At 38.4% G+C, this 135,870-nt stretch overlaps 23 protein-coding genes and 1 pseudogene across 29 annotated transcripts; 11 read left to right on the top strand and 13 right to left on the bottom strand.

Moving 5' to 3' along the window:
• Nucleotides 1-135: 135 nt before the first annotated feature.
• LOC110757345 (Class II aaRS and biotin synthetases superfamily protein) lies at nt 136-7,168 on the bottom strand. 3 transcript variants are annotated; one of them, XR_015836639.1, is made up of 12 exons: nt 6,341-7,168; nt 6,168-6,256; nt 5,884-6,013; nt 5,531-5,623; nt 4,993-5,067; nt 4,264-4,381; nt 3,397-3,539; nt 2,591-2,719; nt 2,230-2,393; nt 1,943-2,130; nt 772-1,193; nt 136-656 (listed from the first exon to the last, which is right to left on the bottom strand). XR_015836639.1 is itself a non-coding variant. In XM_088255148.1 (11 exons), exons 1-10 carry the CDS (start codon nt 6,737-6,739, stop codon nt 1,992-1,994), a joined length of 1,479 nt encoding a protein of 492 aa, XP_088111274.1. In that variant the 5' UTR covers nt 6,740-7,168; the 3' UTR covers nt 136-1,193; nt 1,943-1,991. The 3 variants fall into 3 exon arrangements, 2 of the variants coding, with proteins under 2 accessions (XP_088111274.1, XP_088111273.1); XM_088255148.1 differs by having other exon boundaries at nt 136-1,193; XM_088255147.1 differs by lacking the exons at nt 136-656; nt 772-1,193 and having other exon boundaries at nt 1,819-2,130.
• A 2,812-nt stretch (nt 7,169-9,980) lies between these two features.
• On the top strand, nt 9,981-12,550 carry LOC110771290 (heavy metal-associated isoprenylated plant protein 6-like). Its single transcript, XM_088255149.1, has 5 exons — nt 9,981-10,136; nt 10,232-10,388; nt 10,850-11,094; nt 11,232-11,310; nt 11,661-12,550. The coding sequence occupies exons 1-5, from the start codon at nt 10,128-10,130 to the stop codon at nt 12,206-12,208; spliced, it is 1,038 nt and encodes a 345-aa protein (XP_088111275.1). The 5' UTR covers nt 9,981-10,127; the 3' UTR covers nt 12,209-12,550.
• A 10,659-nt stretch (nt 12,551-23,209) lies between these two features.
• LOC148293595 (uncharacterized) lies at nt 23,210-27,053 on the bottom strand (annotated as a pseudogene).
• A 14,397-nt stretch (nt 27,054-41,450) lies between these two features.
• Nucleotides 41,451-42,911, top strand: LOC110745216 (acylphosphatase family). Its single transcript, XM_021945297.2, has 2 exons — nt 41,451-41,907; nt 42,469-42,911. Exons 1-2 carry the CDS (start codon nt 41,542-41,544, stop codon nt 42,733-42,735), a joined length of 633 nt encoding a protein of 210 aa, XP_021800989.1. The 5' UTR covers nt 41,451-41,541; the 3' UTR covers nt 42,736-42,911.
• A 4,714-nt stretch (nt 42,912-47,625) lies between these two features.
• LOC110746998 (SAUR-like auxin-responsive protein family) lies at nt 47,626-48,318 on the top strand. Its single transcript, XM_021947215.2, has one exon. The coding sequence runs from the start codon at nt 47,742-47,744 to the stop codon at nt 48,162-48,164; it is 423 nt and encodes a 140-aa protein (XP_021802907.2). The 5' UTR covers nt 47,626-47,741; the 3' UTR covers nt 48,165-48,318.
• A 1,665-nt stretch (nt 48,319-49,983) lies between these two features.
• Nucleotides 49,984-51,667, bottom strand: LOC110745218 (thylakoid lumen 15.0 kDa protein). The gene is made up of 6 exons (XM_021945299.2): nt 51,382-51,667; nt 51,201-51,304; nt 50,908-50,998; nt 50,624-50,692; nt 50,389-50,498; nt 49,984-50,267 (listed from the first exon to the last, which is right to left on the bottom strand). Exons 1-6 carry the CDS (start codon nt 51,581-51,583, stop codon nt 50,175-50,177), a joined length of 669 nt encoding a protein of 222 aa, XP_021800991.1. The 5' UTR covers nt 51,584-51,667; the 3' UTR covers nt 49,984-50,174.
• An 825-nt stretch (nt 51,668-52,492) lies between these two features.
• LOC110745222 (actin T1-like protein) lies at nt 52,493-53,280 on the bottom strand. Its single transcript, XM_021945303.2, has 3 exons — nt 53,087-53,280; nt 52,893-52,971; nt 52,493-52,731 (listed from the first exon to the last, which is right to left on the bottom strand). The coding sequence occupies exons 1-3, from the start codon at nt 53,236-53,238 to the stop codon at nt 52,663-52,665; spliced, it is 300 nt and encodes a 99-aa protein (XP_021800995.1). The 5' UTR covers nt 53,239-53,280; the 3' UTR covers nt 52,493-52,662.
• Nucleotides 53,281-53,423: 143 nt separating this feature from the next.
• TAF8 (TBP-associated factor 8) lies at nt 53,424-55,469 on the top strand. The gene has a single exon (XM_021945301.2). It carries the CDS (start codon nt 53,990-53,992, stop codon nt 55,175-55,177), a length of 1,188 nt encoding a protein of 395 aa, XP_021800993.2. The 5' UTR covers nt 53,424-53,989; the 3' UTR covers nt 55,178-55,469.
• A 393-nt stretch (nt 55,470-55,862) lies between these two features.
• Nucleotides 55,863-58,364, bottom strand: LOC110745221 (membrane magnesium transporter-like protein). Its single transcript, XM_021945302.2, has 4 exons — nt 58,154-58,364; nt 57,975-58,027; nt 57,789-57,889; nt 55,863-56,242 (listed from the first exon to the last, which is right to left on the bottom strand). The coding sequence occupies exons 1-4, from the start codon at nt 58,230-58,232 to the stop codon at nt 56,149-56,151; spliced, it is 327 nt and encodes a 108-aa protein (XP_021800994.1). The 5' UTR covers nt 58,233-58,364; the 3' UTR covers nt 55,863-56,148.
• A 151-nt stretch (nt 58,365-58,515) lies between these two features.
• On the top strand, nt 58,516-63,891 carry LOC110745223 (uncharacterized). 2 transcript variants are annotated; one of them, XM_088254081.1, is made up of 12 exons: nt 58,519-58,733; nt 58,815-59,076; nt 59,259-59,602; nt 59,704-59,989; nt 60,206-60,273; nt 60,802-61,050; nt 61,231-61,306; nt 61,657-61,733; nt 61,813-61,862; nt 62,190-62,274; nt 62,793-62,891; nt 63,124-63,891. In XM_088254081.1, the coding sequence occupies exons 1-12, from the start codon at nt 58,599-58,601 to the stop codon at nt 63,352-63,354; spliced, it is 1,962 nt and encodes a 653-aa protein (XP_088110207.1). In that variant the 5' UTR covers nt 58,519-58,598; the 3' UTR covers nt 63,355-63,891. The 2 variants fall into 2 exon arrangements, with proteins under 2 accessions (XP_088110208.1, XP_088110207.1); XM_088254082.1 differs by lacking the exon at nt 63,124-63,891 and having other exon boundaries at nt 58,516-58,733; nt 61,803-61,862; nt 62,793-62,893.
• Nucleotides 63,892-65,257: 1,366 nt separating this feature from the next.
• On the top strand, nt 65,258-73,016 carry TKI1 (TSL-kinase interacting protein 1). The gene is made up of 14 exons (XM_088255328.1): nt 65,258-65,533; nt 66,431-66,644; nt 66,756-66,838; nt 66,916-66,963; nt 67,073-67,182; nt 67,432-67,516; nt 67,813-68,089; nt 69,471-69,605; nt 69,715-69,866; nt 69,974-70,212; nt 70,297-70,729; nt 71,441-71,857; nt 71,967-72,092; nt 72,405-73,016. Exons 2-14 carry the CDS (start codon nt 66,518-66,520, stop codon nt 72,630-72,632), a joined length of 2,460 nt encoding a protein of 819 aa, XP_088111454.1. The 5' UTR covers nt 65,258-65,533; nt 66,431-66,517; the 3' UTR covers nt 72,633-73,016.
• Nucleotides 73,017-78,144: 5,128 nt separating this feature from the next.
• On the bottom strand, nt 78,145-80,021 carry LOC110744717 (UDP-glycosyltransferase 86A1). Its single transcript, XM_021944706.2, has 2 exons — nt 79,380-80,021; nt 78,145-79,270 (listed from the first exon to the last, which is right to left on the bottom strand). Exons 1-2 carry the CDS (start codon nt 79,903-79,905, stop codon nt 78,357-78,359), a joined length of 1,440 nt encoding a protein of 479 aa, XP_021800398.2. The 5' UTR covers nt 79,906-80,021; the 3' UTR covers nt 78,145-78,356.
• A 7,589-nt stretch (nt 80,022-87,610) lies between these two features.
• LOC148293594 (uncharacterized) lies at nt 87,611-89,183 on the bottom strand. Its single transcript, XM_088254529.1, has 2 exons — nt 88,881-89,183; nt 87,611-88,597 (listed from the first exon to the last, which is right to left on the bottom strand). The coding sequence occupies exons 1-2, from the start codon at nt 89,181-89,183 to the stop codon at nt 87,611-87,613; spliced, it is 1,290 nt and encodes a 429-aa protein (XP_088110655.1).
• Nucleotides 89,184-89,961: 778 nt separating this feature from the next.
• LOC148293593 (uncharacterized) lies at nt 89,962-91,502 on the bottom strand. The gene is made up of 2 exons (XM_088254528.1): nt 90,999-91,502; nt 89,962-90,879 (listed from the first exon to the last, which is right to left on the bottom strand). Exons 1-2 carry the CDS (start codon nt 91,500-91,502, stop codon nt 89,962-89,964), a joined length of 1,422 nt encoding a protein of 473 aa, XP_088110654.1.
• A 127-nt stretch (nt 91,503-91,629) lies between these two features.
• On the bottom strand, nt 91,630-94,271 carry LOC110768078 (UDP-glycosyltransferase 86A1-like). Its single transcript, XM_088254334.1, has 2 exons — nt 93,602-94,271; nt 91,630-93,401 (listed from the first exon to the last, which is right to left on the bottom strand). The coding sequence occupies exons 1-2, from the start codon at nt 94,125-94,127 to the stop codon at nt 92,659-92,661; spliced, it is 1,269 nt and encodes a 422-aa protein (XP_088110460.1). The 5' UTR covers nt 94,128-94,271; the 3' UTR covers nt 91,630-92,658.
• A 237-nt stretch (nt 94,272-94,508) lies between these two features.
• LOC110768076 (UDP-glycosyltransferase 86A1) lies at nt 94,509-96,399 on the bottom strand. Its single transcript, XM_021971763.2, has 2 exons — nt 95,693-96,399; nt 94,509-95,457 (listed from the first exon to the last, which is right to left on the bottom strand). The coding sequence occupies exons 1-2, from the start codon at nt 96,222-96,224 to the stop codon at nt 94,547-94,549; spliced, it is 1,443 nt and encodes a 480-aa protein (XP_021827455.2). The 5' UTR covers nt 96,225-96,399; the 3' UTR covers nt 94,509-94,546.
• Nucleotides 96,400-98,275: 1,876 nt separating this feature from the next.
• On the top strand, nt 98,276-100,688 carry LOC110768074 (UDP-glycosyltransferase 86A1-like). Its single transcript, XM_021971761.2, has 2 exons — nt 98,276-99,003; nt 99,213-100,688. Exons 1-2 carry the CDS (start codon nt 98,307-98,309, stop codon nt 100,148-100,150), a joined length of 1,635 nt encoding a protein of 544 aa, XP_021827453.2. The 5' UTR covers nt 98,276-98,306; the 3' UTR covers nt 100,151-100,688.
• A 1,350-nt stretch (nt 100,689-102,038) lies between these two features.
• Nucleotides 102,039-104,205, top strand: LOC110768075 (UDP-glycosyltransferase 86A1-like). 2 transcript variants are annotated; one of them, XM_088254382.1, is made up of 3 exons: nt 102,039-102,853; nt 103,053-104,019; nt 104,071-104,205. In XM_088254382.1, exons 1-2 carry the CDS (start codon nt 102,328-102,330, stop codon nt 103,988-103,990), a joined length of 1,464 nt encoding a protein of 487 aa, XP_088110508.1. In that variant the 5' UTR covers nt 102,039-102,327; the 3' UTR covers nt 103,991-104,019; nt 104,071-104,205. The 2 variants fall into 2 exon arrangements, with proteins under 2 accessions (XP_088110508.1, XP_021827454.2); XM_021971762.2 differs by having other exon boundaries at nt 103,053-104,205.
• Nucleotides 104,206-105,494: 1,289 nt separating this feature from the next.
• LOC110768088 (cell division control protein 48 homolog D) lies at nt 105,495-110,399 on the top strand. The gene is made up of 9 exons (XM_021971775.2): nt 105,495-105,691; nt 105,819-105,984; nt 106,560-106,788; nt 107,389-108,155; nt 108,247-108,468; nt 108,571-108,642; nt 108,745-109,026; nt 109,407-109,766; nt 109,866-110,399. The coding sequence occupies exons 1-9, from the start codon at nt 105,663-105,665 to the stop codon at nt 110,157-110,159; spliced, it is 2,421 nt and encodes an 806-aa protein (XP_021827467.1). The 5' UTR covers nt 105,495-105,662; the 3' UTR covers nt 110,160-110,399.
• A 5,140-nt stretch (nt 110,400-115,539) lies between these two features.
• Nucleotides 115,540-116,026, bottom strand: ROT4 (DVL family protein). Its single transcript, XM_021971776.2, has one exon. It carries the CDS (start codon nt 115,970-115,972, stop codon nt 115,745-115,747), a length of 228 nt encoding a protein of 75 aa, XP_021827468.1. The 5' UTR covers nt 115,973-116,026; the 3' UTR covers nt 115,540-115,744.
• A 4,021-nt stretch (nt 116,027-120,047) lies between these two features.
• Nucleotides 120,048-122,004, top strand: LOC110768082 (Pentatricopeptide repeat (PPR-like) superfamily protein). The gene has a single exon (XM_021971769.2). The coding sequence runs from the start codon at nt 120,122-120,124 to the stop codon at nt 121,967-121,969; it is 1,848 nt and encodes a 615-aa protein (XP_021827461.2). The 5' UTR covers nt 120,048-120,121; the 3' UTR covers nt 121,970-122,004.
• Nucleotides 122,005-122,226: 222 nt separating this feature from the next.
• On the bottom strand, nt 122,227-126,801 carry SIGF (RNApolymerase sigma-subunit F). 2 transcript variants are annotated; one of them, XM_021971771.2, is made up of 10 exons: nt 126,684-126,801; nt 126,496-126,586; nt 125,692-125,843; nt 125,232-125,356; nt 124,915-125,121; nt 124,553-124,832; nt 124,230-124,460; nt 123,606-123,746; nt 123,038-123,238; nt 122,227-122,846 (listed from the first exon to the last, which is right to left on the bottom strand). In XM_021971771.2, exons 3-10 carry the CDS (start codon nt 125,836-125,838, stop codon nt 122,559-122,561), a joined length of 1,620 nt encoding a protein of 539 aa, XP_021827463.1. In that variant the 5' UTR covers nt 125,839-125,843; nt 126,496-126,586; nt 126,684-126,801; the 3' UTR covers nt 122,227-122,558. The 2 variants fall into 2 exon arrangements, with proteins under 2 accessions (XP_021827463.1, XP_021827462.1); XM_021971770.2 differs by having other exon boundaries at nt 126,496-126,792.
• A 1,083-nt stretch (nt 126,802-127,884) lies between these two features.
• On the top strand, nt 127,885-129,257 carry LOC110768085 (TCP family transcription factor). The gene has a single exon (XM_088255685.1). It carries the CDS (start codon nt 128,006-128,008, stop codon nt 128,876-128,878), a length of 873 nt encoding a protein of 290 aa, XP_088111811.1. The 5' UTR covers nt 127,885-128,005; the 3' UTR covers nt 128,879-129,257.
• Nucleotides 129,258-130,724: 1,467 nt separating this feature from the next.
• On the bottom strand, nt 130,725-135,464 carry LOC110768084 (Cysteine proteinases superfamily protein). 2 transcript variants are annotated; one of them, XM_088255683.1, is made up of 11 exons: nt 135,286-135,464; nt 133,375-133,809; nt 133,156-133,274; nt 132,694-132,767; nt 132,507-132,561; nt 132,270-132,344; nt 132,085-132,158; nt 131,949-131,997; nt 131,785-131,869; nt 131,394-131,450; nt 130,725-130,933 (listed from the first exon to the last, which is right to left on the bottom strand). In XM_088255683.1, exons 2-11 carry the CDS (start codon nt 133,703-133,705, stop codon nt 130,878-130,880), a joined length of 975 nt encoding a protein of 324 aa, XP_088111809.1. In that variant the 5' UTR covers nt 133,706-133,809; nt 135,286-135,464; the 3' UTR covers nt 130,725-130,877. The 2 variants fall into 2 exon arrangements, with proteins under 2 accessions (XP_088111809.1, XP_088111810.1); XM_088255684.1 differs by having other exon boundaries at nt 133,375-133,798.
• Nucleotides 135,465-135,870: the final 406 nt, after the last annotated feature.

The following is a 135,870-nucleotide window of genomic DNA, read 5'->3' as shown; positions in this document are numbered from 1 at the left end:
TTCAAATTCAAGTCTTAACAGTGACCAACTTTTCCTCTTCTACTTCCTCAAAGTCAAAAACCCAAATGTTAAATAGGCAATAGCACCATTTACTGGGATACATGTATTACTAGATTGTAAAGATGCAAACAAAGAAAAAGAAACAAGTTTTCTCACTGCAGTAGCATTCATAACTGAACAAGAACTGCAATTATTAAAACCAAAATCATTCCATGTTCCACCATGCGAATTTCTTACAGCGGCTTAATGACAATGAACACCAGTAAGGATTCAAACCAAATATTTCTAGACTTAACCTTTTATACTGTGGCAGTTTTTTATGAATTCAAGCCATAAATGATGCTGGGGGATGGAAAGGCCAAATCACAGTGGAAGATATGGATCCTGCACTTAGGGCAAGCCTAAAGAGTTGGAAATTTGTCTTTGTGGTGAACTCTGGGGAACTTGGCAATAAGCACATCGTCTGACCTAATTTTTTCTGCCTGAAATCATCTTTTCTAAATTTTAACTTATCAATTCCTCCCACACCATCCTCTTCCTTTATTGTTGGGTCAAAAATGAACTCCCAAGTACTTCAAAGCATATTGATATCAACAATACCGATGATCATGTGGCCCAGAAAATCTCTTTAGGAAAATGACTACAGAAATCATTCTCTGTGAAATGAGCAATTTCAAATTTCTCTTAAAGAGCAAATATAGACCAGTCCAAGTTAAAACAAAATGACTGAATTTAGAAACTGGTTATCTTAAAGAAAAGATCACATGGTACCTTCACAATTCTGCAGAGTGTCAATCTGTAAGAGACTTCATGTCATCTGCATCTTTCTTCTTCGTGAGGAAGACACACTGGGTCGCATTCTTCTTCTACTACATTGTTATACCAGCAAGTGTTTTTAGTTCCAGAAATCCAACTCACGAAGCCGATTTCCATTTGCATCCTAGCAACCACTGCCATTCTAAACACAATCTGCTCTCCAAGATAGCAGAAATTCTTTCACATAAACACAAAGTTCTCTTCATTTTCTTGTCTTTCAAAAATTTGAGTTTAGAGAAAATCCCTCTGTATGATGCCTTCATCTTCTTGTATTCTGGGTAGTATTCAAGAATGTCATGTCCATCCATCAAACCAAAGTGGCAATCATGTGACTCCTAGAGTCGAATTGTGCCAATGGATGTGTTGTGACTGAGAAGCTTGTAAATACATGATGCAAAAAAGTAATGTCAATGCATTAAAGAAACCAGCTTCGAATTGGTGAAACACATCTTAATTTTTCACATAGCTAACTATCCAATTTTTCTTTTAGGTGAAAAATAAAATGTGATCGCCTATAAAGCAAACAAAAAGCAGCGAATGTGCACTCTTTTCAACCAGGGACAGCACTCAAACCAAAAATTTACCGGAAATGAAAGGGCTAAGAAAACCTTACATAAATACAAACAAGACAAATTTATCTTTCATGTCCATTACAAAATAGTTCAGGCACAATATCAGTTGTCAAAATATCACATGTTCTCATTAACTATCAAAGAAGGTTTCGATCAGCAGCACACAACAGTCAGGTAAGATCTTGGACAGCATTGCTAAAAGGTTAACTACCACTATTAGTCTTGTCTAAGGTCATCTTGAAACAGGATCCATGTATTGGAGCTGATAATAGGAATGGTTATGCCGTATTGAGCTATCTACAACTTGCTATTTTGGAAAGATCATTTGTTTGTACTTCGCATAACATTGGGCTAATTTTCATAACGTCTTAGTATGGTTTCAAATGAACATGAAAAGGCTACAGAACAAGCAAATTAATAAATAGAACAGTAGACAAATGGTTGCACAAGCTTTACTGAGATCAATAAGACAAAAATTTGTAATTTCATTACTATTTTGACAAAAAAAAATTGTGTAAGCACATAAATGGGGGACAATAATGAGGTGAACCTACCTATAAAAATAAAACAAATTGAGTACAACCTCTAAATAATCAATTCTTATCACTCGAGTTCATCAAGTTTGATCTCATGTTGTTCACCGGAAGAAAGGATTTTCACACCCACCATACCCCTTTGCCACTCTGAATCTCCCACCAATATCAACCTATTAGCATTTATTCTTGCTGCACGCTTGAATACCCTGACATAGATCAAATTCAACCCATGGAAATATAACATATTAGAAACAGAGTGATTGAAATAGAAATTTGCAAGCACCTAATAAGATGGTGGCAAATACCATTTGAGCGGTTTGTTCTCCAAGACTAAATCAACACTTTGACCTTTTCCCCTGAGTATGGTGGCAACTGTGGCAGCGGCTCCTTGAAGTCCAGGATCCAGAGCACACACAATGTTTTCTACTTGCAGGCTGAGTTCTGGCAGAAGACCCTTCTCCTTTAGCAACTGTAATCCCAACACCAAAATGTCAAATAAACGATAAACCAAACGAAAATTCTAGGAGCCAAGAATGAAGTATATTTAAGTACTAGAAGTATTTATCCCAATCATAAGCACATATTGTGCTTCAACAAGAAAACTTAAATGTAATAGAAAGTGGCTTCATAAAGCAAGGAATAGGAAATAAATAAGTTGAAACTCACTTCCACTATGACAGCATCACCAAATCCAAAGCCACTAGCAGGAATGTCATCACCACCAAAAGTAGAAAGCAAGCGATCATATCGCCCACCACCACAAATGGCTCGCAACTTTCCTCCTCTATCAAAACCCTGAAAATAAAATTAATCATTTAGGGACTGTGTTCAACAGTGAAGAAACCCGCAGCAATTTTCTTTACACGCAAGGGAGATTTAATATTCATGAACAGATTAAGTAATCATGCACAGCCAAAAGCTGTTGCCCTTTTTTTCTATCTACAGCGCAAAGTTTGTTCTTACATGTAGGCACATTAGTGCAGAATTGAAAGCATTTTCTATGTCAGAAATTTTAGTGGCACAAGTTTTCACACGACACGGCATGTCACATGCCAGTTGTTTCATGCATAAGGGATGAAAACATCATAACCAACTTACAGAACACCTAAAATACTCTACTGCAATATCTAATAACAATGCTACTAACGTTTTGCTCACAGGCCATGCCTCAGCTCAGTACTTCCAAAATCTATAATTGTATAGACTTACAGGAAGATAATATCTATAAATTACATCCCCATGGCTAGAGTGATGCCTGAAATAGAAGTGTGGTAACAAATATGATCCCCAGCCCCAGGACATTATTTACACTCATAAAGGTATGTACCAGACTATACAGGAAAGTCATCGGTCCCCAAGAGCAACAGAACAACTAAAGAAAATGGAAAACAATGTTTTAACTTGATTCTATTAGTATGACTGATATCCGCGATTAAAAAGTATTGGGGGGAAAGCAACATGGAAAATCTAACCTCGAAGACAATACCAGTATAGTAGGCAAGGCCACGAACAATAGAAGCATCAAACTGAATCCATTCAGAATAACCAAATTTCTCAGCAAGAGAGAATAGCTGTTTCAGATCAGCAACTGCTTCACAGGCATCTCCAAGTATCTCTACATAAGAAAAACATGGAATGCATACTAAGTAAGAGTTACATCATCTCTCACTGCGAAAAAAAGATAATTTTTTTTGGGTTACACAATAAAGAGAACCTTTAAACCAGCACTAATGAACGATTACCAAAAGCACCTTCCTCCTCAACAAATTTTTGAAACAAATAAGAAAACTAATTTATTATTGTCACCGCAACTTATATAAACTAAAAATCTGAACCCACCTCCTCTACCTGTACCTTACCACTTTCAAGTTTGAACTTTAGTTTACTTTTCTCTGTTCTACAAATAACTACCAACTTTTGATCTCAACATCACCATTCCTCAACAAAATTGTCTATTTATTTTTTCACTCTTCTTCAATTCCTACAAAGGCAACCCCTTAATTAAGTTTTCCTTGTTTTGTCACCTATTGGTATTTCTCCACCTTTTTCTACATACTAAGGCCTAGCTAAGCCTTTACCATGTTCAAGCTATCTGTATTACCTCACATTATCTTATCACCCTTCACCTTTTGCTAAGATACAAAAGCCTAGCTAAGCTTTTATCATGTTCAAGCTATCTGTATTACCTCACATTATCTTATCACCCTTCACATTATGTTCCTCAACCATCAAGAGATCTAGTATCAAGACACATTTTAACTCATGCATGCTCATGTAACTTGTATAGCCAAAAAATATATTATCTAAACAGTTTCTGAATCAATATCGATAAGACCAACCTTCCAACTTTGTCAAAGACTTTATGGAAAGAACTTGCAATAACTGCTCAATAGCCTCTTCTGATACACCAGCAGATTTCAACTCATTTTTAATATCATCCACTGGAATCTTCTCTATCTGTTCATAATTAAATCCCAGAAAAAGGATTAGAAACCTATAAACAAAATCTACATTCTCATCACCATATATGGTTATGTATAAGAAAATGAGAAAAATATAATATTCATTGTGCTATCAGACACATAGCAAGGTTAGATTCTAAATCCAAAATGCATACAAAGTTCAAGGGCCATAACCATAGCAGATGCACGCAGACACACACATACAGTTCATTGCTAGTAACTTTTTTTAGTAGGACATTTTTTATAGTTCATGTTGATTCGTTGAAGTTCTCTTGCTACAACTAATGCATGTCAAAAGAACTTCAACGAATCAACATGAACTATAAAAAATGTCCTACTAAAAAAAGTTACTAGCAATGAACTGATTTGTTAGGTTTACATGTGGGAAACCTAGAATCAATTGAAGAAAGAATTTCTACTTTAAAAGAACCTAACAAACTAAATAACATGATTGTAATCTAATTATTTTTCAACAATAAATTATTAAACCAAACTACAACACTGGTCATCATGGCATTCACATCAGATTTTTTTTCAAGAACAATAAAGTACAAAACCACAACAGATTCAGATGCAATCCAAAACTTGCAACCTTGCACAATTTACCTTGTCTATGATGATGCAAACCTTGCCAAATAAAGCTTCGGGTATGGAGTAATGCCTCAATACTTCTTGCAAAACCTGTAATGTAAGAAAAGTAGAAGAATCATCTGCCCCGGTTTCCAAAAATCATTAATAAAACAAGAGTTCTAATGTGAGGATGAGTGTGGATCAAATGTCTCTTAAAACTTAAAAGATTAACAAGGTAGACTAGTAGTCATAAACTATAGCAAAAAAAAAATCATCAAAACTCATTTTAATGAAACAAACAGTGGCAAGGCTTTTTATTTTTATTTTTTGTGTGGCTTCTGGCAACTATTGTGAGTATATCATAATAACCCAGAATATTATATTGTTCAAAACAATTGGGATGTATAAGTTGTTTTCATTTTCTATTTTGAAAAGCAACTAGAGAAGCATGTGGCAATACAAAGCCTTTGGAAACAGACCTCCCACAGACAGACGAACAATATCAAAAAGACAAATGTTATGAAGAACTTTGAATCTGATTGTCTTAGTTCATGCAAGGAAAAACCATCCACACCTTTCGACTTGAAACCTTAAATCCAACATCTGATGCGGTAATTCCTAATCGCTTGAAGAAAGTGACAATTGAAGAAATAAGTTCTGCTTCAGCCTAGAACATGGAGAGAAAAAAAAAAATCCAAGCTTGTTAGGGAAATGCATATAACATAATACAATCAAATACAACAATGTGCCATGCATCATGTGGAGCAGATGGAGATTTCAATCAATGCAAGAGTGTTGGACAAAATCATTAAAATCAGAATCATATAAGCATGCAAAACTAGTTAGCATGGATTATCTTTTCCCGTACCAAAAATTTCAGTATCAAATATAGTATTGCATGGATTATCAAAAATTTCAGCTCTATACCGTAACTTCAGGTACACCAATAATGTCCATATTCCACTGGTAATGCTCCCTACGCCTCCCCCTCGTCATCCTCTCATACCGCCAACACTGCCCCACGGCAAACCATTTCAATGGAAGGGATAGAGATTTTCTGGACAGAAAAAAACACGGGAATCAAAATTTCTGGCATCTGTACCTGGATATAAAAAAAATCACGAGTAAACATACAGATATCCATTATATAGCCAAGTCTTTAATTAGCAACAAGAACATGAAAATGCTCAGCAGAATCAGAATTTCAGTACCCTTTCTGTATCACCAGTCTTGCCAAAGAAGGAGTGAGCTCAGGCCTCAATGCAACTCGACGATTACCTCGGTCTTCGAAGCAATATAGCTGCACAATACAATACATTGCAATGTAAGTACATGTACGTATTTACAATTGACGCAATGCGAGTAAAAGAAGAGCTATAAAAACCTGGTCTCGAATTTCCTCTCCTGCTTTTCTAATATACAGAGCCTCGGACTCGAGAACTGGAAAGTCGACCTCTTCGAAGCCAAACAACCGCGAGACCTCTCTGAAATGGTAGAAGAGCCAGTTGCGGAGCCGCATATCTTCGGGCGGGAAGTCCCTGGTGCCCTTGGGAGGGTTGACGTCGATCTTCTGGAGGTCTTCGGTGATCGGCGCCGGAGATAGAGCTCCGGCGCGACCGCCGGAGCCGACGGCATTGGGGGTGAGAGCAGAAGCGGCGGGTGAGAGAGAAGAGAGGGGTCTAGGGTTTGGAGAGAGAGGGAGCTTGGGGATGGGGAATCTGATAACGCGAGCTAAGGGCTTGTGTAAGATAAGGAGGGATGAAGAGACTGCGGAGGAAAGCATGGTGATGCTGATGAGGGCTCGACGGTCTTTTTGGTTACAGTGGGGTTTTTGTTTGGTTTTGCTGTACGCAGAGGAAGATGTTGAAGTTGAAAGGCGAAACGCGACGGGCTAGACGTTGGAGTACCGATTTGGCGGGGGCCCAAGGCCCAAACAGTTTGAAAGGTTGAGACTATTTGTTGGGCTCTTGTTGTGAACCCACGGGCCGTGTTTTGGCCCAATCGGAAAACCCGGCCGTAATCACTCCGCTTACCAAATATGAAAATTTCTTGATACTTCAAGCCAGAGGTGACAAACAAGTTATGTTCCGTCATGGTCATGTAGAGCCTTCTCTGACTGAAGGTGGCTTCGCAAATTTTTTCATGTAATACATGAAAAGAAAAATATTATGTAATGTTTGTAAGGGTAGTGCTCTTTAATTTACATTTCGCTCTAAATCAAACGTATATATAATGTATATTTCAAATTCACCGTCTAATAACATTATATAATGCTCATAAGTTTCGCAGAATTGCTGTTAAAAAATCATAGAGGCCTTGAAAAGTTTAAAAGGTGGCTTGCTTATAAAATTGAATCAGTGTCTTTTTCTTGATTAGTCATGTCAAAACCTTCATGATTGTCCGACAAAATGGTGGGTTATCCGTTCATCCTGTATGATGCGAAAGTGATCACCAATACAAGTTTACTCAAAAGAAGCAACACACCATCCATTTCTAACCAAATATATTTCATGGCTGATGAGACTAGTAGTGCCCACAAGAAGTATATATATTCCTTCTGATTCTTTATCTTCCACAGAAACACATCTATTAAAGTTTCCTTTTGCTGGTTTTGAATTGTTTTAAAATCCATGGATATTTTTAGAGTTAATGAACATGAACTATATTTATACTTATCTCTACTTATTATTTTGAGCCTACCCAGATGTATATAAAATTCGAAATATATCAAAGTTCATGTTTATCACGCATCTGTTTTTTTATGTGTTTTTTTGCTTTCGTTTTCTGGAACACACATGTGCATCCAAATTTATCCAACTGCATACATATGCACTGACCCATTTGTTGATAATATTTTAATTATTTTTTAACGTTTCCTCATGAATAATGGCCTCCTGAGTCCTGCCGCCATGCTTACAAATAAAATACATTTTCTTCAATTCTTTGCAAAATGAAATTAGCTTGACCCAACTAGAGGAACAAATCCTATTTTACATTTTTGTGTTATTTCATGTGTGGTTGACTCAAATTAAACCTAGTAGCACTAAACTCACGTTCACTAGAAAAAAATTGTGGTACTTATTTCATGTGGAAAATTTATAATTGTATCCTGAAAGTCTAAAACAAGATGACTACTACTTGCCGCATACAACACATTATTTTTATCGTTATATGCATGTTTATTTTATTCACGCTCTTGTGTCGTGATGTCTCTCTCTCTATATCATTCCAAATTTCCAATTAGGTCTGATGTCCCAAAGAGGCATCTCTTTCTTTGGTATCGGCGCACGTGTGGTGTTCCCATTGCTTTTCTTCACAGCTAGCAGAAGATGCCAACATATTTCCCATCGTCTTTAAACCCCTACACGGCAGACACACGCACAAGAGCCAAAGCTTTTAACATCTCCCCAACTCACAATGCCTAACCTGCCTTCGCCTTCCCCATCAGATATATTTGAACAATTTTAATGAACTTTTTGGATATTTTGCATTTGAAGCACATAAATTTGTAACATCATTGCTTTCGACATCTCCCCAACTCACAATGCCTAACCTTCCTCATCAAGTTTCCATTCCAAAATGTCCCCAAGATATTTGAAGATTTTTTTTGACCTTCTTGGATGTTAGGAATTTGAAGCCTATGATTTGTTACATCATTGCTGAGCTAACTTTGTTGGCATCCACACAGAGTCAAACACATCTCTCTCTTTGCCAATTTGTCACTATTCTTTTTAAGGGTATTGTTTTTGTGGGGTTTCGGTTAGCTCTTAGAAACCCATATACATAATTGGGGGCATTGCCGTTTTGATGTTGATGTTGATGTTGCAGCCGAAACAAAATGCGACCCTAATACGCAATTGGATCATCAATCGACCGATTAGGGTTTGGTCAATACATGCATAATTGCATATGATGCTGAAAAAGATTAGTTTCAACCCTAGTTTATATTTTATTGGTTAGAGAGGTGATGAGATTGAAGAGCTATACAGTTAAAGGTCCCCACTCAAATGGAATTCTAATGGCCATTGAGTTGTCAAATCTGCCTAAACTTTCAACTGTGAAAATAGTATGCGTGTGTGAGCCTTCCCCCAGATCACATTACATTCGTCATAAAATATTTTGAAGCTAATTCAATAATAGGAATATATAGTAAAGATAAGAAAAAACGTGAGGACGCTGAGACCTGCGCATCACGGGCAAGTCCATGCCTTGACAAAATTGAGCGATGATAATTCAACGCAGCCTTTTCTTATCTGTTTTTAAAATAAACAAATAAGTGGCTACCCAATAGGAGGTGCTCTATCCAACATACACCACTCAAATTGGTATTTGGGTTGGGGTAACTGGCAATGTCATCAACCAACCTATAACGCAGATTTGAGTTAGACCAATTGGCCAGAACAGTGTTATGGTTAGTTCGCATACGAGTTCAAATTCCCCTTCTCATTTAAAATGAAAGACGAACCTTAATAATAACTGTAAAAAAAGGATTTTGATCATATTGTCCCTCATTATGAATACAAAATTGGTTAGTGGAGGTTTTATTTTATTTTATAATATATACAAACAATATTGCACGATATGGAATTTGATCATAAAACGTCGGATGAAACTCTTAATCATTTGAGTTAGAAACCTTACGGCTGATGAAACTATCAATTCACCATATTTCTGGTAGAAAAACTATTAATTCACCCTTCTTCACCATATTTCTATTTTCATTTAATTAATTCACCAAGAAAAAGGAAGGAGGTTAGATTAAGACACGTCAGGATCTAGTCACAATTAGCTGACTTCTCTGGATGCCGTCGTTTCCGACACCCATTAGTCCAACGCGGCGGCAATCTACGAAGCCCGTAGTGCCACAGCCCATCTGTACTGACTACACCCCTCAATGTCCCCACCCCTACCCCCACCATTAAAACATATTAAATAAGTATACGGTATACGGTATACCCACCACAACACATATGTAACATACATAATCACCCATACATACATAACCATCCATAAATAATTTTGGAAATTCCACGTCAGCTTCAACAAACCCACCTCTCCCTATAAATCTCCCACCTCACCTCCTCATTCTTAATCCTTCATTTCAGCAATTTACCAACCCAAAAAAAGAAAAAGCTCTTCATATTCATTTCTTGTATACCCACACCAACACCATGGGTGAGGTGAGTAAATACCAAAATTTGTACATTCTTCTTCGTGGCTAAAAAATTTTCCGGCCAAGTTCTCTGTTTTAACGACGGTTTATTTGTTGTCGCAGAAAAAGGAAGGCGCAAAGAATGAGGGCGAGAAGAAGCCCGCAGCAGCCGACGCCGGAGCCAAGAAGGACGACGGCTTGCTCACCGTCATTTTGAAGACCGACATGCATTGCGAGGGGTGCGCCAAGAAAATCAAACGAGCTGTTAAGAATTTCCCAGGTACAGCTTCACCAATTTCATATCAAGTTTCAATCACATGAGAATTCTGGGCTTCTGGGTTTTTCCGATTTTCGCTTTTTTCAATTGGGTTTTGTTTTTCGGATTTTACAAAGTTCACCGGAATCAAATCCGCATTCCATGGTCCAGCTCAGAGATTTTTACCGTTGAAAATTGGGGACCCAAAAAGGGGTCCAAAATTATAGGATGGGAATTGGAAAGGGGTAGCTAAGTCTATGTATTTGACCATTAATATCTACTAATCTATTAAATTTGGATTAGATTTTGGGCTTTTGGGTGCGGAAGCAAGCAAACACTTAAGAATTTTGGCTTTAATTGCGTTCATGCATTTTCCGTCGTGTAGTTTAAGCTTGATTAGTTGGGCTAAAACAATCTTTACGTACAAAACACGGTCCCTATTAATTGTTGGCTAATTGGGTCGATTTTTTTGTGAATTAAATTAGGCGTTGAACAAGTGAAGACGGAGTGTGCAGCCAACAAACTGACTGTGACCGGGAAAGTGGACCCCGCCGGGCTGAAAGAGAAACTGGAACAGAAGATCAAGAAGAAGGTAGATCTCATTTCTCCTCAGCCCAAAAAAGATGGCGGTGGAGATAAAAAGCCAGCTGCTGCAGAGGAAAAGGCTGAGAAGAAGACAGAAGAGAAAAAGCCGGCTGAGGAGAAAAAGCCCAAAGAGGCACCCAAAGAGGTAAACCTCACCCTCATGTATAATTTCCGATGCATTTTAGCTGATTGGTACTTATTTACTATTTTAAACATTGTATTTCGAGCTTAATTTGGTTGTATTTTCGTTGCTAATTCTTTTCTTTTGTTGGGTGGTTTCAGAGCACTGTGGTCATGAAGATTAGATTGCATTGCGACGGGTGCATGCAGAAGATGAAGAGTAAAATCTCCAAGTTCAAAGGTGAGAGACGATCTCAATTCTCGAAACTTCTCAAGGCTTAATATATATAATTTGGAAATCAATGGCAATTTTGGATTAAATTTGGATTAACTTCTCAAGGCATAATATATATATATAATTTGGATTAAATTAATTAATCAAGGATGATGCAAGCACCCCACCGGCACCACGCTTCTTAAACCTTAATTAATATTTTAATAAATTGCATAAGAAGACAAATTAGTCAAAATTAATAGAAAAATAAAGCCGTACGGGTATATTCGCTCAGTAAAAATTAAGTTCACATGTGTATTTCCAAGTGGTAATTTTGTCATTTTTATATCTAAAGAAGTGCATTTTGTTGTTGGCAGGTGTTAATACGGTGAGTTTTGACGCACCCAAAGACATTGTAACGGTGAAGGGCTTCATGGACGCTAAAGAACTCGTCCCCTACCTCAGAGAGAAGTTCAGGAGGGCCGTCGAAGTGGTCCCACCCAAGAAAGATGATGGCGCCGCCGCTAAGCCAAAAGACGCCGCAGCCGGAGGCGAGAAGAAGGAGAAAGAAGCTGCAGGCGGCGAGAAGAAGGAGAAAGACGGCGGCGGTGAGAAGAAGGAGAAAGAAGCTGCCGCCGGTGGAGGCGAGAAGAAAGAAGTTGTCGCCGCCGCACCCGGCGGTGGAGCCCCCAAGGTGGAGGTGAACAAGATGGAGTATTCTGGGTACCCTTACCCTCCTCCCAGTTACTATTGGTACGACGAAGGACACGTATACAACCACAACAAGTTCGTCATGGAGGCCCAAGCGCACCAGGCGCATGTTAGCCAAGGCTCTTCGAGCCATGGCTACGCTGTGCCGATGGAACACTACCCTGCTCCCCAGATGTTCAGCGACGAGAATCCAAATGGTTGTTCGGTGATGTAGAGTGCTGAACCGATCGAACGGTGGTTGGCTGACGAAGATAAAATTAAAAATTAAGTTTACGTTAAATAGAGGGGCAAAATCGGAATTACAACAAATTGTAAATAATAAGGGGCAAAGGTTATAAGAGAAGTAAATATAATTACCAGTAGGTAGTTATGGAATTTTGGTTTTATTAAGTAGGGGATGTAATAGAGATAGACCGACCGGCCGGGCGGCCAGCTGGTGGAACCGGTTCAGATGTTGGTGGTTCAATATGATTAAAGTTTCTGCTAATTAATTTTTTATTTTGTATTTTTAAAACGTTTACGTTTATATTAATGATGATATTAAATCTTCCCTTTATATTGCAAAATATATTTTAGTTTGTGGCACAGACGAGGCCACTTGGTTCGATTGTTGATTTCTTCGGTTTAATTAATATGGGATTTATATCCGAATCTGAATTATATTTAATTGCACACCATCAGCACATTTACTACCTGAGTTTTTTTTATAGAGTTGTTTTTGGCATTTCAAGAAAAATAATCATTCACTCATTTTTTTTGTTCAACACATTCACTCTTTTTTTATGTAACGATAATCTATTTTAATATAATTTAAATTACGTGAATGAATTCGAATTCTGCTGCAAAGTGGGAGCATATTCCCTCTAACCAACTTGACTAGGGTCCGTGATGATATTTTTCTGGATGTTATTAAAAGTTTTCTTTTTAATCATTCACAATCCAATTTTCTATGTAGTTTATAATAGGAATTAGGACGGTAGCAAAAACAAAAAACAAAAGGACCGACCGACATTAAAAGTGATATGAGGATATAATATAAGCATATGACTCCGTTAATAAAATGTGGGGCTTTGGTGGTGGGGGACTCTTATTAATTACAAAAATATTTCATTTTCGCATTTTCGATTTTGAAATGCTTGCTTTTCTGAGAGAGAAAGGACTTGGCTGGTGTTTAAAAAGAAAAAAAAAGGGCTTGGCTGGTAAAATTAGTGAAATGCACAACTTGTTGTATGGGGTAGATTGATCCTCTTTTTTTTTTTTTTTTTGGACGAAGTGTAGATTGATCCTCTAATAATACTTTTTAGTCAATAAAATAACATCTATATATTCATTATTTTCTAATCATATTTCTGTAGGAAATGTCGTGACGATAAAGAAAGAGTTGTAGAAAATATGCGTCCAATTTAGAAAAACCATTAAACTTTACATCATTTCGAATGGGATTAACATTTCTTTTTGTTGGCATGCAGAAATGAATCAACCAAAAAGGTACGTACGTCAATTATTTATCCCTAAAGTTTTCCCTTTTTGTGTCACATATTCACAACATTAAGTGGGATTAGTTGGAAGCTAGGGCCAAAAACCATAGAGAAGATTATCAAACTCTGTGTGCTGTCTATATGTTTAGTCTAGATGTTTTTGAGTGGTTTGAAGTCCCTCTGATATGATTAAAGACGTTCTTATTGAGATGGTTGTACTTGGAGTCAGGTGTTAAGCCCCCTTCATCATTTTAGTAGTATTTAAGAAATTCTCTCATCATATCGCCGAAGTTCTCTAAAAAACTGTGTTTGTCTATTGAAAGAGAGAGAAAGGCATTCTAGCAGGTTCGAGATCTAAATTAAGGTCAAAATGTAGTTTAATTTTCCATAACCCTTCTTATTAAGTAATTAGCGACGTCATCGGATCGAATTATTATATTGGTTAATTAATTAACATCTTATTTGACCTTTTTATTTTACCCGACCTTTTAGACTTCCAACAGCTAAAAATATATAAGGGGTTCTTATTAGATTTAACGGCTGATTGCAAGTCAAAGGACCGTGGCATTGCCTTTTCAATGCAGTGAAGGCTAATTGACCCTATGTAACGAATATTTCAAGCATTAATTCATTATAGTCAAACGTCTCATTTTGGGGGTGCTAAAATTTGGTTCACGAGATAAGATCAACAGTGATGAACAGAAATATGATATTGGTGTAATGTCGGCTAAAAATATTTCATTCATTATTGTCAATGGGGTGTAGCCCAATGGAAAAAGCTCTTGATTTACAGACAAGAGGTCTCATATGCTAACGCCATGACATCTTAGTTATGTATATGTGAGAAATCCCCCCATTTTTAATTTAGACCATCGGTTTGTACTAAAAAAATCATAATGAAGACCCTAATACAATTTTAATATCTTAAACATTCTCAGTATGAACACTTCTTTTTTCGGCACCATGCGTGTTGTTTATTTATATTAGTAAATGTTGAAATTGAAGATAATAATTGTGCACCACGTACACTCACACGCGAAAATGAAAGAACTCATATGTTATAATCGAAGCAACAAAAAAGAATCAGAATCCGTGGGAATTTGGAACATCATATCCTTAAGTTATAGATTAGAATACAATAGTTGTATAAACTTTTAGCGCCAGCTTACTTCTACTTCCAAATTTGAATCACTAAAAACCAAAGCTTAATGAGTCGAAAGTGTGTGGCATACCCTAGCATGGTGCCTTGGGCTTTTAGCCTAAGGAAAATTGTATTCTATAAAATATGAACTCTAAACCCTAAATTCTAAACTTCGAGCTCATATGAACTGGACTTGAATGATAATTTGTTCATATAGACTCGTGCGACTCTCGCTATATATATATATATATATATATGGTGTTTCTATCTTTATGTCCTTTGCTAGCTCATCATGACAAGTATTGATTTAAACTTGGAATAATAATAAATGTAAAGGAATTTTAGAACCAACATTGCTTTTATGTTGTCTTCTTTTGTGATGGTGGGGGATAATGAGTCAAGGACTACGTCACCATAGGGCTTGACAAGACTATCATGCCACCAAAAGCCATCAAGCCACGATTGAGGCCTTTATTATTAGAGACATTTCTTAAAGCTTAGAAAAGTAATCCTCTCTCACACCTTTCATTCTAACACGAAGGGATTTGAAAAAGCACCCCAAATCATTTTCTGGTTGATTGTAACTCGTGGATGATTGAAATGAAATAATATGCATATAAAGTAAAGCTGACCAAATAAATTTATATAAAATTTAGAAAAATCTATAGGAGACGTGAAGTTAGGTGCATATACTTATTTTTTTAGTTGAATGAGGACGAGAGAGCAGCCAATCATTCTGAGGATAAGCATCAGCATGCATGCTTGTTGCCAGCGACCCCAATTGCGTCATTAAAACTTTAAGACAGGGACAATTAATTGGTGAAAATTAAACATGAACATCGCATACGAAAACCACCTTTGCATTTATATATTTCATCTACACCATCTATATTGCAGTATATCCTTACTTCAAATTTATATGCGTATGTATGTATGCATCTTTTTCTTTTTTTATCAAAAAGAAGTAAATTTCATTACTTGGAAGCATTTGTTACAATAAGGTCATCAAGAATACAATTTATTAGCCATGCAGGGCCTTCTTCTAACCAATAATAAAGACCTTGTTCGTGTAAAGCAAAACGGGCAATAGCATGAGCCACTTTGTTACACTCGCTAGGTTGAAATTGAACTTCCTTTAAAGAAAACCGCATGAGCAAGTCTCTTACATCGATCACCGACAATGTTGCCGCCCAATGTATGTATGTATGTATCTACCTATGTACCCCAAGTCTTAAAAACTCTTATTTTTTGGTTGATTGAAATATGCATTGACAGCTAGTTGTGAGATGTATGAAGTATGATGGTGGTGGTGGCTGCGACGTAACGATGCATGGCCGCGACAACAACATCGATGATAACGACAATGAGGATAAAGAGGTGGCGCGCGGCAGTGATAAACATCTTCGTCTAATTCTAGCACATATCATTGTTTTCATCGTTGATTGATGAGTTCTTAAGAGGAAGGCCCATAGAACTAATATATTCTAGACAGAAATTCAACATTTTCTTTTCCTTCCAACGAAACCTCAAATTTAAAATAAGTTGTCATGTAAGATATTATTTGTCTTAGTATTACACACTAAATTACAATCTATGCCACATACACATTTAGGTTTTGTAAACTAATGTTACATTGTTTTTCATAAAAACAGTTCCTAATTTCTAGCATTTTCCTCCTATCCGATAATGCTATTTTTTGACTTTAACATTTAATAATTATATCCTCAATTTTAATGATTATGTTTCTAACAAATCAAATCCTAATTAATTTCAGTTCTCGCTCGCCAATGTCCATGTAACTTTTAACCTAATAATGTACATCATAGAAAATATATTCACTATTTTTCAAAAAAGAAGAAGGAAACATATTCAATTTAAATATACGCTGTGGGAGGTATTTTGTATCAATTTGGCATGTACAAACGTGCCTACATTTTCAGTAAACTATAATTTTCCTATCTTTTTAAGTAAACTATTTTTAGGTACCTATATTTTCCAAGTTATTTATTTTTAGGTAAATTAATTTTCGTGTTATTTATTTTTTGGTAAATTATTTTTCCTTGCATGTACAATACTTTACCTATCTTTGTAGGTAAGCTATTTTTTAGGTACCTATATTTTCCAGGTAAATTATTTTTTAGGTACGTATATTTTTTGTCAATATAAATATATGGGATAGGTAAAACATCTTTTAGGTACCTATATTTTTCAGGTCCCTAATTTACCTATATTATACAAGTAAACTATTTACCTATCGTTCTTTATTTTTTGGTTAAGGACTATATGAATATGAAGTTACCTATATCTGACAAAATTTGCAACTCAACGTGTCTTTTTGGGCTAAGGATTTACCTATAATTCGTTCTTTTTTGGCTAAGATAATGGACCTACAAAATTTACAACTTCAATTTAACGTTTCCAAAAAAAATAAAAATAAAGGAGACTTATTTTACATTGAATAATTATTTCCTCACTTTATGTTCCCAACGGATTATATATGTGTAGACAAATTTGCAATAAATTTCACCAAATAAATTGAGGAAAACAACACTTAATACACACCACATAATACGGAAATTGTAATTGAGGGTACTTTTGGAATTTGAAAAATAAAATAAATCAGGTTTTAAGCTTAATTATGTAACTTGTTTAGTTGGGTCCTAGTCATTGAGTTTTACTTAGAAAAATAGGGTTTTAGTTGTAGAAAAATAAAGGGATGGGTTGGAAATAAGGAAATATGAGGGCTTGTTTGGTATTCAACTTGAATCCAACTTTTAAACTCAAAAACAGAATTTGAGTCCAAAACAAAGAAAACCTGTTTGGTAGCCCTATTTTTAAAAACTCAAACTCAATAACAACTAAAAAAACACACCAATTATTAAAAACAAAAAATATGTGTTTTTCCAGTTTTTTTTTTCTAATAACCCAAAAGTTCTCAAATTTTTAAGATTTGAAAATAGTTTTCAAGTTGCATACCAAACAAGTTTTTGAATCTTAAAAATAGATTTAAGAACTCCTTGTTTTAAAGAAAAATCAAAGTTTTTGAGTTCCTAATTTGAATAGGATACCAAACGCCCCTTGAGTTTGAAGAGGGATAGCTAAATTTACTATTGATTAATGAATTGCTATAATTATCATTACCATAATTGTTGTCATTTGTCCAAACACATTTTTTAACCAAAACTTTTTTTTTTGTTGGTTGTAGAAAATGATATGTTTCAAAAATGTAGTTTTCCTTGCAATGTTGTGCTTCAAATTAAACGAGAGAAGCCTTGGTTAGAAGGGTTTCGATCAGGAAGAATCCAACACATTTTTGCAACAAACAGATCATTCTGATTGATCAAGACAAATCATCAGGCTTATTTAAATAAATATATATAATTCCCTTGTGTTTTATGTTGCTTAGTCAAATCTCAGTTCGAACCTTCTATCCAATTTACCCTCACTTAAAAATCAATATACGTATCACTTGTAGGGGTAAAAAAAATCCTTGTAAGGATCGAACATGCTTCTATGATTTAAAAAGGACATTTTCACCCTTACATAAGACACGCACATAAGCATCACATAAAATTTAGATTGAAAAAAATTGATTTGATTTGGACTGAGATAAGATATTATTAATAATTTTTTCACCACATAAACTCACATTGACATATAGCACACTCCAAATGCATGATTCATGCAATTAGGCCAAAAATGATAGTATATATAGTTGGAGCTAGCTGCCTAATGGGAACTATACAAATTACAAGAAGATCAATTTTTTAAGTCTTTGTTTGTATATTAAACATTAAGAACATCAATTTAACTCATACATAGTCGTTTTGCAAAACACCTCACTCCCCTTGTCGATTTGATGAGCTTCGTTCGGCCACTCGATACTCCATTCTATTGGTTCTCACGTTGTTATCATAGAAATGCATCAAGTGCAACGCCATAAGCAACAAGAATATATGTGTATTTCTTGAATATTCAATTGCCATTTTTATTTTTTTTCGTTTTCAACTCTACCCTTACAACAATTCCCCTAATTATATTTTTATATCGCGACTTTTGGAATTTGTATGTGTTTTGTTTCGCCAAAAGGTTAAGACTTTAGAAGAAAAGAAAAGAAAAGTCAAATTAGTATATTCTATAATGATGATCTAGGTTGAAACATGATTCCTCCTTAGTAGCAGTCCTAATTCACAATATGACAGTATATGATGGCAACTTCTGACACTAACTAAAGATTATATATCTAGGAAGCTTCAGAGGGTGATTTACATTGTTTGCAAGAAATAAGAATCGCGGGCCCGACTCTGTATTTCTAATTCAGGGATCGACACCGTCTATTTTTAACTCAGCAAACTGCAGTTCAGGGTTTTTGCAAAAAAAATTTAGCTAAATTATAAACTATTAAAACATCTAATTGTGAACAAAGATAATTCTTGTATTAAACATAGAGATTTCATTATGGTAATCAAATGGTAAAATTGTATTATAAAATTATATATTGGGTCCAATTTCAACACCAGAAAACCACATGTATATATTTTCATGGCCGTTGACACTTCTCGAAGCCAATTTCTTTTCTTCAATTACAGCGGTGGCCTGCTGATTTATAAAAACTACTAAAACCATGAGTGTGGTGGTTGGATTAGTCAAAGTAACACCCTATATCATAACCCACGTTATAACTTTATACAGATAATTCATTAACAAATTATCTGACCAATGGCCGAGAATGTGAATTAAAAAAAAAATAATCCCACGTTCAAGAACGACAATCTAACAACATATATAACATATTAAAATATTTATCAAGAAAATATTTTCCTCATATATGCACGCACACTCACATGTATTTATTAGACTAATTAGAATTATGTATTCATTAACTATAAAATGCATGAGGGAACCATAAGAAAGCACACATAATAAATGTGCCATTAATAATAAATGGCATATTTATTATATAATTACGATGTATTAGGTCATTATTCGCAGTATAACACGATATGTTAAAATTGTCTGAAAACACAATATGTAAAATCTTTCGACAAAAAGAACATTACATTTACTAGTGGTAATGTTACCAAACACATTAACATATTTTGCATGTTTTGTCTAATAAGGCTCATAAAGTTTATAATATTCAGTTTACAAGTATTTAAAATTTTCACTAATAAAAAATATAATGCTTAAAACTTGAAACCATAGTTCACATGTCACATAGTTTAAGGTGTGCCAAATTTTTATCTTGGTTGAGGAGGGTAGCAAGCTCCCTCCACTAGTGACACCATGGCCACACCAAATAATTCAAATATTAAATTAGTTTGGTGATTTTACCTAATTTAGCAATAATAGAAGATAATGAAATTTAATTGAGAATGGGATTTGTCATTTGTCTGCAATATCATGACCATATCAGCACAAAGACAAATTGGGGAAAAAGAAAAGAAACATTGAGGGAGAGGGGAGGAAGGTGAGTCATGAATGAGGTCCTAAACTCTGACTCAGCCATGACTGTGACTCAAAACTATAGCTAGCCTGGGCATTTCTAGATGCTAACATTGCATGGCATGACATGGATGCATATATGCATGGTGGGTATGGCCATGGCATCCATCCATAACATGGCATGCATGAAATAAGACCGGTCACGAAGAGTTTGAAAAGGGTTTTGGGTTTTAGGAAGTGGTGGGCTTGGTTTTGACTCACATCGGAAATGCTGTTAGCCCCAGGACAAGAAGGGACCGCTGGGTCCCACTCCACGTCAGATGCCCCATGGCGCCGTGTTGGAGTTTGAGTTTGCACGCCAAGAGGCAAACAAAGGGGTTCGCTTTGCACCATTCAAATACGTCTCTTCCATGTTCTCAAAAAACCCTAGTCTTTGTTCTTAGCATGAGGGAAGATTTTGTTGACCATCTTCAGATTACCAATTCCTCCATTAAGTTCTGAGTTTAGGACTTTTGTAAAAATTGATAATATAATTAAAACAAATTTAAAATCACATTAGACTTGATATAAGTATAATATTACCATACGAAATACGAGTAGTCCGTCCGAACAGTAATTTTATAAAACCAAAATTAATAATATAATTAAAACAAATTTAAAATCACATCAGTTTTGGTATAAGTATAATATTACCATATGAAATACGAGTAGTCCGTCAAAACAGTAATCTTATCAAATCAAAATGTATGACTTTTCTTGTTTGTTTTACCCGCAAACTATATTTTCTATTAGCAGTCATCGAAAGTTTCAACTTTCAACCAAGTAGACAACCTCTAGACTATTAGACCAGACATTAATTTTTTCGTATGACTTTGTTGGCCTCATTAGACTTCCCTTATCATGCTTTAATGAAAGAGTGAAAGAAAAACGTTGTTTTGTTTTGTTTAGTTTGTCTCAGCAGCCATTAGTTTCGCCTGATAAATGGTTTCACAGTCATGTGTTGGAAGCTAAGAATTCTTCCCTGCTTGTAAATATAAATGTTTGAAATTGAAAGCGACAATTGACCTAGCTGCACCAGCCGGCATGACTTGTCTTATTATACACGTGAAATCTGTTTGAGAAAAAGAAAAATAAGTTACACATACACACACAAACGAGAAAGTTAGTTTGATTTTTGAGTACATATGACTGTAGAACCCTAACATGGGGAGACACAAACGTGCGTATACTTCAGCTGTTTTTGACATTTGAATCGTGGATAATGTTCTTTTATACTTATTTTATAGAGGGAAACAATAGTAAAGAGATAAGGTTTGAGGCTTTGTTCATGAATGTCATGATTATGGTGTGTACTGTTTGCGAATAATATGTCTTTTTTTACTTTTTTAAGTGTGAAGTAAGTTTTCATCTCCATCATGAAAAGATTGCGACGTTGTTTTTGCTTTCCCCTTTTCTTTTTTGCCAAGCATGAAAGACGTTTACCAACCATTTCTCTAGAGAAAAAAAAAAAAAAACAAAAGAGAAAGAAAGAAAGACTTTTACCAACCTGGTATATATGCACGTTTGCATGTATAATTAGAGAGAGCTTGTATTGTAGCATGTTTAATGCTTTCCGCCGTAAAAGTCATATGTAAGTGTGCTTAATGTATGTAGTCATTTGAGGTCTTATTTGTTAACTTGGTTCCAAATATCTAATACCGACGTCCTCAACTCTGGCTTCCAAAGCTTTGGTGGGACTGTGGGAGTACCAACTAACTATATTAGTTCAGTGTTACTTCTCTTTTCAATGTTAAAAGATGTCTCATCAAGTTTTATTTTTTACTCCGTTAAGGGGGGGAGGGGTGTGTGTGATAGGTTTTAGTTAGATAGTCCCCATTCTTTCTCAAAGTTAGGCAACATATCCATATTATGCCTTCAATGTACATGAATGGTATGCATTTTGCTAGTCTAGTTCTCCCTATCAAACAAGGCATAATAGTTAAACTTGGGATGGTGTTGAGGATAAAGCTAAAATTCACGAGCCTATTCTAATCTTTTACTGGGCTTGGCCCTTTAATGTTTGGTCCAAAAGATTGATGATGGGCCACAATCACACATATCACTTCCATTCCTAGTCGCAAGGTTGATCTGTCCATAATCATCATCAAAACAAAGACGGGTATGAAAGATTTGCCGAATACAATAAGACTTAGAGCTATGCTATGTGCACGGCTAACCTTAGCAAAATCCTAAAACGTACGAGCAAACGATGGTTTTGTAATTGTTTGTTTAGCAACTATAACAAAAGAATGCCAATTCTCTCTCTCTTTTGGGGAGCCACATTTTCTTTGTAGAGATAGTTGAGAAATTGGGCCGGAACTTAGCACAAATTCTGCATGGAAGTCAAAATAAAAGCCTGCTATGGGAAAACTTGTTGGGTTTAAAGCTTCAAAAGATTAAACTATATGGTCCTGATAGATAAAATCTGCTGCAATAGAAACCAAGCACTTGATTCTAGAAAGTAAGGCGAAGGAAGGAAGGAACCTCCTGAAGAAACCATTGATATCAGTCTCCACTTCTCCTGTTGCATCTTATGATTTCATTCTCTGTGATGGACGGTCGCAGCTTCCAACTTACAAACGTCCATTTAATTAGCACACTTTGCGAGCAAAACTTCAATATGCAAACAACCCATATAAGCAAAGATGAATTAAAATCGCTATATTTTACTATTACATATCAATTCCAACAAACAAGCATTAAAATTTGCAGTTATTCTTCTAATATATATAGAGATCATGCAACTGTTTAATAGGTTAAACATGTCGGATTTTATGCAAGATTAGAGAAGAGAATCGATAGAGACAAGATGAACTCATCAGAGGTCTAAAACTCAGACTTGATTCAATAACTTGAGGTTTGTGCATGCATGATGCATGATGAGGTATTAACTTTGGACCAGTTTCCACAGAGGAGCATCAACTGATGATTCATACAGTACAGATGGATAGAAAATTACCCCAAATCCTTAACTTATTTTTGGGAATGATATGATCCAAAAATAATTTATTCCAAAGAAAGATACTGAATCTCCTCGCACGGGGTTGATTCATTGGCCGTCAAAGTCGTATTGTTATTATTATTATTATTATTATTATTATTATTATTATTATTATCCGAGAATGCTCCAACTTGGACTCGGAACGTTGCAGTAGTAGCTCTGGACATCGGGTTCCGGAATTTTCACGTCTTTCGACGGAAGCTTATACCTGTATCGAACCGAAATCCCGAGCCCAAACAGATATGTGGTGTTACCATCCGAGATTTTGTTGGCCACGTCATCAGCCACGTAAGCATCGAGCGTGGAGAGTTTGAAACTAACAAGTGTTTGGTTGGCGGTGGTTAAAAGCAAGAGACGCAACGACGTTGCTGCGAGTAGCACGAATTGGTACTTTTGATCTTGATCTGTAATATGTTGGGAGAAGAGTGAGGCCTGGAGGCTGTCACAGTAGATGTCCCACTTCTTGTTGGGGTTCATGGCTAGGAGCGTTAGGTTCCAAATGACGGTAAACTCGGAGGGGGTATTGTTGTGTGGGTATTGCAGGGCCGCTGAGTGGACTAGGAACTCAAGGGCATTCCCTCTTGGAAGCGTTAAGAACAATGTAAGGATCAATGGGGCTAGAATGAAATAGGGAACCACGATGCACATGATGCAAAATAACGTTACCTCACAGTCGAAGAAGGGTTGTCGTATGGGCTGATCATTAGAAGCGGAAGACGGGATTAAGAAAACTAAATCTCCTTTTCTTTTCCTCACTCAAGTTATATAATTAATGAAGTAGCATTAAGTACCATTTTATCAATCACTCTCAACATGCAGAACGCAATTTCACAAAGCTTTATCAAATCAGCTTCATCACTGTCAACAGTTAACTGGTAAATCATCATTGGCAAGACGGTTTACTAAGAATGTCAGCGATCTAACTGAAAAACATATCTCTTTTGTGTGCATTTTACTGAGAAGAACTATTTTCTATGTAATAATGAAAAAAAAAATTCCAAGTTTTGATTTATGAAAAAAAAGGAGTGAAAAGTAGGAAAAAACTGAGGTTAAGAGAGAACCAATCATAGCCTTGTTGTGAAAATGGACAAACACTTTCACTCACTCCCCTAATGATCTTGCTGTTGATGGACTTTGTGACACACACAAGGATGGATGAATCACACACACACACACTTGAGAAACCAACCAAGCACAAAGTGACACAAGTATTTTAGAGGTTCAGCAATTGCCTACATCCTCTTGAGAAATTCACTAATGAAAGAATAAGTTACAACTTTGGTTTACAAAGAAACCCCCTTAGAACTCTATTCTCTCCCAAGCTCTCTTTTCTCTCTCACCCCTTGCTCAACACTTTGATACACTTGTGAACACTCTCTCACACTTGGTGTTTCCCTTATTTGGTGTCTAGACTACTCAAGACTCAACTCAGCTCTCTCTTGAACTGATTGCCTTCTCTCTCTTCCTCCCTTGGTGAGATAACCTCCCTTTGAACACAATAGCTCCCAGCTACTTGACAACTTTGAGATTAACCACACACTTTGTTGTCTTGCATCTTATTTTCTTTTGTAGGCAGACCTTTGGACTTAGTTGAGGGCTGCAATTACTCCTTCACGTTCTTGCTTTCAGCTCCCAAACTAAACACAAGGTTAGGCAAACCAGAAAACAAGCCATAAAGCATGCACCCTTTGTCCCCTTGTCTCCCACCTAGAAAACCCTTTGACACAAGATAACAAACAACATTTAAATGGTGTTCCAGATTCTAAGGCACGTTGCCAAACTTTCTAGAACTCATAAAACACTTTGGAGACTCGAGGAAATAGGTAGGAAAACGACACATGTGAAAGCACCTTGAAACAGCCCGGAAAAAACAGCACAGCACGCCTGGCGACAGGTCGCACGATCCCAGCGACCGGTCGCTAGCTGCAATATTTCCAGACTTCGAATCTGCTTCAAAACGACCGGTCGCAAATACCCAACGACCGGTCGCCTCTTCCTTCACTTGCATACTAAATGTGAGCCAATTTTACAACAAGCCTTCCTTCCCTCATAGTGCAATGATTGGTTGGTTGGTTTTGCAGCATCATCTGAGGAGGGGAATGAGCATTGACATGGTAAGACATTTGAGTTCCTCTTGGAGAGTCTCTTGCCTGTGAATCCAAATAAATTTGCTTTAGTCTCAATGAACCCCAAAAGACAAGGAGATATATATATATATATATTAGTTGTAATGGGTTCTGGGAAGGGAGGCATGTGGAGCAAAGTTGGATTGTGTTGGTGATAAGGAAGAATGAAGAGTTCCTTGGTGCAATAATGGTTAATAACACTTAAGACTGACCGTGAAGAATTAATGCTTTAGTTGGTTTAGTTTTTGTAAGAGAAAAAGAGAGAGGATAGCACTTCATCAATGCTTTGTGCATGCCTTGTCTTATAGCAATGTGATGTGCCTCTCCATCATCTGAAACAAAATGCCTTCCAAAACACTTGACTTCTTCATGCCTTTCTTTCTCAGCCAATCTTCTTCCTCTTCCTCTTCCTCTGTCACTGCCTTCCACCCATCTTTTAAGCCTTTGAATTAGCTTTCTCCTTTTGGAACAAGCCTGATCACTGCTCACAATTCCATAGCAAGGCTCATTATGCTCCAAAACCATGTTAGCTAATTCATGCTCTAACCCATAATCTCAACTTTCTCCGCTTCCTTTAAAATATGTTGCCAAATTATTCTTCTTCTCTTGATTCCTGTTGTTCTTCCTGTGTTTGATTCCTCATCAACTCGTGCCTTAAGCACGTGTTGCTCCATCACAAGTAAATCAGTTCCTTCAGTTCAGTTGCATCATCCTTCTGCAGTTGCTCTATTTCCTTTTCAAGGACCTCAAAGTTGATCCATTCCCCTCCAATTTGCAATATGTGATACCTCAAAGTGGTTAGACTGTCAATACATGGAAGGTAAAACAATAGATCAAATTTTCCTTTCTATATCTTCTAAATTTCTTACCCTTTTAGTGCATGTTTGTTGATCATATGAACATATGAATGAATACGTACATTAGTTTATGTGATCTCTAATGCTTTAAAGAAGAGTGGTGTCACCTTGGATATTGAGGAAGCTGATTTTTCTGCCAATTCAAGCTTTTCCAAGACCGCATTTTTCTCATCATGCACTTCGTCCAAAACCACTATCAGCTTCCTAATTTCATCTTCCAGTTTCTTGATAACCTTTGTCCTTGTTTCTAGTGCATCATATATTCTCAAAACTTCTGCTTCCCTAGCTTCAAGCTTCAAATCTCTTATTATTTGAGATTGTCTTCTTCCTTTCCTCAAAAGCCTTTTTACCTTTCATTGAAGAAATCCATTTTCTGATTTCCAGTACTCAAGTTGCTCCAAAACTCTCAAATATTCTACTGCCAACTTCTCAAGCATTTGGCTCTCAGCCTCTATGGATGAAATTTCTCTGTTCAAGAACTCAACATGACCTATTTCCAATAACATCATATTCCTCAGCTCCACAACAACATATTCTTTCTCTTTCAAGTCACAGTAGCGGATGGATTGCATCTCCAACTCCGATTCTTTATTTTGAAGATCATCAAGTCGAATTTCTAGATGCGAAATCTCTTCCTCCAATTCGGGTTTCTTATATCGAATCTCCAAACTTTCTGCTAAATTCATTACATTGGCATCCATTATAATTGGTTCATGATCTTCCATGGAAAGCACACATGTAGAATTGAAACTATGAAAGCTATCCCTATCTCTAAGCCTTGGAGAAATATTGGTCTCGGGGGCAGCTCACCTCATCATCATCAGCTTCTAATAAAGACTCTTTAGGATTAAAACTTCGTTTAGCCATAATCCTTGCGCAGATGAAACCAGCCACAGACAAAGCTATAGGAATCCGAGCTTTAAGCAGCATATGCTTTATGATGACTTGTACCTTCGATGTTGAGCTCTCCATCTTACAAATCAAACTCAAAACAGAATTACAAGGGGAGCTTGGTTTCTTGAATGTCAAGAATTTTTTCTGATGGTGGTCAAACTTGGTTTTATTATAAAGCTTTTTAGGATTCTTTGCCTTTGTGTTTTATTTTAGCTTGCCTTAAAGAGATGTATAAAGGTCTATGTTGCCTTTATATTACACTATCAGAGGCTGAGAGTCCTTTTGTGTCACTTTCAATCCACTTTCTACTTGGTGCTTTTTGGCCAGCCTTCTCAAGAATAACAGTCACATTGGTTCCTGATGGTGCTAGAGCTGCTGCTGGAGACTAAGCAGAAACTGTGGCTGAGTGGAGGAAGAAGATGATCAAAGTGAAAATGTAAAGAAAGATAAGGTTGCCATCCATTTTTTCTTTTTTGGTGGAGATTTTTATGTTTTTGGCTTGGTGGGTTTTGATCAGAAAGAGAAGAAGGTGGAGGAGATGGGCTAAGGTTGGAGAGGAGTGACGATATATATTTTGTGGGTGTGAGTAAAAGAGAGTGGGAAGTTAGGTGAAAGAGAGTCATTTTAAGGTAGCAAGACAATGTCATCTGAAGCCAATGTGCATCTTTTTCTTGGTAAGTAAGAGGAACAATGAAGAGGAGTGAGAGAGAGAGAGAGAGAGAGAGAGAAAGAGAGAAAGAGAGAGTTTTGCTTAGTCAACTTTCAAATGCCATGATTTTAATAACATTCCTGATTAGGAGGGATTTGAATGCATGTCGACGTGTCAAAGTCTCGTCCCCCAACACCACCACGTAGCACTTTAGACCTCACTCCAACTCAACTCCACGTGTCACCTGCCCAAAATACGTCAAAGACTCGAAAGCAAAGCAACCATAAGAGGAAATATTATTCAGGAAGGAAGTTGGAAGCTTTATCCCATCCTAGCTGTGATAAGAGAGAAAAGTATATTGTTTCTTTCTTGCTCTTGGAGATGGATACAAACCCAAGCAAACAAAGCTAATGCAGCTGCAAAAGATGTCAAGATAAGGTCCAGTTTACTTTGCTTTGCTAATCGCTCTGTCGTGTTTCTAATTATGTTTCTTTAGTGTTTGGTTTTTTTTTTCCTTTTAGTTTGTGGAGGCTCGCTCCCTGTGTTTCGGCCATAAACCATAATCTAACAGCATTAATAAGAATCTGAATTGGATCAATTGGCAAGTCATCATCGGTATGGAACACATGATGATTCCGCCATTTCCCTTTCTTCCAACGAAAGTGATTTCCCTTTCCATTCAACGAAAGTGATTTCGAACAACAACAACAAAAGCAACCACGATGGGTTCAAGGTATATGCATCAAAATACTTCAAAAATGTCACAAAAATTGTGCCTGTTTGACAGAAGTCAATTATAAGTAAACCAACAGAGTTTTGGAAGTTAATTATTAGTAAACCAACAAAGTTTCTCTTCAGGGACCTTGATCTCTCAAGCTGCCTCATGCACCTACTTGTTCTACAAGAGCCTGTGTTGCTGCAGCTGCCACCTCCTCTTCTCGTGCCCCTGCTGCTTCTGGCAGTTGATAATGTCAATTGCCCTCTTCACAACAAAAAAGGCGGAACCCATACCTTCAGGAGTCATAGTGGAAGTGGATAATGTCAATTGCCCTCTTCACAATAGGGGTACTCCAAGCCAACCAAAAGATGACAAAATATTTTCCACAAGTTGTTTTGAAGTGTAAATCTCCATAATGCACCAATGTAAAAGAGCAAAAGCAGAGGTAAAGGTCATCGGTAATAGTGTAGCATTCGATAAAGAAACTACCCATCACTCCCACAGTCATACCAAAGACAAAAAGACAATATTGATGATGTGCATTCAATCTTTCTGACATTGGCTTCGGTATTTCCGGCATTGGTAAAAATCCTATGATTCAAATGAGTGATAATCCTATCACTTAACCGAATCATAAGGAAATTGATACAAGGGTCCACATACATGCAACCAAACTCAATTACAAATATAGCAAACCACTTCTCCGCAATGGTATGGGCCATGAAGTCCCCATATCCCACTGTTGTAAGTGCAACAACAGCCATGTATATTCGATTAAGTAGAGAGTTACAGAAAAGCTTAAGGACAAAGTTAGGAGAATCCTTATTGTGAGAGAGATGGTGAAAATAGGAAAAATCAGTTATAGCTATGGTGAAGTACAGTGCACACTCAAGTATAGGCACAAGAATCAATAGAAATGGTATCGGTTGTAGGGTTAGTTGATGTTGAATATTCCCAGCCATTATTGAATACCGCTTCCGTGTCCGAGACTCGTTGGTTCAATTCTGAATACCGAATGACTGTTGACTTTCCGGTCAATGCGGTTTATGGCCCTGAAAAATAGGACGGGAACCTCCGATTTTCGGTTTCGTCGGTAAAAACACACAGGCCTACTTGAATGAAAGAATTTTTTGAAATTGAGGTTTCACTGTGAACATTATATCAAACTTGGGAAAATCCAGTTATAGCTATGGTGAAGTACAATGCACGCTCAAGTACATGCACAAGAATCAATCGAAATGGAATTGGTTGTAGGGCTAGTTGATGTTGAATATTCATACACATTATTGACTACCACTTCCATGTCCGAGACTCGTTGACTCGGTTCTGCATACCGAAATCGTCGTTGAATTTTCAGTCAATACGGTTTATCGCCCGAAAAAATGTGTGACCTTCGGTTTTCGGTTTTTCGGTAGAACCATACATGCATACTTGAATGTTATAATTTTTTAAAATTTGGGTTTCACCGTGAACATTATATCAAACTAGGGTTAAAATTTGTAATTTTAATACTTCAACTTAGAAACCTACTCCCCTTAGGTTTTGACTTTCACACCAAATTTTAACAAATAAATCTTTGGGTTTTGGGGGGAAAATAATGAAGAAAAGAACTATATGCTCCAAGGAGCATTCTACCTCCCTTGTCTCTATTCTGCGGCTTCATTGCTCACTGTGCTGCTCTATTATTGAATACCGCTTCTGTGTCCGAGACTCGTTGGCTTGGTTCTGAATACTGAACCGCTGTTGACTTTCCGATCATTGCGATTTATTGCTCGGAAAAATGTGTCGGGAACCTTCGGTTTTTTCAGTAGAACCACACATGCCTACTTGAATGTTAGAATTTTTTAAAATTTGAGTTTCACCGTGAATATTATATCAAACTTGGGTTAAAATTTATAATTTTAATACTTCAATCTAGAAACCTAGCCCTCTTAGGTTTTGTCTTTCACATCAGATTTTCACAAGCGAACCTTTGGGTTTTTGGGGAAAAGAACGAAGAAAAGAACTATTTGCTCCAATGAGCATTCTACTTCTCTCGTCTCTGTTATGTGGCTCCACTGCTCCACTAGGTATTTTTCTTTTAATAAATCAATCTGACTAGATAATAAAGTTAAAGAAAATCGATCTGACTTGGTTGCTTGAGAAAGTTAAAGAAGTTCTTTAATAAATGTTATAGTACAGAAAGAAGGTTTTTAAAACAAAATGTATAATTAATATAAATGATATGTGTATATATATTACTGTATATCAGTTTTCAAATTCATAAATGCATACATATATGTGTGTATATATAATATCTTTATATGTTTTAGTTAGTTAGTTTAAATTAGTGAAATTAAACAGAAGCATAACAACAACAAAAAAGGCGGAAACCCTTGCCTATAGGAGTCATAATGTCAGTGGATAATGTTAATCACCCTCTTTACAATAGGGGTACTCCAAGCCAACCAAAAGATGACAAAATATTTTCCACAAGTTGTTTTGAAGTGTAAATCTCCATAATGCACCAATTTAAAAGAGCAAAAGCAGAGGTAAAGGTCATCGGTAAAAGTGTAGCGTTCGATAAAGAAACTACCCATCACTCCCACAGTCATAGCAAAGACAAAAAGACAATATTGATGATGTGCATTCAATCTTTCTGACATTGGCTTCGGTATTTCCGGCATTGGCAAAAATCCTATGATTCAAATGAGTGATAATCCTATCACTTAACCGAATCATAAGGAAATTGATACAAGGGCCCACATACATGCAACCAAACTCAATTACAAATATAGCAATGTGCATCTTTTTCTTGGTAAGTAAGAGGAACAATGAAGAGGAGTGAGAGAGAGAGAGAGAGAGAGAGAGAGAGAGAGAGAGAGAGAGAGAGAGAAAGAAAGAGAGAAAGAGAGAGTTTTGCTTAGTCAACTTTCAAATGCCATGATTTTAATAACATTCCTGATTAGGAGGGATTTGAATGCATGTCGACGTGTCAAAGTCTCGTCCCCCAACACCACCACATAGCACTTTAGACCTCACTCCAACTCAACTCCACGTGTCACCTGTTGTGTAGATACAACTGCACCAAAATGGATTCAGCTGCATCCTCAACTTGTGATACTCGCAAGTGCACGAGCCGTTCGGTAGTATAGCGTATGTAAGTGCGAGGTCGATCCCACGAGGATTGGTGATTGAATGATCCAATTTAGTTTCCCTACACAAAATAGAAACAAAAACAAAGAACATAAAACAAGGAAGAAAGAAATAAGTAACTCAAGCAAATAAGTTCCCAAGTTCAATTTAGATTAATGGATTGATTCTAGCTAAAGTATGATTAAGCCATGGTGTGTGGTCATAACCTTGTGTTCCTAATTCCCTAATTTGATCATTTGTTGTCTAACCTAAAATTAAGCATTAGGAACCCATTAAGCATAGAAGAACAATTTAAACAACCAAGCATGTATCTAATCCCTGTTGTCGAATGTCCATACATACTCTTCCTATTCATAGTTCAATTCGAATTAAAGCATGGTGTATACTCTTAATTCAAACCAAGATAGCTAACATGCAAGCCTAAATGGTGATCAATCATTCAAACTAGCATATTAACTTATAAGCATAATGAATAAGAACAAAAACCATAATTGAAACTTGGAAACTAATTAAACTTGAATACTTAAGAAAGAATGTACATTACAAGAAAAATAAATTACAACTAAGAAAACATTAAAGAAAGCTAGAATTGAGAGCTAGGAAGCAAAACTAAGAGAATTTGAGGGAGAGAAGGGAAGGGAGCTCTAGAGAAGTGTTTGAGAGCTCCCCCCCTTGGGGTGTGTTTACAAGCTTAGAGAACTTCCCTATTTATAGGCCTAGGGGAAGTGAAAATCTGAATTCAATATGGCTAATGCATACAACACTTGTTTTATAAAATCTGAAATGGTTGATGCACTTGTATTAGAAAATCTAAATTGGGTGATGCACTTGTATTAGAAAATCTTGAATTGGTTGATGCACTTCACCAATAGATCCCACCAGCAGCCCTAGCTCATCTTCATGTCACCATGACCAAGCTTCCAACCAGAAATGATAGCTCATACCTAGCTCACCATGACCAAGCATCCAACCATCACATGCTGAGGTCAGCATGACCAGCAACTTCAAGGGCTTACAACTTGGGCTTCTCTTAATCAAATTAGGACTTTAAGCACTCGAAATTGAATTTCAGAATGTCTTCTTTCCAGCCATATGTTATTGGGGCCAATCCAAGGTCGGAGGAAGAAGTTAAGGCCAAAACAAATTGCTAACTCATTTTGCGCGCTGATAAAATCCATCCTGAGCATGGATCTGTGTTTGCTAGGTAACAGACTCCATATTTATCCAATGGGGCTGAATTTTGGATATGGTATAGTACACACCCATTGGAACAACTTTCATGAAGAATGCGGCCTCATCCGAGCTGTGTAGGTTGCTGAAACAAAGCTTGCAATGTGACCTACGGAACTGGACTGGCAGGGGGCTGTAGCCAAAATGAGTTTGTCATTAAGCTCTTCTTCCCTTCATCCAAATTAGGCCTTAACATGCTTGAATTGCATGAATTATGCTCTCTTGCTCTATTGGCCTACAAAACACACAAAGGGAGGCAAATCACTTAGAAATCTAGGAAACTAAGCAAAAGAAGTAAGTAAATAGGGCATGTATATGTATGAAATTATGAGCTTAACATCACCTGCCCAAAATACGTCAAAGACTCGAAAGCAAAGCAACCATAAGAGGAAATATTATTCAGTAAGGAAGTTGGAAGCTTTATCCCATCCTAGCTGTGATAAGAGAGAAAAGTATATTGTTTCTTTCTTGCTCTTGGAGATGGATACAACCCCAAGCAAACAAAGCTGATGCAGCTGCAAAAGATGTCAAGATGAGGTCCAGTTTACTTTGCTTTGCTAACCGCTCTGTCGTGTTTCTAATTATGTTTCTTTAGTGTTTGGTTTTTTTTTTTCTTTTAGTTTGTGGAGGCTCGCTCCCTGTGTTTCGGCCATAAACCATAATCTAACAGCATTAATAAGAATCTGAATTGGATCAATTGGCAAGTCATCATCGGTATGGAACACATGATGATTCCGCCATTTCCCTTTCTTCCAACGAAAGTGATTTCCCTTTCCATTCAACGAAAGTGATTTCGAACAACAACAACAAAAGCAACCACGATGGGTTCGAGGTATATGCATCAAAATACTTCAAAAATGTCACAAAAATTGTGCATGTTTGACAGAAGTCAATTATAAGTAAACCAACAGAGTTTTGGAAGTTAATTATTAGTAAACCAACAAAGTTTCTCTTCAGGGACCTTGATCTCTCAAGCTGCCTCATGCATCTGCTTGTTCTACAAGAGCCCGTGTTGCTGCAGCTGCCACCTCCTCTTCTCGTGCCCCTGCTGCTTCTGGCAGTGGATAATGTCAATTTCCCTCTTCACAACAAAAAAGGCAGAACCCATACCTTCAGGAGTCATAGTGGCAGTGGATAATGTCAATTGCCCTCTTCACAATAGGGGTACTCCAAGCCAACCAAAAGATGACAAAATATTTTCCACAAGTTATTTTGAAGTGTAAATCTCCATAATGCACCAATGTAAAAGAGCAAAAGCAGAGGTAAAGGTCATCGGTAAAAGTGTAGCGTTCGATAAAGAAACTACCCATCACTCCCACAGTCATAGCAAAGACAAAAAGACAATATTGATGATGTGCATTCAATCTTTCTGACATTGGCTTCGGTATTTCCGGCATTGGTAAAAATCCTATGATTCAAATGAGTGATAATCCTATCACTTAACCGAATCATAAGGAAATTGATACAAGGGTCCACATACATGCAACCAAACTCAATTACAAATATAGCAAACCACTTCTCCGCAATGGTATGGGCCATGAAGTCCCCATATCCCACTGTTGTAAGTGTAACAACAGCCATGTATATTCCATTAAGTAGAGAGTTACAGAAAAGCTTAAGGACAAAGTTAGGAGAATCCTTATTGTGAGAGAGATGGTGAAAATAGGAAAAACCAGTTATAGCTATGGTGAAGTACAGTGCACACTCAAGTATAGGCACAAGAATCAATAGAAATGGTATCGGTTGTAGGGTTAGTTGATGTTGAATATTCCCAGCCATTATTGAATACCGCTTCCGTGTCCGAGACTCGTTGGTTCAATTCTGAATACCGAATGACTGTTGACTTTCCGGTCAATGCGGTTTATGGCCTTGAAAAATAGGACGGGAACCTCCGAATTTTGTTTCTTCGGTAAAAACACACAGGCATACTTGAATGAAAGAATTTTTTGAAATTGAGGTTTCACTGTGAACATTATATCAAACTTGGGAAAATCCAGTTATAGCTATGGTGAAGTACAATGCACGCTCAAGTACATGCACAAGAATCAATTGAAATGGAATTGATTGTAGGGCTAGTTGATGTTGAATATTCATACACATTATTGACTACTACTTCCATGTCCGAGACTCGTTGACTCGGTTCTGCATACCGATATCGCCGTTGAATTTTCAGTCAATGCAGTTTATCGCCCGAAAAAATGTGTGACCTTCGGTTTTCGGTTTTTTCGGTAGAACCATACATGCCTACTTGAATGTTATAATTTTTTAAAATTTGGGTTTCACCGTGAACATTATATCAAACTAGGGTTAAAATTTGTAATTTTAATACTTCAACCTAGAAACCTACTCCCCTTAGGTTTTGACTTTCACACCATATTTTAACAAACAAATCTTTGGGTTTTGGGGGGAAAATAATGAAGAAAAGAACTATATGCTCCAAGGAGCATTCTACCTCCCTTGTCTCTATTCTGCGGCTTCATTGCTCACTGCTCTGCTCCATTATTGAATACCGCTTCTGTGTCCGAGACTCGTTGGCTTGGTTCTGAATACCGAACCGCCGTTGACTTTCTGATCATTGCGATTTATTGCTCGGAAAAATGTGTCGGGAACCTTCGGTTTTTTCAGTAGAACCACACATGCCTACTTGAATGTTAGAATTTTTTAAAATTTGAGTTTCACCGTGAATATTATATCAAACTTGGGTTAAAATTTATAATTTTAATACTTCAACCTAGAAACCTAGCCCTCTTAGGTTTTGTCTTTCACATCAGATTTTCACAAGCGAACCTTTGGGTTTTTGGGGAAAAGAACGAAGAAAAGAACTATTTGCTCCAATGAGCATTCTACTTCTCTCGTCTCTGTTATGTGGCTCCACTGCTCCACTAGGTATTTTTCTTTTAATAAATCAATCTGACTAGATAATAAAGTTAAAGAAAATCGATCTGACTTGGTTGCTTGAGAAAGTTAAAGAAGTTCTTTAATAAATGTTATAGTACAGAAAGAAGGTTTTTAAAACAAAATGTATAATTAATATAAATGATATGTGTATATATATTACTGTATATCAGTTTTCAAATTCATAAATGCATGCATATATGTGTGTATATATAATATCTTTATATGTTTTAGTTAGTTAGTTTAAATTAGTGAAATTAAACAGAAGCATAACAACAACAAAAAAGGCAGAAACCCTTGCCTATAGGAGTCATAATTGCAGTGGATAATGTTAATCGCCCTCTTCACAATAGGGGTACTCCAAGCCAACCAAAAGATGACAAAATATTTTCCACAAGTTGTTTTGAAGTGTAAATCTCCATAATGCACCAATTTAAAAGAGCAAAAGCAGAGGTAAAGGTCATCGGTAAAAGTGTAGCATTCGATAAAGAAACTACCCATCACTCCCACAGTCATATAATGGAATATACATGGCCGGTGTTACACTTACAACCATGGGATATGGGGACTTTGTGGCCCATACCATTGGGGAGAAGTGGTCTGCTATATTTGTAATCGGGTTTGGTTGCATGTATGTGGACCATTGTGTCAATTTCCTTATGATTTGGTTAAGTGATAGGATTATCACTCACTTGAATCATAGGATTTTTTTCCAATGCCGAAGCCAATGTCAGAAAGATTGAATGCTCATCATCAATATTATCCGTTGTCCTTGCTATGACTGTAGGAGTGATGGTTAGTTGCTTTATCGAAGGCTACACTTTTACCAATGGCCTTTACCTTTCTTTTTGCTTTTTCACATTGGTGCATTATGGCGATTTACACTTAAAAACAACCGGTGGAAAATATTTTGTCATATTTTGGTTGGCTTGGAGTACCCCTATTGTGAAAAGGGCGATTGACATTATCTACTACCATTATGAATCCAGAAGGCATGAGTTTCCACTTTTTTTGTTGTTGTTATGCTTGTATTATGCTTCTGTTTAATTTCACTAATTCAAACAAACTAACTAAAACATATAAAGATATTATATATACACACATATATGTATGCATTTGTGAATTTGAAAACTGATATACAGTAATATATATACACGTATTATTTATATTAATTATATACTTTGTTTTAAAAACCTTCTTTCTATACTATAACATTTATTAAATAACTTCTTTAACTTTCTCAAGTAAAAAAGTCAGATCGATTTTCTTTAACTTTATCATCTAGTCAGATTGATTTTACTAAAAGAAAAAGAAAAGGACATTTAACATTGTCATAATCATATTAAAAGAAAAGGAACAAGAAAAATACCTAGTGGAGCAGTGAAGCAGTGGCGTCGCAGAACATAGACGAGGGAGATAGAATGCTCCTTGGAGCAGATAGTTCTTTTCCCCCAAAACTCAAAGATTCGCTTGTGAAAATTTGGTGTAAAAGCCAAAACCTAAGAGGGCTAGGTTTCTAGGTTGAAGTATTAAAATTACAATTTTTAACCCAAGTTTGATATAATGTTCACGGTGAAACCCAAATTTCAAAAAAAATTTACATTCATGTAGGCTTGTGTGGTTCTATCAAAAAAATTGAAAATCGGAGGTTCCCGACCGATTTTTCCGGGCGATAAACCGCATTGACCAAAAAGTCAACGGCGATTCGGTATTCAGAATCGAGCCAACGAGTCTCGGACACGAAAGCGGTATTCAATAATGGAGTAAAGCAGTGAGCAGTGAAGCCGCAGAACAAAGATGAGGGACGTAAAATGCTCCTTGGAGCAGATAGTTCTTTTATTCATTCTTTTCCCCAAAACCTAAGAGGGTTAGGTTTCTAGGTTGAAGTATTAAAATTACAAATTTTAACCCAAGTTTGATATAATGTTCACGGTGAACTCCAAATTTCCAAAAATTCTTACATTCAAGTAGGCATGTGTGGTTCTACCGAAAAAAACGGAAAAACGGAGGTTCCCAACACATTTTTATTGGCGACAAACTACATTGACCGAAAAGTCAACGGTGGTTCGGTATTCATAACCGAGCCGACGAGTCTCAGACACGAAAGCGGTATTCAATAATTGAGCTGAGCAGTGGAGCTGCACAAAATAGACGAGGGAGGTAGAATGCTCCTTGGGGCAAATAGTTCTTTTCTTAGTTATTTTTCCCCAAAACCCAAAGGTTCACTTGTGAAAATGTGATGTGAAAGACAAAATCTAATAAGGCTAGGTTTCTTGGTTGAAGTATTAAAATTACAAATTTTAACCCAAGTTTGATATAATGCTCATGGTGAAAACCAAATTTTTAAAAACTCTAACATTCAAGTAGGCAAGTGTGGTTCTACCTCAAAAACCGAAGGTTCCCGACACATTTTTCTTGGCAATAAACCGCATTGATTAGAAAGTCAACGGTAGTTCGGTATGCAGAACCGAGCCAACGAGTCTCGGACACAGAAGCGATATTCCATAATGGCTATGAATATTCAACATCCACTGGCTTTACAACCAATACCATTGCAATTGATTCTTGTGCCTGTACTTGAGTGTGCACTGTACTTCACCCTAACTATAACTGGTTTTTCCTATTTTTACCATCTCTCACCCAATAAGGATTCCCCTAACTTTGCCCTTAAGCTTCTCTGTAACTCTCTACTTAATGGAATATACATGGTTGTTGTTACACTTACAACAGTGGAATATGGGGACTTCATGGCCCATACCATTGCGGAGAAGTGGTTTGCTATATTTGTAATAGAGTTTGGTTGCATGTATGTGGACCCTTGTGTCAATTTCCTTACGATTCGGTTAAGTGATAGGATTATCACTCATTTGAATCATAGGATTTTTGCCAATGCTGGAAATACCGAAGCCAATGTCAGAAAGATTGAATGCACATCATCAATATTGTCTTTTGTCCTTGCTTTAGCTTATTATTCTTTCAAACCTTCCATAAAAAAAAAAATAATAATAATAATAATTAATTAATTAATCTACATACCACTTCTTATTATTATCACTCAAAGTTCATATCATGTATTGGAATTTATTATTATACTTGAAACTTTTGTTTAAATTTTTAAATTTTTAAAATTTTATTTTTGAATTTTGTTATTATTGTTTTTCTATGTGAGATTTTTTTTAATTGCGCAATCCCACACAATATTCTTGAATTTGAGTATGAAAAATTACATTTCCTCACACACCACGACATTCACTCAATCCCTCACAACAACAATATTCTTTATGAATTCACATTAATTTTATTTTAATAGTGGGTTTTTATTTTCTTTAATTTTTCTTTTTTCCTTTTTAAATTTTATTTAGATTGAATCTTGTTAAAGTTTGGCCTTAGTGATTTTATTTGAGTAACAAGGTGTGTTTGAACTTTTCTTTCACTATTGGTAATGCAAGTGTGGATACCGACAAGCCATAAATTTAGTAATAGTATTTCTCTTTTCAATGTTAAAATTCATTTTAATTATACTCCATAATAATAATAATAATAATAATAATAATAATAATAATAATGGAAGTGGATAATGAATTGATGATATTGATATCATCAATACAAAGCACTATAGAATATATAAACATTTTCACTTCAAATTGTCATGCACTATAGAGAATCTCAACCTTCCACCGCCTCTACATGAGTCCGATATCCTCTTACTCAAAGTATTATAGGTTTAGATGACATACTTTGTTTGCTTTGTTTCTGGTTGGTCTCTTTGTATTTTATGGCCCTCGTGCCATTGGAATGAATTTGTTATTGTCGACAAAAAAAGAATCTCATTTCTTTTTATGTTTCTACTCCTCTATATATTGGGGGGTAAATTACTCAAATGGTCCCCAAATTTGTACGTGATTTACATTTTGGGGCATGAATTAAATTTTTCGTTCAAATGGTCCATCAACTCTATATTAATTACTCAAATGGTCCCACCATCTAATTTTCTGTTAGATTTAACCAAATTTTAGGGTAAATAATGACCAATTTGCCCTCATATTTAACGGAAATATTGACAGAATGTAACGGTGGGACCATTTGAGTAATTAATATAGAGTTGATGGACCATTTGAACGAAAAATTTAATTCATGCCCCAAAATGTAAATCGCGTACAAGTTTGAGGACCATTTGAGTAATTAACCCTATATTGGGATATGGAATCAGACCCTTACTGATCCATTTGCAAAATAAAAAATATAAACCTCTAACAAGATGAAGAATTTGATTTGGGGAAGAATATTGAAACAAAATAACAGAAAGAGAAACAGGTTACGAGGGTGAAGAACTTGATTTGGTGAAGAGAAGATTAGGTTTTGCTTTTAATGTGCGGCGTTACTTTTATGATGCATATTTGAGAACCAAATTTTCATATTTTTTTAGTTGGGGTCTATTGTAATGTGTGATATAGTATGATTACGATCTATATTAGCAGAGCCGGCCCTGGGTAATCTGAGGCCCAGGGCAAAAATCTAAAGTGTGCCCTAAATAATGTATACATTAAAATTATAAATTTTTTATCAACTAATTAATTTTATTAAAATTATAGCATTCATTGTTTTGCAACATGAGCCTTCCCATTTGTTATTGTTTGATGATAATAATTTGAGGAAAAATGTCATCGTGTTCATTCATAGGGAATTTGCAGTTAGTTTCTCCCACATGAAACTATTCTAAAAGTAAATCTGCCATTTTTGCATCATAAACTTTCAATTCATTTTCATTTTCTGCTTATTCTTCCAAATGAATATGAACAATTCATTTGGTAAATCTTTAGATAAATTTTCATGTTTAAACGAGGTAATCCATTACAAAACTCACACAAAATTGATTAAGACCCAAGAAAAATAATCTTTGTTGCTTATCTGGGTCTGCACCTGAAACCCATCTCAATTCTCAATGAATAAGTTCTCAATTGGCGACCTTGAATATGCAAGAATGCCTATATAAAGTGATTATTTGGAAAATAGCAGCAACATAGAGAATAAATAGACAAAGAGAAAGGACTTACAGCTCTGTTGGCTTTTTCTTCTGTCATGGAGAGGAAAGGATAGGGAAAGAGAGAGGCTATGGAGAGGAGAGAGGCTGCAGTGTGACTGAGTGAGGGATGATAGGTACATATATAAGAAAATTGAGACAACAAGAATCTAAACCCTAGTATGGTCTGGCTTTGTTTTGTTTTTGTTTTTTGGAATAGGATTAAAAAACAATATATTTGTTAGCATCTATGGGTTAGCACACGCTTTTGGGAAGGGAGGATTAAACAAAAATGCACGCTTGGTTATTTTTTATTTTTTTTCTTGAGGACTTTTTGTTTTTTTATTTGTTTTGTTCTATATGTATATAATATATGGCTTAACTTGATTTTTTTTTTGTGCCCCTTTCAATTATGGGCCCCGGGCCCAGGCCACAGTTGCCCTCCCCAAGGGCCGGCTCTGTATATTAGATCATTGGTTATTATTGGCAGTCTAGCATACTATGTTAAAACTGTCTAAAAAATTAACATGCAAAATCTTTCGAAAAAAAAGAACATTACATTTACTAGTTAGTAATGTTTCCAAACACATTAACATGTTTTGCATGTTGTCTAATAAGGTTCATAATGTTAATTCTCTCTCGTTTGTTTAGCATAGCAACTATAACAAAAGAATGCCAATTCTCTCTCTTTTGGGAAGTCAAAATGAAAGCCTAGTAATGGAAAACTTGTTGGGCTTGAAAGCTTCAAAAGATTAAACTATATGGGCCTCATAGATAAAATCTGCTGCAATAAAAACCAAGCACTCGATTGTAGAAAGTATGGTGAAGGAAGAAAGGACGGCTAGGAATTATTCAGAAACCTCCTGAAGAAACCCACTGCATAAATACAAAACAAAATCAAAAGTCAAAAGAGAATTGAATGGCATCAGCCTCAATCTCAGTGAGGGCACTGATATCAGCTCAACACAAAGCAAACGCAGCAACGAGATTCCTCACATCTCGGAGCAATACCCATCCACCATCATCACCATATAAATGGACCCAAAACGACACCGCAAGCAATGCTGCTAGTTCTGCTCTTAGACTCGTCCCCCATCTCCATAATCTTCGCCATCATCTTCTTCATCCTCCTCTTTCGATTTGCCGTCTTCTTCTTCTTCCTCGCCCTCCTTTTTCTCCTCTGCTCAGACCTCGTCCACCTCTTCTTCGACATTATCTGCCCCTGATGACCACTCCCCAGGCCGCCCCTGATTCCGTCCAGTCCTCCTCAGCCTCCTCCAAAACGGTGCGTACGTTTCTAGTCTCCACCTCTCCTCTTGCAATTTATGATCAGTTTAGAGTAATGGGTCTCTCTTAATTTATTCTTGTCAATGTAAAAATTTCGATCTTTAGCATTTTTGTTCAGTTTGCAGTGATGGGTCTCTCTTAATTTACGTTTATAAAGTGTATAAAGAATCGGTCGGAAACTTTTTTTTTCCTGACTTTAAAGAAAACCCAGGCACGCTGTCGCCTCCTTCTCTCTCTCTCTCTCACGAGTCGACCACCACCACCAGGCCGCGACGACCCCTTGCCTACCCGCGACCCCCTCGAAAACACCCACGACCCTTTCTCTCTCCGTAATTATCTTTTGCTGCTGTACATGCTTTTTTTTTCCTATATCAATGTAAAATTTTAATCTTTAGCATTTGTTGTTCAGTTTAAACCAATGGGTCTCTCTTAGTTTTATTGTTCTCAATGTTAAATTCTGATCTTTTGCATTTTTTTTTTATCAGTTTAAAAGTAATGGGTCTCTGTTAATTTCTTTTTCTCAATGTAATATTTTTGGTTTTGGGTTTTGGGTGTTCAGGTGAGGCTTGTGGTAAAGGGGAGGGTGCAGGGTGTGTTTTACAGGAACTGGACAATTGAGAACGCAACCCAATTGGGCTTGAAAGGTTGGGTTCGGAACAGAAGAGATGGGTCTGTGGAGACTCTGCTTTCCGGGAACCCTGATGCGGTTCAAGAGATGGAGCAGAGGTGTCGACGAGGTCCTCCATCTGCTGTGGTCACTGGGTTCGAGGTCTTTCCCAGCACTGAGGACCCTGGGGATGGATTTGAGCGCAAACAAACGGTCTGATTCATTATCCATTTCCTGTGTTAGCTAGAATGTAATATGTATAGTCTTATTCAACTCTATACTATAGATTGTCGTTCCAAGTTCTGAATAAGAGGACACATGTGCAAGGTGGTTCTTGTTTAAATAATATACCACCCAATGACTTCGTATTATACATGGGTTTCTACTTTCTGTTTTGTGTTGGCATTTGTTAAGTTGATGAGTATTTTGCCTTTGAAACTTTAAAAGAAGCTCGATGGATGCGGTGACAATCACTGCATTCTTAAGCTAAACCATTTAGACATTCATGTAAGGTTTACAGAGTACAGATCATGGCCACTTGAGAGTTGAGGCTTAAAATTGTTTGGTAAAGTAGAGAAAGTTGCTTGCTAAAGGTATATGATGAGTTACACCACTTTCATGCCTCTTTGGGTTGTTTTGCACCCTTTTAACACTGGCAGAAAGTTGGTCTTCATTCTTGTTCTACATCTCTCTCTAAGGTCGAGTAGGCTGATCCTAGAAAATAAAATTTCCGAACTTATTAGATTAGAAAGTTTTTTGAACTTATTGGCTGCCTTTAAAATTATATGGCTGGGAAGAAGAGTAAGATAGATATTCACTAGGTTGAGTAGACTGATCCTCCCTCAAGCTTTGAACTGCTCCCTGGTTTGCTTGGTTGACAATCCACTGGTTTATGCTCTTTGGAGAAGTCTTAGGCGTTAAGGGGTTATTTAGCTGTCCTAAGTCCTTAGTCAAGGAAGATACGGTTTTCACTGGTTTATCCTTTGCAGAGCTATTGGGCATGCAATTCTCAATAATAAAATATGTAACATGATGCATTATTAAGGATGCAGGTTAGGACTTCAAAACGGATTGGTAAATCACCACACATAATGTAAAAGAGCACAAGTTGATGCATGAATGGATAAAATGTGGATGGACTTAAAGGTGAGACAATCTAATACAGGAATGAGATGTAGCTCTGTGAGCAGCTCATATTGTGTTTTTTAAAGGATTCGCCCAAACCTGAGGGTGTGTATGCATGTTCCGAACTCCTTTAAGGGAAAGCAATTGCTACTTCCATGGATTAAGATTATCAGCGACCCCTGGAGAAGACTTTTGCTTCAATAAGGTAGAGCGTCCCAATGTCCTTCTTTATAGCCAATGTTCTGGACGTAACATACCAGATCTTTCTTCAAATCAGTTGGTATATTAAGCTTGTTTGTTGTGGTTTCTTTAATGACAGTTGTAAGCATGCTCTGATAAGATGTATGTTATTATCTTAACCCCACCTGGTGCTCTTACTAGTTGATTATGGACCGTCACGATAAGAGTTTTGTGGTATGCTGTGGTGATGAGCAAATTATGTTTTGAGTTCTAACCACCACCTACTGAAATAAAAAAGCAATGTTGATGCAAGGAGCTTAGCACTACACATGCACTTGTCAGAGTTGCACTTTTTTGAAGTTTGTCCATTCATTCTCTTCTTCCAAGGTCTCCCTTCATTATTTAGAGTGGATACGCAACCCGGAAGGTTTCTCTGTAAGCTAATGTCAGTTCTGCTTGAGTGGAGATGGCTAGAATGAGAGGCGGTCTTGTAATGCCGAGGCTTGTTAGGACTTGGGAGGATGGTTCCTCAGCTTACGTAGAAAATCAAGTTCGATTCTCGCAGCAATAGCTGGTGGTGGTGGTGATTTGGGGCCATCGTTCGTTTATAACTTTTAGAGAGACTTGAGTGATTGAGACTAGTTTATGGTATGACCTTGACACTATCAACATCGAACCCTTTTCTAGTTGTAATAATTCATGTGCCTCACAGGATTGAATACCAACTTTACGGAGTCAAGAATATGACCTACCAAAAAGAACGAAAGCTCAATCTTAACCTTTCATTGAATCCCATTTCAATAAGTGAGAGAACAATAAGAGATAACAGCGTTAGCCAGTGGGGGACCTGGCTGGATCTCCTTCGTCTGGCGCCCGGTCGAACCCATGCCATCCTTTTTGTCTTGGAAGTCTTGTTTCCCTTTCTTCTCGTCATATCGATATCGATACAGTCATCAAACCCCTCACTCGGTTAGTATGAGGAAATACCTCACCGTCGAGATGTTGTTGATGTACCTCTTGTACTGGTTCTTGTGACTAGTGATATTTTCTATCTGGCTAAAATTTATGAATGAAACCTCCATTTGATAGAAACAAAAAACAAACCCAAAAAGTAAGAATAACCCTCATTGAACATTTTATACAACTTGCACATGGCTGTGCCTGTGTTGCTTTAGTTCCAGTGGCATAATCGATCCTCGATCAGATATGCAATGGCTGGATAAAGAACACTAGGCCTTCTTTCTGAGAGGTACTTTTTGTCCTATGATTCGTATAATTTATAAAGTGCTTCTAGGACCCCAATTATAAGTTATAACAGCCAAAAGAAAGGTACATCAAAGATCCCACTACATTGGACCCCAAAAATGGTAAAAGGGGTGTACTGACATTGATAAGTCGATTAAATTACACATGCATCCGTCCCATCTTAACTTGGCTTTTAGGATTTGGAGACAATGTTGATGGCGAATGAGTCATGGTAAGTGGATTGGTGACAAGTATAACCTGGCAATGTTTTCTTGTCACATCATCCTGTTAATTTAAATCACACATAATAAAATGTGAATTAATTTGATCAATGATTTAGATTTATATTCTTCGATCTCTGATACCATATAAAATATGAATATGATTTGAATACCTTAGATTTTATACAAAAGGCCTCGATTTTATTAGGAGTAGAACCATTTATTATATGAGACAGGTGGTTAAGTTGGGGACAATATCAATATTGCTAGTGGTGGGCCAAGAGTCCGTTCCTCTAAAATCTTAACATATACATACACTATTCTTAAATTGATTGATTGATAAAAGAATATTTTCAAAATGAATTATGCTAACCGTTATACATATGACTGACGTTAACACAACTCTTATTTATGTGAATCTTTACACAAGAGTAAGTCCATGTACATATATTTGCTGCCATACCATGAGTGATTTGTAGTTGCCATCAGCGCAGAGGTTGAACAGGGAAATATGAAGGAGCAGCCAAATGATGAGATAAAGCAGCACATGGAATGACCCCTTCCCGTCCCTTTTGATTAGAAACTTAACCCTCTTCCCCTACCCATTAGGCAGAACCAGATACATTATAGGTCATCCAAAGTAATACCTTTATGATTTTTTAATGCATTCAATTGGAGCATGCAGAGCTGATTATGTATTTTCATACTGAATCCAAAGATAAGGAGTTTCTTCTTTTAACAATTCTACAATTATACAATTTAGAGAAGTACAACAAAAACCCAACTCCAACTATGCTTCATATCCAATGAGATGAGAAAAACGGATTCATAATGGCTCATATTCATTATTAAATCAAAATTAAGTTAATGAAGAATTAAAACATTTGACTTCTTAAATATGATAAAATTTGCGTGATGAGAGAGAGAGATAGATACATAAGGTGCAGTCTCCAATTAGAGCTAGATCTTGTTCTTAAAAAGTCATGGGTTCCACACCTCCAACCCCACATCCCTTACTTATTTTTTGAATTGTATGAGTTTGCTTATCTTTATCCATCACGTGGAAAATGAAACCGCAATTGAGTATGGTGTCATCTTGATATACATTGTCAGTCAATTCCCTATAATAATTGAACATTTTGAGTTTACTAGTTTCCCAAAAGATTCAGATGCTTCAATTTCATCAAATATTCCTGTTGAATCAGTAATTTGAGCCTAATATTACATGTTTAGCAAATATAGAGAGGCATTTTGTTGAGCAAGTTTCTGCTTCTTCTTCCTGAATTCATAATATTGATTTCCCAAATATGTGTACCACAGACGTTATGGCCTACTCATCCAATCACTGGCAATAGTCAAATAAATATAAAATAAAGTGGATGGCGGTTGATCACTTGAACATCGCTTTTACTGCTGCTTGTCTCTAAGACTAAAGACTAAGACTAACTAAGAAACACCAATTCTCTTCTCGCCGACACACCAAGAAACTTTTTACATCCAAACACCACAGTAACTACACAGAAACAAGTGGGTAAAAAAATAATGCAGCCTCCCGCAGCACTAATTTTACCGTAAATTAGGAAAGTAAGTCTTGTGTATTCGTAATGTTCCTATGTAAACTTGTCTTGCACTCCAAGACATTTGGATTTTCTTGTGTACCATGTAGTGTAGAGAAAGTTTTGTATACATGTTATGTAATTGTTTAATGAAAGATCGGCTTAGTGGCTCGGCATATGCTTTTCTCTCATTCTCCTTATTCTTTCATGTTTCCATCTCTCATTATTCTTCAATAATATCTAAGAATTATTGATCGGGAGACTCAGATATTATTATATCTAATAGTGCAAGACAATCATCTGCTTAACTATTTTGTATCAATCAATGTTAACTTATGTGATTTTCATGCCAACTTTGTGTTAGTACGATTTTTTAATCCTTAGGAGATTGACGTACTATTTTTCTCACGATATAGTACTTTAAATTTATGAATCACCGTTAGACTTATTCATTTTGAATATGAATCTCAATTTTGTCTCATAATGTAATATGATAAATAAAAAATCCGTGTGAATTTCGTGTTGATATTTTGTAAAGTTTTGAATGACTGTACAAAATTTTACCGTCAGATCCAAGTCCCAATTCCCATCACAAACTCACAAATCATTAAACAAACTCATCATCATCATGAGTGATGAGATGAGATGAGTACCGCGTGAGGACATTTGGATGCGATGTTGACTCATCAAAACGTTTGCATTAAATGACATGTCGTCCATGGCACCTACATTAGATGCAAAAGGCTCCACAATGAAACAGAAGTTTCCTTCTTTTCCCACTCTGGCTTCCTTCTCAAAAACCCACTATAAAACACACCCTCCACAGAAAATCACCATCACCCATCAAAATAAACAAAACAAGCAAGCTCTTGAGTCCAAGTCCTCAACACACAATAATATGTCTACACTGAAAATCCGATCAAAGAAACCAGACGACATTCGAGGTCTCGTGACGCTGAGGCTGCTCATTCGGAAGCTTGTGCAGAAGGGTCGTCTCTCCATTTTATCAGCCAGAGGCTTTCATTACCACAGTGATTTTGATGAAGCCACAGTGGTGCCAGAAGATGTTAAAGAAGGGCATTTTGCTGTTTTTGCAGTGAAGGGCAACGAGGCAGAGAGGTTTGTGGTGAAATTAGAGTCCTTGCAAAACCCTGAGTTTTTGAGGTTGCTAGAAGAAGCTGAGGAAGAATATGGATTTGAACAGAAGGGGGCTCTTGCTGTTCCTTGCAGGCCAGAGGAGTTGCATAAGATTTTAGAAAACAGGAGGGAGAAGAATAGTAGTAAAAATAATATTAATCTTACAGTTATACAAGGATACTAGCTAAGCTTGCTACCCGAATGAGCCCATTTTCATGTATGATTTATTAGCCATGTAAATTTCTCTGTCTAATTATTTCCTCTGTTATATGTGCTCTTTTTGCACTGGATGTAGACAGATTTCTGCATGGAAAGAATATAAGAAAAATTCATTCTTATATCTTATATCATTTCTTCCTTCTGAGGTAAGCATAGTGGGTTGGGGAATGGGATGACAACAATTAAGTATGATCCGAAAATTATCATATTAGAAGATTTTGTCCTGTTGAAGCAAGAGCTATGCCTATCCAAACTTCCTCTACTTTCAGTTTTTAATTTTTCTGTGCCTGTATGTTGAACCAATACTAAAAGTTTTTTCAATACTTTTTCAACAATGACAAAGTTTAATTTAAATTTAAATGCTTAGAGTTTGAGACGAACATGGGGGCTGAGTCCTGTGGCCGATGTCAGCGGTTCGAGTCCGTTTATCTTCACTTCGGGGCGAAGTGTTGCTATATTTTTCTCTTTGTTCTTTGTCGCATTAATGATCAAATCCTTAAGCGTTAGCACTTCTATTTTCTAGAAAATTATTTTCGCATTTATTTTAGACTCGTATGTCTTGTAGTATGACATTCTCTAATGCGGGATGTGAGAGAACGTTCAAACACTCATGATTTAGGGTTGGGACACTCATCATAATAAGCATCGGAACCCTCACTCTGGCCCGCATTAAAGAATTCTTGATTGTACTAATACAAAAGGAGAGGTGCTCCTAGAAAATACCACACATGTAAACCGACTGGAATATTTTGATTCGGGCAGAAAACCGATTCTTGCCGTGTTTGGCCAGGTAGTACCAACACGTTTGGTGCTTTTTTGGCTTTTCTGAGCAGAGATAGTTGGCAATGGACTAATGATCTGATCATGAGACTTATGACGGTGGCCACCAACCAACTCCTCCGTTAGCAGTTGTTTTCTTTGTTCATAATTATTTCTTTATTAGACAAGGTATATTCCAATTGTTTGGTTAATTTTATATTCACAATTAGGTCTTGGTGGACCCTATTTATTTGGACCTTGAAAGAACTTGCATGTTGGTGCATGCCATGAAAGTCCATTGTCCTTCCCTTGACTTTACATGCCACCTCCACCAACTCAAGAGGCTCAACTTTTGAGATCAACCCATTTGCAAAATGTAAAAATATTATACAGTGAGTAGAGACATGTGGAAAAAATGGAATTAAGCAAAGTCTTGGGGCACCAAAACAATGATGATTGATGACAACCCAACTTGAAAGACATTGACGGAAGTGTCTGAAAAATAGTTGGTCCTGATCGTATGTAATGATGGGTGCATTTTTGCTCACCACTTTAACTATAGGTGTACCCTCACCACCATCCTCAATGTAATGATTGTAACCGAAGTCTGGAAACACTAGATGGATTTATAATTTAAAAGATGAAATGGATTGAAAGTCATTTTTATTGTCAGCCGAAAGTGCAGGATTGCTTCCAAAACTTTGAAGCTATAGCAAACTAAGCTACAATTGAGCTTCAATTTGAGTCTCTTGTGAGAACTATATGGTGAAATATGGTCATATGAATTAGTACGTACACATTATAATTAAGCACATCAGCTTGCCTTTTATATCAAAATATTTTCCAAGTATCAAGCGATATTGTATATGTTTTCTTAAAACAAACCCATGATAAGAATAAACATGGTTATAACTGTGCCTAATTTGCTTGCCACCCACACAAAGTGGGGTTATTTGAACATAGAAACTCAGGTGCACCGTGCACGGCTAACTATTCTTAACCACTTGAGTTACAAACTCCTTGCAAAATTCAAAAGTATTGATAAGATTATGGAATGAACATTATTCTGATTTTCAACACAAGAACAGTCACTGAGAAGTTGCTCATTTAGAACAAGCAATTTAGCATTTTGTTAACCGATGTCATACAAATCTCAACAACATTTACAAAATGGACAGGGTGCAAATGAAGGAGCCATTGTTAAGTAGTCATTGTATTATTTTACCTCAGAGCAATTATCGGAGCCTACAGGTTCTTTCAAGCAGCTAGATATTGCCATTACTGCAGCTTCAATCGCTCCGTCTTCTCCCTGTTCCATTCAATCCAGCAGATACAAGTTACAACCATACTCTTTTTCTTCAGAAAATCTTGTGCAATGCAATCAACCTCATTACAAACATAGATATATCTAAGCAATGATGGAACTTCACCTTCTCTTTCCAGTAGAATATATTTCCATATTTCCCGGCCAAACGGCTCCAAAAGCTACGTGGAACATCGAGATCAATGGAAGCCCCCACGTTGAAGTTCAGTATATTGCCTGCTCAAAGAGAGCAAGAGACCCATCAATACAAATAATCTATGGTAGAGGTAGTACAAAGAAAAGAAGAAAAAACTCATACAATATAAGTTATAACACAAGATTGGTACGCATGAATACATTACCAAAGGTGGGATCAGCAACAAAGACAATAGTTCTATCATCCACTTGCCAGAAATCTTTAATTGCCAAACCTGCAAAACATGGAAATATTGCAAAACCAGGGTTAATTTTATCTTCTCACACATTCAGATTGGTCTCTTAACAATAATTCTAATTTACAATTTGGCAACATAAACATGTTAGACTGTGTGACAAGAGAGCATTTTCTTGCAAAACCTATATAGAAATTAAAAAAAATAAAAGCAAACACTCTGAATGCCAAAGTCTTACAGAACAGTAAGCACACCTGGTGTGTCAGGATAGTTCTGTGCAAGAACCCTCAACTTGAATCCAGTATCTTTCTCTATGTTATCAATCTCTTGGGCTAGTCTTTTCTCCTGAAAATTACCATACATTAATTATAAGCACCTCAGCTTAATTCTTAGATTTCAATTTTGATGTCAATGTTCAAAAGACACTATGATATTATTAATGTCCCATATAATAGATGCAATGCAAGTTTTCCATTTTCAATTTCAACCCAAGAATCCAGGAAAACCATATAAAACCAACAAATAAGCAATAAATAAGAAAACACACCTGACCATCAGAGAGGAAGCCAGCTACATCAATTACAGGACTGAACTCTTTGGGAAGCAATTCTGGCTTGTTCACCCCAACTTTTGCCTCCGCAGGTCCTACTCCTGCAGAAATTTAAAGTCTTTTTCACATTTTCAGCATGTTAATCTGTTATGAAATTGCAGAAAATGAGAGTACTTGCCTGAGAGAGATAATCCGAGCGTGAGAGCCCCTGAGAGCACCAAATTTAAAGACTTGGACCGAAACTCCGAGACCCAGTTGCTCAATTGGGTTGGCTTTTGGGTTGAAGAGAGATGAGAGGACGCAGTGATCAGTGGCGTGAATGGAAGACGTGAGGTTGTTTGGGAAGTGGGAGATGAACATGGAGGATGGAGAAATGCCATTGTTTAGTTCAGCTAGGACCGTGGCAGCTGCAAAGGCTTTTAGGATAATGGAAGACGTGGGTTATTTTCTATTTCTGTTATTTTTTGGGGGTTTTTTTAATTTTCACCAGGGATTCTTTAAAAATCTCCAAAATTCGGCTGTTTTTCTTTACTTTATTTTCTAAAATAATCACAATATTAAAAGAAGTCCCAAATTCCCATTGATAATTTTATAAAAATTTTAACCCACATGGAAAAAGATACATATACAAATATGTACCTCCTAATTTACCAAATTCGTGTGACTTGCACGTGATTGCACGTATTCGAAGTTTATGCTAAACTCATAAAGGAAGTAGGTCGTAAACATTTTCTTCACAACGCAGCAAATAGAACTATAGATTTTTAGATTCCATTTTCTTTAGGGGTACTACGGCTTAATTGTATTTTGGTGACAAATTCCGTGGGATAAGGATTGGTTTCATCAGACAATGAGGTCTCTCTTTGAACCAGACTGCTTGAAAACAGTTGTGACTTAAAATGAGAAAGCTCAAAGCCTCAAGCCTGCTATATTACAGCTTTTATCACAATCTGCTGAAAGCAATTCTAGTTCCCCTTACACTCAATAAACTTGTGTTTGGGAGTTGTTTCACTAACTATAGCTGCAGGCTAAACATCATTAGGAAAATAACCCGTTTCCAAACAGCAATTTGAGCAAACAGCTTCTCAAGACTTGCATTGTCATCGAGCAGAAAGAGATGCTGCATCATGTAGCAGCTCAGCTAGCATTATATCATCTATATCCATCCATTATCCACCCTTTATCAAATTGTTCATCATCTGCATCTCAAATTCTCAATTGCTTAAATTTCAAATTATCCTTGCAATCGAAAAAACCAACCATTTGCAGAAGAAGTAAAAATGATCATATGACACAACTCACTGGCATTCAAAAAGGCATGAAGCCTGATACTGATAAAGGAGAAGATTCTGCTTTAAGCCTTCAATGCAATACATAATAAACATTATAACCTTCAGGCTATGAGAGTTTTAGCTCAGTAAAACTTAAACAAGGCCAATTGAAACAAACAAGTTTACAACTAAGGGAAATAAACAGGCCAGTTGAAATAGTAGGAATCTCTGAGATCCTTGTCCATGTACTGGTTCCACTGCAACAAGAACAAAAAAAAAAAAAGACCAATGGTTTCATCAACAAAAGAACAATATCAAGATTCAAAACCCACAAAAACTCCCAAATGGGTTCTCATTAGAATCAGTGAAATTCTTGAAATTTCAGTTTGCCCAACATTTGAGACACAACCCAACATACCTTAAATTTGTAGGGCTCCCCTTTCTTCATGGCCTTCTTCCAATGATACTGCTCAAAGCACATTGCTTTGTCATGCCAGCTGCAACAATTTTCAAATTGTGAAGAAAATAAAAACAGAATTAAAAAACAGAAACATAAAATAGCAACAAATTCACAAACTGGGTAATTATCAAAACTCAAAAAAGATGACCTACTTGAACTGATTCGAGAGCTGCCACATGTAGGGGTTGACCCAAGTGAGCGCAGAGAAGGCAGCGGACCCGATCCATATATTCACAAAGCGTTCCGGGTCGGCATGTGGGACCCCCGGGTCTCCTCTGTACGCGTTCCCAAAATACTTCTCCATTTCAGTCTCTCTCTGATTTCTTATCCTCCATCTCCAATGAGCACAAAGAACATATTTATACTATCGGTTTTTTATTTGGGCTGGGCCGGGTACACTAAATGGCCCAAAAAATAGGCTCACTAAAGGCCCAGATACCTCTTAATTTAGTGGTAGAATTCTATAAAAGTAAACCCAAGACCCCCCAATTCTCTTCATCGATCTCACTCCTCTCTCTCTCTCTCTCTCTTCGTTCCCAAATCTCCCTTCCGTTTGAATTTTGATACAAACATTGCCAAAGGGGTCTTACCAGGGATTTATCAATTTCTATTTTTTTTTCAAATTCATAAATTCCCTCCATATCCTCAACCTTCTTCACTCTCTCAAACCCTAACCCTACTTGCCTCTCCTTCCTCCTCTAGGGTTTCGCGATATTTCGCTCAATCTGAATCCAAACTCTGCTCGTTTACTTCTGATTCGTGTTCCGGAGTCTTTGAATCGCTGCAAGGCTCCGAGAATTGCGTTTATTTCACTCCAATTTCTAACAACCTCTCGCTGCTTCTCTTTCTGGGTTTTTTCTAGGGTTTCTCAGTGTCAGCTGGGTAGAGTCCTCCTATTTTCTTTCGCTTTTATATGTTTTTGTTTGACTGCCGAGAAAACGAGGGAAAGGGAGGGAAGATGCGCGGGTTTTTGCAGGAACAGGCTCATGGGTCGAATGATTTGAGGGTTCGAGAAAAAGCTGAGTGATATGAGGGTTTGAATATGAGCCTTGAATATGAGCCATGGAGAAGCGGACAGTAGCAGCAGAGTGAATGAACCCAGTAGCGAAGCGCCGAGAAGAGAAGGAGGAGGAGGAGCCGATGAGTTTGGCCGAGCCATATCTACGGTTGCGGTGGCGCAGATATGCGAGAGCGTTGGGTTTCAGAGCTTCAAGGAGTCTGCTCTGGACGCTCTCGCCGACATTGCCATCAGATACCTCCGTGACTTAGGGAAGATGTCAAGCTTTTATGCTAACTTGGCTGGCAGAACCGAATGCAATGTGTTTGATATTATTAGAGGGTTGGAGGATTTGGAGTCACTGCAAGGGTTCTTGGGTGCTGCTGAGGTCAGTCATTGTCTTGCAGGGTCTGGGATAGTGAGAGGCATTGTTGAGTATGTGGGTTCGGCTGAGGAGATCCCATTTGCACAGCCATTGCCTCGGTTTCCGGTGATCAAGCAGCGGAGATTAATTCCGAGTTTCGAGCAAATGGGGGAGGCGCCACAGAGTAAAAATTTGCCCAATTGGTTGCCGGCTTTCCCTGATCCACACACTTACATTCAAACACCAATGTGGAATGAGAGGAAGACCGATCCCCGAGAAGATAAAATTGAGCAGGCTAGGCAGAGGAGGAAGGCTGAGAGGTCTTTGTTGAGTCTGCAGCAGAGGTTGTTGTGCAACGGTGAGGCATCTGGTTCAGGAGGAGTCTCTGTTGCAGTACCATTGGTTAGTGGTGGTGGTAATGATGGAAAGGGATTATTATTACAAGGGAGTGAGAGTAATCCAAGTAATCCAATTAATCCATTCCTTGAACCGCCTATCCAGCCGGGGGAGAAAGATGTATCAGCGTCCGAAGTTGTCTTGCCATCCAAGTTTTTGGATGAAGTGGGGCAAGGGAAGAATGGCGGTTCTTCGGTTTTGGATGCATTTACGCCTGCCATTGAAGCAGTGAAAAATGGGGTGTGGAGTGATGGAGATGATGAGAGGAAGCAGCTTCTTCCAGATACGAGGCCTGCGATTAATTTCAAGTTCAGAAGTGGGAAGAAGTTTCTGGGAGAATCTTCGGATGTGAGGCTGCAAAAGAAGGGTTCTGGGAGACCAGCTTATTGGTTTGGGCGAGATGAGGAGAGGGATGACAAGAAGAGAAGAGCCGAGTTTATTCTTAGACAATCTATGGAAAACCCACAGGAACTCACTCAGTTGTAGATTAATTTTATTGACTGGTTTTCTTCATGGAAGCTCTTAGCACCTAGGGATTTAGCAGTGGGCTATGGAGGCTCAAAGTAGAGGCTGTACTTGTTGTTCTAGTATACTCTAGTTTTAGTCCCACTCTTACAATTTTTTTCAGAGGTATGTGAATGTTTTCTTTCAATTCCATGTTTACCCTTTTTCTCTGTGAACCATTCTTCTAGGATGAAGATTTTATTTTGTTTTCCCCCACCAGCTGATATTTTGTATCAACACATTGAATTCTAATATTGAGATCTCCTTTTGAGCTTGTCCATTTTCTTAACTTTTATTCAAAGAAAAGCCAAAAGGACTACCAAAAAGTATGAATGGATTATAGAGTTTTGAGTCATGATCACATGCTTCTTCCGTGAATTGGAAGGGATTAAATCATATACGAAAACAGCACAAAACAATTCTGACAATTTTCTCAGCCAAAAAGAAAGGAAAAAGAAACAATTTTGCATCCCAGATAACTAGACGGTTTTCATTTCTATGACATTTATGGGAGAAGTGGTCGACTTGAAGACAAAATGATGAGCTGGGATAATCAGCGTTAACAGGACCGTCCACTTAGGAACGGGGAAGGCTAAGTTACCTGTAAATATATTACTAAATTTCATACGCACAAGCAGGCCTAGCTACTATCATGGGTCCACTGGAATTATAAATAGAAAGCTCTCAATCACCTCCAAGTTTAAATTACTTCAAATGACTAGGCCAGGGCAACAACAAAGTCAGCAGCTATCTGGTCAAGGAGCTACATATGTGAAGAGAAAATACAACATAATCCAAGAAAACTAAAACATGTATAGAAACAGAGAATTCATGATTTGCCAAATGCAGAAACAGCAGTGATCTGCCAAATGCTGCCTCTCTCACTAGAGGCCAGAAAAAAAACTGAAAGATGCTCTGCTTGAATACACCTACTTCACTTGATTGAAAAGACCTCAATGTTTCAACTTCATATCCATCTCCACGGGGAACACTCTGGCACGATGGTTGAAGATCATAAAGTCTAGGTTGGCTGGTAGAGAAACGATCCTGCATTCCAAAATAAACTGGATGTCAATAATCCAATCAAGTATCTCGCATATAACATTTTTAAAGTCAAAATAGCTATTATTCCACACTTCTGAATTTCAAGCATATAGACCGTACAGTAAATAGCAACAACTGAGATACCTCACTCATACAATTTTCTCTTACAAGGTTTATACCTAAAAGGAGCACAGATAACTGGCCATAGCTATGATGAAGAGTACACATTAGTCTTCTGACTCGTCTCTATGAATATGCAACAAAACTTGGCCCTCTTTTAGTCTTAATAACATTACAAATTTATTTTATGCAAGGATGACTTAGCTTGAGAACTGATGGAGACAAAATAAGGTCAATCCATATCTGAAAATAACCTTCTACTTCTACAGTATCTTGCTGTGCAGAGAGGGTTACAATATGTTTTCCAATTAATAAACAAACCCAGATAGCTTAAGAAGGTAAGTCCCATATCATGCTCATTTGTAGGTTGCACACTTCTATTTTTTTGTTAAAATTTTATTTTTGATAAGAAACAGAGTCCCATTACTAAAGAGGGCAGCTAAAGATTATGGAAAGACAAAAACTATTTTGCTCTCTCCTGCTTTGTGGTCTCTAAACTCAAGAATGCTAACCCCTATTGTTTCTATCTTCTTACTAATTTCCCTCCCTTAATCCCGTTACGCTTACTTCTACTCAGCTTTCTCTCAATAATTTGATATTTTGTCTCTTTGCAGATAACCCCCATTTGAATACTCGTAACATGTTTCAGTTCTATAACATAATGAAGCATGTCAGTGAACATTACACAATAGCATTCAACAACTTTAGACAGTAGAATGAGATACTAAGTACTGCATCTTTACCTACAGAATATTCCATTTACTTTGTTAAAAAAAAAAGGTTCCTATTCAATTTGTAAGGACCTTTATTCAGAAGGGCATGTGAACAACTAATAATCTTATCAACAACCCCCACTACAAGGAGATATACAATTCAACTCTTAACCTATGTCTAGAACCCAATAATAGAGAAAGGAAAGAATTAAACTCTTTATCTTTCCATTGTTTGGTTATTGATGAAAATAAAGAGGAAAGGAAAATAACTCCAGGTTTTCCTTCTCAAGCTCTCTCTTCAAATGGCGTATAATTTGAAGACAAAGTTGGCTCATAGGAAAATAAAAACAGAAGAAAATAAAAACTTCCGGATTTTTTTTTCTCTTCTCTATTTTCTCTAGCTGACAGAGAACCAACCATAGGGTTAGAATAGAAGTTGCAACTAGCAATGTGCAAATTAGGTATTGACATGGCTGTAACATCTATTCTATCATCAGTCTTTGCCAATTCAAACAATAAAAAAAGAGTTTGAATCAAAACCAGTTACAACTTCGCAAAATTGAGTTTGTAGAAGGCACTGCAAAGCTTAAGTACACAAGCATAACAAAAGTTACTATAAATTTGTTTCAACTTTCAATTGAAAGGGATTGAAAAGAAATCCAATCACACCATGAACAAAACAAATCAGACGTTGAAGAGACAAAATGCACACATACCTATTCTCTTCAGAATGGGGATGTATTGAAAGAAACGTGCCCGGGACAGTAAGAGCTGCCCACATACATAACACTAACCCTAGAAGCAATTCAACAACCACCTGCAATTTCAGTTACCCGTTTAATCACCGAAACACCTAAACAAAATAATACCCATTTTTAGAATTTGCCTGTGTTAAATCTTACATTCAATGGAGGTCCTGAAAACTCTTCCTCCATAATCTTCAACAATCCCCTGTCTGCAACCAAATCAAATCAACCAATCTAAAAAAGGATCCAATTTCAATCACCACAAACCCTAACGTTGTTGACTTTCAAATCCAAATAGATACCTAACTACGTATATACTAATTATCTGGGCTTACATTGAACGGTTGAATAAGCGGCATGGGAGAGAATTACAACTCCAAGGATACCAACCACGAATCCCAAATTCAGAGCCATTTTAGCTCCGATCTCCGTCAGGCTATGGCTCCTGTATCGGCTTCTACGACGTCGTTTGCGATGCAAGCACGAATTGTCGTTATTGGGTATTCGACAGTCCAGACTGAGCTTTTCCCTTCGCTTTGTTGAAGAAGCTGTAATTAAAACTCCAAAAGACTCCAAAGCGGCGTCGTTTAAGTAGTTTTTATTTTTTATTTTTTGGTGAAAGTTTCATAGTATTACAAGGACACTATTTCCTGACACGACATGTCGTTTACTTCTTTGTCATCTCCTCCGCTTTAAGCGGCCACAGCCAGACGCTTCATAGCAGAAGCAGAGTTGGGTGTTGGAGCTCTGAACTCTAATACTTAAACGCAATCACATAACATGGGTCACCTTGTGAATCTACTTCAACTTCAAACAACTCTGTTTTTCAGCAACTCTCCCACATGTTTAAGTATTGCTCTCAAGCCTCACACTTTTGAATATCTCAAAGCAAATGTCCTAACATCCAAGTGTAAGGTAAGGTACTAGCCCACTAGCTAAATTTCAGTTCTATCTTGTTTTGTGTTACTTTTTTTCAATTGGGTTTTGCTCTTTTAGGCCTTTGGAGGAGGAGAAATGGATGCCTTGCCACACTTGCAGACTCTTAGAAAGTTTCCAAGAGGGGAGCTTGTTGCAAAAGTTGTACTGGTCAGATTTGACTCTACCCTTTTGCTTCGGGAACAAGGGGAGGAACACCGATTTCAACCCAGTGCACTCTTCACCATTAAGTATTTGCACCAGTCTGGGGCTAAAGTAGTTCTTGTTAGTGATTGGAGTGTTAAAACTAATCCTAGACTGTTTGTCGCGCAGTCTGTTGCAGGTATATAATGCTTCACACTAATGTTAGTTTTTTCGCTAGCATTTTTGCTATTATGATGCTTCATGACAGTGAAAAAAAAAAAGGCAGATTTATTTAAGCATGAAACATGGGGCTATGATATGACAATTCGACATGTTGAATTGCTGATCATTGTTTATTGCTTGATGGTCTCCACATTTCAGAGTTCTTGTCATCTCTTCTTGAGTACAAAGTTGTTCCAGTACAATGCATTTCTCAAAACGTGGTATCAAAGAGGGAAGGCTTTGAGAAAGGAGATATTCTTCTTCTTGAGAATCTTTCTGAGTTTAGAGGGGAAGTTGCCAATTGTTCAAAATTTTCTCAAGCATTGTCATCAGGAGTGGATATTTTTGTTAATGATTACTTTTCCCGGTCTCATAAGATTCTTGCATCCACCTGCGGAGTCGCTCGCTTCTGCTATGCCAACTTAGCTGGTTTTCACTTTGAGGAGAGCCTATCTCAACTTAGAAGGACTACAGAAAGCAACACAAAACCACATGTAGCAATTGTATGCCTCCACTGCTAGTATATTAGTTCCATTATTTGTGTTTGGTTCCAGTCAAACCAAAAACTTATGGACTCTTAACTTTATTATCTTTGGCAGTGCAGATTGGAGGGGGTAATCTCTTTGATAAAGCAGCTGCTTTGCATTCCTTAGCTTCCCGATGTGATGGGTTAGTCTTTGTTGGAATGATGTCATTTCAAATAATGCATGCCTTAGGGCTACCTGTTCCCTTGAATTTGGTGGAACATGGGGTACTTAAAGAAGCTCTAGATTTAGTCCAGGTTGCACACATTAGAAATGTACAGATCCTATATCCAAGAGACTTTTGGTGCAAGAATGATCATCTTCCAAAGCAATTGGAAATATTTCATGCTCATCGTATTCTGGATGGTGAGCCTGCTTTTGGTTTACCAAAAATATGATGCCCTTTGACTCCTTTTCTTTTCGTGAATGATTAGAACATGTATGAATTGACTAGTCCTTTTGACTGCTTTTTTTGACAATAATATCATTATTTTTCAGTTTCCTATGTTGCAACTGTGTAAACTGAGTGTCATATAATAAATTTTGTGAAATTGGGTTCTCAAAGTCTTTTCCCTGTTTTAGGGTGGGTACCTGTTGATATTGGGCCTGCATCATTTGTCGAAATGAAGTCCATGCTTTCAAGGTGCAAGGTAAATAAAAATACTTTTGAAGTAAGGCAGAAGAAGAATTGTCTTTTGGTTTTCAAATACCATTTTGAATAAATTTGAGGTGCAGTATCAGTTCTTAAGTCTCTATCTTGGTATGTGGGCAATGCATCTTTTTACCGATAGATTTTAGCATAAGAGTGTTATGATACTTTATCTAAGGACTAAATTTAGCATGCTTAATGTAGCCCTCGAAAAGTTTGTTTCATTTTCAACTTTCAACTTTCCAATTTTAGGCTCCATATTCATTATTCTGTTCTTCCACTTATTTATGGTCCTTTATAATCATGCAGTGAAATTTTTAAGGTATATTGTAAAGTTTCAAAGTTAAATTTGGCGAGTATAGTGGTGTAGATGCACTTTGTCTGGTATAACCACTGGGATTAAATTCCACCTTGATGTCATATGTGTTTTCTTTCTTGATCGTAGTCTGTTCTCTTTTGTGTGTTCAAGTACGCATTATTGCTGGCCTTGTGTGGACTCATTGTCAGACCTCCCTGATTTGAATTGCAGAAAGTCACTTGGATTGGTCCAGTGAAATTCCGTACGAGTAACTGCACAAAAGGAGCTTCTAAACTGGCTCAAATGCTTAATCAACTAAGTCAAAGCAACTGCAACATAACTGTTGTTGGGAATAAGGCATGTGAAGCAATGGTGAAGGAATCAAATTCCACCTTTAATTTCACTATGATTAAGGATGCTTCAGTTGTGTGGGAGTTTCTCAAAGGAAGAAAACTTCCAGGGGTCATGGCCTTAGATAGGGTATGATTCATATCTTCTTTCATAATGTGGATTGATGCATCAATCTGACTTCATTCTCATCTAAAGGAGCTCAGAGATCTTAGTGATGTAATTCACTTCAAATTGTAAATATTTTCCAGCATTTCATAACACTATTTAAAAAAATATTTTCAAACTTCTTAAAGTAGTTATCTAGTGCAGGCATACCCTTTTGATATTGATTGGAGTGATGCCTATTCTGATCCAGCTCAACCTTTGGTAGTTGATATTGGAAGTGGTATTGTATTTCACCTTCTTCTCCCTTCCTATGGATTTCTTTTTCCACTTTGAGGTTTCAGTTTGTTACCTTATTGTTCTTCTACATGTATAAGCAAGATATTAAAAAGAGAGAGAGAGAGAGAGAGAGAGAGAGAGAGAGAGAGAGAGAGAGAGAGAGAGAAACATAAGGATTAGGTTCTAAAAGAAGCTAAATTTGATGCAACTGACAAATTTCTGATTGGAATAAACAAATAACAAGGCTTGTTGAGTTGAAACAGTTGTATAATTTCAACATGCCCTTTATGATTTGGTCATGAGATAGTCATAGCAGTTACTGGTTATTTACTGACTCCGAATAATACATGGCAGGTAATGGAATGTTTCTTTTGGGGATGGCCAAAACAAGGAAGGATTTGAATTTTCTTGGTTTGGAGATTAATAAAAAGGTTTCCAGGATGTGGAAATTTTGTATTCTTTTTGCCTATTCTTATCCTTTATTACTGACAGTTTTACAGCTTTTTTCAGCTTGTAAAACGTTGCCTGGACTATGTTCACTGGTGTGGGATAAGAAATGGGTAAGGGTTGTAGCCTTGGTGCTGCCAAAAAATTATGGCCTTGTGAATTTGCTTGTCTAACTGACTTTTGCATGAACTTTAATGACCTGTGTCTGCAATGTGCATGTCTGGGTTGCTTGTGTCACATAAAATTGTGTGTTTAATGTTTGTAGTTAAAACTTGAATGGATCCAGTCTGTATGTGTGTACGCTCGCACGTGTGTGTTTGAATTTGGGGTTGGAGGATAGGAAACTATGATGTTTTCCATTTATAGAATTTGGTGTGTTTAACATTATAGGTCCAGCTTCATCATCTTACATATATTTGTCTTGCTTTTGTCTACTTTAGGTACTTCATCACAACAAATGCTACTTCAACATTCCGATCCATTATTTCTAGTTACCCCGGAAAGCTAGTGCTTGTTTCGATACAGGTTGGGATTGCAACTCTATGTCTCTTTTCAACTTGAAACATCTGCTTCTTTTATCAAGTGACTATCCATGTCAATGTGCGTGTTAGAGTTAGCAATATATAATCTGTTAAACTTTAAGAACCTACAAAATGATAGCCCTTTATGCATTATGAAAGACATGCTAAACCGAACTTTTTTCATTTCTTCCTTTCTTTAAAGGAATGTTATGTGATTCATATGTTTCATTATCCGCTCTTAAATTATTTGATAACTTCTAAGTAATTGCCTTGTATAGAACAACCTGATGCCACATTTTCTCATTATAAGTTGAGAAAGATATGGTTCTCTGTTAAAAAAAAAAGGGTACTATGTTAAGTTCTCTATCACTTTACTTGAAAATGACATGGAAAGTAGGGCAGTATATTTGATGTAATGGAAAATTAAATGCATTTTCTTGTCCTTATAGTTTCATCAGTCTTGCATTCAATGCTTAGGTTTATTTTTATCAATAATTAATTGGGATGTTTTTCCCCATTTAGTGCCCAAATCCTGATTTCAACGAACCAGATCATAGATGGAGTATGCTGCAAAGGTCATTAGTCGAAGCAGTTGCTGATCTGCTTGCAGCTAATGGAAAGGTAAAACTATTTTGCAGCTCCACTTCCATACGGAGCTCCATTTTAACTCTCTAGTTAACTTTCTTTCCCCCCTTCTTCACCTTTATTTCCATCACTGCAAGTAATGACACCATATACTCCATGATTTATTCGTAAACTTAAGACTACACAACTAGAAAATCAATGTAGATCAGCTGCACCTGCATGACAGGGATTTGTCAGTTTATTTGCTAATTTCTGTTATATTTACTAGGTCTTTCTGCAATCTGACATAGAGGCTGTCTCTCTGAGAATGAAAGAACAGTTTCAGAGATATGGCAAGGGTAAACTTACTGCGGTGCATGAACAAAGTTTTGCCATAACTAATAGAGGGTGGCTTAAGGACAACCCATTTGGAGTTCGATCAGACTGGGAACAACATGTCTTAGCTCGTGGGGACCCTATGTACAGATTAATGCTTTGTAAATCAACCACTACTGAATAAAGTTGTTGCAGTTGCCAGTGGAAGTAAATAGGACATCTCACTTTGCAGTGGTCTAGGGTCCTTTCTTGGTTCTGTTTCTCCAAGCAAATTATCCTTCAGTGGTGATTGATGTGGGCTGCTGCTTTTGTGATCTTACCAAATTATAAATTGGTAGACTAGTTCCAGATGGATGGAAATCTTTACTTATGGTGGTATGCCAGCAACAAATAGTGCAACTGCTCTAAAACAAAGGATGGTGGTGGGATGAATGGATACAATGTGTAGCACATACAGTATCGAAAGAATGAGAGGAACAGAATATGTTTTGAGAACGTTACGAAAGGTTATGGTGTCTGTAAAACAAAGGAACCATAGAACAAGCTTCAACTGTAGCCATCTGAAGTTGCTTTGTGTATCATTTTGATCCTTATTACGACTGTTGTAATCATTGTCACTTGTTTGTAACAATTTTGGATGTAAATTCTGTTTTTACCATATAAATACGCGAGTTTCAGGAAAACATTGTTTCTCTTGACGTAACCATTCAATTACCTCTTGTGTTGTTGTTCTACTGCCTCATAAGGGACCGGCTTTAAACTTATAAGAAGATGAGGCCTCCTCGGCAAGGTTCTCTTAAACAAGGCTAAATGGCTAAATGGCTAAATGGCTAAATGGAGCCCTGTTTGACATAATTGTAGCCTGGCCTTTTCTCTAGTGTGAGATTATTCCCTTTGTCTCTTTGCCTTTCTCTTTCTTTGACATTTCCTGTTCTCTACTCTAAATCTAATGCGCACACATGGTTGAAAAGGTTCTTTAAAAGTAAATTATGCTTCCTTCTTTATGCGATGCTACCATGATTGATCACCTGCATTGCATGTGGACAAGTCCACTGTTGGACTTCTTTATTGTTTGGTCTTTAGGGTTGCGTTCATGATGGAGAGTTAATTAATCACTTCGTCAAAATATGCATTGGTTCATAAAGTTATATAAGTGTAGCGGTATTTTTCTTTTCAATGTTGAAAGTATGGGACATATATGCCAAGTTAGGTTTCTTTGTGTCTTTGTGATGAGGAATATAACAGTAATAGTAAATAATTTTTCTTTTCAATGTTGAAAGTATGGGACATATATGCCAAATTAGGTTCCTTTGTGTCTTTGTGATGAGGAATACAACAATAATAGTAAATAATTTTTCTTTTACATACCCTATGGAAAATGTAGGCTTTGCATTAGCATTGGAAAGTTTGGGAAATAAGACGTCAATTCGAATTCATCACACATGCTACTCATAGTAGTGAATGCATAGTTTGGGAAATGAGACTTCAAATCGAATTCATCACACATGTTCAAAGTGAATGGTTTGATTGTTAGAAGGGAAAGAAAAATATTAATGGCATATCATTCATGATTTTGATATATTGGGAGCAAAGAATCCAAATTAAACATTGACATGTATTTCATCCATGAGATTGATCTATACTTTCTTCATATAATTAATTCAGAGTTAGTTACCCATGTTAGGTGCAAGAGTAATATTTTGTACATTGATTGTATCAGTATTATTTGTGCCAGAAACATTATTTACATTGTATTTCAACTCATCATTTACGGCCGATATAACTTTCTCATAAAATCAAATAAAGTATAAAAATCAAATCTTAGGTTTGTTGGATGTTTGATAACAACCTCAATCATATCTTTATCATAACGATAGTGTCGATCATTGATATCATAACAGTCGTTGTTTATGTTTTATCGTATCTAATATCTATATGATCCATTAGATTGTTAAAATAAAAACACCAACTTTTTTTTTCCTTTTTTAATTAGAAGTAATAAAAGCATCAACAAAATTAGTCTACCTTCTACTATTCCTAAAAATTTAGGTCTTCATAGAATCACTTGAAAAGTTGTAAAAAATTAGGTCATGTTGAGTACCTCTATGTCCAAGTCCTTGCAAAATAAGAAAAAAAACCCGTTCTCTTTGTGATATGATTCCAATATGCCAATAATCCTTATTTTTCGTCCTTTCCAGTGAATTAACTAATAACGCTTTTTTTCTCAAAGTAAAATTCGTTCCTTTTTCGAACTGTAGACGTCTGTCGGAAGATTCTATCCGGTTTTTGTTCGCATTTCTTCAATCTCAGGAGCTCGTCCGTTCGATTTTAGGGTTTTCTGGGTTCTTCGAAATTTCTATCAGGTAATTTATGAGTACGAATTCTCCAGATTCATTGATTTACGTGGTTGACAGAGCATAAGTTGATTGATTATTTGTTTGTGTAGTTCGAAACCCTAGCCGTCGTTTGGCTGCTGGGAAAGTTGAAGAAATTACGTTTAGGGTTTTTTTTTTCAATATTTCTTTTGTACTTCTGTGGATTTTTTTGATAGGAAAAGGCTAATTTTAACTCTACATATCGAGGAAAAAAAAAGTTTTCTGAGGTAGAGTTCAGTTGAGGAGTTATGATTTGGATCTAAATTCTTGAAGAGTATATTCTCCATGTCTATTGTTGTTTTCTGGCATTTTTTTAGCTACTGATTACAGTTCTCTTGTATTTTTTATTTTGATTACTGGAGTTCAATTTCTTGCTTAACTTTAACTGAATTAGATTGTTTTTTTGTAAGCCAATGTAGGTTCTGTTTGCCAAACTGGATGCTAATATGATAATGGATTTGTTAGCATGAGCATGATTTGATATTACTATTTGCCCGGTTTGGGTTGCTATATACACTTCGGGTCTGCAAATACAAATTCCTTATTCATGTGAATAGTTTGATCACATTTGTGAGCTTCAGTGCCGTTTGATGGAGTGCTTTTTTGTGAACTTACTTTCCAATCATTCTAATGGAAAATTTTACCCAATCAAGGGAAATATGAAAATTTAGATCTGTTATGTAAATGAACTCCAAAATGCAATCGTTTAACATTATGAAGTATCTGGAGAAACTGAATTTGGGGTGCATGAATGCGCATCTTTTGGTGCATGTGAATGTGTGAACACACTGATTTGGTTGTTGCCTCCTACTAATTTAACTTTGTGTCAATTTACTGCATTGCTTTTTCCATGCTAAGCTTAAATCCTCTTGTTACAATTAACAGTCCGGTTTGCACCAAGTTAGAGGTCAAACAAAGTATTGCTTGAAACCCGGAAGCTGAGAGCATGAGCATATAGGTTATGCATTCAACATGCAGATAGGGTCAACAGTCATCGTGAACTCCGAGGCACATCCTCATCAGGGGGGTTTCTTTGTTCAGGATGGAGGTCCAGGTTTAGCTCCATCCACCTCAAATCACGTTGCACTGCAGCAGCCTGGTATACTTTATGCGATCAATTCATATCTCACTTACTTATTATGGGCTTCCTTCTGATTATGTTACCTTCCAAAGTACAAATTTCCACCTTCTAATTGTTGTGAATTTGCAGTGAAAAAACCAACCCGGCAATGGGCTGCTTGGACACACCAAGAGGAGGAAAGTTTCTTTGCCGCTTTACGACAAGTTGGCAAGGCATGCTCCTGTCCTTGGTTTTTTTGGTAATTAAATATTTTACACATAAAAATCCCTAACTGTGCTATACTTTGCAGAATTTTGAAAAGATAACTTGTCGTGTACAAAGTAAAAACAAGGATCAGGTATTTTCTAGAACAATTACTTTTGGCTCTTTCCATTCAGTGGTTGATTGATTCTCCTGTCAACATCTTGATTTTGATTTTCTTTCTCTTTTCCCTTCATGGTTTCCAGGTCAGACATTATTATTATCGTCTTGTGAGGCGTATGAACAAGCTGCTGGGTCCAGGATTATATTTGGATTCCAAAAATTCTAAAGATACTAATGCTGCTATGCTTCGATGGTAAGATTAGTTATCAATCAGTTTTTTCATTTTTCTTACCTTTGGAGATCCTCTAAAAAGATTGCAGCCTGGAGTTGGATCTTAGTTTTTAACAGTTACTGTTGGGAGCATTTGACCCAATATCTATTGTAGAGAATCTGTTGTTGATAATATGGCTTAAAGACATCATGATTTTTTTGTCTAAATTGTCTTTTTAAATAGAAATACAAATGCACAGAGAATTATATGTTTTGTGTGACTTTATTGCAGGTGGTCGTTGCTGGAAAAATATAGCTGCAAAGCATCAAAGCTTCACTTGAAGCCCCGAAGATTTAAGATCTTTATAGAAGCATTGGTTAGTAAAAACATTAATTTTAATCCAGGACTATGTTCCTATACATGTGTGTGTGTGTGTGTAATATATATATTTGTTGGATAAACCAATGATTTTTCGTTTATTTGATAGAGTAGAATTTTACTGACCAATAATAGCCATGATATACCATTGCCTCTCAACTCATCACATGCCATGTGTTATGCTTGGAGTGGTAAAGGTGCACCATGGTTAATGTAGTTGAGCAAAAGTGCACTATGTCTGATATTGATATATTACACTGGTCATGGACTTACTGTCATGTTTTTTGCATAAAGGAACACCAACTCCTGAAAGACCGGAAGAAGAGTGTTAGGAAACGGCCTTCTCAGGGGGAAAACTGCCCTCCTAATGCTCCAAGCACACTTTCCAATCAGAATAGACCATCAGGACATGATAATCGCACAGTTAAACTGGTTCTTGTTGACAGTCACAATATTCAGAAATTAGGACCTGGAAAAGCGTCATTAAAGCGCAATGTAAATATAGGTGTTAATCGTAGCAACAAAGGAGACTCAAGTACCATGAAACCTGCTAGACAACGACGAAAACCAGGTGATTCTTTTTGTTAGTCTACCCACTTTTGCATAGTCTATCCTTTACAGAAGCTAGGGTATGTGGTCCTTATATTCTAATTTCATCCCATTGACAATCTTCTCATGTAAAGTTTAGAATTTAATTGCTAGTTGCTGATTTGTCTCAGCTGTGTAAATTGGCATCTAAGTTCAGTGTGCTTTTCTTCTTTATATATGTTCTTTAAGTGAACTGGTGTAAGAATGAGCATAGATATCTGATGTCAGATTTGCATGATTCTAGCAACCACTTAATACAGCAGGGAATATTTGAATGCATTTGGACTTCAGAGTTTTACCCTGATTAAATTTTTATATAAATTGCTTGTCTTTGGATGGTTGAAATTACTCTAGGTTTATTAACTTTAAGTCTTTCAAACCTAACTTGCGCCTTTGTGAAGTCACATTGCTGTTCTTGCCTCCTTCAAACATAGCCTCTGATTTTATTCTTCGTGTTTTCTTTTCCTGTGACTAAATTGCGTTACTTGTCTTCCTAATAATTAAAATAAATTATTTGAAGGTTTCACTTAATTTGTTTTTTCCCGTGTTGGCTATGGTGAACTATCACTTCTCGTTCCAGGTACAATTGGTGGCATCAGCTGCATTTTGGTAGATTACTAATGAAAATAAGTAGCAGTACCTGATTTTCAAAAGAAACTAGTCAACATATTCACCAGGATGAAAATATCAGCGATGTATCTCCGATAACCCCGACACCAGACAAATAACCTGGAAATTTGTCTTTAGTTTTGAAAGTAATTATAGGTCCCAGCCACTGAATCAATGTCAAAAACCAAGCTCTAATACTTAGTAGCTTCTCCTTTCTTCTCTTCTCAGTCATTTCGGCAATCTTTGGCTCTTCCTCTCCTCTCTCTGGTTGCTCGGTTTCTTGTGTGTTTGATTTTATTTTTCACCTAATCTTCTGTCTCTCATTTCCTTTATCATTAAGTCTGATTCTTGTAATATAATGTTGGGTTGGGTTATGTTTTAATAATGTTGTCTTTGTTGTGTTAAGTCTAATTGTATTTATTTTCAGGATTTTCACACGTACATTTCATCATATGCATATCTTATACTTGGTACATTTTGAATTTTATTAGTTCAATACATTCATTGATAATGTGCTTAATATCTATGAAAGTTTCACTTCAAAATTCTGTGTTTTAAAGCAATTATCTGTCTTTTTTGTTGATTTTCCACGATACCTAAAACGACATTTATATATCCCCCGAAATATCCGTAAATTGAAGGCCCGATTATATCTGTATCGCCGATGTTTTCATCCCTGAATTCACGTATTCTCAATGCTAGTGCCGCTTTCAGGAAATTTGGTATTGGTCTGGTTGCTAATGTATTATTAGCAGGTGCTCTCTCGTCAGCAGCATATAAAAAGTGGGAAAAGGCTGCAATTGCTGGGGTTTCTTTGGTTGCTGATGCTGCTGAGCACCTAGAGCGGGCAATAACTGATAAAGAAGTTGAGCAAGACAGAAGTGCTGCAGGTGAATCATTTCCTTGCCAGTTCTTGGTTATTTTTTCTTGAGTGGATTAGACTCAAGCCAGTTGGGGAAAATTTATTAATGCCATGGTTCTTTCCATTTTAATTTTCAGGGCAAAGTAGCACTGTTCCTGTTGGAAAAGTTCTGCCACCTATGCCCGCTTTCGTACAAAATATTGATACAGAGAGCGGCACAAACAATTGTATGAAACTTAAGCTCCAGTTGTTCCCAATTGACGATGGTACTAGAAGAGCCTTGGAAAATGTGAGCATTGTCATAACTTATATTTTCAAATTTGTTTTGAAATAAAGTTTTATCACCTGAACACTTTTCAGAGTGTGATCAAAATTTGGGTTATTATGGTTTCACAGGATAAACATAATCCATACTTGGAACTCACTCTTAGTACTCGGAAAAAGATATCATCAGTTTTGGATCATCTAAATCGCAAATGGGGAAATTCGAATGTAGCATCAGGAGAGCTAACCCTGTTCCATTACAGTGTCCAGAGGGATAACCTGATGGGTTATCCTAGATGGACGCAAGACTCAATTGTCAGTGCGGCAGATGTATATGCAACGATTGGATGCCCTCCAGTTTTCCGTTTAAGGTTCCTACTTCTTTTCAACTCAAATATAATGTCACACACTATATTAGTAAATATCATAAAACGAGTCGCAATATTTCCCTGCAGGTATGGTTGGTTCTCCAATACTGAGCTTGGGTCTGTTGGATTGCAAACACCTGTAGCATCTTGCAGCAATCAAGGTGAGCATGATATTAATGAAGAGAAGAGGAAGGAGCAGATTGTGGATTCAGTGCCTTTATCTCCTCTATCAACTGATAATCAGTCTGCCGATATCCATAAGGATCACTCAACTTCAACGAACAATAGTTGTGTTCTCTCTGCACTGGCTTATCAACATTCTCAACCCCAACTACCCGAACGTGGTAAACCACGGTATAACCATTCTCTTGGTTTGACTTCAGCTGATGAGCCCAATGAGATAAATGGCTACATCTGCGCAAGTCCAAACAATAACTTTGTGGGGGACCCTACGGAAATAACGTCATGGCATAAAAAGGAGGCTGGTGATCAGAGTACCTCAAGACATCGGGGAGATGTGGTAAATGTCCTTTCTCTGCTCCATGCTTTTAATGTTATTAAACTGTCAGCCCACAGGTATGAATGTTTGCATATTTTTAACTAGGCCCCAACAGAGGAACTTGCAATTTGCTTTCTGTACTAACTGTTCCAATCACATATCATTGTCTTATCTACCCATCTTACTTGTACATTAGATGTTTCTCAATATGACTGTCTCCTGTTGTTTCTTGGATTAAGCAAGATATTTTTTTTTCTTTTTTGTTTTGGTTGTGTATTAAAATCAATGCTTACCCTTTTTGTCCTCCTCGACTTACATTTTCTTTCTGGAATCTTTTGAATGTGACAATTGCCTTGTTCCTTATTTTAAGAATTTTTTACAGCTTGGCTAAATTAGTCTAATGAACAGAGAATGTTTTACTTGCGTAACAATCTGCTTTATGCCACCCCCACCCCTGTGGAAAATAATAATAAAAGAAACTTTTTACCGTCATGGCAACTAATCAGATCTCGACTGTGTTCATAAGAAAGATGTGGATAACTTTACCTCTATTTTTCAAGAACAATTGCAAAATGGAAGGAATAATGTGTGGATGTCTTTCTTTATGTACTTGTATTAGTGGGAATCTTATTTTCTAACCCATGGAGGAAATTGTGCTGTAAATGCTTTACATATTTTCTGGTTTACTATTGTGCTATTTCTCTGAACATTAATTTGTGTGTATAATAATAGGATGACCTGAGATCAATTACTGGCACTGCACTATCAGCCGGGGTGTGGGCGGATAGCCTAACCAACATAAGCATGGGAGATCTACTTTCAGGAGTATCTCATGATTTAGATACTAACTGCATCGATCCACCTGTTGCTGAAGGCTCCCAATGCCTTCAGCAGATCCCATTTAGCTGTGATTCGTTTGATGCTGTGATTGCTGCTCATATTTCTAGACAGAACAAGATGGGATGCCAACCTACTATGGAATGTCATGTATCTTCCATCTGGGATGCTGAAGAAACATGTGATGCTTTCTCATTTCAAAAGAATTCTGTTTTCTGTCAAGAGGTTTCCAGTTTATCTGCTGTTGCTACTCCAGGGGCCTGCAAACAAACAGCTATTGCAAGCTCAGCGGGCTCTGATTGCATGGTTGAGGTATCATTTCACAATATATATTTTTTTTATTGAAGCACTCATGTGACTGAGAAATAGGAATAGTCGCTTACGTTGTCAAAATGCTTGTAATAATATAAGTTTCCTGCAGGAGATACCTGTAGAGAGGCCCATTGATGATCCCCCTCAAGGAGGTCCTATAGATGACTGTCAGTCTGATCCACATATCCTTGAGAGTTCAGTAAAAGATTTCAACGCGTTAACAGATATATACTGGGTATGTTTCTTTTTCAGCATTTTATGTTTTGAAAGTTGAATCTCCATGACCTTCATATGGCTTGCTGGGTCCTGCTGAAATCTGCTCCTGTTGTTTCATCTAGGAAGCAGGGTCATTTAAACTTTTATGTAACAAGTTCGTTTATAGGTTCCTTGACATCCTTTTTAATGGAGCTAATGGAATTATAAATATATTTTTGTATAACAAGGAATTATAAATCTTTTTATTGGGAATTGTGAGTTAACAATATATTTGTTTATTTTCAGCAATTTTTTGTGGATACTTCTGATTTTTATGTTCCTTTCTTTACAGCCTGAATCTTTAGGACCATTAGATTTGGAGATGCCATCTTCTAAATACCGTAGTGAAGATTTTGTTCTGAGTGATAGTCTTAGTGGGTTGAACCGCCTTATTGCCAGCAGTCTTGATGCATTTCAAAATTGCTCCTTTTTTGGGGCGAACAAGAGAGAACCAACAGCATCAGTTGAAGCTCGAGAAACGGCATCCTTTTCAGATTTTAAAATTGGCAATGGAATTTGAGATCTGCCAAATGTTGGGGCTTCAATTGTAGTACAGTGACTATAACATTTTCCTAATGGCGGGGCTTCAATGGGAGTTCAGTGACTATAACATTTTCTCAGTTTAGCTCTGACGTGAGGATTGCATGCCAAAGGTGCCCCTGCGAGCCCAAACGGAATTCGAGCTTTCGTGTGTACAATTCTCTGATCAAAGGTTTTAATTTGTACAAATGTAGACAAATTGTATTTCGGCATTTTATTTGTTACTTATTTTGTAAATTGTGTATTCCAGAGCTGATGTATGACCTCTGCAACCTGACCAGATAAATCGGGTTTCAGATACCCTGATGTTGTCGAGTTATTTGTACATTCTTTCTTCCTCAATGTTTATTCTGTTTATGCTGTCGATTTTGTTGACTGTCAATTTGTGTTTGTTGACCGAACCAAGAAAAATGGTCACATTGGATTCTATGATAATTTGGATTATTTGTTAATTGAGACTTGAGAGGTTGTTTTAAATGTCCTGACTAGGTGAAAAATGACATGACTAAAGTCACAGGGAGATGAAGTGCAACAACATAAGGGGTCGTTTGGCACGGCGGACTGTCATGGACTGCACTAAATCCTAGGACTATCTCGGATTAATTCGGATTGGCCTAAGCTGGATTAAGTCCTGACCTACGTTTGGTGCTGCGTCGGACTAAGAAGCTGGATTGTAAAAATAGTGAAGACCTATGTTTGGTGTTGTGTCGGACTAAAAAATAATTATTTTAATATTTAATTTTAATTAAAAATAAATAAAATTCTAATATTTAATTTTAATTAAAGATTGCTAAAACTATCTTATCTCTTCTTCTTCTTTTTTTCTCTTTTTTCTCCTTTTCTTCTTCCTCTCCTTCCCAGCCCGTTTCTTTCTCTTTTTTTTTAATTTATTTTACCTTTCTTCCTTTCTTCCTCTCTTCTTCTTCCTTCCGAGGCCATACCCCCCCCCCCCCCCCCTTTTTTTTTTTTTCCTTTCTTCCTCTCTTCTTCTTCCTTCCTTCTTAATCAAACTGTCTAGATTGAAAGCTGTAACCTTTATTGAGAGAGAAAGAGAGAGTAGTCAAGGATTTTAGGTGAGAAAAAGCGCAGAAAGAGAGAGAGACAGAGGCTGAAAATTCAATACCAGCTATTTATTCCATAAGTTCAACTTGATGGCTTCTATGTCATTTACTAGAAGAATCCTTTAATGGGTACCAATTAATTTTTATAATTTTTGTCAAACCACTTCAAGACTGGGAATTCATGACTTCCTTCTCTGAGTCTCATACAAGAAAGCCCACATCTCCGTTAATGGTGTCTCCCTTTGCAGTTTTCTTGATCATGGTGGATGATTTCTTGGAAGGTTCAATTGGGTTTGACAGTGGTTGTTGAATTTGGGTTCAATTGGGTTGTGGTTCCATTGGGTTTGAATTGGTGGTGGTTGATTCGAGTGACTGAGTTTGAATTGGTGGTGGTTGGTTCGAGTGACTGGGTTTGACGATGGTCTGTGGTGATTCTGGTGGTTTGGCTGGGTCTATAGTGGTTATAGTTCTAGGTGAAGAAGAAGAAGCTGGTTATTGTCGGACTCGCATTCTCTGTTTAGCGAAATCGCTATTTTGCGAACCGATTTTGAGGCTCACTAAATTGGAAGAGCTAGTGAGGCTTTTTGTTTACTGTTGGGCTCCACAATCCCATTTAAATTAGTCCCCTTTCAAACCAAACATGGGTTTCAGGTACAATATAGCACAGTCCTATCTAGTGAGCCCTACCAAACATGCCCTGGAATTGTGGAAGCATGAAAACCCTAATGTGCTAATGCATCAGAGAAAATGAAAGTATTATTGGAAAATATGTACGTGTATAATACGAGTATTAAATGAGAGAATGTTAAATTCTTTATACGGGTATTAACTTTGGAAAATTAAAAAATCAAAAGGATACAATAGAGACTCTGGTAATGGCCTAATAGTAATGGATAATGCTCTAAACTATCAATAAACGAAAATCAAGGAAAAAAGAAAAAGAAAAAAGGACCTAAGTATAGCCACGCCGCTGTACTACTTAAATATAATATTTAACGAGTATAGCCGCGCGGCTATACTATTAATTATATTAAAAAAAAGACCCGCCTAGCGATTGGGCGCCCAAATCTTCTCTTTTCCCTAGCGTAATTCCAAGGCCTCTTTCTATCTACAAATCTATCTTGTTCTACACCAAGGATTTTGATATTCTTAAGTCCCAAGTACACTGACATCATCTTCACCGTATAGTTTAATAATTTTTAATATAATTTATTTAAAATGTTAATATAATTTTTTTTTATTCAATAATATATGAAAATTATGCGTATATTACTTGAATTTTGCGTGTATTATTCAAAATTTCGTAAAAACATGTGTATTAAACATGAAAAATGCGTACGTACATGTACAATATGTGTATTGTATGTTTTCTTTTTAAAAAACTTGTCTTCTACAAAGTCTTTAAGACGTGTATGGAAAATGAAGGTATCATTGAAAAATATGTATGTATATAATACGAGTATTCACTACAAGAAAAAACCTTTTAAGCGACCAAATTTTTGGCGACCAACGCAACTTCAGTCGCCCAATAGTGTTATTAGCCAGGACATTTTGTAAATCCGTCGCCAAAAGTTTTGTGAGATTTAGGCATGGGTTAAGACTTCAACCAACCAACCAACCATAAGGTGTGGTGCGGTCGGCAAACTACCACCTACAGTTGGTGAGCTACCTGGTGTCTCAATGACAAGGGTTCGAAACCAGTTTGAAGCATTTTGTAGCCATGGTCAAGCCAAACCCTGAGCAGGGATTAATCCCACCCTTCGGGTGTGGGGACACCTCGTACTATTTACAAAATTAAAAAAAAGACTTCAACCAACCGATTGGCGACAAAATCTTTTCAAACGGTGACTAAAATATTTCGACGTTGTTCAATGAATTTGCTACCAAATGCAATTTTGGTTGCCCCATTTTCAATTTTGGTAGGGGGATTTTAGTCACTTTTTGTTTGGAAAGGATTTTGAGGAATTGAGAAGCACCATTGCGTAGAGCTCGTCGAAACGAATCCGTAGACAGGTGGCATACTCAATTTCAATTTAAAATGGAGGAGTTATGATCTACGGAAATGTAGTGGCACAATCATAATTTTTGCAAAGTCAAATTTTTAAAAAACTGTTCAGCTCCTTTCTCTCTCATTTTTCTCTCTCTTGTCTCTCGACTCTCGTATCTCTCTCTTCGCGCAAACCGGCCAGCCACTTTGGCCAGCGATTTTTGTCAACTCTGGTTACCGTTTTAGGCGAGGCCGATCCCAAAATCTTCATCTTGATGTCCTTTTTGGAGCTCGAAAACCCAAGAATTTTGGACTGGAACGACGTGAAGTTTCGACTGAAACTTTCATCGTTGCCGTCAACATTTCTGGTTGCCTCAGGCAGCGCCACCACATGGATCATGTTCGTCTCCTCTCCCTCTTGCTTTCCTATAGGTTTCACAACCTCGTGGTTGGCCATAGAGGCTGGCTTGAGCTTGAAAAGCTCTGAAAAATGCCACTTTTTGGCCGCGATTCACCTAGTTCCGACCACTTTTTGGCCGGGGTCTGAAAACGAAAAATGATCCCATAGGTGTTCTAGTTCTATGGTAGGAAGATTGGTTGGTGGTTTGAAGATTTTCCGTAGCCGGAAAATCTCTCAATCTACCCATCGATGTCGGCCTGCACGGCCCATAAAATTTTGGCCCATCGAGTAAAAGCTCGACTGGCATGTAAAAGCCCAATGCATAAACTAAAGTCTCCTACGTGAAAACCGAAGAAAGGATGTCCAGAGTGCCAAACTAAAGTCTCCTGCGTGAAAACCCATTAAACGAGAAAATGCTAAATTCTTTATACGGATAATAACTTTAAAAAAGTAAAAAAATCAAAAGGGGACAATAGAGACTTGGCTAATGGCCTAATAATAATGGATAACTCTCTAAACTACTTTTATTAAAAAACGAAAATGCATTCTGCAACTCACCGATCGGCTATACCATTTCTTTTTAAAAAAATCGTGGTATAGCCAAGCGGCTATACTATCTAAATACATTATATTTAAAAGGTACAGCCGATTGGCTATACTATTTAATTTTTAAAAAAAAATTTAAAAAAGGACCCTCCTAGTTGGATTAGTTTATACTTTATAGATATTAATTTGCTAGTTTCAACATATCCAAAGCAAATATTAATCGCCCACTATATAATATGTTAACATAATATTTTTAATATATATTATTTTATTTAATAATATGTGAGAATTATTTGTATAATACGTTAATTTTTTTGTGTCTTATTGAAAATTTTTATATAAAAAAATACGTGTATTAAACATGAGAAATACATACGTACATGTACAATACAATTGTACGTTTGGTTTTTAAAAAACGTGAATTTTACCGAGTCTTTAAGACGTGTACAAAACATGGATGTATTATTGAAAATACATACGAACATGTATAATAGAGTATTAAACGTGAAAGTGCTATATTATTTATACGGATAATAACTCTGGAAAAGTAAAAAATTAAAAAGAGACAATAGAGATTCAAGTAATAGCCTAATAGTAATGGATAATGCTCTGAACTACTCCTCTCGATAAACGAAAATTGGGGAAACAATTTAAAAGAGTCCCAATATATATATATATATATATATACATATATATATATAAAGCGTATAGCCGATTTATTAAAAAAAGTTTAAACAAAAAAAAACCAGTAAGGTCGGTCGGCTATACTATTTTTATAATAAAAAAATTAGAAAAACATCGGGTATAGCCGCCCGGCTGTCCTATTTATGGAAAAAAAAAATATCACAGTAGTCGCATAGCGCTTAGTTGCCGACGTGTCAAAAACAGTATAGCCGCTCGGCTATGCTATTTGTAAGTAACATGAATAAAACCAAGTATAGCCGCGCGGCTATGCTATCTATTTAAAAAATACCCGTTAAGCGATTAGGCGCTCGTGTCAAAACTAGTGCGCGGCTATACTGTTTCTAGTGGTATAGCCGCTCGGCTATACTATTTAATTATTAAAAAAAAATAAACAAAAAAGGACCCTCCTAGTTGTTAGCAAAGAAAGGATCAGCTAAACGAAAACAAATTTTTAAATTTAAAAAAAAAAACAAGGAAAGAAAAATGGCTGGTTGATTATATGTTCTGTTTGGTTCGCAAGAAAAGCTGGGAAATATGATAGAAATATTGTTCTATAGCTTAGATTATCCGAGTTTTCTTTGGAAACCAGGGTATTAAAATGCAATTTGGTTATTAGTCTTTGTCTCAAGCAAAAATAATTTCCATGGAGCTCTGCTGCTCACTCCGACTCAGATTTTTCATTTGAGTTGAGTATGCTATTGGACATGAAAAAATTGATTCAGGGAAGCAGTGCCGATGTGCCCTTTCACTTGGTCACTTTGTGCTTGCTAGAGTGGGAGAGCCAAAATTGAAAGAAAGAAACTTTCATAAAAAATTGGAAGAAAGAAACGTACATGTTTTATTTGGCAAAATTTTAGCAAGTTACAACTGAAAAGTTCGGCCACTAGAATTACAATGGAAACTTCCATGCCATGTGGCTGCATTAATAAGAACCAATCTTTAATGAGATGTGTGACCAAAAAAAAAATCTTTAATGAGATGATGAAGCAGAACTACTTAGTGGCAGTGACAATGTGAAAAATCAGTTCATGTTTGAATTTTGGCCTTTACATCACTAATGAATTGACATAAGTTCTTCTGTGATGACCCATTTACAGCCAACCCATCCTCCAATTTTTGCCTCATCTTCTTGATCTCCTTCTGCAATCCATCACCCAACCTTCCACTCATCAGACGGTTGATCTTCTCTGCTACCTCCATCCTTGTAATCGGTTTAATCCTATCACAAAGATTGAGTCCAATCCCCCAATCATCAACTACAAGTTTCCTATTGGTGGTTTGGTCAGTCAACATAGGAAAACACAACATTGGAACACCACACCACATACTTTCCAGTATGGAATTCCATCCACAATGAGTCAAGAACCCTCCTATTGCTGGATTTGAAAGCACCTCAATCTGAGAGCACCATGGCACAATCAGCCCTCTATCTTTAATCTCATCTTCAAATCCAACAGGTAGGATCGAGGTTTCAAGTTCACCATGACTTATAGTATCAGGGCGTAGCACCCAAATGAAACTCACTCTACTAAGCAAAAGCCCATGAGCTATTTCTTCTACCACATTCTTAGTAACTTGAGCGTAGCTTCCAAATGAAATATACAGAACTGAACCAGGAGGCTTGGCATTGAGCCATTCTGTACAGTCAAACTCGGAGATGAGGTTGGTTGCCACCACCACACTCTTGGTAGCTTTATTGGGGAAGACAGGGCCAATTGCATATGTGGGTTGCTTCTCTTGCAAGGCTAGAAGGGACTGGGATTCGAGTTCTTGCACTGTGTTACACAAAATAAAATTTGCATTTGTAACTTGTTGGAAGGCCTTGTATAGGATTCTGTGAGCTGCTGTTGATGTATTAGTAGCTTGGAGGTGTGATACCAAGTCCTTTGGTTCAATAGCCTGCACACCAGGTATGTAATCAATCGTGTCCTCGCGATTATCTAATAAATCAACCAGAAAAATCAGGTATACATAAAGAAAAATCTTCTCGTCTTTTGTATCAACAATCTGATAGCATAACATGTTGGATATGAGAAGGTTATTACTTACCATGAGAACCAAAATGACCATTTTTTCTGAGGAGGTCCATGTGATAGTAGATGCACAAGACGAAAGCTGTTTCAGTCCAGAAGGAAATGTGGACAAGGTTATACTTGTTGGCTATGGTTGCTGGCCAGGTGTGGAAGGTATCAGCAATCAAGCAACTGATTGAAGGGTCAGATTGGACTAAATTTCCAACAAGTTCATCAACATGTGCAGGGAAGACATGCAATAGACCCTCAAGATATTGATCAAGATTCTGAGACCGGTTGAAGGCTAGTGGAAAACCATCACTCACTGTTCTGTAGCGAATGTCTAGACCAGACTTTCGCGCTGCAGCAAAGATGTCTTCTTGACCTTCACTGCCATTGGATTCGGATTTGGTTATCTGGTGGTGAATAATTTGGGTGTTGACAAAAGTGATGGTGAAACCATTTGAGGCAAGCTTCATGGCCAGATGGGTAAATGGGATAACATGGCCTTGGCGAGGGAGAGGCACCATGATTGCATGAGGCTTTGAATGCTTGTCCTCCATGGCTCCCTCTGTGTCTGTTTCTCTCTCTGTTTGTGAGTTTGTGATCTGTGTCTGTTTGTGGCTCTGTGTGCTTATACAAATACACACACAAAGTTTTGTTTTCTTTCTTAGGATAAGGGGTGGTGGGGCAGAAGTCTAATTTTCCACAAACTGTTTTTAAACTACAAACAAAACAGTGTCTTTCTAAACCAAGAAAATGAATCACACTTTGGATTCTTGTGGATAAAAATCAAAAGATTCACTGACAATATTCTCAGTAGTGGAAAGACTTATTATAATTTGGTTTTGTGCTAATTTAGAGGTTGCGCTAATGACAAAGATGACAAAGAAATGAGGAAGCAGAACCACATAGTAGCAATGTGGAAGTCACACTCTTTTTTGAATTTCAGCCTTTACATCACCAATGAATTGAGATAAATTCTTTTGTGATGATCCATTTACAGCCAATGCATCCTCCAATGTTTGCTTAATCTTCTTGCTCTGCTTCTGCAATCCATCACCCAATTTTCCACTCATCAGTCGGTTGATCTTCTCTGCTACCTCCAACCCTGTGATGGGTTTCACCCTATCACTGAGATTTAATCTGTTGACGCCAAAAAGTGGTTCTCTGACTTAGAGGGTCAACTTAGTAATTTTATACCTTCGGTATCCTCAATGCCTCGGTAGGGAGCGTGATCTGCAATATGAGCAAACGCTCGGTAAGATCCAAGGCACCGGTGTGGTACCGGCCGAAGGCTCTCTGATAAGTCCATAAAATTACATATTTATGTACTATTTATACTTAGTTTTTGTAGGAGAATTTGGTTTAAAAAGGACTTATTACTTTATTTTCTCAATTCTCAGCTTTCCAGAGCAAGTAATTTGTTTTCAACGGAAATACGACTTTTTGGTGGAGTTTTAGCACAAGACCAATTGGAGATGAAAGCTAAGATCTTGAAGATGATTGTGGAATTTTTCTAGAATTTTCAGAGCAGCCAATGAGAGCAGTCTTTGAAGTTAAGTCAGCATAAGATGCAATCCCGTCAAAACTGTGCTGCTGTGGAAGAATGACCATTTGAAGACTTTCCTGATTTTTCCTCAAGGCGTGCGATATATGGATGGAAAGATAAGACAAAAATCTACAATTTACATATTTTTCCCGATTTTTCTTGGAGGAGGAACAACCCCAAACGTGCAAGCAAAGTAACTGACATGTTATCCCAGTCCAAGTAGGAAGAGGAGTCAAGTACTTACCCATTTTGGATTTATGTTTTAATTAGGTTTTTCTTTATTGTTGGGCTACTGTAAAAGCCCAGCTAGGGTAGGAATAGACGTGGGGTGTCCTATTTAAGCATGAGAAACAACTCCTTTTTGAGGATGAAAAAGACGAGGAGAAATTGGAGACGCCGGAAGAATACCGCAATTGGCTAAGTTTTATTGTTTCTTCCTTATGTTTTTGTTTATGTCGAATTCTAAGATTATGTGTAACTAATTTTCTTTGCTAGGGCATGATGTAGCCCTAGTATGATAATCTAGTTTTCTTATTTTACCTATCTATTGATTGCCATTTGATGTTGGATTCTTAATCACTGTGCTTAATAACTTGGTTGATTATCTTGATGCTTGATCACCATCTAGACTTTTAATTGAGTAATCGGATGCAAATTAGAGTAAATACCATACTTAATTTGAGGCTTGCTTCATGTGATTAGGATTTGTAATTCGTCTAGGGTAAATACCATACTCCTAGGGTTTACATGCTTGTTCGAGGTTTTCACTGATCTTAATGAGTTTCTATGTGTTGATATTTGACCTAAATACCATAGGCGAATTGCATGTAGGAATATACGAGTTAGCCTAAATACCATAGGTAATTCATGAAAAAGGAAAACTAAGTGGTGACATCAAATGGTTAGTAAATAGGTAGGTGAATAAGAGGCTAGATCGGATTACTAGTGGTGAATTCATTGTCCTAGTGCTTTTATCAATTTGAATTTCTCATCCTTGTGTTTCGTTACTTTCTACTTATTTTGTCTTTTAATTTCGTTGTTAATTAAATCATTCTTTCAAAAACCCCTTTTGTGTTTACGTGAGTATGCTACGTGTTTAATTTCTTGTTTATATAATTAGAGTAGTTAAAGTATTTTGTGAAGGAAATTAAGTTAGACTAATTGGAAGTTGAACTCAATCCTCGTGGGAATGACCTCGTATTTGCCATGCTATATTATGATTGACCTTGTGCACTTGCGAGTATAATTTGTGTTTAGACTAATCTTTAAAATCTCAATTTTTCAGGTTGTCTAAAATTCACAACACTCTCCGATGCTTAAGTAAGTTCGGGATTAGAAAGTTCAACTGACAGATCAATAGGCTCGTATGCCATAAGTTCTGATTACCTCTATTTTGGGGTGGTTGGCCTCTTTTATAGGCATTGGGAGGTGTGCACTTTGTTGACAATTTCGATGTGGGACTGTGGACATCGCTTGGGAGCTTGCCACGTGTCCCAGGAGAAGGTGTTGCCCTAATGGAGTGATCGGTAGGTAGGATGCCAAGGGTTTCCCTGACCAGGCTTGATTTCTTCCACGTGTCTCGTTCTTATTGGCTGTTCATTCTGGGTATAAACAGGAGTCCCCCAAGTTCTCAGTCGAGAATTCTCGGATGGGGACTTGACTACTTTTTCGGTAGGTCCATGATCGCCCTACCGTTCGGTAGTTTGGCTAGAGGAGGCACTCGTTCCTTGCCTCCAAGTCGAATTATTCGGCAATCTCCGCCTAGAAGCCCAAGAGTCACCACTTTGAGGGTTACCGTTCGGCAGTGCTTGGTGCATTTAAGAGATTCCGAGAAGGTATTGCCGATTGCCTATTGACTTTGGCAATTTTGGTCGTCTCCTTGCGTTCTACGCACAGGGAAGGGGATCAATGGGACAGAGCGACGCTTCGTCTTCTGAACCCCACGTGCTGTCAGAGCCTCCATTCGTTGTGTGACACGTGGCATGTCAAATCAAGTGGGGCGGCGCAATTAATGCGCCGTTTGGTTTCTCGAGGCGTACCGTTGCAAACTCAGCCCTGTAAATAGGAATGGTTTCTGAAGCATTGTTCACTTTGCGTTTGTGAGTGAGGTGGAAGTTCTGTCTAGGCGATTTTCGGCGAGTGCAAGCGGCAATCAAGGCGATTTCTGACGTGAACAATCGGCAACCAAGGCGATTTCCGGCGAGGTCAATCGGTAGTCAAAGCGATTCCCATCTTCATCCTCTAGTTCACATAAGGTACCGTTTGGTAACTTTGCAAATTTCTCTTTTCTTTCCTTGCGTACGTCCTTCCTTGGTTTGAACTAGACTAGAACTTTATGCAAGTGGGGTGTGGTTCAGTAGTCTAGTTGCCATAGGTAGAGACGTAGGCATCGGTAGGATAGTTCCTCGGCATAGCCCTTAGCTTCTTCCATTACTTTGTAGATGTCTGATAGTGAGTCTAGGTTCGAGAGCGAGCCCAACGCTTATGATGGGGAGTCTCCAGACAGACAACAGGATACCGAAAGTGAGGAGATGGGCCAGGATACCGAGAGTGATAACGACTCTGAGGTTGAAGTTGTTGGTGAGAGGGTTAGATCAGCACCTACCCATGGGATCGGCAAGGGGCTTATGACCAGTCAGCCCCTGCCGTTGAAGATTGTTTATAGCGACGGCAGGCAAGTTAGCTCGCATCCTCACCCTGAAGCCCAGGAGGAAGATGTCCAGGTTCCAGGTCAACAAACTGGATGCCGATTGGAGGCCTCCACGTCCGGTCGTGGGGGAGCTGATGCGGGGCCTTCTTCCTTGCCGAGGGTCACAATAGTCAACCTGGGGAATCCTAGGGCTCCAGTAGGAGTGCCGAAGGAGGTCCTTTTCGCAGTAGACTATCTGGATCCCAATAAGATGACCTACCGAGAGTTGGCCAAGATCCAGGCCGAGTATAGGATTCCCAATTCGGTATGGATGAGGATCCCGGGCCCTACCGAATCTCTGAGTGGTCCGAAGGACGGCGAGGTCGCCTTTTTTTACTGACGTCCTTCAGCAAGGCGTTAGGCTACCATTGCAACCTGCAGTTCAGCGGATCCTTGCCCAGATTGGGTACGCTCCTGGCCAATTCAACCCCAACTTCTGGGTGGCTCTGATGGGGGTAGTCACTGCGTTCGGTATGGCTGGTGAAGGGGAGCCGTCGTACGAACAGTTCTCCTATTTATACAGTGTCACGAAGTCCAAGAGTGCCGATCGCGGCGGTTGGGTTCAGGCCAATTGCCTCAGAGCGTTCGAGCGAGGGCACTTTGTGAGCGATGTGCCGACTTCTCAAAAGTCTTGGAGGAATCGGCGGGTGATATTGTCGGGAGACTGGGAGTCTCCCCCGGGAGTCCCCGTTCGATTCCACATTCCCAACACCTTCCAGATTACCGGTAGGTCTTGACCATACCGATCGGTAGGCAAGTGATTTTTGTTCGGGACCAAACAGTTTTGTTTTATCTTCTGCAGGTAAACTGAAGCAGCCGATCCCTTCTCAGACCGAGATTCGGCAGATTGACAGGGTGAGGCAGAGAATCCCTGCCGATTCTAGGGTTTATCCCCAGTTTCTGTTTACCGAGAACCTGATCAAAGCCCGACTCGTCGACCCTGCCGAGAGTAAGTGTACTTGTGCTTTTTGTTGTGTTCACAATGTGGTCTGTCCTTTTCTTACCGAACCCTCCTTCTCTTGTGCAGTGACCGAAGAGAGGAAGACCGCCGAAAACAAGAAGATGAACGATTCTTCAAAAAGGCAGCTGATGATGGGGCTGCAGGGGAAGAAGAAGGCTCGGCAGGCTGAGGCTGCCTCGGAACCCCCGGCGTCGGCGGCTGACCCGGAAGACCAGTCCCTTGCCGATCGGCAGAGGGAGAGAGCGCCCGAGGCACCGGTAAGTCGAGCGCCGGTGGCCCAGCCGACGGGCAAAGGCGGGAAGGGGGGCGATGCTACAACCTCCAAGGCCTCTTGGAAACGGCATACGACTGTGGATCTGGAGGGAGAGACGACGCCAAAGCGCAGTCGGCAATCAGATCTGCCGAAGGCAACCCTGGCTACCGAAGAGGAGGGTGGCCCTGTGGAGCATGTCACTCTGGCTTGCCCGTTGAAGACGGTCCAATTTGAGAACCATATGATCCTTGGTTCGCAAATGGAGCTGTCTGAGATTAACGAGCTCCTGAAGAGGCAGCTTCGGGATGAGGCGGGGCGTGCCTTCCGTCTGCAGGCTACCGTAAGTCCCTTACTCTCTTTTTCTAGTTTCCATCTCCTTTGTCGCCTACTAACCAGTTCCTTCTGCAGGCATCCATGGACATGTGGCTCTGTATGAGGCGGGCCATCAACGCTACCGAGCGCTCGAGGAAGCTATACGAGGACGGTAGGGCCAAGATTGCCGAGGTGGGCAAGGCGTTGCAGGACCATGCCAACCTTGTGCTGGACATGCAAGCTGTCGAACGGCAGGTCAAGGCTCAGGAAGCCAGAATTGCAGAACTCGTGTTGGCACTTGGGGCGGCTGAAACGGTAGCCATGGATGCCGAGGTGGCGAAAGAGGCGGTACGGGTTGCGCTGGAGGAATCTGAGCGGGCCAAGGCTGCTGAGGTCGAGGTTGCCGTTCGGGAGGCGATTAAGGCCTACCGTTCATCTGAGGAGTTCGCCAATCTCCTGGACAGCGAGGTGGGCTCGGAAATGGCGGGCCTTATTTACCGTTTCAAGCGGTACAACCCCGGCCGGAAGCTCGACCTCAATTTCATTGTCGATCCTCCTCCCCTTCCCGAAGGGATTACCGAAGAAATGATCGAGGATTACGAGGGGGAGGAGGCCTCTGGAGACGACACTCTTGCCGAGAAGGGTCACGTTGCCGCTGCCGAAGCCCCAGACTCCGCTGCCGTTTGAATTTGAGTTGTATTTTTAATTAATTTTGTTTTGTACTCGCCCTATGGCGGTCTTTCTGAACACCTTGATGCCGAGGGCATCCTTTTAATTTAAGTGTTTTTTTTTTTTTTTTGGTTTCAGACTTGCTCATTTTTGCTTATTTTACGTCTGTATTTTATCCATGCTTGTTACTGCCATAGGCTAATAACTGTATAGGACTATCACTCACGGCGATCAGTTAGTTCGCCTCTTGAGTAGTCAAGTGGCGCTGTCTCAGGTAGACGAGACTCAAGGTAGTTGCGGTACTGCCGTTGATTCGTACCTACTTCTCGCCCACACAAGTGTCACAGATCTCGGTAGGACCAAGGCCCCAATAGCCCTGCCTATAGAGATGCCGTGGGTAGGTCTAGGGTACCGTTCTGGAGCTAAGTAATCTGTGCGTGATGAGGATACCATAGGTAACCCTGGAGCACTGTACTGCCGTTGGCTCGTACCTAATGCATATTGTTGTTCAATTTTAGATGCAAATTGATGAAGCTAGATTGGAATCGGTAGTAGACGCGTAAGAGCATAGCTTTTAATTGCCGTAGGCAACGCTGCCGTGGCTCACGTTAGTGTGTCCTACCGAAACATTTTATTTGAAAAAATAACGCTCTAAACATGTGCAACTTGGGCTATTCTTATTTCATATATAAGTGCCGTAGGCAAAAAAACAAATTTTGCCCTACCGTTGGCTAAGGGGCTTTACTTAAAATAGCTCTTGAGATGTTCCACATTCCATGGGTGACCGAGGGTTTTCCCATCTGTGCCTCGGAGCCTGTAGGTACCGGATCTAAGGATGCCGATGACTTCATAGGGCCCTTCCCAGGAAGGTCCGAGGGTTCCTTCCGTTGGATTTTTGGTTGTGAGCGAGACCTTGCGCATGACCCAGTCTCCAATTTTGAAGGAGCGGGGCCTGACCCTTGAGTCGTAATACCGAGAGACGCGCTGTTTGTATGCTTCGTTCCGAAGGTTTGCTACTGTTCGGCGTTCTTCGATTAAGTCTAGGCTTATTGCAAGTGCAGCCTCGTTCGCCTTTGGTTTGAAACCTTCCGTTCGGTAAGACGACCCGCCGATCTCGACTAGGACCACGGCTTCCGAGCCGAATGCTAGGCTAAAGGGAGTTTCCCCTGTGGAGGTTCGGTAGGACGTCCGGATGGCCCACAGAGCTTGGGGAAGCTTCTCTGGCCAGACTCCCTTGGCACTGTTGAGTTGCCGTTTCAAGAGTTTCTTTATAATTTTATTCACGGCCTCTACCTGGCTGTTCGATTGAGGGTGAGCTGGGGAGGCGAAGAATAGGTTGATTTTGAGGCGAGTGCAGAACTGTCTGAAAAGTTCCGAATCAAACTGTCTGCCGTTATCGGTGATGATGGCGTGTGGGATGCCGAAGCGGCAACAGATGTTGGTCCAGACAAACTCCTCAATCCTCGCTGCCGTTATGGTGGCTAAGGCTTCAGCCTCCACCCACTTCGTAAAGTAGTCAACGGCAACAACCGCATACTTAACCTGTCCCTTGCCTTGCAGCATGGGCCCGATCAGGTCAAGTCCCCACTGGGTGAATGGCCATGGACTCACGATTGGTGTAAGGGGTTCGGCAGGACTGTGTGGAACATTGCCGAACCGCTGGCACTTGTCGCACCTCTTTACCATTGCAATCGCATCCCGATGCATGGACGGCCAGTAGTAGCCTTGCCGGAAGGCTTTGTGGGCTAGGGATCTGGAACCGGAATGATCACCGCAGACACCGCTGTGGATCTCCCGAAGGACATACTCGCCCTGCTCTTCGGTGATGCATTTCATGTAGGGGGCGTGTAGCCGCGTTTGTACAGAATGTCATTGATGACAATGTATCTTGCCGATCGGTAACGCAGCTTTCTCACTTGAACCTTGTCTTCCGGGAGGGTACCGTTCGTTAAGTATATGTATATCGGCGACATCCAGGTGTCCTCATACCGTACGGCACATATGTCAACGGTGGTGGTGCTTGGCCGGGCTAGGATCTCGACTGGGACCTTTCGGCCGATTTTGTCGTTAATTGCCGAAGCCAGTCTGGCTAATGCGTCGGCATGGCTGTTCTCTGACCTGGGAACCTGCCGAATTTCGTAGGCCTGGAACTGCTGAAGTAATGAGTGTGCTGATGACAAGTAGGTTGCCATAGATACATCTTTGGCCCCGAAATCGGCAGTGACTTGGTTCACGATGAGTTGTGAATCACTGTGGATACTGACCTGCTTAGCCCCCATGCTCTTTGCTAGCCGAAGGCCAGCTAAGAGGGCTTCGTACTCTGCCTCGTTATTGGATGTTCGAAAACCAAATCTGATGGCATATTCCATCTTGGTTCCATCGGGGGCGGTGAGAACCAAGCCAGCTCCGCACCCTTGTTGGTTTGCCGAGCCGTCTACGTGTAGGATCCAGATAGGAATTGATTGGTCAAACCGGCTACCGTTCGGCAGGCCTTCCAATGGAGGGGTTTTCCCAGGTTCCGTTGCCTCCGAAGGTGTTAGTTCAGCGATGAAGTCTGCCACGGCTTGTCCTTTTTCGGCAGGTCTGGGTTTGAACTGTACATCGAATTCTTCTAACTCGATCGCCCATTTCACCAGCCTACCGGATGTTTCTGGTTTTTGAAAAACCTGCCGAAGAGGCTGGTTGGTTAGGACGATGATGGTATGGGCTTGGAAGTAGGGCCGCAACCTTCGGGCGGAAACGACCAGAGCCAAAGCTAGCTGCTCGAGTGGAGGGTACCGAGGCTTTGCTGACGTAAAAAATCGGTAGCTCTGCCTTCTCTGGTATCCGTATCAGTACTTAGCTGACGGTAGTGTTGGATACCGATAGATACAGAGAGAGAATTTCCCCTGGGAGAGGTTTGGAAAGTAGTGGGGCCCTGCCCATATAGTCCTTCAAGTCTTGAAACGCCTTATCGCATTCGGCAGTCCATTCTATATGACGTTTGCCCCCTTTCAAGGCTTTGAAGAACGGTGCGCACTTGTCTGTGGCTTTGGAGATGAAGCGAGTGAGGGCTGCTACTCGTCCGGTAAGGCTCTGGACGTCCTTTTGTGTCTTCGGCACCTCCATGTCGATTATGGCCCTGATTTTATCGGGGTTTGCCTCGATACCCCTTTGGCTGATCATGAAACTGAGGAATCTTCCCGAAGATACGCCGAAAGCGCACTTTGTTGGGTTGAGTCTCATTCGGTAATTCTTCAAGATGCCGAACATGAGGGATAGGTTCGCCAGATGTTCCCCTACCGTTCGGCTCTTTACTAGCATGTCATCCACATAGACCTCCATCGTGCTGCCGATCTGCTCAATGAAGATTCGGTTAACCAGTCTCTGGTAGGTTGCCCCCACATTCTTCAAGCCGAACGGCATTACGTTATAGCAATATAAGCCTTTGTCTGTTATGAACGCCGTGTGTTCGCTGTTGGCAGGATGCATGAAAATCTGGTTGTATCCGGAGTATGCGTCCATGAAGCTGAGCAGTTCGTGACCGGCAGTGGCGTCAACCAGCTGATCGATGCGCGGTATAGTCTTGGCACATTCGTCATCCGCCTTTTGCCTTCCGGACCATAACTGAGTTTGCCAGCCAGTCCGGGTATACAGCCTCCCGGATGAAGCCTATGGTCATGAGTTTGTCTACTTCGTTCTTCATAGCTTCATACCGTTCGGCATCGTAGGATCGGCGCTTTTGCCTGACAGGCTTGAACGTTGGTGAGATGCTCAGCTTGTGACTGATGACATCAGGGGATATACCCGGCATGTCGTTGTAAGACCAGGCAAAGACTTCCGAGTTTTGCTGAAGGAACTGAATGAATTCGGCGCGAAGGGTGGCGTTTAGCATGGTGCCGATTCGTACGCACCGGTCTGGCTGACCCTCGTCTAGCGCCACGGTTTCGAGATCTTCGACAGGTTGTGCCGTCGGAGTAGGCGTTTCTTCCCTTGGATCATCCACTGGTTCATTACCGTTCGGAAAGTCCACGACCGTGAAGGTCTCCTTTTGCTTCTGAGGGGCTGCCGATTTCAACGCCGCGGTGTAGCAGTTCCGAGTGCTCAGCTGATCGCCCCTGATTGCCCCCGTACCGTAGCAAGTCGGGAACTTCATGAGCAGCATGTGGGGGGACAAGTGGGCCTTTATCGCCGTGAGTGCCGTTCAGCCGACAATAACGTTGTATGCCGTCGGACAGTCCACCACAAGGCACTGGTCGTAGACCATGGTCCTTCGTGGGGCTACGCCGAAGGCGATCGGCAGGCTGACACTGCCGATTGGCTGGACCAAGTCTTCGGAAAAGCTAAGAAGAGGCAAAAGTTGTCGGTTGACCTGGCTGTTATCTACTCCAAGTTCCTTAAACGCATCGGCGAAGATGACGTTTACCGAACTCCCAGTGTCGATCAGAATTCGTCCGACATCGAATTCGGCAATCTCTGCCCGGATGATTATAGGGTCGTCGTGTGGGTAGATGATCCCTTCTTCTTCCTTCTCGGAGAAGGTGATGGGTTCCCACCTGACCTTCGGCATTTTGGTGTGCCAGCTACTTTCAATGCCGAGGACTTGGGGGTACTGTGCAGCCCTGACATACTGCTTCACTGACCGGTTAGATGCCCCGGCGAGGGTTGGGCCTCCACTGATCGTGCTGATCATATTGATTTGCCGATTGGCGTTCGGCGCTGGCGCCTGCTGCGGCCTGGCTATGTACTGATCCAGTTTGCCTTCTCGAATTAACCGCTCGACAATTTTTCGCAAACTTATACAGTCCTCGGTATTGTAGCTGTTTTGCTGGTGGTATCGGCAGAATTTCCCTGTATCCCGGCCATCCTGCCGACTAGGCTTTCGGAATGCGAGCTTCGGGATTATCTCATTTTCGTTCATCAGCACCGCTTCGTAGGAAGTGTTGAGCAAGGTGAACACCTCCGTCCCCTGGTTATGCCCTGGTAACGGCGTTCGGTAACCGTCCCTGCCGTACCTGCTCTTGTTTTTCTTGGAATGCCCCTTTTGGGAGCTTCCGGCATCTTTGCGCTTGTGGCTCTCAGTGTATTCGGAAATTTGTGCCGCTGACGCAAACGGCGATGCCTGTGCCGTGGAGGACCGCTGTATGGATTCGTTCTGCCGAGCCGTGGGCTCGGCCCTCGAATTGAAGTATTCGGCTTTGGCGTGGATTGCCACTTACTTCATGAGTTCATCGTACGTACGCCAATTGCTGCTGTGTACCAGATATCGAAAGTGTGAGGACCGTAGGCTGCCCTATCATCGGTATCCGGACACCTCGAGTATTCATGGCTGAATCGTGCGGCATATTCACGCAATGGTTCGTCATCCCTCTGCCGGATGGTGTATAGGTCATCGGCAGGGTACAGTCTGTCCGTTTGGATCATGAAATGGTTCAGGAAGATCTGCTTCAGCTCGTCGAAGGAATCGACCGTCCCTGGTTCCAAACGGTAGAACCAATTCAGAGCCGCCTCTGTGAGCGAAGAGGGGAACAGCAGGCACAGTCCTTCATCGCTTAGCCCTCGGCATCCTACGGCCGACTGAAAAGAGTGAAGGTGCGTCAGGGGGTCCTCCACTCTTGTGTAAGCGATAATGCGTAGGGGTTGTACGTCCCTATCCTGTCGTGAGTGCCTTATGCGCTCGGTGAAGGGTCCTAGCCGAAGCCTTCCCCAGTCTGGCTCTTGTGAGCGAGTCCGATCGTCCTCCATCTTCTGTACCCTCTGAAGGAGAAGGCGAATGATAGGGTCCCTGTCTGGTATCTCCTCCGCGGTTTGATGCACCGACTGCTGCTGGGATCTGACAGGATTAACCTCAGAGAACTTTGTTGGCGTTGCCGAACGGTATGATGACGACCGATTCGTGGAAGGGGCGTATTCTTGGTCGGACTCTGCCGTTGACTCCAAGACTTGTATCCTCCGTATCGGCGACCTCCTTCCCAGACTTCTCAGCTGGGGGTCATCCAGGCGCGCCCTTATCCTGATCTGCGACCCATGTCGCTCTGTTTGTCGTTCGGCCTCCCGATCCAATAGCCTATGGCGACAATCGGAATAGACTTTCTTCGGCACATGAGGCTTATTTTTTGGTGCCGGGACTACCAAGGGTTTTGATGGTGCAGGCGCAGCCTCGGCCACCTTTTTACCCTTCCTCTGCCGACAGGGAGTCTATAGGCTCTCGGAGGATCGATCGGTCTGGATGTTTTGCGTTTGCTGCTGGTTCAGCAGCTGTTGTGTTTCGTCCACCTTGGACGAGAGGAAATTGTTCTGTTCTTGTAACCTAGCCATGTCCTGCCGAAGGGACACGACTTGGGCTAAAAGCTCCGCGTTTTCAGCGGGTTGGAGTACAGATGGATTAGTTGCCGGGGTGTATGGGGGCGCTGGGCTAGCTCCGCCTGGCATACCGTACGGCATCCCCTCCTGCGGTAGGAACATAGTTTTCGAGTTGGTCCCCATATGTTTGGGATAAAGGGTCGATTTGTTTATCGTTTCCCACAGACGGCGCCAAACTGTTGACGCCAAAAAGTGGTTCTCTGACTTAGAGGGTCAACTTAGTAAGATCCAAGGCACCGGTGTGGTACCGGCCGAAGGCTCTCCGATGCTTAAGTAAGTTCGAGATTAGAAAGTTCAACTGACAGATCAATAGGCTCGTATGCCATAAGTTCTGATTACCTCTATTTTGGGGTGGTTGGCCTCTTTTATAGGCATTGGGAGGTGTGCACTTTGTTGACAATTTCGATATGGGACTGTGGACGTCGCTTGGGAGCTTGCCACGTGTCCCAGGAGAAGGTGTTGCCCTAATGGAGTGATCGGTAAGTAGGATGCTGAGGGTTTCCCTGACTAGGCTCGATTTCTTCCACGTGTCTCGTTCTTATTGGCTGTTCATTCTGGGTATAAACATAATCCAATCCCCCAATCCCCCAATCATCCAATCATCAACGACTAGTTTCCTATTGGTCACTTGATCAGTCCACAGAGGGAAGCACAGCATGGGAACACCACACCACATACTTTCAAGTATGGAGTTCCATCCACATTGAGTCAAGAATCCTCCTGTTGCGGGATGTGAAAGCACCTCAATCTGAGAGCACCATGGCACCATCAACCCTCTATCTTTAATCTCATTCTGAAATCCAACAGGTAGGATATAGGTTTCATCATAACTTGTAGTATTAGGGCGAAGTACCCAGATGAAACTCACTTTACTAAGCAAGAGCCCATGAGCTATTTCTTCGATATCATTTTTAGTAACTAGAACATAGCTACCAAATGAAACAAACAAAACTGAACCATTAGGCTTGGTGTTGAGCCATTCTGTGCAGTCAAACTCTGACATCAGATTGGTAGCCACAATACTTTTTGTGGGGTTATTGGGGGAAACAGGGCCAATTGCATATGTGGGTTGCTTCTCTTGCAAGGCTGAAAGGGTGTTTGATTCAAGTTCTTGTACTGTATTACACAAAATAAAATCTGCCCTCTGCACTTCATGGAATGCCTTGTGCAGGGCTCGGTGCATCGGTGTTGATATGTCAGCTTCTTGGAGGTGTGACATCAAGTCCTTTGGTTCAATAGCCTGCACCCCCGGTATGTAATCGATGGTGTCCTCTCGATTATCTAATACATCAACCAAACAAATTGAGATTAGTAATAGGATGTTTTCTCTTGTCAGAATGTCAATATGAAGTATTGATCAGTGAATTCTTTTAAAACTTGTGATCCTAATTGACAATCTAGCAACATAACATGTAAGACTTGAGAACAAGACCGTAATGTAATCAAAGCTCAAGCGAATTTATGCGAAAGTTATTACAAACCATGTGAACCATAATGACCACGTTCTCTGAGGAGGTCCAAGTGATAGTAGATGCTTAAGACTAGAGCTGGTTCAGTCCAGAAGGAAATATTGACAAGGTTGTATTTGTTGGCTATGGTTGTTGACCATGGGTGGAAGGTATCAGCAATCAAGCAAGTGACTGAGGGGTCAGATTGGACTAAATTTCCAACGAGTTCATCAACATGGGCAGGGAAGACATGCAATAGGCCCTCAACAGCTTGGTTATGGTTCTGAAATCGGTTGAAGGCTAGTGGAAAACCATCAATCACGGTCTTGTAGCGTATGTCTAGGCTGGACTTGCGCGCTGTGGCAAAGATGTCATCTTGATCTTCAGTGTCATTGGGTTGGGATTTGGTTATCTGGTGGTGAATGTGTTGGGTGTTGACAAAAGTGATGGTGAAACCGTGTGAAGCAAGCTTCGTGGCCAGATGGGTATGTGGGAGAAGATGCCCTTGGAGAGGCATAGGCACCATGATAGCATGAGGCTGTGAATGCTTGTCCTCCATGGCTCTCTCTCTTTGTGCATCTCTCTATGTCTGCGAGTATGTGGTCTTTTATCGGAGAAAGAGGGCAAGTGCTGAAATTACAAAAGCTAATGGACTGATAAAAGCGAAAGCACATCTTTTGCAATGTGTGGTCTGTATGTGTGGTCAGATGAGGTGAACTGCTTTTAGCACATGGCGTGGGGCTAATGTTCCAATTTCCCACAAACTATTTTTAGAATTTAAACAAACAGTATCTTCTTTCATCAGAGACTGGAACACAGCTCAATAATATTGATTTAAAACATGATAATAGATCCTCAGATATGCCACATTCTTGTGTATTTTGGATTTCACATTGCTAATGAAGCGTTTTATGCTAATGATGATTTAATGACAATGAGATGATGAAGCAGAACCACAAGATTGTAGCAATGCGGAAGTCAGTTTCGTGTCTGAACTTTGGTCTTCACATCACTTAGGAATTGAAAGAAATTCTTCTGTGATGACCCATTTAAAGTCAATGCATCCTCCATTGTTTGCCTCACATTTTTTATCTCCTTCTGCAAACCATGGCCCAATTTTCCACTCATCACATGGTTGATCTTCTCTGCCACCTCCACTCTTGTGATAGGTTTTACCCCATCACAAATATTCAGTCCAATGCCCCAATCATCAACTACTAGTTTCCTATTAGTGATTTGGTCAGTCCATAGAGGAAAACACAGCATGGGAACACCACACCACATACTTTCAAGTACGGAATTCCATCCACAATGCGTTAAGAACCCTCCTACTGCCGGATGTGAAAGCACCTTAATCTGAGAGCACCATGGCACTATCATCCCTCTGTCTTTAATCTCATCGTCAAATCCAACGGGTAGGATATTGGTTTCTTCATAACTTGTAGTATCAGGGCGAAGTACCCAGATGAAGCTCCCTTTACTAAGCAAAAGTCCATGAGCTATTTCCTCAAAATCTTTTGTAGTAACTTGAACATAACTACCAAATGAAATAAACAAAACTGAACCATGAGGCTTGGATTTGAGCCATTGAGTACAGTCAAACTCAGACATCAGATTGGTAGCCACAATACTCTTAGTGGGTTCACTGGGGAAGACAGGGCCAATTGCATATGTGGCCTGCTTCTCGTGCAAGGCTGATAGGGTCTCAGATTCAAGTTCTTGCACTGTATTAATCAAAATAAAATCTGCTCTTTTAACTTCATGGAATGCCTTGTATATGATTCTGAGCATTGGGGATGATAAATCAGTAGCTTGGAGATGTGACATCAAGTCTTTTGGTTCAATTGCCTGCACACCCGGTATGTAATCGATGCTGTCCTCACGTTTATCTAATAAGTCAACCAAAAAAACACAGATACATGTAGTTATATAACTTTGCTAATGTTCATGTCATCATGCTGTGAATCTAGTAGACTAAACATTCGAACAAGACACCACGCGATCAGATGGTTTAAACTTTAGATTGACAATATGAGAATGAGATTTCATGTTGTCAAATTAACTAGAAACCATTCCATATGTAAGTTAAGCAAAAGTTTGGGAGATTTGTGAGAGGGTGCATACCATGAAAACCAAAATGACTATTTTGTCTGAGGAGGTCCAAGTGATAGTAGATGCTTAGGACTAAAGCTGGTTGAGTCCAAAAGGAAACATTGACAAGGTTGTACTTGTTGGCTATGGTTTCTGGCCAGGTGTGGAAGGTATCAGCAATAAAGCAAGTGATTGAGGGGTCAGATTGGACTAAATCTCCAACCAGTTCATCAACATGGGCAGGGTAGACATGTAAATGACCCTCAAGAAATTGGTCAAGGTTCTGAAATCGGTTGAAAGCTAGTGGAAAACCATCACTCACTGTTTTGTAGCGTATGTCCAGTCCGGACTTGCGCGCTGCGGCAAAGATGTCATCTTGTTCAGTTTTGTTGTTGGGTTGGGATTTGGTTATCTGGTGGTGAATATATTGGGTGTTGACAAAAGTGATGGTGAAACCATTTAAAGCAAGCTTCACTGCCAGATTGGTAAATGGAATGACATGGCCTTGGAGAGGGAGAGGTACCAAGATTGCATGAGGCTTTGTGCATTGATTGTCCTCCTCCATGGCTCTGTTTCTGTGTCTGCTTGAGGAAGTAGGCAAGTTTTGAAATCACAAAAATCTGATATGTGGCCAGATGACTCCCATTCAGTCAAGTAAACTATTTTTAGCAGATAACATAAAGGGGTGTATTATCTTTTATTTCTATATGGTAAGACAATATTCAAAATTTCTTGTAACCTCTGGTTTGCTCCAGGATTCAACAAGTTGCCTCACCTCACCTCCTTTTATTCTCTTTATTTGAATAAACAATTCAGTAAGAGACAAACTTGGACCGCTCTTTCACAAGGTTCACTAACCAACAAACAAGGCAACTACAAAAAGAACCCGACAAAGACTTCATCACACATGGATGATGGAACCCATCAAGATAACCCTTTTCATATGGTCAACTAACCAACAAGACAAACCACAAAAGGAACCCACCTCATAACAAAAAAATTACTTTATTTAATATATTCTGACCCAAAAAAATTACTGAACAGATGAGTAATCTTGGATTTCCTTCAGTTAAATCAATTCATTAGATAATCGATGTTGTCCTCGCGATTAACTAATAAATCAACCATCATGTAAATAGTATCAATAAATTTATGTCGTCATACTGTAAATCTGAACTAAAAAAAGTCGAGCAACACCCAACACAATCAAAACTCAAGGAGTTTTGAATAGGGAGAGGTACCATGATTGCATGAGGCTTTGAATTGTCCAAGCCAAATTATGTTTGCGGTCCACGTAGGATGGGCAAAGTTTTATTTTGGTACATGTAATTTTAATTTTTGCAATTATTGGAATGCAAATTGAAAGACATTTGGTTAATTTCATCATATTTCAACGGAATTAGCACGTATATGAGGTTTTTTACACCTCTAAAAGTCCAATTTATCCTAACATATGCCAATTACGTGCTAATTTGAAACACAATTTCTTTTCAAGTTATAGATTTTTTACACCTATAAATTGAAACACAAATTCTTTTCAAGTTCATGTGGTTGTTTCCATATTTCTAAACTAAAACTAAAGTGTGTGCTAGTATTGGCATCAAAGTGGTGACACAAATTTGCTGGGCTAAAAGGCCACCACCGTCTCTTCGAGAAGTGTTGGAAGCGGATGGTCTTCCAAGACCACCAAACTAATGTTCTTATCTATATTTTGTACTAAGTTAGCCTCTCCACTTGCTTGCGTTGGCTGAGTGTGTGCTAGCTTAGTTAATATGTTCTATTCGTGGCTTTTGCCTTTTAATGAAGCTCCTTTTCGTCCAAAAAAAAAAAAAAAAGTGACCATGATGAGGAAGTCATATTCGTGTCTTTTGTAATTTTCCAGTCATTGGATTGGTTGGTAGGCAATACTATCATGTCTTTGGTTGGAGAAAGACTTTTATGCAGCCAGAATATCTATTTTTGCTATCCCAATCAATGATGCAATGATACGTGAGATAACTTTTTCATGTGTCATTGTGTTTTTGGCCAAGAATAGCAAAATAATGATATCCCCGATACAAGTAAATTTTTCACATTTTGTGGGGTTTATTGGTGAAGTGACATGCCTTGAATTGTCGACCATCCCCAGTAGAATCATCCATCCAATGAATTATAAAGGGTTAATTAGTATAATTAGATCAAAGACGTCACACATCATACTTTGGCAATCTCATTGATGAAGTTAAGGGGTGATTCACTTTGTTTCAGAAGATTTCTATCTCTTATATTCCGAGATGTTGTATTATTGTAGCTCACAAACTTGCTGCTCATGCTATTAAATATTAGGATGTTATAATATGGGATGAAGACGTCCTCCTTGGTTGGAATTTTCTGCAGTGGATGAACCCCCTTGAATTTACTCAATGAAAATATCATCCTATTTTTCACCCCGAAAAAAAAATTCATACTTTGGCCTAATAATTATGCAGTAAAACTCCAAAAGTAATATATATATGTATGTAAGTTTCCTTTTGTCTGGTTATATCATTGATGGGTCCTTCCTTGTCACCCCTGTGACTATTCTTAGGCATAGTGACAATTCAAGCACATCACCTTAGCTGTATAGGGATCTGGTTGCTATATAGAGCTTGGATAATCTTGATGCCTCATGCCCTGCTCTGAGCTCCAAAGTGTTTGGGAAAAATCCTTTTTCTTTCTTCTTTTTCTTTTCTTTTCATTTCTTCTTTCTTTGAACCTTCTCCCAAGTTTGAGCTGCAGATATCTTGCACTTACAGGTCATCTCTCTCTCTTTCTCTCGCTCCCTCACTCACACCCACAGATGGAAAACAATACTTCAAAACATCCTCATGCTGTCCTGTTTGCCTACCCTCTGCAAGGCCATGTAATCCCAGCCGTCCATCTTGCCATAAAGCTTGCATCAAAGGGCATCACAGTCACCTTTGTCAACACTGAAGCAGTTCACCACCAGATAGTCAAGTCCCGCGCATTGGAAGATGATAATATTTTCAATGGGGTTCGTCAATCTGGCCTAGACATACGTTATGTAACAATCAACGATGGCTTCCCAGTGGAATTCGATCGATCTCTCAACCACGACCAGTTTTGGGAGAGTGTTATACATGATTTCCCAGCTCATGTTGATGAGCTTCTGGCAAAATTAGTCCTCTCCAACCCACCGGTCAATTGCTTGATATCAGATACTTTCTTTGAGTGGCCAACAATCATAGCCAACAAGTATAACCTAGTCACTGTCTCATTCTGGACCGAACCAGCTCTGGTCTTCAACCTCTACTATCACCTAGACCTACTCAACAAAAATGGTCATGGTCATTTTACTTCACATGGTAAGAACCCTTTTCTCCGAGTAACTCTCTCATACATAACTATCTCTTATATCCGACAATACAATAATACTAGCTAATCATCATTGTTAATATGGATCACTAATTACAATATTGTGGTCCAGATTGACAGTATATCAACATAACATATCAAATATGTAGCATGACAACCTTATTTTGTATTCATATATAGTTTGTGTGTGTAATATTAGATAATCCTCGCCAAGACACGATCAATTACATACCGGGTGTACGCGCGATTGAACCAAAGGACTTGTCATCGTACCTTCAACCTAGTGATTACACTTCACCCATACACCGGATCATAGTCAATGCCTTTGAGAGAATTAAAAAACAAGATTTCATTCTTTGTAACACAGTCCAAGAGCTTGAATCTGAGACGGTTTCAGCCTTGCAAGAAAAGCAACAAATATATTCAATTGGACCAATATTCCCCACCGGGTTCACCAAGAGCCGTGTGGCCACAAGCCTGTGGTCCGAGTCAGATTGCATCCAATGGCTCAACACTAGGCCACGTGGCTCAGTTTTGTACGTTTCATTTGGTAGCTATGCTCATGCTAGCAAAAGAGAGATTGAGGAAATAGCCAATGGGCTTTCGCTCAGCAAAGTTGGTTTTATTTGGGTACTTCGTCCTGATATAGTCAGCTCTGATGAACCCGAAATCCTACCCGTAGGATTTGAAGATGAGATCAAAGATCAAGATCAAGGTTTGATTGTGCCATGGTGCTCTCAGATTGAGGTGATCTCACACCCTTCAATTGGAGGCTTCATAACACATTGTGGATGGAATTCAATACTGGAAAGCATATGGTGCAATCTTCCCTTGTTGTGTTTTCCTTTGTTGACTGACCAATTCACTAATAGGAAATTAGTGGTGGATGATTGGAGGGTTGGGCTTAATCTTTGTGACCAAAAACCAATCACAAAGGAGGAAGTGGCAGAGAAGATCAGCCGTCTGATGAGTGCTGATGAATTGAGGAGGAATGTCAAGGAGGTCAGAAAAGCATTGGAGGGTGCATTGGCTATTGGTGGGTCATCATACAGAAATCTTGATCAATTCATAGATGGTGTGAAGACTAAAGTCCAAGAGAAAACTGGGTTTGGCTTCAAGAACACTGAAGTTTCCTAGTTTTTCGAAAATTCCAAATACTATATTTTGTGGGTTGGATTTGATCAAATTATAAAAAATGGTAAGAACATTGTGTCCAGGTTTTTGTGAAGAAAGTAGTTCTGGTTTGTTTTATCGATAAATTATGGCCTAAATAGGGAAGGACTGACTCACTAAATGGTACCCTATAACCAATAGCAACGCCAAACTAGGACACTGATACAACAATGGTGGCTGCATAGTCTCTATTGCTAGTGGAGACAAATAATTGTCTCCAAAATCAACTTAGGGGACAAATCAAAATTAGTAGGTAGTGTGAGTTTTTTTTAGTGATCTTGTTCAGTTTTGTTGTTGGGTTGGGATTTGGTTATCTGGTGGTGAATATATTGAGTGTTGACAAAAGTGATGGTGAAACCATTCTGTATCTGTTTGAGGAAGTAGGCAAGTTCTGAATCACAAAAATCTGATACGCGGCCAGATGATTCCCATTCAGTCAAGCTCCTTTATGTATTATCTTTCTATATGGAAATAAGACAAGTTGCTCCATAATTTCTTGTAACCTCTGGTTTGCTCCATAATTCAACAAGTTGCCTCACCTCCCCTCCTTTTATTCTCTTTTTTGAATAAACAATTCAGTGAGAGATAAACTTAGACCGCTCTTTCACAAGGTTCACTAACCACCAAGGCAACTACAAAAAGAACCCAACAAAGACTTCATATATATATATATATATCCATTAAACTCCCTCATCACACATGGAACCCATCAAGATAACCCTTATCATATGCCATTTACGTGCTAATTTGAAACACAATTTCTTTTTAAGTTATAAATTTTTTACACCTATAAATTGAAACACAATTTCTTTTCAAGTTCATGTGGTTGTTTCCATCTCTCTAAAACTAAAGTGACGATGTTGAGGAAGTCATATTCACATCTTTTGTAATTTTCCAATATCGGATTGGTTGGTAGGCAGTACAATCATGTCTTTGGGAGGAGGATTTTCATGCAAATGAGATATCACTTTTTGCTATCCATGTGTCATCGTGTTTTTGACTAAGAATAGCAAAATAGTGATATCCCCATTACAAGTAAATTTTTCTGCTTTGGTGGGGTTTATTGGTGGAGTGACATGCCTTGAATTGTCAACCATCCCCAATAGAATCATCCATCCAATGAATTAAAAAGGGTTAATTAGTATAATTAGATCAAAGACGTCACACAATTAGCTTAATTAGTATAATCAGCCACTTATATATATAATTGATCAGGTAGCCAATGATATCCTCTTTACACATTAAATTATTCAAATTTGACATCACACATCTGTAATTAGGCCAAAGTATGTGATTTTAATCCGTGTAGTTTGATTGAAATTTCACTCTAATCTATTTAGTTTCAAATTTCAATTGTCGTGAATTAACTGATGTAGTTTACTAAATCATTTCAATTCAAAACGGAATTCAAGAACAATGACTTATCTGGTCAATTATTTCGACATAATTACCAGGCATCACTTTTCCATTGCAAAAGGGAGGGACTTGAATTGCACCAAAATCATACTTTGGCAATCTCATTGATGAAGTTAAGGGGTGATTCACTTTGTTTCAGAAGATTTCTATCTCTTATATTCCAATATGTTGTAATATTGTAGCACATAAACTTGCTGCTCATGCTATTAAATATTAGGATGTTGTAATAAGGGATGAAGACGTCCTCCTTGGTTGGAATTTTCTGCAGTGGACGAACCCCCTTGAATTTACTCAATGAAAATATTATCCTATTTATATAGCTAAGCTTTATCTAGTTATCACCCCGAAAAAAAATAATTCATACTTTGGCCTAATGAGTTTCCTTTTATATAGCTAAGCTTTGTCTGGTTATATCATTGATGGGTCCTTCCTTGTCATCACTGTGACTATTCTTAGCTTTATAGGGATCTGGTTGAGCTGTATAGGGACAATTCAAGCACATCACCTCACCTAGGCTGTATAGGGATCTGGTTGAGCTTAGCTAATCTTGATGCCTCATGCCCTGCTCTGAGCTCCAAAGTGTTTGAGAAAAATCATTTTTCTCTCTTCTTTTTCTTTTCTTTTCTTTTTTCTTTGAACCTTCTCCCAAGTTTGAGCTGCAGATATCTTGCACTTATAGGTCATCTATTTTTCTCTCGCTCTCTCACTCACACCCACACCCACAGATGGAAAACAATGCTTCAAAACATCCTCATGCTGTCCTGTTTCCCTACCCTCTGCAAGGCCATGTAATCCCAGCTGTCCATCTTGCCATAAAGCTTGCATCAAAGGGCATCACAGTCACCTTTGTCAACACTGAAGCAGTTCACCATCAGATAGTCAAGTCCCACGCCATGGAAGATGATAATATTTTCAATGGGGTTCGTCAATCTGGCCTAGACATACGTTATGTAACAATCAACGATGGCTTCCCGGTGGAATTCGATCGATCTCTCAACCACGACCAGTTTTGGGAGAGTGTTATACATGATTTCCCAGCTCATGTTGATGAGCTTCTAGCAAAACTAGTCCTCTCCAACCCACCAGTCAATTGTTTGATATCAGATACTTTCTTTGTGTGGCCAACAATCATAGCCAAAAAGTATAACCTAGTCACCGTCTCATTCTGGACTGAACCAGCTCTGGTCTTCACCCTCTACTATCACCTAGACCTCCTCAACAAAAATGGTCATGGTCATTTTACTTCTCATGGTAAGTACCCTTTTCTCCAAGTAACTCTCTAATGCATAACTATCTCTTATATCCGACAATACAATAATACTAGCTAATTATCACTGTTAATATGGATCACTTATTACAGTTTTGTGGTCCAAAATCAACATAACATATCAAATATCTAGCGTGACAACATTATTTCGTATTGATGTATAGTTTGTGTGTGTAATATTAGCTAATCGTCGCCAAGACACAATCGATTACATACCGGGTGTACGTGCAATTGAACCAAAGGACTTGTCATCATACCTTCAACCTAGTGATTACACTTCACCAGTGCACCGGATCATAGTCAAGGCCTTTGAGAAAATTAAAAAACAAGATTTCATTCTTTGTAACACAGTCCAAGAGCTTGAATCTGAGACCATTTCAGCCTTGCAAGAAAGGCAACAAATATATTCAATTGGACCAATATTCCCCAATGGGTTTACCAAGAGCCGTGTGGCCACAAGCCTGTGGTCCGAGTCAGATTGCATCCAATGGCTCAGCACTAGGCCACATGGCTCAGTTTTGTACGTTTCATTTGGTAGCTATGCTCATGCTAGCAAAAGAGAGATTGAGGAAATAGCCAATGGGCTTTTGCTCAGCAAAGTTGGTTTTATTTGGGTACTTCGTCCTGATATAGTCAGCTCTGATGAACCCGAAATCCTACCCGTAGGATTTGAAGATGAGATCAAAGATCAAGATCAAGGGTTGATTGTGCCATGGTGCTCTCAGATTGAGGTGATCTCACACCCTTCAATTGGAGGCTTCATAACACATTGTGGATGGAATTCAATATTGGAAAGCATATGGTGCAATCTTCCCTTGTTGTGTTTTCCTTTGTTGACTGACCAATTCACTAATAGGAAATTAGTGGTGGATGATTGGAGGGTTGGGCTTAATCTTTTTGACCAAAAACCAATCACAAAGGAGGAAGTGGCAGAGAAGATCAGCCGTCTGATGAGTGCTGATGAATTGAGGAGGAATGTCAAGGAGGTCAGAAAAGCATTGGAGGGTGCATTGGCTATTGGTGGGTCATCATACAGAAATCTTGATCAATTCATAGATGGTGTGAAGACTAAAGTCCAAGAGAAAACTGGGTTTGGCTTCAAGAACACTGAAGTTTCCTAGTTTTTCAAAAATTCCAATTACTATATTTTGTGGGTTGGATTTGATCAAATTATAAAAAATGGTAAGAACATGGTGTCTAGGTTTTTGTGAAGAAAGTAGTTTTGGTTTGTTTTATCGATAAATTATGGCGTATTGTGCACTCGGTGTGTCGTTTTGTGGTTGCCTTCCGTCACATTTCCATTCTAATATTGAAACACTTTTAATATTTACTATAAGTGGGGTAACATTTGGTCGTATTAGGCTTAGTTTTTCAAATACAATAATACTATAGGTGAGGGAGTCAAATACAACACCTCACCTCAGATGAATAAATAATTTAAGTTACCAACTATTTACTCTCTTTAATACGATGGTAATTAGTAAGATTACTTTTACAATTTTAGAATCGATTGGGTTGATATAAATTGAACCAAAACACATTTCTAACTACCAACTCTTACAAATTGTAGTTGTTAGTTAAGCATTCGTCCACATCGACGGCTGTGATTGTATTTAATACAATAAGATGATGAGAAGTCGGCCATATTTACGAGGTGTCGTCAGCACCTGGGTCACTGAACGCCCTGTCGTTTCTGATGTGAAACTAAAAAGCCCAATAACTTCACCGCCTAAATAAAACAAAGAAAAACCCAATAAAACAACCAGCCTGTAATTCTAGAAGGAAAATAGTATGAGCCCAATTTGGTTGGACTAAGGTTTTGTTTAGTCGGAGTCCACCTTAAGACTCAGATGAAAACAAGAACTTGGAATAGAAGATTCTAGAAATTTTAAAAATATGCCCATTAATTTTTAAGTATTAAGATTTATTAGTTATCTTTAAGGTAATGACTAATCCAAAACAGAGAATAATTAGAGTTTCTCTCTATATCCTCTTGATTGATTTCTCCTCATCCACATGTATTTTTGTCCTCTAATTATGTTGTGGGTATTCATGGTAAAATACTTATATTTATTCTTGTTGTATGTTTATTTTTCATATACAAAAAAACCAATTATGTTCACGCACATATGTGTGCTCGTCGTGCTGTATCCGAATTTGAGCTCCTCCTCAATATTAGAGTAGTTAGAATATCATATACATTAGAGTAGTTAGAATATCATTTTGTAAAAACGAAAACATGAACAAAAACTATGCGAAAAACCCCTTCATATTGTATAATGATTCATGATATGCAAGTGCATATTAGAACTTCTCTATAAAGAATTGAATATCCCACTTTTAAAAATCCATTTTATAATTGACCTTGCAATTAAATCTTGAAAATGTAAAAGTAATATAAGAACCTTGAAATTGTAATTTCCGATTAAAAATTGCAAAAGAAATAAATTCCTAGCAAAAAAATTAAAGGGAAATGAAAATATTTGTAGGTATACAAAAAGAAATAGAATTTCCATTCCAAAAATAACAACGAGAGAAAAATAGAAAGAAAGTAGAAGCCAGAGTTTGTATAATATTCCTGAACTAAAAAGGAAGTAAACCAAAACCAAAACATTTCTTTCCTAACAAGAAAAGGAGTTACCTTCGCTTATAAATATCCCAACCCCCCATCTCTCACCAAATTGCTTTTAGCTACTCTTCTGCTCTCTCTCTCTTCGAACTCTTCAATCGACAAAACAATCTGAGACTCTCTCTCTCTTCGTCTTCTTGGGTCTTCTCTGCTCCATCTTTACGATGACTGACAAGGCTGAATCTTCAGACTCGTAAGTACCCAGATCCCTGTTTAATTCAACTGGGTTCTACTCTGTGCTTCGATTGAATTTAAGTTATTTTCTTCTGGGATTTTCTGGGTTTTGATGCGATTCTGCTTTGCTTCTTTGTTTGTTGCAGTAAGGGAACGAAAAGGGACTTCAGCACGGCGATCCTTGAGCGCAAGAAGGCTGCGAATCGGCTTGTTGTGGATGATGCTATCAACGATGACAACTCGGTCGTTGCGCTCCATCCAGATACCATGGAGAAGCTTCAGCTCTTTCGTGGTGACACAATCTTGATCAAGGTTCGATTTTTACATCATGTTATATATATGCGAAAGATGAAATCTTGATAGAATTTTGCTTACAAGGATTTTCTAGTTAGGGCTAATAGGAATTACGGTTTTGGGTAGTGAGTGAATGTTGTAATTGTATCTGGGTTGGTAGGTTTTCTGTATTTTATTTGGGATCTGGGAACTGGGTGTGTTCTGTTGTCGGAAGTATTGGGATTCTTGTATCGAAATTCTGGGTTTTGATGGTTACTCCTTAATTTTCTACTGATGTAGACTGTACTATTAAAAACAATTTTGTTGTATTTACTTACATGTTGGAATTGGCTTTTTTACAGGGTTCCAAAATTAGGCATTTAGAGGATGTTGTGATTTAATATGGATGCCTTTCTTTCTGCCCTCTTCTTTTGAAACTGTGCATGCGATGTTGTGATTTAGTTGGCTTAGTATTGTCATTGGCTGTTCAGGTCTTGGGCTTTGGTATTAATAGCATGAACTCTCCCTAAACTTTATTGTTCTGCATGTGCTTGGGATTATAAAGATAAACGGCAACTAACTTTTCGTGTTTATATATTTTTATTGGTGTTTAGGGAAAGAAAAGGAAGGATACAATCTGCATTGCCCTTGCTGATGATACATGTGAGGAACCAAAGATAAGGATGAACAAGGTTGTCAGGAGCAACCTAAGGGTTAGGCTGGGGGATGTTGTTTCTGTTCACCAATGTGCTGATGTCAAGTATGGAAAGCGTGTCCACATTCTTCCTGTGGATGACACTATTGAAGGGGTCACTGGAAATCTGTTTGATGCATACTTGAAACGTGAGTTTCTAACCCTTGTTATTCTCAGGTGCTACTGGAGCTAAAATGTGTAGCACGTCATGAATTTAAATAAAGTTTACTTTTGTATGAAACTCTTATCTTTCCTAGTAAGCTATGTCAATATCAACATCAGTTGCAACCCCAACTCTCGAAAGTTTCTGTTCAGTAATACCTGTATGCACAGGGTACTTATAATTGCACAAATGGAGATAGTATTTTATCATATTATTACTTCATAGATGCTTGCATGCTGAGAAAATTTGATGCTTTTCCTTTAAAGAGTTGAATCAATTGATAGTGTCCAAGTTGAAGAGGATGTTACAACTCTTAATTTAATTGGCGGTGTTGAGATTTAAAAAGAGTATATAATTAGGGGAAAATGGTTTAACAATATATCCTTGTTGTGTCACACCTACCGTATATAGAGATTCAGTATGTTGTCACCATTGATTTTGGATTTATATTCGCTTCTAAGTTTCTGTTTAAAATATATTGTAGCTATTACTGATGGTTATGAGAACTAAATGGTTTTACCAATAAGTTCTTGTTTAATTCTTTGCAGCATGCATTTTTACCAAATCTTCTTGTCTACTTTTGCAGCTTATTTCCTGGAGGCCTACCGTCCAGTGAGGAAGGGTGATCTCTTCCTTGTACGAGGAGGAATGAGGAGTGTAGAGTTTAAGGTTATTGAAACTGACCCTCCTGAGTACTGTGTGGTTGCTCCCGACACTGAAATCTTCTGTGAGGGGGAGCCTGTGAAAAGGGAGGATGAGGAGAGATTAAACGAGGTTGGCTATGATGATGTTGGTGGAGTTAGGAAACAGATGGCTCAGATTCGTGAATTAGTGGAGCTGCCATTGAGGCATCCTCAACTATTTAAATCAATCGGTGTGAAGCCACCAAAGGGTATTCTGCTGTATGGACCTCCTGGATCAGGTAAGACTCTAATTGCCCGAGCTGTGGCTAATGAAACTGGGGCATTCTTTTTCTGCATCAATGGACCTGAAATCATGTCAAAATTGGCTGGGGAGAGTGAAAGCAATCTCAGGAAAGCTTTTGAGGAAGCAGAGAAGAATGCACCATCAATTATCTTTATTGATGAAATTGATTCAATTGCTCCCAAGAGAGAGAAGACACATGGAGAAGTTGAGAGGAGGATTGTTTCCCAGCTCTTGACGCTCATGGATGGACTAAAGTCTCGTGCACATGTAATTGTTATGGGGGCTACAAATCGACCAAACAGTATTGATCCAGCTCTCAGAAGGTTTGGAAGATTTGATAGGGAAATAGATATTGGTGTACCAGATGAAGTTGGGCGTCTCGAGGTTGTCCGTATTCATACAAAGAACATGAAGCTTGCTGAAGATGTAATGTCAAATACGATCTTTTTCTTTTTCAACCTTTTTTTCCCATATTTCAAAAAGTTCTTACATAATGTTTTGGACTTTTATTGCACAGGTTGATTTGGAAAAGATAGCTAAGGACACACATGGTTATGTTGGTGCTGATCTGGCTGCTTTGTGTACTGAGGCTGCTCTTCAATGCATCAGAGAGAAGATGGATGTGATTGACTTAGAAGATGAGGAAATAGATGCTGAGATTCTGAATTCAATGGCAGTTACAAATGAGCACTTCAAGACTGCTCTTGGCACAAGCAACCCATCTGCTCTTCGTGAAACAGTAAGTATTTACATTTTGTTTCAATTGACAGTTTTGTTTTGATTATTAGACGCCTTATGTGCGTTAGAGGAAACTCATAATTTCATGTTTTTGATTGGCCAGGTAGTTGAAGTGCCCAATGTTAGCTGGGAAGATATTGGAGGTCTTGAGAATGTTAAGCGAGAACTTCAAGAGGTAATTGAGTTTTACTACAATGGGTTGTTCATACAAAACTTCGTTTATCTCATTTTTCTTTGTTACTTATAATATCTATTCCTGTATTATCTTGTCATGCAGACTGTTCAGTATCCTGTTGAGCATCCTGAGAAATTTGAGAAATTTGGAATGTCGCCTTCAAAGGGAGTTCTTTTCTATGGTCCTCCTGGATGTGGTAAAACTCTTCTCGCCAAAGCTATTGCCAATGAGTGTCAAGCAAACTTCATCAGTGTCAAGGGACCTGAATTGCTAACGATGTGGTTTGGAGAGAGTGAGGCCAATGTGAGGGAAATTTTCGACAAGGCCCGTGGGTCTGCTCCATGTGTCCTGTTCTTTGATGAACTTGATTCCATTGCTACACAGGTTTGAACCACTCGTTATGTAAAATCATTTCTTGTTACTGATGCCTGGTTGCTCATTTGCATATTGCAATTAACAATAAGTGTTTTTTGGAAATAGAAAAAAGCTTTGCACCATAATTTAATAATTACTAAATAGGAGAAAACTTAGCATTCTGTTACAGAAACAACAGTAGGTTTAATTTGGAAAAAGAAAAAAGCTTTGCACCATAATTTAACAATGAGTAAATATGTTAGTTGTGTTTCATATATTATCTGGACTTCTAATTTTTACTGTGGGGCTCTGCAACTATTGGCAGCCTCAGCAGAAAAGCACTTTGACAAGAATTTCTGCAGTATTTTCCTTTGGGCCCTCATCTGATGTGTTTATCTATGTATGCGCAGAGAGGTAGTAGCGTAGGTGATGCTGGGGGTGCAGCTGACAGGGTTTTGAACCAACTCCTTACAGAAATGGACGGAATGACTGCTAAGAAAACTGTTTTCATTATTGGGGCTACCAACAGACCTGACATTATAGACCCTGCACTTCTACGTCCAGGACGTCTGGATCAGTTAATTTACATCCCTCTCCCTGATGAGGAATCTCGCTTTCAAATATTCAAATCTTGCTTGAGGAAATCTCCAGTTTCCAAAGATGTGGAGATCAGAGCCCTTGCCAAGTACACCCAAGGATTCAGTGGTGCTGATATAACTGAAATATGCCAGCGTGCTTGCAAATATGCCATTAGAGAGAATATTGAGAAGGTATGATATTGCAGTGTTACTTTTTGTCACTTTGGAGGAATGTAAAAACTTATTCCTCTGGATCCATTTCTGAATTACCATTGTTTTCTAATCTTGCAGGATATCGAGAGGGAGAGGAGGAGAAGCGAAAATCCTGAGGCTATGGAGGAGGATGTTGATGACGAAGTAGCAGAGATCAGGGCAGCTCATTTTGAGGAGTCGATGAAGTATGCTCGTAGGAGTGTTAGTGACGCTGATATCCGCAAATACCAGGCATTTGCGCAGACATTGCAGCAGTCAAGAGGGTTTGGAACCGAGTTCAGGTTCGCAGACAATCCTTCTGGCGCAGCCGCTGGATCTGACCCTTTTGCAACTGTTGCTGCTGGGGCTGATGAAGATGACCTGTACAACTAGGATAGTCTCTGATTACGTGTCTTTTTCATGTCTGAATTTCAACTTTGCATTTTGTATTCCATTGATGATGTGGTGGTAGAACCGTGGAAGTCCCCATTTAATCACATTATTGTATCCAGAAAGTCCTCGGGGTTTCCAGCCATTGGGTGACCCCTGGATACTACGAAGTTTAAAACAGTGTTAATTATTTTCTTTTAAGATTATAATGGATAATTAAAAAACACAGCAGGTTTTACTTCAGGTGTTGTGAACAGTGTTTGATGTGTTTTGTTTTTAGCCATCTGTTTCTTATGCTTATCTCTGTTTGTTTGTCGATAATTTTTCACCTCGAGTTTTACTTTTATATTTTAATCCCTATTGTTTCTTTTCTGTTTTCTTCTTTTCCCTCACCTCATCCCCAAACTTCAATTAGCCCCTTCCAAGTTCCATTTTTATGCCTGATTGTGAGAAGTCTTTACAAGTTTTTCCTTTTCTCGGTTATTATGAATTCATAGTAGAATTGGAGAAATTGGATAAGAACTTAGGTAAAGATAAAGTAGCTGATTTTGGTAGAGATCTCTACCAAAGAAGAATCCGGCTATTAGATTTGGAATCATCAATGGTAATTTTTTACTTTTCAACTTATAAAAACCATCATTAGTTTGGAGTAGGTAACACCAATTACCTTTTGTTTTAAACAAAAAGATAAAACAAAAACAAAAACAAAAACAAACTAGAAGATTATGCTACACAAACAGAGAAATTCTTCCTCTCAAATCTCACTCTTGTTCTCTTAACAAATGCATGCAGCATACTCAAACCTGAGATTAACTTGACATCTTAAAACTGACCAGCTCCTCCTTAAAAGTAAGGTGGGTTTGACATGGCAAAATTGACAAACTTGTAATGGAAAAAAAAAACCGCATTAGTTATAAAAATGAGCCCCTCTTCAATTTTAAGTAGCCAAACTTTTTCCTTGATTCTAAGGATACATGCAAACTCGCCCTGCTTTTTTTTTTTTTTTTTTGTCTGAACCGCGAGGTGGTCCTGGATGGGCTCTCGCCCTGCTTTTTATGTCTGGCAAAATGTGCGAAGTATAAGTTCAAATATTAGATTTCACCCGTTAATAATAATAATATCACCTTGCTCTAATATCGTATTGAATTTTCTCTCTCTCATTTTCTCTTTTGTTTTATAGCATTTGGAAACTGAGCACAATATGGATTTCAACATATCCACAACTGTATATACTCGTTTGAAATCCTGATCGAATAGTTTTGAACTTTTAAAAATCCATTAAAACCTTAATAAAATATCAAGAGCGGGACAAGCATAGCAGATTAAGTTGACTTAGAGCACTTCCACCGCTGCAGTTTGGCCCAGGCAAGAAGGGGCCCAAGCCCCATGTCACGCTTCCAGCGGGCTTTAGCAGTCCGGGTAGGAGGTGGGTCCCAACAAATAGGGCAAGCTCAAAGGCAAAACGAGCCTGAGCTCGTGCTTGGGAGCTGTTAACGTCAACAACGAAATTTTAAAAAAAAATTCTAAAAAAATACCCAAATTTTCAGATTTTTTTTATAATAAATACCTAGCCATATTCTTCATTTCCCACACCAAAATTATATACAAATTCCTCTCATTATATCTCATGTGAATGGTGGTTGCCCTTAAGTTGCCATGGCAATAGGTGAAAACATAACCAGCCTTTTGCAAAAGCTACCACTATTCACATGAATAGTAACAATCTTTGCCTTGCCTTTACCCTTTGCCATGGCAAGTGGGTGAAAGTGCTCTTGCAGGGCAATGGGAGTCAGGCCGATTAACTGTCCTTAATAAAGCAGGCATAAAACAAAGAAGAAGAAGAGAGAGAGTAGTGATTAGACCATGCATGGGGAGACAAGAAATTGGTGGCACTGGCTCCTTAGTCCTCATTTGTAATGTCAATGTGTCACGATCCATTGTTTTCTTCACTTTTTAGCTCTCTTTCTTTCTTGTCTTTGCCCTTTACAAGCTAAAAAGCACTCCTCCCCTTTAAAATCATACACATGATTTGATTTGAATTTTTTGTGTGTAAAATTTAAAACTTTACATGTCTCTTTGAAACTTGGTTGTTTCAATGTCTTTTAAAAAATAAAAAATAAAAAATTATTAAAGGGAATCTAGATCTTATCTTTCATGTGACAAGTGCAAAACTTTCCTCAAAACAGCATAATGTTTTCTGATATACATGAGAGGAACATGGTTAGTTGGCAATCCTCTCATACTTTAGATGGTATAACAAAACATCAAATCATATCATATACCATTCATAATAATGGTCTGAGAGAAGAAGCAACACCCTATCTTCGACCTAGCTAGATCGCAATTATGTCTCTTGACAGGCCTTTCTACCCCACCACATTTCTCATCTTGCTTCTTTTTTTCCTCCCATCTTCGTAGGGGTTGCCCTACACCCTGCACCCTATAACGTTATGTGACTCAGCCAACACTTCACTCACCTAAATTCTACACATATTTTTCCATCTCTTATGCCGGATTCCTAAATTCAAACATCTGATTCTTACTCACAACGTAAAAACAACTGAGTTTTAGTAAATTGTCGGAGTTTTTTTTCTGAAAAAAAGAATAAAATTTTGAGATGGGCATGGATGGAAACTTCAAACTTGGTGATCCGTAATAGCTATTTATTTCGTAGTTGATAGGATTTGGCAAGAAAATGAATTATGGGACAACTGACAAATGGTTGGAGAAGATAACCTAGAAAGGGGTAAAGAGTCGTAGGGTTCTTCTTCACTGGCTGGCTGCTTTGCTCCAGCTCTTCAGTACTTTTTGCTTACAACTTTACACACACGTGCGGCTCCACGTGGTAGGTTGTGAATGGCTGTCGCACGTCAAATATTGTGGCTTTTGCCACAGATGTAAACACTGTAACATCAAATTTTCAACCATGTCAGGAATGCACGTGCAATTAGCCACCAACCTGGCCCCGCACGTAAGCATTTTGTTCTCGACTTTCACATGTACATCTTTATGTTTTGTCATTCCACCATCCTAATTTGAAGAGACATGGTCTTTTGTTGTTTGAATGATCTTTGATATGTAAAGTAAAGTGTCATTTCTGATTACAAACTAAATACATTTTGACATGTATTGACTTGTTAAAAAGAATTACTTACTGAAAAAGAAAAATGAGAAATTAAACGAGCACATGACGAATTGTAAATAAGTACAATAAAGAATGATTTCTCACATCTTAAGAGCTAAATAAAAACAACTAAAAATGTGATTTAATGTGCACATATGGGGTTTTGTGAACTAACTAATGTGCGATACCCCACCCTCTCTTATCAATATAACTAATGTGCGATACCCCACCCTCTCTTATCAATATCTATATTTATAGAGAATTAAAAACATAAAATTTTCGTTCAATTTGTAAAAAGAAATCTAAAAGCAAACCCACAAGCTATTCCCACCTAACTTGAGCATCGAAGTATTCAAATAAACAAAATAAATCAAGGACAGCACATTTACAATCGCAAATTGTGATTTTGAGTCGGAAAAAAAGTGATGAAATAGGTTTTATAAATAAATAAATAAAAACCCTAGGTAATACATATATTTTTTGAAACCAACTAGAAGGTCGATTATGTGTGAAAGGAAATGTCCCTATCTAAATTCAAACTCCAAAGAATCGATTTGATTGAACTAAGTATGTGAATAGACGGTAAAAACAAACATCATGCCGGGTGAAGTTAGGTCGGTGAAGAAGACAGCGGACAGTAATTTACCAATAAGCTGAAGGTCAAAATTGGGTGGGACCCATCCAAACGAGCCTAAAGGGGCAAGAGAGGGCCGCACGAGGGGGTGGGGTCGGGGGGGCACTTTTCAGCCACAGGGGATCGTACCTCCTCTCTCCCATCTCACTTTGCTATCAACGATTCTCGCTGTCTGCTGTGCTGACCTACGTAGTGGGCCCCAGCTCTACATCCGTCGGCCTCGGCCCATACACTCTCTTTATAATAAATAAATAAATTTCACAAATAATAATAATAATTATTATTATTTCATATATTTTAATTCCAAAGTCGTGTCATGTGGGAAAGATGGAAGTTCTGTTAATAGAACTTAATGAACTCATTTATCTGCAGAAGTTCTGCGCTCCCTCTCTCTCTCTCTCTCTCTCTGCGGGAGCAACCACATCTTGACATGAAAAACTTGCGTGAAATATTATTATTATTATTATTATTATTATATGACGCTAATGAGTTGATAAGTTAATACGACGTCAACTTCTCGTTTGAGGCCACTTTTCAATTTTATCTTATACAAAATCGTATAATTTTCAAGTTAACATTCAAGGATCGCGAAATTAGCAATTGCTTTTGTTATTATAGGAAATGTATGGTCTTACTTGTATTATTGACAAGTAAGAGTGACCTGCATATGCAATTGCATGCGTCATCCGGACCATAAATTGTTGTTGCATGCGAAGGAACATTAAAATGAAATGATGATGGGATTTGAGGACACACATGACCCTAAAAAACTAACTAACATTTTAGAATATAGGTCCAGAGAAAATAATTATACAATTGTTTCCTTGCTCCTGTCTGGTGTTCCCTAACCAGGAGGCCCCGTATTGGGATTAGACTGTCCGAATTGACAAATCAATTAGGATGCTGTGGTTATTGGGTGGAATAATTATAAATGCATTAACTATAAATTATTCCCCTTTGTCCATTTTTGGAAAAGTAATTCATTTTTGCATGCATTATACCAATATTCTGAAAATAATACTATTTTTATTTTTATTTTATTGCTCGAAAATAATAATAATAATAATTATTATTATTATTATATATTAAAAAGTAGTATTGCAGATACGGGTTGTAATTTTTTTTCTTTAAAAAAACAAAAAAGAAGAAGCCAAAAAGCGATGACGAATTAAGAACTGGAATAACAAGGTTGAGTAAAAGAATATAGCAGAAAGCTGGGAAACAAAAAAGGACATGTATATATGGAAATTCATAAAATAAAAATAACAGAGAATTTGGTTGAAAATCAAATCATGATGTATATGAACCTGAATTGATTTGTACAACATGATAATATCTCTATGAACCCAAAAAAAAAACAGAGAAAGGATTATGCATTATTAATTCAGACCTGGTTTTTTTATGATTAAATATCTAAATATCATAAATCCATTCAGTTTTTAATATGAGTTTATATAGTTCATACCATGAATATAAATTGATGATGATAATTACACAAACCAAGAGAAACTGATCACCTTGAGATCAGGATTTGATTAACACCATATCATAATCAGCACCATAACAAAAAAAAGTAGGAGAGAGAGAGAGAAGAAGAAGAAGAAAAGTGAAAGAAAAACCAATATCAAAAAGCTAAGATAAAATAAAAAAAACAGTGGACAGATCTTATTGGTTCCATCAAATTGGAAACAAAGTTCATGAACAGCCATCGAATATACTTCTATACACATATATATTTAAGCAGATTAATAACACTAGAAAGAGAAGAAGAAAATTAATTAAGAAAAATGAACTAACAAGCTAGCTAGGTGGGTGTGCCTTGCTATTATATCAGGGGTCATTACGTTCGTGCCAGCAGAGGAGCATTGCTATGCAGCGCCGGAGGATGTAGAATTTAGTCCGCTGCTTCTTCAACAGGTGACGGCACTTTTTCCCGAACGGCGGCCGCTGGCAGCCGGATTCACACTCTCCGTTCATCATGTTCATCTGCGCGTTTTGATTGAAGCTTGTAGTTGTACTAGTAGTGCTACTTCCGCTTTCCTCCACCGCCAGTGCCATATTGATGAAGACTTGAAATTCAAAGGTCTGATCACTCTCACCAGCTTCTGCTGCACTGCTTCTAGATTTGTCACTACTAGTCCCACTAGAAGCAGTAAATATATACACATGTGAAAAGGTAATACATGTATCTGTCTCATGATTCAAACTGTTTACTTCTTTTCGTCAAAAAAAACTGTTTACTTTTACATCATTACTGAAGCATTTAATTATCTACGTGGGACTTAATAAATAGATGAAACACAATATTTCTGATAAATAAGGAAATATTCACAATAATAATCAAGTGCCCGACTTGGATGAAATTTTGAAGGGAGAATAATCGTCGAATGAGAACCTAAACATTGAATTGTTCGGATTATAAAATTACATTGTGAAATATATATGCACATTTATTCATCAAATAAGGTGACAATTTTTTTCTTCTTTCATTTAAATATGAACTCATTCATTCAGAATCCCTTTTATTTCTAGTAGATAACTTACAGTTGCAAACTTGGTGAATAAATTTGATGGCTCTACTATATAATTAATATTTATTATTATTATTATTATTGGAGATTGGGGGGCCATGGTTTAGATTAAGTAAGAAGAAATGATGGGAGCCATTGGTGCAGGCAGAAGAGAAATTTTTAATATGGGTTGGATATGAACTGTGAACACTGCAAATCCACCAGCTGTCAGGAGGATAACATAGCATATGAAACATAGAATGGGCCAAGTTTCCTGCCATTTTTGTTAACCTGATATGTTTTCAATTAAAAATTCACTTTGACCCCACTCCAAAGTCCTCAACAGATACTGCAAATATATATATATTCTCTTGTTCAAATGTCTACACGTTATTATCATATGAATACTATAGTAAATAAGGAGAAAAACATAAATAAAAAATAAAAAATACATGACGTCAAATAATAAAAAATACATGACGTCTGTACGATATTAACATCCAGACATCCACATAGGAGAATTTATGTATATATATATTATTTAGGGTTAACTGCCCCTACTTCTACTTCTACTACCAGTAAAAAAATTGAAGTGAAAGAATATAACATCATGCTTTAAATTTTTAGGTAACTTGAAGTTTAATTAGGAGACTAGTACAGTGTTGCATTATTTTGGTCAAAGAATTGCAATAGAATCCTTGACCCAAACCCCACACCCATAAATGCCCTCAAATCTAGAGGCTGCTGCATATGTATGTGTCACTTTCGTTTCATTTTATATTTATTTATTTTTAAATAGTTAGAAAAGAGAAGGGGTATTCTCACATACAAACACGATGTCATACAGAACTTAACTACAAACCACTAGTTTGCATATATGTCAAATACGGTGTCATATACAGTGTCGCACACAAATATTATGTTGAATAACTTTTGCATATATGTCAAATTATGATTTGCAGAAAGAGGACGAAACAGCGTCTCTAAATTGAAAACCAGAGGTGGGCTAAACAAATTGTGGAATGATCTCCTCCACATATATAGTCGTTGTTGGCATTGGTACCACAGGCAAGTAATTGAACCTTTATCATAGTTCATTAGTGTTAAGAAAAGTGAAGCTTGGAAGTTTTCAAGAAAATGCAGGCAATTAGTGGCCAAGATACCTCAGCTTATCTGTACGACTGTGAATTGTCCTGATGACGTTGATTTTGTTTTGTGATGCCTTCTGCTGACCGAGCAAATTTAGTTAAAGGCTCAAGATCATGTACGGGTCCTGCCATGTGCTAAGCCAGAGATTTTTTTTTTTTTTTTGGAGGCTTTTAGCTAATGAGTGTTCTTGGGCCAGCCACACTCTGCTTTGTGTATTTATAGTAAATGGAGATCACAGATTTACAGTTAACTAGCCATATATAATTATTTGAGTGTTCTTTGTGCAATAGGTTAAATTGGCTAATAGGTAAGGTAATAGGCTAAACTAGTCAACAAATTAATGATGTCATATAATTATTTGATTCTGCAGCTAGCTGTGCTACTCTTCCTTTACATTAAATAGAAGAAAAACTTTCATGTAGCTGATGCCACACACGTTGGTGGTATGCCAAGTTAATCATGTGTTGAAAAACTAAAGCATGTGGCAGTGTGTGATATGTGAAATGACATCTCAGTGGACATAGAGCCCAGAAAACCAAAACACTGAACCGCACCAGATGGAAAAAATCAGAAAAAAAAAACAAACAAACAGGCACCAAATTGGACCAAATCGGTTTCAGTGCCGATTTCACACCTTACAAAATCAGATTGGACCGAACTGGCTGTGTATTTTTTTTAAATTATTGAAGTCCTATACTAAATTTCTAATCTCATAACTAATATTTCCCCAACACCTATCTTTTCTAGGCTCAATTTTCTCTCTTTGCATGAAATTGGATTATTTGTAAATAAAAAAATTTGAAAAAAATTTAAAAAAATCCGGTCCAAAACCGGAAATCGCACCGAAACCAATTTAAAATGGACTGATCGGTTTCATAAATATTTTTCACCAAAATTAAACCAAACTGTACTGATTAAATAGTACAATTTCCAATTCCGGGATGAGGCAAAAACTAAACCGAACGACCGCGCCCTTCCCTAATCCCAAGTGCAAAGAAGTGCTTCTCCTATCTCGTAAGGACTTGGACACAGTTTAACAACTGAGATTTATTAGAAACCTCTCAAGCATGCCTAGAAAGTGGTTTTTCCGTAACAACAATTCTTGACACTGGCTCTTTAATTGCATGTAAACTGTATTTCTCCTTACAAATCAATCACAATTTGATGAGGCGTGTGGGCTGATCAAGTTGAATTGCTCATTAAGAACAGAAAAAGAAAAAAGCACATGACAAAATAAGAAGAAAAAAAACACACTTCAAATTGTAATTGGTTCGTAAAGATAAAATAAAAAAGAAGAAAAGGAAAACACAAAAAAGGAGTGCTAAGCATCAAAATAATTCATGATGGGTAGGTGCATGAGATTTCTGTTGCACCTAAAAAATGTGACTAGAGAGAGAGAGGAACACCCTTTAACATGAATTTTACATATTTAAATCACAGCAAACTTAAATCTTCAAAAAAGACTTTTTGTAAACATGAAGTGAGAGAAGTGTTTGGTTGGTTATTTTGTGGCCATGGTTCTCATAATAATTACAGGAGGGCAAGTCACCCCTGAGATCGAAACACCACATTATGCAACAATTCTTGATGTGAAGAGGGGGATTGAGGAGCGTTTGAATGTTGAGGTGGAGAGGCAGACCCTGTGGCTAGACGAAATAATGCTGCAGGACGAGGACATAGTTGGAAATTACTTCCCCCAACGATATGGTGTTTTAAGACTCAGTGTGACACCTTTGCCTGGAGAACCAAAATGCATTATTTGGGTGAGGCATAAAAACGAACATATAGGGTTTGTGAGAATTAGAGAAACAATCATGGTGGTTGATCTGAGAAGCAAAATTGAGAGGCGTTGGGGGATTCTGAGTAACATGACTTTGTTCCATCTTGATACGGAAATGATCGATGACCGTCCTCTTTCTGCGTATTATATAACAGAGAATTCTGTAGTTGAAATTAAAATTGAGATTGCACCTCGTTAATTGAGGTATTTTAAGATGATATGGTGATAGTTAATAATAAGTCTTTGGTTTTTTTGGTTAGAAGGAAGCTTGATATAATATGGAGAAGTTCAAAAATAGATAAAATCTTTATGCGATACAAATATTGAATTGCTAAAAGTAGCTTTTTCTTTTCTTTCTTTTCTTATGAATGCAATTTTCTCCCCTTAAAACATTAGATAATTATCATTAATAATGTAAATCTCATTCACATATGGGCATAAGGTATAGATCAAATTAATTAACTTATATATCTATCCTCTATTATAATAAAACATATTTGTGTGAGATTATAATATCATATCAACACGTTACATGGTGTTATAATTTGATAGATTATGAATTAAAAATATTCATATTTGACTAATTAAATAATTTTGAACCGGACCATACAAAAAAGAAGAAGATGAACGGCCACGATCGTCTGATCGGTTTGATCAATGCAACCACATTCATACCCGCTAAAATTGACCTCTTTCTAAACAGAGCTTCTAAGCAAATCGAGCTTTAGACTATACAGAGCTTCTTCTTCTTCTTTGCTTTGACAAACAATGTCTTCTCAGAAAACCTTCAAAACCTTGAATAAATTCTTCCCAACAGACCCCACATTGATATCCAACCAAGAAATTGCTCAGAAGATTTCTAAAACCCTAATCAATTCAGGCCTTCAACCCCTCAAATCCACCCCATCTCTGCTCTCCAATCTCAACCCCCACATAACCAACCTTGTCCTCTCAAACCCACTCGTCCCGCCCCATTCTTGCTTGAGCTTATTCAACTTTCTCCAAACAAACCCATCTCTCACTTCCCACAAACCCAATCTTCAAGCCCATGTAGCCCTCATTTGCAGGCTCTATCAAGCTAAGAAATTTGCCCAAATGAAAATTGTATTGAATGGTATTGTCTCCAATGATATTCTTCGATGCCCTGTTTCTGAAATTGTCTCTTTGGCTGAGGATGAGCGTAAAGGGGTGAAATTTGTTGAGACATTGTGTGATATGCTGTTCAGGGTTTATGCAGATAACAAAATGTTTGAGGAGGCTGTTGGGGTTTTTGACTACGCGGAGAAGAAGGGGTTTGAGATTGAAGAAAGGTCCTGCTTTGTGCTTTTGCTTGCATTGAAGAAATGTGGTCAGGTGGATTTATGTTTGAGGTTCTTTGATCAAATGGTTGAAAAGGGTGTTCAAATCACTGTTCATTCATTGACGCTTGTGATGAATGAGCTTTGTAAGAGAGGGGAGGTGAAAAAGGCTAAGGCTTTGATGGGTGCAATGGCTGGTAGACAAATTAAGCCTAATGTTGTTACATATAACACACTTCTGAAAGCATACATTGAAAGGAAGGATTTTGAGGGTGTTAATGAGGCCTTGAGCTTGATGGAGAAGGATGGTGTGGGTTATAATGTGGCAACATGCACGCTTTTGATTGATTGGTTTGGTAGCTGTGAAAAGATTGAAGATGCTGAAAAGGTGTTTGAGGAAATGCGTGAGAGAGGGATAGAACCAGATGTGTATCTTTATACTTCGATTATTAATTGGAATGGTAGAGTGGGAAATATGAAAAGGGCGTTGTTTCTGTTCGACGAATTAACTCAAAGAGGCCTTGTCCCAAATGCTCACACTTACGGGGCATTGATTAATGGTGCGTGCAAGGGCGGACAGATGAAGATGGCAGACATCTTGGTGAATGAGATGCAAAGTAAAGGCATTGACGTAAACCAAGTTGTGTTTAATACGCTGATGGGCGGGTACTGCAGAAAAGGGATGATGGATGAAGCTCTAAGGCTGCAGGATTTCATGGAAGGGAAAGGCTTTCAGACTGATGTGTTTACTTACAGCACTATAGCTAGTGGATTGTGTAAATTGAATAGGAATGAGGAGGCAAAGAGTTTGTTGTTCACAATGGAAGAAAGAGGTGTGGCTCCAAATGTAGTGTGTTTCACTACTCTAATTGACATATTCTGCAAGGAAGGAAACTTTGTTGAAGCAAAGCGGGTAATTCAAGAGATGGAAAGGAAGGGAGAGAGACCTAACACTGTAACATACAATGCTCTAATTGATGGGTACATCAAGAAGGGTAAGATGAAGGAAGCTCACAAGCTAAAGAAGGAGATGGACGACAAGGGGTTGATGCCAGATACGTATACGTATTCATCGCTTATACATGGCGAATGTATTGATGGCAAGGTGGATGAGGCACTGAAATTATTTCATGAAATGTATCGGAGGGATTTAACTCGTAACGTTGTCACGTATACAGCAATGATTTCAGGGTTGTCTAAGGATGGGAGAACAGATGAAGCTTTTAAGTTGTATGATGAGATGAAAGGAGAAGGCCTCACACCTGATGATAGAGTATATCATTCACTTGTAGGCAGCCTTCATACAGCCAAGTCTTAACTCTATGAAGGAGTATATATAATTTTTTTATGTGACTCTATCCTCTCTCTACCTGAAGAATTCAAACTTTCTTTGCCCAGTAGAGTAAGTTGCTTGAATTTGAAAGAAGGATTTAAAATATCTGAACTATAAAGAATGGATGAAATCACTTTGGATAGGTAAAATCTACACAAATAGGTTTGCCTAAGATTGTAAATTCGAAATGCGCACTTCAAGGAAGTCCTTGAGCAAAGTTTGATCAGTTGGCTTCTGCCGAATGACACAAGAAGCGCCCACCCCACAATTAGGAGTGCTAGCTTTGAATAAAAATGTGAGAAATATACAATAACTTACAGTATAGAGTTTCAACTCTTCTACAGTAAAGCAAAGAAAGCCAATATTACAACTTTGGAGCATTGAAACCTAGCCTCCGCTAAGCTCCAAATTTTTTTACCCTTAAGCCTAAGTTGTTCGTCTCTATATTCCAAGCCTCAGCTTGCTGTACATTAAGCTCCAAAAGCTGGGAGCTCAACAGCTAAACTCCAGATTTCCTTAAAAGATACCAGAAATCGAACCAACGGAGTAGATACCATAGCCTCGTGCTGCATTTCTAAACAAGTAAAGGACCATAAGCCCCAAGCCCTTGGCTTCCAAGAGACTGCCTGAGCTTCAAGAATGCTCGGCTCTCCAGCTGCCGCACCCGCTCCTTGGACAATCCAAACATGCCACCAATCTCTGATAGTGATCTCTGCTTGCCATCTTCAATGCCATACCTTAGCCTGATTATCTGTCTCTCTCTTAAATTGAGGATGCTTAGGAGGTGGCGCACATGTTGCCTCATCAGCTGCTTTGCTACACTCACATCTGGGATCTCAACCCCAGTGTCAGCAGTTACCTCCTGCAATTGTGAAAGAAAAAATGTTTGCTTCTTAAACCATTGGAGAAACCATGCTCAATATAGTCCAACAAATTACATCACGTTCAAAATTGAAGTTGTATACAGCCATATCACATACCAGAAAAGTATGAGAGAGAGAGAGAGAGAGAGAGAGAGGTATATAAGAAAATCGAGACAACAAGAATCTTTACCTGAAAGGTAGTATCTTGGTCAGCCCAGACTGGTTGTTGCATTGAAAGTGGCATTCTTGTAGCATATAGCAACTTTTCCAACTTTTCAACTGTAATACCAACCCGTCTCGCTAATTCTTCTTTGCTTGGGTTGTGATTTCCTTCCTGAATACATGATTTCTTTGCCTCCAATACTTTGCCAAGAAGGCTGTACACATTCTCCTGTGAATAATTGTCATATTCAATAAAGTTCTTTTTGCTTTGCACACGCTACGAAATAGTTAACTTTTGATTATTCAGACATGGGCTAAGCGGATTTAGTATATTAGCAAGTTAACAGTGTAGATTTTCCACTATAGCAAAAAGTGGTGACGAAACTAAGAATTCAAGGTACAGATTTCAATGGCAACAGTACTTTTCCTCATCATCTGCATTAACCAATTCCATAATTTTCATTCTGTTGCAAAATCCTATGGAGACGACAGAAATTTTTCAGAACAGGATACAATCAGTTGACACAAAAGATAGAAACTTGAAGAAGAATCTCATTGCAAAGTAGAGACTGGAGACATGGTAATTTTTTCATTACCGGCAAGCGGATGGTCCTGGAATGTTGAAATATGGCCTTCCTAACTGTTTGCCTTATCCACCAGTATGCATAAGTAGCAAATCGGCAACCAGCTTGGGGCTTGAACTTCTCAACACTCTTCATGAGACCCATACTTCCCTCCTACAAAAGTATCAGATAAACATAGAAAAGCAATTTAATTCTCAAGTCCAGGCCTTAATATAAAAATCAAAATACTGCTCTTTGGTTGCAATGAAGTTTTCTGAAAAGAATTATTGTTTAACCTCCAATACAACCTAACCAAACAATCAGATAGAGCATGTGTATAATATATGCCATCCTAGGAATTGCTGACATTGCCAAGATGAATACAATAATATCCATTATCTGATCATGAAGGATACAGACGAACAATAGTTAATCTGAACAGATGGCACAAATTTAAAATTTCAATCTGGCCTGTAGGAGTTGCCAATGCAATTTCATGATCTAATACAATGCTTTACTGCATTCAAGTAAGCAAAAAAGAAAAAACTTTGGCGTAGAAGTCAAAATTTTGTCGGTAAGATGTGGTCTGTGTAACAAAAACCATCAAGTCTTAGCCCTAAGGACTACATATAAGAAAGCATGTTCCAGTGAAGTTACCTGCATTAAGTCCTGGAGGCCAAGACCTCTCCCTTGATATTGTTTAGCAATGTGAACCACCATACGTAAGTTAGCATAAATCAGCTTTTCACGGCTGCTGGTACCAGAGCGAAGCTGTGATTTCAAGATCTGACAACTAATTCCAACAGCTTCAGCCCATTCAATCAAAGTTGGTTCACGGCCAAACTGTGTTTGAAGTCTAGTCTTCACTTCTTCTAACTTAAATAAATCCTGTTACATAATTCGACACATGAATGCAGTATCAGACCCTACATAAACCAGTAATCCAAAAATCAGCAGACAAACATTACTTAGATATACACCTGAACTCGGGCAATCAATTCTGCCTCCTCTTTAGCAGTCAAAAGTTGTCTTGTTTCAGGACCCCACAAGAACAACCGCAGGGGATCATTTGGATTAAATCCTTCACTTATCTTTTTCCGCACATCTGAACTTGTAAAACTGTTTGACTCATGACCTATAACTTTTGACTTAGGCACCTTCCTTGTCTTAATTCGCTTGCGCCGCCTCTCTAGAATCCGGGTTGACCTTACAGTTGTCTCCTCCTCAACTATCCAGTTGGCCAAACTTGTATACCCCAAACTAGACAAAAATTCTTGACTTCAGTTCCAAAGGAATTTGATAGGGAAATCATAATGAAACAAGGAAGTAACACAAAACTGACCCCAGAGAAAGAGACTCGTCAAAATCAGCTCCCATTGATTGGGAGTCTTCAGCTAATGAGGCTGCTTCTCTGGAGGCTGACAAAGCTTTCTTAGCCAGGGCAACTACATTACATGGTTCGACATCCATATGCTTATTGGAAGCAGTGGTCAAAGACTCCAGAGTCAAAGGTGTGGATGGCTTTGCTCCTGTTTGTAAGGATGAAAATCTGCAAGGCAGAGATACAACATGAGCATCACATAAGGATGCAATTTGGTAACAAAATTGCAATCACCTGAAAAAAAAAAAAAAAAAAAAAAGGAGTTTTATTCATCTTACACATCTAAAATATCAGGGTTAAGCAATTGGGGCTTAGAGCCGTTCACCAACGGGTAAAAGTCATCAATGTCTAAATCTTCATGGACAGAGGCCCCAGTCTCTATCTGCATCCTATCTAATGTAGCCTAATAAAAACACAGAAAATGGTAATTAATTAGGAGTTTCCCAGGAGAGAAATAGAGATAGCGTATGAGACAATTTCTAAGAAGTAAGGAATACCAAGTAGGTGTGTGAAATGGTCAATGTGTAAGAAAGAAGAAGCCTCACAAAATCTTGAATTATACAAATCAATGGTGGCATTTTAAAAAAGAAAATTAGTATCATCAATAGGCATAATTTCAAATGAGGGAAAACAGAAGTTTGAGCAAGGAGTTTTACACCATTGAGGATTATTCAAGTTATATGAAGTGCACATCTGATCTAACTTATATGCAGAGCATTTCTACAACAGAAGTCTAACCTCAGATGTTTTATCTTCTTTCAGTACATGCAATAGAGGCTTGAACTCATCACGCTGCTCTTGTAAAAGAACCGAGGTAGGAAAATGTCGGGCTACAGATGTAATCGGCACAGAAGTAACTGCAGGAACTGCTTGCTCATGAAGCATCAAAACTGAAAAATTAGGAGTACCAACAACCTGACGTTAACCAACAATGGACAATGGGGGGGGGGGGGGGGTAAACTATCCCTTACTCAATCATTTTTGTAGACAATTACTATCAGCATAATAATCTGCATCTCTTCATGAACTCCAATAGTATCAGACTCTAAAGAATTAACTTAAGTAACTCAGCATCTCAATTCTCATTCTAGAACCTTTTATCCTAGAGGGATAAACACACAATTATTCACACTCCTATGCATGTAAGCGCAGAAAAATAATCTTTTTTGAGAACTGTTTCAACAGGAAATAGAATATTAAAAAATATCCGCTACTTCCAAATGTAGCTCTTGCATTAGGATTTTACGTGGAAAAGATTTATGCTAATAGTCTTTGTTCCACAATTTAGCGCATCAATTCAAGCAAGTTCAAGGAATAAAAATCAAACACAACAATTAAATATGTAAAACTCATCTCAGAAACACAAAAGCTCAACATACCCAGTTGCTGTATTGGGATTAAACATAAAGACCAATCATTCCCAACTTATGTTTAAGTACCTATGGCTGAATTCCAAAAACTATAAACTTTCCGAGTAAATTCTCAGCAAGCAAACAGAATAAATGAGAAAATGGAGATATCAAAGTAGTGAACTTTTTTTACCTGAAGTAGAGGGAGAAGAAGAAGGAAGAGGATGCCTGAGGTGGGTTGTTGAAGGAAAGGCTGAAGATGAAGAAAGAAAGTGTCTTCCAGCCTCCATTGGAAGAACAAAATAGTTATTTATCAGTGTAGCTAAGCTAGCGGTATATTCAAGTAAAGCGGTGTATATTCTGCCCTGCTATTGTGTGTACCTTGCATTGGCTTCCTGTGTTTTGCAGATAATGTAGCAGGGGAGGTTCTGCTCCTGCTTTCAGAGACAATTTCACACCTCAAAATCATTTACTTTGTTTTCTTTCAAATGGATCAGGTTGGGCTTTTTCACCCTTTTTCATTTTTGTTGTTCTTCATTTTTGAATGAAAAGAAATCAAAAACTTGGGCTTGACCGAATAACACAGGCCTTGTTAATGTAGGCCTATTCTTTGGGAAGTTCCTGCCCAAGCTTAGAGTATAAGGGGCTTGAGCCAGAGTGTTTGACGGACCTCTAGTCTAAACCTGGCCCATGATAGGACTTATAGGCCCGAGGCTTTTCTCGTAACCCAACCCATAGTTGATTGTCCATCTCTTTTTCTGTGTCATTTCTACACGTGTGAATTGTTGATGCTATGTGAGATTCACTTGCATCAACATCTGGCATACAACTAACCACACGTGCACGACAGTCACAACAAGCACGTTGCCTTTTTCTTTCGTAATATTAGTGGCAATGTTTGGTTTAATAGAATGAAAAGGAATGGAATTCTTATAGAATGGACCCAAAATTAAGATCCAGAACAAGATATTGAGTCCGAGCCCACACCCCGAAACCCATATCCGAAACAAGGTTTGAAATTTAAAACTAACAAACAAACAAGTCATAAAATGTTCGAAACAAACAAAAGAAAAATATAAATGCAGTAACAATGATCGCAAGAGAATTAGGTAACAAAACTATAAATTCTCCTATGACGGTACGTTGGAAAATTACTGAGAGAGATGTGATACCATTGCCAACACAATGTTGTGCTGTAACCCACGAGCGAGTGGATTTGGATAGCAGGGGCCTTTGTGACATTTCAGTCTCAGTATCCGACATTGGTCAAACTGTCAGAAACAAAACCACCAAACAAAAACCTGAAACACTGGTTACAAGCGCGTGACACGACAGAGAAAGAGGGGCCTGCATCAGGCGCTTTTTCTGTTGATAAAAAAACAAAAAATATCACACAGTATTTTCGTTTTGTTTTATTTTTGTACACAACTAAGTTTAAGTAGGCTCTTTCCCACAAACAAAAAAAAAAAAACCTAAGTAAGGGCTGATTACAAACTTCACGAGAATAAGGAAAAGGTTAAGACGACACCTGACATATGTAAAGTATTATTATCATTTTCCATATTTAAATTATTATTTTCGTACAAGCCTAATTCACTAATTCATGTCTTTATTCAATGTAAGCTATCTCTCTCTCATCCGCTGCCTGCTGCTCTCTTCAAACCAGCGCGTGTACCCCTTTCCCCAAAACAAGTTCAAAAACCATGCAAAACAAACCAAAACACACACTCTCTCTCTCTCTCAGAGTCCCGACGACCCGCCTCACTCACACGAGAAATAAAAAGGGCCCCTCTCTCTCTTTCTGTGGGGTCAATCGAATTCCACCACCCTCTCAAAGCCCTAATTTCCCTCTCTCTCTTTCTCTCTCTCTGAGTGCCCAAACCCTAAAACCACCACCACCACCACCACCACCCATGGGCTCGGAGATGGCCCTTGCCCCCCTACGCAACCACGAAGACCCGACCCATATTCCCACCGCCCTAGAAACGGCGTCGTCCCATCAGCACTCCCAGCAATCCATACAATCTCTACAGCCCAAGACACATAACCAGCTCTCTCAGACCCGAAAGTCCGCGTCTTCCAGGGACCGCCACACCAAAGTCAACGGCCGGGGACGGCGAGTCCGGATGCCGGCCATGTGCGCCGCCCGGATCTTCCAGCTGACCCGGGAGCTCGGCCACCGCTCGGACGGGGAGACCATCGAGTGGCTCCTCCGCCACGCCGAGTCCTCCATCGTCGCCGCCACCGGCACCGGCACTCTCCCGGCCGAGCCGATCTCGACCTCCGCCCCCGCCGTCTCCTCCCAAGTGCCCTCCCTCGCTTGCCGGGCCCACCCACTCAGCTCCCTCAACGGCGGCGGACAGTTCATGTACCCGCTGGTGTCGTCGGCTCATCAGGCTCACCCGAATCAGCCGCATCAGCAGCCGAGCATTCGGCTGGACTTATGCCAGCCGGCGGGGTTGGACTACACCGAGTACCGGCAGCACATGCCGTTCACGTCGTTGCTGCTGCATCCGGCGGAGAATGAGGAGGAGGATGGGCAGCAGGAGGAGGCTTTGTGTCTTGGGGATGGATAGATAAAGAAAATGAGTGGGGTGTGTGTGTATATCAAAGTAGATAAAGCAAATAGGAAGCAAGCAATAGAGGGTGGGGTTGGTTGGGTACAAAAGGTGTAAGGTATGTGAGTGTTGTGTGTGTTTTGGGGTTTTAAGTTAAGAAGAAGAGAAGAGAGAATAGGTTTTGGGTAGTTTAGACAAAGACCCTGCCTTTCTTTAAAATATGATGTTGTTGTTCATCAATGGTTTCTTCTGTGTAGTAAGTAGCAAGCAGTCTTGGTCTAGAATGGGGGAGGAAAGATTGGGGCTTTAGAGTTTGGCTCTTTAATCTGTAAATGTTCTTCTTCAAGGCATCATCAAATCAAATTTAATAAAATGAGAGTCTGTTTTGGCTTAAAAATTTGGATGAATTTGTGTACTTTTGAGACTTCTCACTCATGGAGGAGGAAGGAGAGGTGGACCATGGTTGGATTTGGACCCACCATTGTTGTGCTTTATAAAATTCATTGAAGCACGCTGAGAGCTTTCCAACAATTTAAAATCAAACTGAAAAGGGTACCAAGTTGTATGTCTCAAGTCTAATCTTTGTAAACCAACCTCAGGGATGATAAGAAACCAAAAAGCAGATAATCTCTCTTCTTCTTGTGCTGTTGCCAAGAAGCAGAGAAGCGCTTTTATTCTAAGCTACAATGAAACCTGAACTGTTGGCTTGGTTGCCATTGAAACCAGAAGCAAATGGTTGATAAATCTTTTGAGCTGTTCCTAATACTCTGCATTGCCCTGTATTCAAATGTGCACTTCAATGACCAAGCAAGTATACTTCACCACTCTGCACTGAAACGTATACTTCACCAATGGCCAAGAAGCAAGTACATGCTTTATTATGAAGCACAAAAATGAAATAATCAATGGCGGAGCTTTCCGATTTAGTAGGAACTCACCGGCGGCAATTCATTGAAGATTTGTCGCATTTAATTCTACAATCATACGTTTAAACAGGGAAACTAAAGAGGATGAAACTGTAGAAATGTGGGTATGATTATTAATAAAAGCAGAGTATCATTGGAAACAAAGAACCGCGGCATTCGCAATAGATTGATTCAACAGGAATTACTTTGGTCCAATCATTCTCACTTCTGCTGTGGTAAGCAAAACATTCAGAAAACAATCCATACAAAGAAAAGTTATTCATCAACCAGTTTCAACGATGGCCTAGAACAATTTGTATGCTTCAAATCTCTGTATGCGTACTCAAGCAAGTGCATATATTTCACTATTGACCAAACAAACGAATCAACTGTGCGAGATAAATGATTGAAAGGTTATCAAAACCTTAGTTCCCATCTCTATATCTCCAACAAAAATCCTGAATTTAACCATATACTATATGTCAATATACAGCGTCACAATATTTCCGCAAAATAATTGTGCTTTCCGTTTATGACACCTGCCAATTATACACAATTTTTGCATAGACCATGAAGCATATATTTCACTTTTGTGTTCCTATAAAAGCATACCTGTACTATGGAATACTTTCCATGATATTGATACATTCATTTCGAGTATCTATTATTTTTTTTGGGAAAGAATTCATTTCAATTGTTTGACATATCTTTGTACATTCCAAATCTACTGAACCGGCCAAGCTACTCGTGAAGAAAACAATAAGCTGAAGGCCGAAGAAGATTCAATGAAACCCTTTCAACTCTGTTTTCTGAAAATGTATAAATTCATTATCATATTGTAACTGGGTTGTTCTAAAAATATCAGATGGTACTAGCATGCGACTACAAAATTCACACATGCAAGCAACCGTAATAATAGAAATTTAGAAACGAAAAAATGGAAAAAGAAACTAACTTACTCTTACAATGAGATAATCCAGCCTGGACGAACATTGGAAGAGCAAAAATATGAGATCTGAGCAGGTCCTGAACCACAAATCTACATGGTTTAAGCAACATCAGCAACAACAGGAGGAGAAATGTGCCTAATGCCATCCAAACATTCCTAATGTTTATTTCCCAAATATCCGCCACTTTTTCTTCTTTTTGCACTCACTTGAGAGCGAACCTGAAATAAAACCAAAACCATAAGTCATGCGTTACATTTAGAGGGATAATGTAAAATCCTAAAGCATGCATGATGGTATTAGCGTCAGACAACTAAACCTATCCAGACTCAGATATATAACAAGTCAATATAGCAAGGGCTAGTGGAAGCTAGTTGCATCTGATTTCCCACAAAAGATTCTTTACGGAAAATCACACTTGAAAGTTCTCAGATCAGATAAAGAGCCTATTATGGTGTTGCGACTTCCCCCTCCCAATCTTATAGATGGTATCACACACGCACACCCCAAAGGAAAGTAGACTGTCAGTTTATGTTCAGTCAAAGACTGTTGGCTAATGATACAGTGTTATTGCTCCAACTGGTTGAGTTCAGCTGAACAAGTTATCCAAAATCCAAGTTTCATTTTACTCCTTATCCCTTTGCATTCTACAGATGTACATGAAGAAGATAAAACAATTACCTCCTTGAGGATAAATTGAGTTGTAATGCACCTCTGCCCAGAAACTCAAATAAATAACTGCACAAGACATAAGAGCTTTCTGTAAAGCTTAATGGACGACAGATAACTAATATTTAAGGATATCACAATAATTTGTTCAGCAAAAATTCCACGGGATCCGTTTGTCAGAAGTATATGATTAGGCTAACGCGTGGATTCAATGAGAGAGTAATAAATTTGCTCATTATAAGAGAAATGAATTTAGAAACAAGACAGTAACATGTGGAATATGGAAATCTGAATCAATTACAGATATAGAAACTATATCACATTTTAACATACAGATAACTGATTACTTCATAAATCCAACTGTCTATGCCCACAACAAAAACTAAGAGCGCAACAAGCTTACCTTGTTTTGAAGTTTGGATATTAGGAAGAATCTCTATGCAACAGTTATCCTTAAAAGAAGTCAAGACAAAAATTTTCACCCCGTACTGCAAAAAATTACACACAAGTATCAGTCATTATATTAATTACTCACAAGTATCAGTCATTGTAAAAGATCTTTCATACCGAATCAGCAGCTGCCTGCAACGAGACATGGTCACCCCACTCACCATTCCTGGTTTCATTCAGATTGATGGGTATTAATTTAGCCCAAAAGATTAATGACAGGAAAACAAGGAAACATTATGAGTTCGATTAATACCTGGACATCTTCTCCAAATAGTCATCATATGCCATGGGAACATATCCCTCATAAATCTCCGGATGAGACTTCAGCTGGTAACAGTAAACCATCAAAGGATAAACCAGAATCCATGGAAGATACAAAATTTCATGGTGCCAAAGTTCAGTTGAACGCATTAGTAGAATATTTCCAAGAGAGCAAACCTGATTTACGACTTGGCTTCTTACATACGTGTGGTTGTCAGGTGTGTGATACAATTGGTCTGATAAAGCATGGAACTGGAAAATTAAAGCAAAATATGAGATAAACATGTGTAACCCTGAAAGATGCTAAGATCAATATCCAGGAATAAAAACAAAACTGATAGGTCCAAATGAGAGCTACATACTTGCTTTAAGGAAATAAACAACAGAAACAGACAAAGGTGCAGCATGACTAACCTGGCAGTTTCCATCTCCTTCAACCTTGCGTTCGAGGAAGCCATATATCTGCAGTCTACATTGAAAACGCAAGAAAATATTACAACAACAAAAAATGAAGAAAACAAATAAAATGGATTTTACTAACTAGGCAAATTATTGAAATACATACTACTATATTTATAGAAAGGAAAAGGGCAGGTATTACCTGTCAAGTAGCCTTTGATGATCTGAAGTCGCTTCATCAAATGAAGGAATTTCTCCATTAATTCTGGGAATATGCTAAACCATATGAAGGACAAGGTTAATACTGGTGTCGACATTTGCAAATCACGCCATATGTTGGCAGAAAAGTAGCAAATCAAATATACAATTAGTACTCACGAATTTGCAAAATGTATAAGTTTCTTTTGGGTAGGGGTGGCGGGGGAGTGGGCAGGTGGGAGGAAATTCACATGATCAACCAAAATGCTATTGAAATATCTATGTAAATTCCCATGTACATTCCCTTCTCAACATCAGATTGTCAGCTAAACTTTATAAATTGATAAAGAATGGCTAACATTTCCTAAAAGGCCAATGATGACTCCTTAAAACTGTTTAATAACAAAAACATGATGAAGCATTTGATATTACAACATGGTGAAAAATCTGGACAGCATAAACTTACAGGAACGGGATTCAAGCTCCAGTCTACTTCACCATCAAGTGCACATTCATCAGTTAGCCCCAAATGATTACCAGGGCTAGAACATAAACTAGAAGCTTCTTCCTGGCCATAATCATGGTCTGCATGGTGCCAAAAAAAAAAGGCCTATGAAGATAACTACATGACATAGGTTACCTTAATATGTATGAAAAGAAGGTAAAGCAGCAGGTTTCCAGATACCCGAACAATAATTCCTTGTAGATACACCATGCCACTCATCTGCAAGAACGGATGCTTGTGCTTGCGCTTCTCCTGCATGTGAGTATTCAGAGGCTTCTGTTACAGATAGTCCTGAAAATTCCTCTTGAAGAGTTCGTGCAATGATCTCATCATTCTCCACATGGTTTGATTCTGTATCATAATGACTTCTGAAATACTCTTCGTGGTAGATATCATTAGCATTGTGTTGTATCATGTCACTGTAGTAGTATGAAGAATTATAAACTGGATCACCATCAAGTAGACGAAGCCCCCACTGAATAATATCTGAATCATGCTCATGGGAAGCCATCTCCTTAAATATGCATATGTCGAATAAGAAAGCTTAATCTTCTTCTAAGAGCAATGACGGAATCCCCAAGAAGTTCAGGTAATAGAGTAATCTCTGCCCAAAAGCTACCAAGTATGTTAAAAAAAAAATTTAAAAACCTCCAATGCTTTGAGGTTCTTTACCCACAACTGTAATTTAAATTAGAATATCCATCTGCGCAAATCTAAATTAAATCACAGCAAGAAATAATTTTTATTAAATTAAGTATAGTGCTTCCAATTTTAACATAAATCCTTATTATAATAAAGCAGTTGACTTTTTCAAATAATACTGGACAAGTATACAATAGAAGATTTAGCTGCAATTGATTGGACATCTAACAGAGGATATAATAAACATATTTGTGAAAATGATGCCTGCTGTGTGATCATAATTACAAACTTTGCTAAGTTCCAAGTATGTTTATTATTAACTTTAATAAACAGTCCCATGTATACTAAAATTGTGCTGAGATCAGCAAAAGACTTCAACCCACCGTCAAAAAACCAGGAAAAAACAGATAATTGCTGGTCTAGAATGACCGGCTGGAGACTTCGATTATCCTCAAAACATCATAAAGTGACAGACAAACCTGTTAACCTAACAACGCGTGCTCACACATTCTCAGTATTTCTGAATAAAATATCACACAGAGAGATAACGACCTAAAGCAGCCTACTTTCCCAATATTAAACTAGCTGCATGACAACAAACACATAACTCCCAGCAAAGAAATAAGAATCAACGTTAACTCGGATAGGTAAAAACACCTAATGCTTAACCTTTCACCTCACATGTTTATGGGAAAAAATCCAAAAAATGAAGTAAACTTTAACTAGCACAACATTTAATCTTTACTTCAAATAAAATTTCATAGGACCCTTGATTTACATACGAAAACTAAAAGATCGACTTTGCAAACAAAGAAATTTATTTAAATAATATCCAAAACAAACTACAATTACTCTCCATAACATTCATATTACTATATATTCAACCCAACATCAGATTTTGCTTGATGAGTCAAATTGATTCCATTTCATTTCAAGACTAGACCTATATCTATTTTTATTTATAAGAAACTACCTATATCTTCTATTTTCTTTCTCCAATCTAAACGAAATCGGTTCACCCCACAACAACACAACAAGCCATCTGAACAACACAACTGCTACATGCATATCCTTTATCAAAATCATAATATTAAAAACCACACCGTCTTGAACTACACCACTCTCCATGCTATTCATCATCAACATACTCTCTCTCTCTCTCTCTCTCTCTCTCTCTCACACGCACACACACACAACACAACACAAATCAAACAAGCACCAAAACAGAACACCAAAACTACCCAGAAAACAAATAGTCCCCACTAAAACAACAACAAAAATCTCAATCTCAATCAGCAATAAAATCCCACATAATAATCCGCAAAAAGAAAAACCCAAATTATGAATAAATAAATAAAGGAACACTAAACAATTTCTTCGCCAATCAATATAACAATCCAACAAGATAACAGAGTTTAAAAGAGCAAAATCATTAGATTAAGAACTCACCCAATCAGCTTCGACTTAGAGCCAATAAAAGAACTTTGAAAGCTGTCGTTTGCAAAAGGAAAACTTAGGGTGAAAGGTAGAGAAAGTTGAGTTGGAAACAAGGCACTTCTTATTAATAGGATGGTACGAATGCATTGGCTGACGACGAAGCATTGAAAAATTGAACAGAAAATGGAAATGGACTGAAAGTGCACCCCATTATATACAGTTTGCCAGGCTGTTAAAGGTCGAGCAACTTTTTCATCGTACGGATGTTACGGAGACTCTACATTTGCTCGAGTGGACGTTGGACGGTTGTGATTTAAGCGGCAATTCCTGGAACGGTTTCTGATTGCCTCCCGTCCAAAAAATTGACTAAATTATGATTTTAGTCCTTATATTTGAGCAAAGTTTTTTTTAAGAGTGCTGCTAAACGAACCCTAAAATTAACTGAGTACACTCTATGATCTAAATACACCATAATATTTTAATTAAAATGTAAAATTAACTAAGTACACCCTATTTAATTACCAAAAATACCCATGGTGCACCCTAATACACTCTATCACACAACATCCTAAATGCCAATCATAAACCAAATTTCTC

Source organism: Prunus avium, chromosome 6 (assembly GCF_965620075.1).
Source record: "Prunus avium chromosome 6, drPruAviu1.hap1.1, whole genome shotgun sequence".
In the NCBI taxonomy this organism is placed as follows: domain Eukaryota; kingdom Viridiplantae; phylum Streptophyta; class Magnoliopsida; order Rosales; family Rosaceae; genus Prunus; species Prunus avium.
The sequence above is the reverse complement of the archived record's forward strand: the minus strand, read 5'-3'. Positions and strand labels throughout refer to the sequence as shown.

Excerpts from the sequence above, each read along its gene's own strand:
- LOC110768078 (XM_088254334.1), bottom strand. The coding sequence starts at position 94,127 with ATGGAGGACAAGCATTCACAGCCTCATGCTATCATGGTGCCTATGCCT. Across the intron at positions 93,402-93,601 it reads TGGTCATTATGGTTCACATG|ATAATCGAGAGGACACCATC; the intron begins GTTTGTAATAAC and ends TTGATGTATTAG.
- LOC110771290 (XM_088255149.1), top strand. Across the intron at positions 11,095-11,231 it reads CCAAAGAGGCACCCAAAGAG|AGCACTGTGGTCATGAAGAT; the intron begins GTAAACCTCACC and ends GGGTGGTTTCAG. Across the intron at positions 11,311-11,660 it reads TAAAATCTCCAAGTTCAAAG|GTGTTAATACGGTGAGTTTT; the intron begins GTGAGAGACGAT and ends TGTTGTTGGCAG.
- LOC110745218 (XM_021945299.2), bottom strand. The coding sequence starts at position 51,583 with ATGGCATTTCTCCATCCTCCATGTTCATCTCCCACTTCCCAAACAACC. Across the intron at positions 50,999-51,200 it reads GCTTCCTCTCTGATGGTCAG|GAGAAAAGACTAGCCCAAGA; the intron begins GTGTGTTTTCTT and ends GGTAATTTTCAG. Across the intron at positions 50,499-50,623 it reads TGTTGCTGATCCCACCTTTG|GCAATATACTGAACTTCAAC; the intron begins GTAATGTATTCA and ends CTCTTTGAGCAG.
- LOC148293594 (XM_088254529.1), bottom strand. The coding sequence starts at position 89,183 with ATGCCGTTCGGCTTGAAGAATGTGGGGGCAACCTACCAGAGACTGGTT. Across the intron at positions 88,598-88,880 it reads GGGCCATAATCGACATGGAG|AGAAGGCAGAGCTACCGATT; the intron begins GTGCCGAAGACA and ends TACGGATACCAG.
- ROT4 (XM_021971776.2), bottom strand. The coding sequence starts at position 115,972 with ATGGCACTGGCGGTGGAGGAAAGCGGAAGTAGCACTACTAGTACAACT.
- LOC110744717 (XM_021944706.2), bottom strand. The coding sequence starts at position 79,905 with ATGGAGGACAAGCATTCAAAGCCTCATGCAATCATGGTGCCTCTCCCT. Across the intron at positions 79,271-79,379 it reads TGGTCATTTTGGTTCTCATG|ATAATCGCGAGGACACGATT; the intron begins GTAAGTAATAAC and ends TTGATTTATTAG.
- LOC110768082 (XM_021971769.2), top strand. The coding sequence starts at position 120,122 with ATGTCTTCTCAGAAAACCTTCAAAACCTTGAATAAATTCTTCCCAACA.
- LOC110745221 (XM_021945302.2), bottom strand. The coding sequence starts at position 58,232 with ATGGCTCTGAATTTGGGATTCGTGGTTGGTATCCTTGGAGTTGTAATT. Across the intron at positions 57,890-57,974 it reads TTTCAGGACCTCCATTGAAT|GTGGTTGTTGAATTGCTTCT; the intron begins GTAAGATTTAAC and ends CTGAAATTGCAG. Across the intron at positions 56,243-57,788 it reads CCCCATTCTGAAGAGAATAG|GATCGTTTCTCTACCAGCCA; the intron begins GTATGTGTGCAT and ends TTTGGAATGCAG.
- LOC110745222 (XM_021945303.2), bottom strand. The coding sequence starts at position 53,238 with ATGGAGAAGTATTTTGGGAACGCGTACAGAGGAGACCCGGGGGTCCCA. Across the intron at positions 52,972-53,086 it reads CAGCTCTCGAATCAGTTCAA|CTGGCATGACAAAGCAATGT; the intron begins GTAGGTCATCTT and ends AAATTGTTGCAG. Across the intron at positions 52,732-52,892 it reads GGGAGCCCTACAAATTTAAG|TGGAACCAGTACATGGACAA; the intron begins GTATGTTGGGTT and ends TTCTTGTTGCAG.
- LOC110745223 (XM_088254081.1), top strand. The coding sequence starts at position 58,599 with ATGGGTCACCTTGTGAATCTACTTCAACTTCAAACAACTCTGTTTTTC. Across the intron at positions 59,603-59,703 it reads CAAAACCACATGTAGCAATT|ATTGGAGGGGGTAATCTCTT; the intron begins GTATGCCTCCAC and ends TTGGCAGTGCAG. Across the intron at positions 61,863-62,189 it reads TGGTGTGGGATAAGAAATGG|GTACTTCATCACAACAAATG; the intron begins GTAAGGGTTGTA and ends TGTCTACTTTAG.
- SIGF (XM_021971770.2), bottom strand. The coding sequence starts at position 126,592 with ATGGAGGCTGGAAGACACTTTCTTTCTTCATCTTCAGCCTTTCCTTCA. Across the intron at positions 125,844-126,495 it reads TTCTTCTCCCTCTACTTCAG|TTTTGATGCTTCATGAGCAA; the intron begins GTAAAAAAAGTT and ends CTAATTTTTCAG. Across the intron at positions 123,239-123,605 it reads CCAGGACCATCCGCTTGCCG|GAGAATGTGTACAGCCTTCT; the intron begins GTAATGAAAAAA and ends AATTATTCACAG.
- LOC110768076 (XM_021971763.2), bottom strand. The coding sequence starts at position 96,224 with ATGGAGGAGGACAATCAATGCACAAAGCCTCATGCAATCTTGGTACCT. Across the intron at positions 95,458-95,692 it reads TAGTCATTTTGGTTTTCATG|ATAAACGTGAGGACAGCATC; the intron begins GTATGCACCCTC and ends TTGACTTATTAG.
- LOC110768075 (XM_088254382.1), top strand. The coding sequence starts at position 102,328 with ATGGAAAACAATGCTTCAAAACATCCTCATGCTGTCCTGTTTCCCTAC. Across the intron at positions 102,854-103,052 it reads TGGTCATTTTACTTCTCATG|CTAATCGTCGCCAAGACACA; the intron begins GTAAGTACCCTT and ends GTGTAATATTAG.
- LOC110768074 (XM_021971761.2), top strand. The coding sequence starts at position 98,307 with ATGCCCTGCTCTGAGCTCCAAAGTGTTTGGGAAAAATCCTTTTTCTTT. Across the intron at positions 99,004-99,212 it reads TGGTCATTTTACTTCACATG|ATAATCCTCGCCAAGACACG; the intron begins GTAAGAACCCTT and ends GTGTAATATTAG.
- LOC110757345 (XM_088255148.1), bottom strand. The coding sequence starts at position 6,739 with ATGCTTTCCTCCGCAGTCTCTTCATCCCTCCTTATCTTACACAAGCCC. Across the intron at positions 5,624-5,883 it reads TTGGTGTACCTGAAGTTACG|GCTGAAGCAGAACTTATTTC; the intron begins GTATAGAGCTGA and ends TCCATGTTCTAG. Across the intron at positions 2,720-3,396 it reads ATACTGGTATTGTCTTCGAG|GGTTTTGATAGAGGAGGAAA; the intron begins GTTAGATTTTCC and ends TTTTATTTTCAG.
- LOC110768085 (XM_088255685.1), top strand. The coding sequence starts at position 128,006 with ATGCAAAACAAACCAAAACACACACTCTCTCTCTCTCTCAGAGTCCCG.
- LOC110768088 (XM_021971775.2), top strand. The coding sequence starts at position 105,663 with ATGACTGACAAGGCTGAATCTTCAGACTC. Across the intron at positions 106,789-107,388 it reads GTTTGATGCATACTTGAAAC|CTTATTTCCTGGAGGCCTAC; the intron begins GTGAGTTTCTAA and ends CTACTTTTGCAG. Across the intron at positions 108,643-108,744 it reads TTAAGCGAGAACTTCAAGAG|ACTGTTCAGTATCCTGTTGA; the intron begins GTAATTGAGTTT and ends CTTGTCATGCAG.
- LOC110768084 (XM_088255683.1), bottom strand. The coding sequence starts at position 133,705 with ATGGCTTCCCATGAGCATGATTCAGATATTATTCAGTGGGGGCTTCGT. Across the intron at positions 132,345-132,506 it reads AAGGAGATGGAAACTGCCAG|TTCCATGCTTTATCAGACCA; the intron begins GTTAGTCATGCT and ends TTAATTTTCCAG. Across the intron at positions 131,998-132,084 it reads TATTTGGAGAAGATGTCCAG|GAATGGTGAGTGGGGTGACC; the intron begins GTATTAATCGAA and ends GAATGAAACCAG.
- TAF8 (XM_021945301.2), top strand. The coding sequence starts at position 53,990 with ATGAGCCATGGAGAAGCGGACAGTAGCAGCAGAGTGAATGAACCCAGT.
- LOC148293593 (XM_088254528.1), bottom strand. The coding sequence starts at position 91,502 with ATGGAGGACGATCGGACTCGCTCACAAGAGCCAGACTGGGGAAGGCTT. Across the intron at positions 90,880-90,998 it reads GGTACACAGCAGCAATTGGC|GCATCGCCGTTTGCGTCAGC; the intron begins GTACGTACGATG and ends TCCACGGCACAG.
- LOC110746998 (XM_021947215.2), top strand. The coding sequence starts at position 47,742 with ATGTCTACACTGAAAATCCGATCAAAGAAACCAGACGACATTCGAGGT.
- TKI1 (XM_088255328.1), top strand. The coding sequence starts at position 66,518 with ATGCAGATAGGGTCAACAGTCATCGTGAACTCCGAGGCACATCCTCAT. Across the intron at positions 66,645-66,755 it reads CGTTGCACTGCAGCAGCCTG|TGAAAAAACCAACCCGGCAA; the intron begins GTATACTTTATG and ends GTGAATTTGCAG. Across the intron at positions 67,183-67,431 it reads AATGCTGCTATGCTTCGATG|GTGGTCGTTGCTGGAAAAAT; the intron begins GTAAGATTAGTT and ends ACTTTATTGCAG.
- LOC110745216 (XM_021945297.2), top strand. The coding sequence starts at position 41,542 with ATGGCATCAGCCTCAATCTCAGTGAGGGCACTGATATCAGCTCAACAC. Across the intron at positions 41,908-42,468 it reads CCTCAGCCTCCTCCAAAACG|GTGAGGCTTGTGGTAAAGGG; the intron begins GTGCGTACGTTT and ends TTGGGTGTTCAG.